Source organism: Pinus tabuliformis, chromosome 6 (assembly GCF_031772625.1).
Source record: "Pinus tabuliformis cultivar Carrire ecotype Pingquan chromosome 6, CPIR1, whole genome shotgun sequence".
Taxonomy (NCBI): Eukaryota; Viridiplantae; Streptophyta; class Pinopsida; order Pinales; family Pinaceae; genus Pinus; species Pinus tabuliformis.
The window spans coordinates 604725161-604869339 of record NC_142292.1 but is presented as its reverse complement, the minus strand read 5'-3'; the positions used below and the strand labels follow the sequence as shown (position 1 = coordinate 604869339).

The 144179-nt window shown below is 36.5% G+C and overlaps 1 protein-coding gene across 1 annotated transcript; it reads right to left on the bottom strand.

Moving 5' to 3' along the window:
* Nucleotides 1-41843: 41843 nt before the first annotated feature.
* LOC149260012 (LEAF RUST 10 DISEASE-RESISTANCE LOCUS RECEPTOR-LIKE PROTEIN KINASE-like 1.2) lies at nucleotides 41844-102751 on the bottom strand. Its single transcript, XM_089378411.1, has 3 exons — nucleotides 101749-102751; nucleotides 43472-43501; nucleotides 41844-43268 (listed from the first exon to the last, which is right to left on the bottom strand). Exons 1-3 carry the CDS (start codon nucleotides 102500-102502, stop codon nucleotides 42016-42018), a joined length of 2037 nt encoding a protein of 678 aa, XP_089234537.1. The 5' UTR covers nucleotides 102503-102751; the 3' UTR covers nucleotides 41844-42015.
* Nucleotides 102752-144179: the final 41428 nt, after the last annotated feature.

The following is a 144179-nucleotide window of genomic DNA, read 5'->3' as shown; positions in this document are numbered from 1 at the left end:
TTTAAGTTTTTAAAAGGTCACGTGTATAAAACGAAAAGGTTTATTAAAAAGAAGCCATATACAAGTTCTTTGAAAGTTATTTGGAGATTTATTCGAAAAAATAAAGTTTTTTTTTAAATGAGAGACAAAGTTTTGGAGATTTATTCGAAAAAAATAAAGTTGTTTTTTTCTTAAATGAGAGACAAAGTTGCATGGTATGAAAAAGTTTTCAAAGGTGTATGAAGGTTTATAAAGACTTTGTTGAAAGAGTATTAGAAAAAAGGTGGTATTGAAAAGAATGTTTTGTGTTTTGCAAAAGTTTGTTTGTTTATAAATGGTTTGGAAGTATGAAGATGTATTTTGGGTGAAGATTGTGTTTTACCTGGGTACATATTAAATATTATATATTTTTTCGGGGTGATATGGAAGATAATTTCATGCAATCTAGAAAGTATCTATAAGACAAAAAAAAGATAGTAGTCATGGGTCGCAAAGCATGATTGAAGTAGATCAAGAAAAGGAATCGAAAATAAGAGGCAAAGATCATTACTATGGTTCGAGATGTTCAGGCCACAACCGAAGAATAGAGAAATGTAGCACAAGACAGAGAAGAGATCGCGGGTGACTGGTGTAACCTGGATCTGCTACCACCTCCTATGTTTATTGGTAAATATTTTGATCATTGGGTTATCAAAGTGCTAACATTTCTTCAAGCTAAAGAGTTAATTGAGTACCATTCTAATAACCCATATGATGAAGTATGTGATGCATTGGATGTGAATTTTTTGTGCAAGGTAGAAAAAGCTACATTTTCCAAGGAAGCATGGAAGATCCTGGAAGCATAATTTGGTGTAAGGGGGAGTGACATGCAGCAACAAGATGTGTCACAGTCTACTGAGTCGGTCGTAGATCTGGAAGTAGATGAACAAGACTCTCGGAAGACAATAAAGCTTAGAGAATCCCTCTCAAAAGTGGGTAATGATCATGAAGACTATAAAAGTGAAACCCATTATGCAAACATGTATATGGATGAAGAACATGCAACAAAGATTGCAGAGAGAGAATTTGAAGCCTTTGTGTATAAAGCTAAGCAAGAGCATATTCACGTGGATGATGAAGATGATAGTAAATCCCACTATGAGGAGACACATATGAATGATAACTTCAAAGTGAGATGTGAATTAGTGAATATAGCCACAACTAATGAATTCGGTCAAGTTCAAATTGTTAATGAGCACATGTATGCTCAAATATCCCACAATAGAGTGGATGAAAATTATGTTGATGTTAAATTTAATGAAGACCCAATAATTGGTAATGAGTGGTTGCACATGATGAATCAGAAAGAACACATTGGTATGTTGTTATTTTGTGAGAGAAGCCCACTTATTTCTAGAATCCAAGGGGAATACAACCTGTTTGCAACAAAAGAGATTTGTAAAAAAGTGGAAGATAAGAAAGAGAAGGAAGCTCTCAATGTAGAGCATACAGAAGATATTTCTAACATTTATCTTGAGTGTGCAGAGTACAGGAAAGAAACAACAGTACTTGATGATGAAAGTGAAGACAAAGAGATGGATGTTCCTTGAAGACAAAGATGAAAGTATTGAAACAATTTTTCAGCAATGGAGTCAAGAAGAAATCAGATTTTGCTTTCAACAAAGACAAAAGAAAGAAGATCAGGAATACAACGAGCAAGTAATAGAGTAAAGAAGACAATTTGAAGATGAAGAGTTGTAGTAGCAGTCGATGGTCAAGCGAATTCTTGAAGAGGAAGTTGTAGTAGATAGATTCAGAACGAATACAAGAAAATGCAAAGAAAAATTGCAGTAGAAACAAGTAAAGAAATATGGAGCCTACAACAAGAAAGTGCAATTAATAATGAAGCAATTTCGAGGATATAAAATTTGGAAGAAGAGAAAAAGAAAATTCAAAATTGTAAAATTTTTGAGTCATTGTATGCTTAGTTGAGACTTAGACCAATAGGCATGTTTAGGTGATGAATGATTCAATTTTTTTGTAAGCCTAGCAAACATAGTTGAGTCATGTTGAGTCACGTTGCGTTGAGTCATATGGTTGTAATTAAGGGGGAGAATTGGAAATAGTAATTAATCCCACATGAAGATATACCGAGATCCAATTTGAGTGATGCATGAGGAGATGAGCTAAGTTAAATGTAGTGCAGATTTAGAGTGTGAGTTAGCTGAGTCAAATGTGAGTTTGAGTTTAGTCTTATTTTGGGAAAAGTCAAATATATTGTGTGCTTGCATGTTGAAGTTATTTTGAGTGAGTTTCTAGTTGAAAAGCATAAATAACCGATGTTGGGTCCATTGTAATCAAGTCAAGTTGAATAAGTGTATATGAAATCCAAGAGTCACAACTCATATTGTGAGAATCAAGTTTTTGTGTCATCAATACAAGAGAAACAACTCATATTGTTTGTGTGTCAATTTGTGTGTCTCCTCATCTCTGCCTTTCCAACAATGCAACTAGTACAATATCCTTCAAGGTCAGTGATTTCAATTATTTTGGTAATGGTTCATCACGTACAAATCCATATCAAATCTGTACAGAGACATATGTTTAATTATATACATATCTCCCTTATTTTTTTCTAACAATATAGACCAGATACTTGGTGATCTTGTACCGAGTGGTGTCCAACCCAACCTTTTCCAACATCGTTTGTTGGTCGTATCCATGGCTTCCATAATATTTTGAATGGTACTCATATTCGAATGTGTCATAGGTGGCCTATGAAAATTCACCATATCTCATGATTTCGTGTCTCAGATTTAGATGCAATTGTTTCCCTAGAAGCCATATCTAGTTTTGTGTTCCTTGATACTATTTCCATTCGTCATGGCCCACGAACTCTTTGGGCGATAGCGAGATACTTTCATGCATAGAATCTAGGGTAGAAAGTTTTTCATGTTCAACCGGGATGATCGATTGTTCAATAGGGAATATTTATAAATGTCTTGCCAATGAAATGCCTTCCAACAAAATTTTCCTATAATGATCTAATGGATTAACATCCTCCAATCATCTAACATATAATCCAATGATGAAGAGGGATGATAGGAAGGCGGGAGGGAAGTTATTCTCAAAAGGAACGTCTTATGGCGTAATTATGATAATAAGGAACCATACTTGCATTGAATCAATTTTAATCCCTAATGCTTATTGTCATGTCTTTATATTAAGTATGCATAAAAAAGACATGAAGATAATATTCATAGATGCAAGCAAGGAGAACAAATACAAAATGCTCAAAATATGAATATAGGATGCATAGTTGATGCGTCATATAGATACATAGATCACATCCTCTTTTGTATTACACACCACATTTTTTTCAACCTGTTCCAATTTTTCTACACAAGCTAAAATGTCTCCAAAGAATAGAACCCAAGTGGAGGGAGAATTAAATCCACTAGCTACCACTCCAGCTATTGTCCTTTGGCTAGATTATATATAAAATTACATAGTATATTTAGTATTACTTTTTATTTAAATTCCACTTATTTACATAGTTGTATGTTAAATTTTAACATTTTAAATTATTGGAAAGACTATATTCAAATTCTCTAGTCGCTAATGATAGGTAGAGGGTCCATCCTAAACCTTGCATAGAAATCCTGAAAATTATCTCAATAAAACTATATATAAAGAGTATACCTAACTCATTATTAAAATTGAAGTGTAACAACCTTTTCCACATTTTACCATAAAAGGTTGAATAAATATATATTGTTCAATTTAAAATTAAAAATAACCTTTCAAATTTAAACATTACATATTTTGTTTATATAAAATAAAAAATGATTAAAGAACAAAGTCTAGCTACCAAAAAAGGTTAACAAATATCACTACACAACACAGAATAATGATGAAGTAGGATGGTTAATAACATACTCATATTTATAAAGCGTAGTGCTTTTTTAAACTTAAATATTTTATTTTCTTTATCATTCAAAACATTTCATTTATATTACCATGAGGAAAACAAGTACAATATGATGTTCATAAGCTCATCATTCCTCATTTCGACCATATTTATCGACAAGGAGAGCTGGAATATAAAGCAGAAGATTTATCAATTGACATCTTATTTCAGGAGGGCTACAAAGCCATACTAGCCAAAAAACTGACAAAATAAGAAAACAACTTGTCAAAGGAATATCAAGGTGCCACACACAAATGGTGCATGGTTGCAACAACTAGTTGTCCATGTTTCTCATGAATATGGTAGTAAATGTGCTCCAGGTGGGCCTATAGCTCTTGCAAATGTTCATTTGTTCGCCGCTAGCTTCCGTAAACATTCTCCAATTATTCCAGAATTTTCAGATTGAGAGACTAATATGTCATTCCAATACGCCACCATTTCATTTCAATCCTCGTATCTATGATTATGGAGGGTATCCAAGTTGGACTAGATTCCTCATAATTAAGCAACAAACAATTATAGGGAAGGGGCCTAAACCACACGGCTAGGGGAAGGAGCAGGGTTCTACGTTATCTCCTTTTCTCTGTCTATAATGGTTGAGCATTCTTCACTAGAGGATGAGTCGCCCACATGAGCGACTAGATGACCATGGTGTCCACGCCCTCTATAGGGTCTTCCTCTCTCACGTGAGATACCTGCAAGAAAATGAGTTCCTGAGATAGAACAAGACCCCAGACCAACTGACCCACCAAATCTCCACTACACAACAATATCCAAATTTCCCTCCATAAGACAACACAATGACAGGGAGTCTATTTTACTAAGCCAGTGCACTAGGACCAGACTCCTTCAAGCCCCCTGACTCTACATAAATGAACCAACCTGTTGTCGCGGCGAAAAACACCCTTCAAAATTTGGTCTACACATGAATTTTGGAGCCTATTGTGGATCTTGTGATCAACCATCCCGTAGTCGCTTCTTGGATGATTCATGCTTTGTTAATCCTTTGAGCTCCCTTCTTGAATGGTTGGTGTCGAAGTCACTTGCTCAAACATGCTCAGTTTGCAACAAGTTCGTGAGTGCATTATTTTATGCAAGCTCGAACAAGCATAGCACAATCCATCTAGATAAAGCCTATGCAATTTTCAGTCCATGTCGACAGTGAATGTGCATTGAGAGTGGCAGACTCTCACTTTTGACTGTGTCTGTACTTCTATTTTGGTGAGTTTTTCAAACTATCACTTTTGCAAACCTTCACTTTCGCGAGTGTCGTTTCGATGTTTTTTACTGCCTCTTTTTCTTCCTTTCACTTTAATTAGTGTTTTTTTTAGGTTATCTTCACTCTGACACGTGTCACTTTTATCGTCGTTTACATATTACAAGTGTCATTCACACTTTCATTTTCATATAGAAAATGTCAGGTTTTGGCATGGAAGTGTCACTTATCATGTAAAGTAGATTTTTGGTTTTTTTTAGGTAGTAATCATTGTGTTAATGAGTTTTTATTATCATGTAAACATGCATTGCACTCATTTCAAAATTTTCAAGTACTTTTGCACAAGTGTCATCATTGTCGTCAAATAGTGTATCTTTAGTGTCGCACTTGGAAAGTCGTCTCAATGTCATTGCATTGACAGAATTATGTTGTTTATGTATTCTAAGTGATCAATGTTGTGCTTCAACTATTTTAAGTGCGTGATCATGCTCAATTTTTATCTTTGTTCACTTTGGTCTCACTGATTCCACACTAAGCCTCATCCGAAAAAATCCACTTCTAGGCAATGTGACCTCACTCAGCCCTTCTGAACTGCGCATTGCATAGTCTCGACCTCCAATCCTTGACATTGCCTCTTAGAATTATGCACTCCATAGTCACAGTACCCATCCCTGATCCATGGGCTTTAGAATTATGCAATCCTTGCTTCTGAGTCGACCTCAAGTATGCATTACGCAGTGTCAAGCATCAAGCCTCCATCCTAACTCCTTGAATTGCATAACTACACAATCTATGAGACTCTTCTCCCTCCAAAACTACGCATTAGGAAACTTCAAGCCTCAAGCCTCAAGATTGAGCTCTTGAAACCCTCAACTATGCAATCTCCTGACTTGTTCTCCTGCCAGAACTACACATTAGGAAACTCCAAGCCTCAAGCCCCAGCCTTGAGCTCTTGAGCCCCTCAACTATGCAATCCTTTGACCTTGGCCATATTGAAATACGCATTTTACAATCTCAAGCCTTAGTCCCACACCTTGGCCTCTTGAATTGCAACATCCCCAAGTCAATCACTCAATCAATGACCCAGTTCCAGCTCTAACAAGTGATTTCATGAAACATGTTAGATTAGGAGTTTTCAGATTAATATAGGCTCATCATGAGTGCTTTTCAGTTGCAATTACTCTTATCTTATTATGAAAGGGTGATAATGGAGAAAAATGAGAATGAGACCATGCTAGAAGACACCTACGGAGTTGAAGTGATAATATGATCAACAGGAAAGAAGACTAAGGAAGACCAGTGTACAACAAAAGATAAAAAATAATTACCACATTGAAGACTCCTTACTTTCAAGCAAGATGAAGGAGTAAGAAGAATAACATGCACCATCTCTCAATAAGACTCAAATATAACAACAAAAAGAATGGATTGACATTGCCAAGTCATCATGCAATCCCTGTCATCAATGTCTTGTCATGTCTTGTCAAAGTGTCATGTCATCATCTGCCACATAATTTTGTGGAATATGTAGATTATATATTAGAAAATGTAATGTAAAGTGGAAGTCCAGGAGTCATCAATGTAATATGAAAAGTCATATATAGGAATTCGAAATGTCACAGAGAAGTCAAACAAGCATGAGGGTAGTCCAAGAATCACAAGGGAGGTGAATGATACCCTTTTGTTATATATACACCCTCATTTCTCATGTAAAGAAATTTTCACCTTGGCTCCTCCAACCAACCATTGGAGAGGAAGATAGTTTTTTTAGAGGAGCAAGTGATTGATCTAATGCTCCAATATTGGGGCTAGTGGTGTTCATTGTCTTGATGTATCTTGGAATTTTTACTTAATTTAGAAGCTCATTGAGCCAACACGCTTTCATGTATATGTCGTGAATATTGTAAGACTATTCTTTGAATGTTTGCGATGTATGTTGTTTTCATTTGTACTAAGGAAATTGAACTATTTCAGTGGCTTTGGTACTTATCTTGTTGAAGGTGTGTTGTATTTTCTTTAACAATAGTTTGTTTCTTGTTAACTATTTCATTAGTTGATAATTGATGTATTTATATGTATATGATTGTGTTCCTTTTCTATATTAGTACTATTATTTTTCTTTAAAGGGCCCACTTTTCTCTTCCCTTTCGGTAGAAGGACCTTGATACTTTCTGCAACTGAACATTTCAAAAGGCATATTCACTTGTTGATCCGAAGATACATGTGTATTACTCTCTCATGATAAAATTTGTAGCCAAGGAAAATCTACAGGAATACATGGCAGTCAAGCCGATACTCCAGATGGGGATCTCACTCCAAATGGTGTGAGGTCTAATTGGGACTTCACATCGGGGAGACCCCCTTGGCTAACGAATTTCTAGCAGCATCAACAAAATGGTGCTAGAAGGAAGGTCGGATGACAAGTTGTGCCCATTGAGTCTATTTTGAACCTCTCATTTGAAATGGCTCATCCTCAAATCGTACTCCTGAGGTGCCTTTCTAATTTATCCCTTAGTGAAATTTCAACCCCCGATGAGGCTCTTCATGACTTGCCTCAACTCAAGTTTGATGGTGAGGGTTATACATCCATTATTGAGCATGCATCTCTTTTCCTTAAGTTTTGTGAATATTACGAAATTGAATATGAAGATGTAGCTTGTATTGTTTTTTGCCTCACATTTAAAGGTCAATTTAGCTAATGGTGTCGCACTCTACCACCTTCTTCCATTCATTCTCTTTAACACCTTATCAAGGAGATTCATCTAGAATTTGATAGGTATGATTACCGATATGTTAATAAAAGTATTAATCAACTAAGAATGAAACCTAATGAATAAATTAAGGATGTTTATAATGGATTCCTTCACCTCTATTTTGAATTTCCTGAAGAAGACACAAATTGGGATTTCTTTAAACAAAACTTTTAGCGTTTGGTTCATATCTCTTTACATGGTGAATCTAAACCTCTTGATGTTTCTCCTTCCCAAACTCTTGTAATCCATGAGACACCCCTAATTTCAGAGGAGGAACCTACTATTCCTTTTGTTCCTTGTCCTCCTCCTTTTTCAGTTCTGATGTGGGTGCCTCCTTGTGATGATCATAAAGTTGGGAAATTTTCAAATCAAGCTCCTAATCCATATTCTCATCCTCCTTTCACTTTTCATGATTCAGATCCCATGGAGGAAATCCTGGAATGGTTCATGAAGCTTATGGTGAAGAATAATTTATCCATTCCTCAAGATGATGTTATTACTCAGAATTTAAATCTTGAATCTGATTTGGATACATATCATCCTCTACCATATATTTCTCATGAACCCTTCTCTTTCAAGTTGAATATGACTTAGTTATGGATGTAATAGAGAAATTATTTGTTGATGTTAGTAGGCTAATAACTGCATGCAAATATCAAGAGAAGTTATTATAGATATGTGATGAAAAGGAGAAGAAGCTCAAGGAGAATATAATTAGTTTGATGACCTAGTTGGAAGAATTGAAAAGATTCGAAGATGTGAAGGCCAATCAGCTGAAAGAGAGAGAGGGTCGAATTGAAAACCTTGAGGCTGATGTTGTCACATTAAGGAAGCAACCAGAAGAGAAGGAAAACTAGCTCAAGCAAGAGAAGAACACCAAGTATTTGGAAAACCTACTTAGCATCCAAATATCTCCCATTAACAGATATGGTCTTGGTTTTCCCAAGGGAGATTCTAGCTCATAGTCAAACTCATAGGCAAGTGGAAACAATGATGCAACACATAAGAATAATGTAACAGAAAATGGAACTAGAAAAAGTATCAAGAGGGGAAAGAAGTAGCAGATCCAACAATAAGAGAGAAGAGAACCTCAAAGAGGACTTAAAAGTAGAAGATATTTCACTCATGGGGTTAAATATTATGATAGATATGATAGATTTCAAAGGAGAAACAACAAACCATTTTCTTCTTTAATGGACGAGGTCAAGTGTTACAACTGCCAAAACTTTGGTCATGTTCCAGCCAACTGTAGAAGGAGAGTGTTATGATCTAATAAACAGATCTTGCAACAATATGGGCATCCAAGGAGATCAACCGTTAGGTATATTAGTTCTTTTAGTGGTTATTTTTTTTCATGTAACATGTTTGGCCACAAGGGAATTGATTACAAATCTAGCCCATGAAGTAGAGGCACGATGTATGGAAGGAAAATATATGACATGATGAGAAGAAGATATGACCCCATTTCATCACATCTCAGTCATGAGAGGTGTTACACCTATCAAAACATTGGTTGTGTGGTGAGATATTGCCAATTGTTTAGTTCCTCAAGGCATATCGAGCAAAAGTAGCAGCTAAAGCAGAAATATAGGCCCATCAGAAAACAAGAGTAGATTGTACACAATAAAAAGAATCCTACTATAGTGTTGGTGAAGAAGAAGGAGTAGAAACCTGTGAAGTAGAGAGCTCAACCCCTCTGTAGTCCATAGTTGCCTGATGCATATTCATAAAATACTACAAAAGTGTATGATAGGTGTATAACATTAGTGGGAGTGTATGGTAGTAGTATAATAGGTTGATGAGTTGATGGAGATTAGTAGCAGCAACAACATGATGTAAGAGAGTCCTCATGCATGACTAGGTCTACAATATTAGCCTTCCTATTAGAGGTATAATGAGCTTAGGGGGATTTTTTCTTGCATCTAGGCTTTGAAGGCCTACTTGTTATGTTTATGTTTTTTTTCACTCATTCCTTGTAGCAAATGTGTGCATTGTATTCATGAGTGAAAAGGCATCAGAAGAAACTTGACATACTTTCTATGATTATCATCAGTTAATAACCCTAGTATGAGTCATGTTTGAGAGAAAGAGTCATTTGGCATGCATCAAAGTGGACCATTTATTTCGACCTTGTAAAGAACTGTTCTGCGCTTATGAGAAACCATGTATCATTAGTGTTTCATCAATTTGGCACATTGGTTGAGAATAATGAGAGTCATTGGTCTAAGCTTGAGTAGAAAGAATACATCTTGTGTTAGGTGTGCATAGAAAAAGTCATCTTGAATGTATTGTCTCAACCATTTATGGGTTCTTGTATGTAATTGTCATAATCATGTGTCTCATTAATAAGCCTCGTATTTATTGTACATTATTTGGTCATTGGTTGTGTGGAGTATTTGGTTAGTTGAGTTGTCTCTTGCATATGACAAGGAGGCATGTATTGCAGTAGAAGATTCATGTGTACAACATTAAGAAGGAGATGTATACAGTCCACATTACATGCTCAGGGGAGTATGTTCAGTGAGAGAAGGCATGGTTTTTGGATTTGTTGGTATTTCCTTGGTTTCTCATGATTATTTTGAAGATGTTGGTAGTTGATCCAGTTTCATCAGAAAATATTTTGGTATCAACATTGCTTATTGGTATCATCATCATCTAGTAGAGAATAAAGACCAACCAACTTGTAGTGATTGAAGATCAATTTGATGGAGTGGCTAAAGGTTTCCATCAATGTCGAAAGGGAAGAATGTTGGCAACATGGTGTTGCCATCGATGTCAACCCCGAGAGATAGTCAACCAGTTAGATAATCATGTTGACATTGATGTCAACAAATTGATGAACTTGCATGGAATTTTGATCAAGTGCTAATGTGACTGGTGGTTTACAAGGGATTGACAAGATGGTTGTAAATGGCCAGAAGTAGCAATGGAAAATCTGGGAAGAATTCTTTATGTTTATCCCAAAATAGAGGATGGACATTGTTGTTGGTTGAAGAATCTGTGTTTATAGAGGAGGCATCCCATATTTTCTTTGGAAAAGATGCATCCATAGCCCAGATTGAGGGCAGTGAATCCGCAACCATTTCTTTAGGTAACCAAAATAAAATTTCACGAACCTTAAACCATTATAATGCCCATGGTTTAGCTTAGAAGGTTGAAATTGAATTGGTTCTTCAACATTATAGTAACATGGTCATCCAGGGAGGGTGTGAATGCTTTAAAATAACCATGTAATTATTGATGTGGTCCATGGTCCATTGATTAGGTCTCCCAAGTAGTGGGACACACTAATCATGTTGATTTGTATCATGGTGGAATGTTGATATGTGTAATGGATCGAGTTAATGGTTGTGGATCTAGTCCAATTGGAGCGTTGGGTGTTGTTTTATTTATACCCCACACATTTCATTAAGCTCAGGTTGGTTTATGTGCTCTTAGACAAAGATAGAGAGTGATTATTATAGCAGAGATGGGAAAACAATGAAGATATATTGAGATCGTGCTTGTAGTTGAGAATAGAGGAGATCGGTTGATTTATGGTTGTATGGATCGTGTGTGATGTGTTTGTTAAAGAATGAAATTTTCCTGTAGCAAATCAAAGCCAATGCGATGGACTCTTGATTATTGAAGTTATTTTTCGTTGGTGTGAGATTTTTATATAGAGATTGGTGTCAGTAGCTAAGTGATTGGAGTGAGCATAGATCTGAACATGGACTAAGGAAATAGTGAAAGGATGTCATGTGACCCACTGCTTTGATTCAACAGTCCTCTTAAAATCTTTGGATCGTCAAAGGGGTTTTGAAAATTTGTGGGTTTTTTTCTAAGTTTCAACTCATACTATTCCTTTATACATGATTACGTGAAGCACATGCATCTCTCATTGGCCAAATGAATGTAAGCTTGTTTGATGTCTTCGTCATGAATTGTAAGTTGACCACTGTTGTAAAGATAAGCGAAGCTCTTGGTAGTTGCAGGCCAATATTCTACTGTTGCAGCCAACTCAAACATCCATCTAATTAGATTTCCTCTGCGTGGTTAGTGGGTCACTTTATCAATCACTCCCACACTCAAACAATTAATCAATAGGCAGGTAGAGCAGGAGATCAACCTCTTTTGTAATTAGTGAACGAAGTGCTTACCCATTTTGAAAGTGAGAATAAATCATATATTATTCTACTATTTGTTGACGCTTTGGTTGGCCTTATTTATTAGAGATAACTTGTTCAAGTTAGAACATCTGCTAATTAATCATCAATATTTTACTTTCTAAAGTATTCACCCATTTTAAAAGTGACAACGGATCATCTATTTTTGTCTATTTCCTTACGAGACAGAGAATAATGGTTTCCAAGTTCGAGGTTCAATTTGTACATACCCAATGATGTAGATCCTCCACTTTTGGCCAAAACCTGTTAAAGCTACAGATGATTCTCAAAACTGGAGGGTAGAGAACCATTTTATGACTTCTGGATTATTTATTGTCATTGTCGGAACTTGATCTATTTGTTCAATGATGTAAAGTTCATGAATATTGATGTTTGGGTCTGATTTCTTTTCTGACTCAACCTGTCTCTTCATTGCAGGTTGTTCCCTTAGGATTGTTCGTGCCAGAAAAACCTCCCCTCAGTCACAAGTTGATGATGATTGAGTAGTTTAGTTTGATGCTGTAGTCTTGTAGTAGAAAGTCGTCTTACAAAGATCTACCCACATAAATCAAGTTTTGAAACTCCATCAAGATACTTAATCTATTTTTGATCTTCAATTTCAAATCAAGCACAAAAGATCCATCCGGAACCCCATTGAAGACCGATCTCCCATCTCCGGTTTACCCAAAATTTTAATAAGAATTCTCCTTGTCAAGATCCGGTTCAACTCTTTCTATAACCTACTAACCTCGAAAGATCCACTTGGAGCCAGACTTCACGACAAAGATGTGTAGAAAAAAGACCAAATCAATCTAGAGCACCACGCATAAAGGTGTGAGATGTCAAATCTGGTCATTCAATAGTAGATGTATAACTAGAGAGGAACATGGGTGAGACTACTTGTAAATTGATTCCAAACACCAAAACTCTAAAGGCTAGAGTTGGTGATGGGACTTTCTTTCATATTACTTGTATCCTCCTACACTACGGGCATATAGACGCCTCAAGATGGTATTGAATCCTTCTCCTAGCCTCCTACCTTCCTACCAAATACCTCCTACCTTCCTACCAAATCGATGTACTAATCCTCTCTAAATGTTTTTATTTACCCATACATTTCGATCCCTGCATGTTAGTGACCCGATGACTTCCGTGCGCGGTAGGATCATACATAAAAGCAGATCTGCTTGAAGGCGACAATAACCCTGCAAATCAGTCTTCAACGCAGCACACCCTGGGCCGAGGTCATGGCTCAAAGCGACCTTTCAATGTCATTCAAGCGCTCTAGGAGCGAACACCTGCATAGTAGCGTCACTCTTCACATTGCGAGAGCTTGAGCAAACCCTACATTTGCTGTCCATCTTCCTCCTCATGCCTAGATTGATGCCAAACAATATCTATGATATACTATTAAATTAAAATATATTATCAAAAAACTATATTAGCTTTATATAATAATTTTTTTTAATAATCTATAAGAAAAAAAAATTAAAATTACAATATATATATATATATATATATATATATATATATATATATATATATATATATATATATATATAGATATATTTAAGATTTATTTATAATAATAAAATATATTAATTACAAATTACATGAAAGAAAAATTTGTTACATTAAAATACCTTATAGTTATTTTTAAATCTATAAATTCTATAAATTTACTTCGTATATAAGTCAGGCTTTTATGGAATTAAAAATGGTACCTAAGAATTTATTTAGGATATTAAAATTTATCATAAATTTTATAAAAATATTTTTCATTACAAATTATACGAAATTTAAGTTTCTAATATTAAAAATAAAATTGCTTACAGGGCTTTGGATTGATGGTGAATGGGTGCGCTGTTAAGGAACTCCATGCGATAGGTCACCGGTTCAAATCCCCCGTGGGTACTTAGGTAGTCCTAACTAGAAAAAAAAGCCCGCAGGGCTTTGGATTGATGGTGAATGGGTGCGCTCTCAATGTGATAGGTCACCGGTTCAAATCCCCCATGGGTACTTAGGTAGTCCTAACTAGAAAAAAAAATCCCCGTGGGTACTTAGGTAGTCCTAACTAGAAAAAAAGCCCATGGGGCTTTGGATTGATGGTGAATGGGTGCGCTCTCCATGCGATAGGTCACCGGTTCAAATCCCCCATGGGTACTTAGGTAGTCCTAACTAGAAAAAAAAAATCCCCCGTGGGTACTTAGGTAGTCCTAACTAGAAAAAAACCCACGGGGCTTTGGATTGATGGTGAATGGGTGCGCTGTTAAGGCACTCCATGCGATAGGTCACCGGTTCAAATCCCCCGTGGGTACTTAGGTAGTCTTAACTAGAAAAAAAAGCCCATGGGGCTTTGGATTGATGGGGAATGGGTGCACTGTTACGGGGCTTTGGATTGATGGTGAATGGGTGCATTGTTAAGGCACTCCATGCGATAAGTCACCGGTTCAAATCCCCCGTGGGTACTTAGGTAATCTTACTTAGGTAGTCTTAACTAGAAAAAAGAAAATTATTAAAAAAAAAATTATATATTAAATAAAATAAAAATATATATATATTCTTTTGTAAATGTGGTTCACAAATTCGAGAGATCAAAGGGTTCTCATTTTGGAGTGGAGTCTACACTTAAAAGTGTAGAAAAGAATTAACCAGATACTGGATAATTGAACTAACCTTGTGAACTATATAATACAATTTTATATATATATAATTTATTTTAACTAAATAATTTTTACCGACGAAAATAAAATCAAAATCAAAATCAAAATAATCTAATTAATATAATTAAATGAAAATACTAAACCTTGTGATAATATTTGCAGAAGGCTATGAAAGACTCACCAGGGCATTTTTCATACTGTGATGTGCCATTGGGACAATAGCAAAGAAATTCTGTCGATTTGTTAAAACCGCAAATCCCGTTACTCATAAAACAAGCGCCACAGTTTTTATCTCTGTACGAGTCGACCTGCCATATTATCTCAAAACCCTGCCCTAGGAATGTCTCGTTGACAATGGAATGATTGGACTGCAGAGCCTCCTTCTTAATTGGTAGCTCCAGATGCGTTTTGCAGATTCTCCATTGGAACTAAATTGCCAAACGTTGCCACAAAACTCAACCATCTTTATTGTATGATTCTTCCTACAAAGCTTACGCTGGTCGCAGTCCCTCCAAAACGTCAGATTGGTGTATCCAGTGGCCGCTCGAAAATTCTTGGAATCATACCACCACGATTGAGTGTAATTGTCTAAAATTTTGCCTCTATTCCCGCAGAAATTGTTGATAGTGACTGTGATACTATGATTAGCGCTATTATCGTTCAACATATAGGGATACAATATCTCATATTCATTTCCACTAATATCAAGCAGAGGGCAGTGAACATCTGGATCATAGTCAAGCTGAAAATCCTTGTCACCACACTCGCGGTGTCTATTCCCAAATGGATAGCTGTAATTGAAGTTGCCACATCTATTAGCAGAACTGCAATTTTTGAAACATGATATTGAGGAGGAGCAGAAGAGGATAAGGAGAGAGCATGCATGAAGGCGCGAGAGAGGAGTTGGAGACATTGCACTGAACTGGAAGAGCAAAACGTAATCGGTTCTCCTAGATTTATTTTTGAAGAGATATCACTGACTCGATATTGGCGACCAAGTTGATACGACAGGAGGGGTTGTGCAAAGCAGACGGATTGAAATAGAGTGGGTGAGAGCATCGCCGTAGGAGAGACGGCATTCATTTAGCTCGGCCGACATTTTTGGCTGCTTCCTACTATGGTTTTGGACGGAGTTTGAGAGGAATCCATCTTGGAAAATATCAGTGATTAGTCTAGAGAAGGGCATTGGTAACCAACTTGATACGACAGGAGGGGTCTTGCAAAACCACCGGGAGTGGGAGAGGGAGGTTGTGGGTGTTGCCGTGGGATAGGCGTCGTTCATTTAGCTATGCCTATAATTTTGGCTGTTTTCGATCATAAGTTTGGCCAGAATTTGGGAAAATCTCTCACTAGACTAGAGGGGAGATGTTGAAAATGTAATTTCAACGCGCACGTACTACTCCAAAACCACCGAACAAAACCATAAAACCGGCCAGGATCATATCGCACCGCCATCCATGAAAAGTGGTTTCCGTATTGTTGAGCTCCGATGCGATTTGGAGGCAACGCGTGTCACCCGCATGACATCAGCAAACGAAACCCATCGGAAGTTAAAGCTCGGTGAAAATCTGCCTTCCGATATCCTCTCCATCGTCCGATCTGGTTGCGTGTTCTCCGCCGTTGATCGATTGAAGCTGCATACAAACCTGGGTCAATTCAAGTTTTGCGTGGAGTGTTTGTCTTTTCCGTTGACCGCCGTGGAGGAAACGCTGAGGCCTTTATTGCATTTACGAAGGTTGGTGGAGGCCCGTCTTAAATGATTATGGGCACACACGTAATTTTTGGTGGAGTCCCATTAATATGGGCATGGGCGCATAGTTTTAATTCTTTTTATATATGTTTTATATACCTTTTATACGGCATGTATTAAAACCAAAAAAACGTATGTAATAAGTTAGTTTTTTTTGTGTTGACTTTTTTTTATGGGGCACACGGGAGGTAAATGTAATGCGTTCACAACAGCGTAAAAAAATATGATGGCGCAGTAAAAGAAATACACACAGCAGTGTGTAAAATGAGAAGAACCAGATGATGTAATTTCTGGAATAGCAAAAAACCATGTGTGGTTTTGCACAAGCAGTGCATAAAGATAATGGTGGAGCCTAAGTTGTTTTTACACCAGTGAGGTAAATTTTATTTTACAGCAGTGAATGAAGATTTTACACAGCAGTGTAAAAATCATCTTGTAAAAGAGGCAGAGTATTTGTTTTTGGTAAATCCCTCTCAGTAAAAGAGGATGTATCAGTTTTTGTTTTAATGAATAGAAATCTTTTATGGTGGTGAAATACTCTGTCTCTCAGTAAATTTTTTTTGAGTCTTCCTGTGCACAAAAAGATCCTGGAGTAAAGTAAAACAGAGCATTGTCTCTGTGTGTGTGTTTGAAAATTGGTTTTGGTATTTCCCCAGCAAAAATCCCCAACAGTGGTATCATAGCAGGCTCAGGCTCTTTAAAGAAGTTAAAGAAGCTGAAGGGAGAAGGTTGTTGCTGCAGCAAAACCTCTCAGGCAGTTAGAAGACTCAGACAGCTCAGGATTCAGGTATTCTTCAAAAGCATTTCTTTTGTTATTGCAGAAGACAGTTAGTTGTTTTAAAAAATACACAGTTAAGGAATGGCTAGCACAAGCATGGGTATGTTTAACACCCAGCTCCCACAGTTTAATGGGAAGAACTATGATTACTGGTCAATAACCATGAGAGCTTTATTTGCTTCTCAAGATTTATGGGAAATAGTTGAAGATGGTTTTGAAGAACCAGCAAATGAAACTGAGTTCAATGCATTAACTCAGGGAGAGAAGGATCTCCTGAAGAGCAATAGGAAGAAGGATGCAAAGGCCATTTTATTGTTGCATCTAGCAGTAGACCAGAGTATATTTCCAAGGATAGCAGCAGCTAAAACATCAAAAGAAGCATGACAAACCCTCAAGACAGCCTATCAAGGCATGGAGAGAGTGAAGACAGCAAAACTACAATTGCTGAGGAAGGATTTTGAGAATCTGAACATGAAGGAGTCAGATAACATTGACTCATTCTTCACTCATGTGATTGGTGTAATCACACAAATGAGAACTCATGGAGAAACAATTGAAGATAGAAGAATAGTGGAGAAAATATTGAGGGTCTTACCCTTAAGGTTTGATGCCATAGTCACCACCATTGAAGAGACAAAGGATCTCTCAAACTATTCAGTTGATGAGCTACATGCATCACTGATAACACATGAGCAGAGGTTGAGCAGGAATGAAAACTCATCTCTTGAGCAAGCCTTCAAGACCCAGATGTCCTTTGGAAGAGGAAGAGGTCAAGGAAGAGGAAACCGAAGAGGAAGAGGCAGAAGCCAGAACAGAGGTGGAAGGAATAACCCATCAAATGCACAAGGAAGAGGCAGCAATCCAAATCAGAACCAAGGTCAAGGCAGCAGCCAACAAAGAGATCAGTATCAGGCTCAAGGACAAAGGTATGATAAATCTAATGTTCAATGCTATTATTGCAAAAAGTATGGACATTATGCTAGTGATTGTAGAAAGAAACAACATGATAAGAACAACAGACAAAATGCAAATGTTACAAGAGAAAACAGCAGTCAAAACAATGTCCTGTTAGCTTGTAACATGGCTAAAACACATAGTGAGGACATATGGTTTTTAGACTCAGGTTGCAGCAACCATATGACAGGGAATATAGCCCTCTTTTCAGCCTTAAATCAGAATTTGAAATCAGAGGTCACACTAGGAACTGATAGTAAAGTGTCTGTTATGGGAAAAGGGGAGATAAAAATATTTACAAAACAAGGAGAAAGGAAAACCATAGCAGATGTCTACTATGTCCCCGGAATGAGATGTAACCTATTGAGTGTTGGACAGCTTATCCAAAAGGGTTACAATGTTTACTTTGTAAATGATGTGTGCACCATCATGGATATACCACCCAGCAAAAGATGCATTGCTGAAGTGAAGATGACAAGGAACAGGATGTTCCCTCTCCGGATCCGGGCAGACTTGAAGAACAAGAAGGAAATGGCAGCAGTCACCCAAGAGGCCTTCGAAAGCGTGCCAAAGGATGAGAACTGGTTATGGCACTTGAGATTCGGGCATCTAAATTTTGGAGGTCTAAACTTATTGAGCAGAAAAGGAATGGTAAAGGGATTACCATTGATAGAGAAGCCGGACAGCCTTTGTGAAGGTTGTATATTGGGCAAACAACATAGAGAGAGTTTTCCATCAGGGAAAAGTATAAGGGCAAAGGCACCCTTAGAGATTATCCACTCAGATTTGTGTGGACCAATGCAAGCTCCATCATTAGCTGGCAGCCTATATTTCTTGACATTCATTGATGATTTTACAAGAAAGACTTGGATATATTTCCTCAAGAACAAAAGTGAAGTCTTTGAGAAATTCCAAAATTTCAAAGCACTTGTGGAGAACCAAAGCGGGCTGCACATAAAAGTATTGAGAACTGATAGAGGAGGTGAGTATATCTCAAATGAATTCCTAAAGTTTTGTAGAGAAAATGGAATTCATAAACAGTTTACAACTCGGTACACCCCACAGCAAAATGGAGTTGCTGAAAGGAAGAACAGGACCATCATGGATATGGCAAGGAGCATGCTGAAGGCAAAGCATTTGCCAAATGAGTATTGGGCTGAAGCTGTACATTGTGCAGTGTATATTTTGAACAGGTGTCCTACAAAAGCAGTCATGAACAAAGTGCCAGAAGAGGCATGGAGTGGGAGAAAGCAAGGAGTCACCCACATGAGAGTTTTTGGGTGTGTGGCCTATGCACACATACCAGATCAGCTAAGGAGGAAGTTGGACAGCAAAGGGGAGAAATGCATCTTCATTGGATACAGTGATGAATCCAAAGCCTACAGGCTGTACATTCCATCTACCAAGAAGTTCTTTGTCAGCAGGGATGTTCAATTCATTGAAGAGGAAGCTTGGGATGGAAGCATAGAGAAAACAGTGAATGTCAAGAGCTGTTTGTCTCATGATGAAGATGAAGAGGAAGTGGCTGAAATGAATCCCCAAACAGCAGCGTCAACACAAGGACAGCAAGGGACACCATTGAGGACAACACAAGGACAGCAAGGTACACCATTGAGGATCAATGAGAGTGCTTCTCCAAGCACACCACAAGGAGGAAATTCAAGTGCATCTTCAAGCACTTGCACACCAAGTGAACGAGGTAAGAAGTTTAGAAATCTAAGTGATATTTATGATGAAGGAATGAATTCCTTATTTGCCTTGTATTGTCATGTTGATGATCCTATTCATTTTGAAGAAGCTATTAAAGATAGGAAATGGATAGAAGCTATGGATGAGGAGATGAATGCCATAGAGAGAAACAAAACATGGGATTTGGTTGAGTTACCAAAAGGCAAAGAAGTCATTGGTGTGAAATGGGTCTATAAGACCAAGAGCAATGCTGAAGGCAAGATAGAAAGACACAAGGCAAGGCTGGTTGTCAAAGGCTACAAGCAGCAGTATGGGAGAGATTATGAGGAGACTTTCACCCCGGTTGCAAGAATGGAAACCGTGAGAGCAGTGTTGTCCATAGCAGCACAAAACAAATGGAAAGTCTACCAAATGGACGTGAAGTCAGCATTCCTAAATGGAGTGTTGAAGGAAGAGGTATACATTGAACAGCCTCTCGGTTATGAGAAGAAAGGTGAAGAGCAAAAAGTGTGCAAATTGAAGAAGGCTCTTTATGGGCTGAAGCAAGCGCCAAGAGCTTGGTACAGCAGGATAGATTCTTATCTATTGGATAATGAATTTGACAAGTGTGAAGGAGAACCCACCATCTACATCAAAGAAAAAGATGGTAAAATTTTAATTGTTGTCTTATATGTTGATGATGTTATTTTCACAGGTAATGATGATCAGCTCATTGAGAATTTTAAATCAGTCATGAAGAATGAATTTGAAATGACTGACATGGGTTTCTTGAGATACTTCTTAGGCATAGAAGAAGAGCAAAATGAAAAAGGAATTTTTATATCTCAAGCAAGATATGTAAATCAAATTTTGAGCAGATTTAAGATGGAAGAATGCAAGGCAGCAATCACTCCCACAGTGATGGGATTAAAACTCAGCAGAGAGGACAACAGCAAGGATTTTGATCCTAGCCTGTACAAAAGCATTGTGGGCAGCCTTATGTATTTAACAGCAACTAGGCCTGATTTAATGTATGCTGTTAGTTTAATTTCCAGGTTCATGGAGAGGCCGAAGGAGGCACATTGGCAGGCAGCAAAGAGAATTTTGAGGTATGTCAAAGGTACCAAAATGTTTGGAATTTTATATCATGCCTCAGAAAATTCAGATTTGGTTGGATACACTGACAGTGATTGGGCTGGAAGTGTAGATGATCGGAAGAGCACTTCCGGTTATGTTTTTCATACGGGTTCAGGAGCCATTTCATGGGCTTCTAAGAAGCAGTCCATTGTAGCATTGTCTACAGCAGAGGCTGAATATGTGGCAACTACAGCAGCAACATGTCAAGCAGTGTGGATGAGAAGAATGTTGAGAAGCTTAGGCCAAGAGCAGGCAAAAGCGACAGTGATATTTTGTGACAATAGCTCAGCTATTGCATTGTCAAAGAATTCAGTGTTTCACAAGAGAACGAAGCACATTGATACAAGGTTTCACTACATCAGAGAATTGGTGAACAATGGAGAAATTGTCCTAGAACACTGCAGGACTCAAGAACAGGTTGCGGACATCTTGACAAAGCCGCTGGATCAGAAAAGCTTTGAATTTTTGAGGAAGTGTTTGGGTATGACTGAATGCCCAGCAGTTGAAATTAAAGGGGAGTGTTGAAAATGTAATTTCAACGCGCACGTACTACTCCAAAACCACCGAACAAAACCATAAAACCGGCCAGGATCATATCGCACCGCCATCCATGAAAAGTGGTTTCCGTATTGTTGAGCTCCGATGCGATTTGGAGGCGACGCGTGTCACCCGCATGACATCAGCAAACGAAACCCATCGGAAGTTAAAGCTCGGTGAAAATCTGCCTTCCGATATCCTCTCCATCGTCTGATCTGGTTGCGTGTTCTCCGCCGTTGATCGATTGAAGCTGCATACAAACCTGGGTCAATTCAAGTTTTGCGTGGAGTGTTTGTCTTTTCCGTTGACCGTCGTGGAGGAAACGCTGAGGCCTTTATTGCATTTACGAAGGTTGGTGGAGGCCCGTCTTAAATGATTATGGGCACACACGTAATTTTTGGTGGAGTCCCATTAATATGGGCATGGGCGCATAGTTTTAATTCTTTTTATATATGTTTTATATACTTTTTATACGGCATGTATTAAAACCAAAAAAACGTATGTAATAAGTTAGTTTTTTTTGTGTTGACTTTTTTTTATGGGGCACACGGGAGGTAAATGTAATGCGTTCACAGCAGCGTAAAAATATGATGGCGCAGTAAAAGAAATACACACAGCAGTGTGTAAAATGAGAAGAACCAGATGATGTAATTTCTGGAATAGCGAAAAACCATGTGTGGTTTTGCACAAGCAGTGCATAAAGATAATGGTGGAGCCTAAGTTGTTTTTACACCAGTGAGGTAAATTTTATTTTACAGCAGTGAATGAAGATTTTACACAGCAGTGTAAAAATCATCTTGTAAAAGAGGCAGAGTATTTGTTTTTGGTAAATCCCTCTCAGTAAAAGAGGATGTATCAGTTTTTGTTTTAATGAATAGAAATCTTTTATGGTGGTGAAATACTCTGTCTCTCAGTAAATTTTTTTTGAGTCTTCCTGTGCACAAAAAGATCCTGGAGTAAAGTAAAACAGAGCATTGTCTCTGTGTGTGTGTTTGAAAATTGGTTTTGGTATTTCCCCAGCAAAAATCCCCAACAGGAGAGGGGACATGGGTGACCGACTTGATACGACTGGGATTGGGAAAAAATAGGTGTGGTTGTCATGTGGGGTGTAGCATTTATCAGGTTATGGGTTCAAAGCTTATACGGAGGTATTGAGATGCTTTCTCGATTTCACTATAATCTTAATCACAACATCCTATAATTAAGCAATGAGGCAAATCGGTTTTCTATTATTCTATTATTTAACAGTATTTCTAATAAATATTATTCAAAATTTAATATATTATTATATATTTGACTTATTTTCACTTTTAAAATTATTATTTCCTTCATATCACTCAATTTAAAATTTGAGTTTTATATACATAATTATAACATTAAAATGCTAAAATATAACTGGTTTTTTTAAATAGGTTTTTTTCAAATTCTAGTAAAAAACAGTTAATATTTATAGGAATGAAAATGACAATAAAGATGGTAAGTGTTTAGGAATGAAAATGAGAATAAAAATGGTAAGTGTTTAGGAAAATTCATAATGCAAAGATTATAAAATCAACATGTTATTATAAAATATCTTAGGTTTTATTTTTTTAATTAATTTTCTTGATCAGATAAAATATTTCAAGACAAATTTCATGAATAAGATAAAATATCTCAAGACAATTTTCATTAATTGGGAGAAAGTAAGAGAACAAAGATATATAAAAATGAGTACGAGAACAAAGATAGTAAGTGTTTAGGAAAACTTATAATAAAAATATTAGAAAATTAGATATATTATTTTAAAATATCTTATAAATTTTTTATCTAATTTTATGAATCAAATAAATATATGAAGCCATTGATTGACAATTTTCATTTCAAATTCTATGTTTTAAGTAAAAAAAAATACTTTGAATTGTCAGAAAGAGAAAAAAAGAAATAAATATAATAAAAAGGGTAAAAAACCCATTAAATGATTAGCAAAAAACCCTACCCTAAACACATAATCATAATAATAATAATAATAATAATAATAATAAAACAAAAAATAACAAACCAGAAATAAATATTATTAATAAATATCATAAAAATATAGTACATATATATATATATATATATATATTAGGCATTTTGCATTATGTGAAATGATGATTACATAGACCAAAAATCTTTTACTACTAGTCTGTTTAAAGAGAAACTATACTAGTAACATAAATTCATAGTCTTGAAGACCTCATCTAACTAGAGAGAAATAAATATTATTAATAATATCATATATATATATATATAAGGCATTTTGCATTATGTGAAATGACGATTACATAGACCAAAAATCTTTTGCTACTAGTTTGTCTAAAGAGAAACCATATCAGTAACATAAGTTCATAGTCTTGAAGACCTCATCGAGCATTTTAAAAAAAAAAAAATTATAAAAACAAGTTGGTTGTACTAGAGTGACATAAATCAACATGAGAAGAAAACAAAGACTACTAATGCTAAAGAAAAAAAACTAGTGATAAAAACTATTGGGCAGAATCTCCAAGCATGGCTGGTCACTATTTGAGGGGAAGTAGATGTTAGTTGATCTCGTCACCAAAATGGTCAACTTGTTGTCTATAGAAATTTTCCCTCCAATTCTACCAATCTACTAGAATTCTCATGATGAGTCCTAGTGTAACTCTTCAATATTCAAATGAGGTTTAACCTTCTCCCAACTTCCCTCCCTTCACGCTCGATAAAAATGACTCCACTGGAGCACATGCAATGGAAAGTATCCAGAAAGCCTTGGAAAAAATATTATTAATATTAATACTTGCAATAAAATATATATTAATAAAATAATAACTAATAATAAAGTAAGAAATAATATAAAATACTAATATTAAAAAATAAGAAAACAATATTGATATTAAACACTAGGTTAATATATACTACTCAAATATATTACTAATACTATTAATAAGTAATTTGGATAGTAACAATATTATTAATTATTACATTAGTAACATGTATTAATATTAATATATATTATTAAAATAAATTAATATTACTAATAATAATAATAATATTAATAATATAATAGCGTGTATTTGTTTTTTTTTAAATTTACTTGATAAGTCTTTAAATATGTAAAGTAAACATGTATACAAAATCTTTGATAGGCCTATCCACAGTAATAGGCTTATCCATAATAATAGGCGGAGACCTATATTATTCACCTAGAGATAGAAATAAAAATTATAGTGATAATAGTAAATATCACACAAATAACAAACCCACCTAATTACTAATTAGTATATAAAAAAAATATATTAATATAATTTAAGTTAATAAAAACATAATAATTATATTAATAAAACATAATAACTTATTACTTAAAAAATAAAACAAAACAAAAAAGTGTTTATTACTCCTCAATAAAAAACTAACTAAAATTTAATAATTCATTATAAAGCGACCACTAACAATTACAACATGCCCAACTAAAAAAATATCTGGGAATGCCAAGATACACACCCAAATAAATTATATTAAGTCTTTCGATAAATTATAGTGGAAAAAGTGGGTTGCCATAGTTGTTTCGGTTTGAAGCCTCCGAGATGGGCCACTGAATGGACTTCCCCTCGGGTAAAGACAAAATTATTAATAATGCTTTGACACTATCCATAACTATTAACAAATATTTGGTCTTCCAAATAAATTGCGACGCTGATGTGGTTGGTGTAGGCGTGAGTTTCTGCCATAGACTTTGACTATTGAATTGCTTTTAAAGAGTAGTAAGTCCTGAATATAAATTGTGACGCTGATGTGATTAGTGCAGCCGTGAGTTTCTGCCATAGACTTTGACTATAAAATTGCTTTTAAAGACTATTAATTCCTGAATTTTCTCACCGACATTTCGGTGAACTTCGGCAAAAAATTCGTGATACTTGAACTTACTACAATAAAGTTTTCGCTTTCGGCCCAAAAAACCGTGACACACTGAACTTTTTGACTAGACATTCGCGATACTGAAACCATTCGTGTATCTTGTGGAAGTTATTTACAAAATTTTTAATAAATCTCATCAACTTAATACTAAGCAAGCGAGCAATGGCTACAAAGGTGCAAACGCGTCGAAAAGTTAGGCTATTTGGAATAAAGCACAAGAGTGACCCGAACTTAATAAGTAAAATTAGGTGATACATCAGCAAAGGTTTCTTTCCATCTTTTCTTCGCTTTTCTCGTTTTGTGAGGATCAAATGTGAGGAAAAGGGTTTCATTTCAATTTAAATGTTAATCAAATGTGAGGAAAAGGGTTTCATTTCAATTTAAATGTTAACTTTCAATATTGATGACTTAAAATGACAAAGTAGAAGCAAAGAACCAATTGAAAGAAGTATTAATATTTTATCTCAGTTTTAATTATGCATGTGATCTATGATTCTGATTTATGATGGTTACATGTGATCTATGATTTTGATTTATGATGGTTGAGTTTTGAACTAACTAGATGTGACATGTTTATACACGATGATATGGTCAAAGAGCTAGTTGACTTGCTATGACAGGAAGTAAACATAATTGCACACATATCTTATTGACTGACTACCAATGAGATATGATTGACTTTATTTTAATCTATTTTGAATCTAATCTAAATTATCTACTTGGTACACGAAAGCATGGAAAATGTCTAGTTTGGGTGGTTGAAACTGACTACAAGAATTAGCAGCAACAATAAAATGGAATTGGAACAAGTGAAAATATGCTAGTAAAGCACTTCGGGAGTAGGGCCATTGCGGGACATTGGTGCCCAATAATGTCCATTGATTGCCATGAGCATGTTATGACCGGTATGATGGTTTTGAGGTAGGGATATGCCTTGGTTTTTAGATTTTCCAATGTGAGGAAACATTGCCAAGGGATGGATCACGCGAGAAAGGGGATGTCGAAGAACTTGCAAGGTGAGTGACTGCATAAAAGGGGGTGCCCAAATTGCCAAAGGTACTATGTGACAGAGAAGGGAAGGTCGAGAATAGATTTTTTTTTGTCATTAGCATTGCCAGATGGAATCAAATGCACATTGGGAGTGTGCCCTAGAACAATGAGTCGATAACTGTTCACTGAGAACACAAGCAATGCAAGGATTGTAGCAATGAAAATTGGACACATGTTGACTTTAGTAGCAGATTTTGGACTTCCTGGGATGACGGTGGAGGTGTGAGCCTCTGGATTCCCTTATTGCGGATGCATAAATTGTATCATTTTATTTCTAGTTGAGCAAATGTGCATATGTGTATAGGTGTTTATTATTGTAAATATTATATCGAGTTGTGTTGTGTACATGTGGTTCTATGCACATGTTGTACATGAGGTGTTGTGCGCATGCAGTGTTGTGTACATGTGGTGATGTGTGCACGTGGTGCTATGTACATGTTGTGCAGATGGTGTTGTGTACACATTGTGCAGGTGGTGCTATGTACATGTGGTATTGTTTACATGTCTTGCATGTTGAGTGGTGTACATGGGGTATTGTTTTATGTCCATTATGTAATCATTGTATTGTAACATGTATAATCATTTTGTTGTACTATGTGTACGTATATGTATTTTGTGGTGTTGTACACTGGGTGTAGGTGTATGTGTTGTGTTGTACACTAGATGTAGGTGTATGTGTTGCATTGTGTGCCAGATGTAGTTGTATATGTTGTGTTGTACACTGGATGTAGGTGTATGTGTTGTGTTATACACCAAGTGAAGGTGTATTTGTTGTTACTATTGTATGTTGGGTTCAGCAAAACAAACTAGTGCCTATACATGATTAAAGAGAAGAGAAGGAACTAGGTGCTTGTCGGGTTTGGAAAACCAACCCAGTGTGTATATGAGGTTGAAGAGAAGAAAAGGAAATGGATGCTTGTTGTGTGGTGACCGGTTCAATGTGTGTACGGAAGGGACAAAGGTAGAAGCAAAGAATTAATTGAAAGGTAAGTATCAATGTTTATTTCAATTTCAATTATGCATGTAATATATGACTCTAATTTATGATAGTTACATGTGATCTATTATTTTGAGTTATGATGGCTGAGTTTTGAACTAACTAGATGTGATATCTTTATACATGATGATTTGATCAAAGAGCTAGTTGACTTGTTGTGACAGGAGGTAGACAAAATTGTAGGCATACCTTATTGATGGGCTACCAATGAGGTATGATTGAATTTATTTTAATTTATTTTGAATCTAATGGAAAATATGTGCTTGGTACATGAAAGCATGGAAAATGCCCGGTTTGGGTGGTTGAAACTAAATGCAAGAATTAGCAACAACAACAAAAAGGAATTGGAATAGGCAGCAATATGCAGACAAGAGCAGAGCCATTGTGGGACATTGGTACCCAATAGTGTCCATTGATTTCCATGAGAATGCTATGACTAGTATGATGGTTTTGAGGTAGGGATATGCCTTGGTTTTTTTATCTTCTGATGCCAGGAAACCTTGCTAAGAGATGGATCGTCCGGGAAAGGGGATATCGGGGAAATTGGAAAGTGAGTGACTACACAAAAGGGGGTGACCGAATTACCCAAGGGACGGTGTAGCAGAGAAGTGAAGGTTGGGGATGGATTTGTTTTGGTCATTAGAATTGCCAGCAGGAACCATATGCACATTGGGAGTGTGCCCTGGCATAATGAGTCGATAATTGTTCACTATCAAAAAAAATTGTGCAAGGTTCATAGCGCTAGACATTGGATGCAGGGTGACTTTAGTAGCAGATTCTAGAATTCCCGGCACTACTTTTGAGGGTGGAGGTGTGAGGCTCTGGATTCCCTTGTTGTGGATGCAAGCATCGTATCCTTTTATTTGCTAGTTAAGAAAATATGCATATGTGTATATTATTGTAAATATTGTATTGAGTTGTGTTTATAAGGCTCCCTAGCTAGTATGGTTATTTACTAGTTGAAGCAAATTTGTTTGAGTATATGTGTGTTGCTATTATAAATACTGCATTGAGTTGTGTTATAAAGCTTTATTAAGTGGTATGCTTGTCATGTTTTTAGTAGTTTATGATTGTAAATGTTGCAACATGTTGTGTTATAAAGCTCCATAAGCAATATGTTTTTCTAGTTATAAGCATCATTGAACATCGATGACAGTGTTCCCCCAAGGGGGATGGGTTTGTAACAACTCTTGGTTGATTTTCCATGTAGAAAAAGTAAGACCAAGGTCATGGGACATGTATTCCAAGCTAAATGGTGGGAAAAACATCATAGTGGATGTTCATTTGGTTTATTATGGTTAGGGGAAATTGAGAAAGGTAAAGTGGCATTAATTGGCATTTTATTTATGATAATAAAGGAAAATAGGAGAAAAAGAATGTGAAAGGTCACAGATTTGCATGAGAGGGAAATTAAAGGAAAAATGAATAAAATAGAGGCCTTATTGATAAAAAGGCTTCTAAGGACCAGCTCATGTTTTTTGTCAATTCAGTTTTGGAGCTCCCTATCTATTCTCCCTCTCTCATACTCTTGCACCCTTAGAAAAATATTGGAGAATTGTTGGAGCATGCTTGGAACATCTTAGTTTTCATTGGATTTGGAGGAAGAAGGCAAAGGAATATAAGGAAAGCGCAAGGGGATAACGAGATCAACAACTACAGTGGGATTGCCTTGCAGGTGGCGAGTTGCATGTATGCTTTCCTTGTTAGTTTTGGTATGCATGATATATGCATGTAGTTATTTGGTTATGATCTATCATTGGCATGCAGGATTACCTGGACTGACAATCGTTTTTCTTAGCCTTGCCATTTCTTATATAGCCTTGGTGTTGTGGGTTTACCCATTTGTTGCTTCTGATTGGTACTTAGTTTCCTTATGGCTGTGGGTTGAGTTACTAGTTCCTGGAGTCGTTGGTTGGAACAAATTGTCTGGATCCCTGTAATAGCTTGGGTTGAGTTACTAGTCCTGGAGCTTTGGTTGGAAAAACACTCTTGAGCCCTTGGTGAGTTGAGTCACAAGTCCTGGAGCCTTGGTTGGGTAAACGCTTTGGAGCCCTCGAATGTTATGGGTTGAGTTATTAGCTCCTAGAGCCGGGGTTGGGACAAACACTCTAGAGCCATGGACAAATTAGGTAGAGACCGATATAGTTGGTGTTACTGATGTCCGACCGTGAGGTGGAATCATTGGTTCAGGGTTGAGGTGGTTTGGCCTCTGGAAGCCCTGGTTTGGTTCTTCTTGGTTTATTATATGAGATCCCACTTTCATGCATGGAATATGGTGTGCTGGTGATTGGCAGAGAGAGAGAATTGGTTCAGCCCAATCTACAGTTTGGTGATACATGGAAATCCCTGACTTGGTTGGATTTGCATATGTTAATAAGAGCTATTTTCCTCTTGTATTTCCATTAGTAATTGTACTTGTTATTATGTGGCTTTGATGGTTGTTTTATCATGGTGTATATGTTGTTCATTTTCTAGTTATATTCTAGTTATAAGATGTATATTAGCTATGGCTCTTGATGTGTTTTGATTTGTTTATGAATGGTTAATGAATGCATGAGCTAATAGACATTATTGTAATCATTATTAGGGGGCATTAGATATTCTTGATGAATCACAGATAAGTATCAGACCCCTATGTTTAATTATGCATTCATGACCTGGAGATTACATGTTACCATATATTTGACGAAATGAATGTCATAGTTAGTTCAAGTCCTTGATAAAGTTTTGTGTTAGAGGATTCGTACTTATTTCATTTATTGTTCTGGAAAGTCTCATTAAGTTTTGGGAAGTGCTTTGGAGACTAGCCCTAAAAACGTGTCTTTGATTCCGAGGTCACAAGTTCAAAACTGAGAAATTTGGACTGAACCCTCATGGATGCAGTGTTATGCTTGTGGCTAGAGGCCTACATTTGCATGGATGAAGTGTTATACTTGTGGCTAGAAGTATAGGTCAATAAAACAACTATTCAACTCAGGATTTGGGAAATAAGGGTGATTGTTTAAACTTTGATTGTCTTGTAAGTCTTGTAGGGTGTTAGTTTGTGGTTGATAGGTTCATTTTTTGGTCCCACTTCCATAAGTGAAGCTTGGAGGCCAGGTCAGGTAATAATAAATGTTCCTCTCATGTTTACCCTAGCAGACCGATGAAATTGGGTAAATGTGGGAGGGGTGGTTACACTAAAAGCACATCACAATCTTCTCGTGGCAGTGAACATTGCAGAAGAAGAGCTAAGGCAATTTCATCTCTTTAGATTCGCATAAGAGACAAGCGTGCAAGGTATAAGATGTCTCGTTATGTTAATGTTCCTTCACATCAGAGACAAGCATGCAAGGTATAAGAGGTCTCGTTATGTTAATGTTCCTTTTGATTACATGCAGATTAATAATGATGAACACATTTTTTGGCATAGAAGGCGATGCACTTTTTGTGGCTTGTATAACCATGTTATTTCCAAGTGATGGAAAATAAAGATAGCAAAGAAGAGGAGAAGACATGTAGACCCATCTCCAACTCAGGAAAGGAATAAGGCTAGCAAAGTCTTAAGGAAGAAGAATTTTTGTAGCCATTGCAAAAATTGTGGACATCAGAGAGCGCCATGTTGGGAGACCCATCTAGATCAGCGACTGAAGGAAAACCAAAAAGAAACTATGAAGGAACAAGTTAATGAAGTTAATCAACAAGCAAAGTATCTACGGGAAGATGACCCATTCAATTTGCTGAGTAAGAAATGGATAACATTTTTAAGTAGTTTAACATGGCCAATTTTTTGTAAATCACATGTTATAAAATGATTGTAAAAGTGATAAAGTGTTTGCCATTACGTATTAAAGCAACATGAAGATGTTTTTTACTTTTTTTGTTGATATTTGGGGTATTTGTTTCTATTATGATTCTGATGTAAACTTGAAAAAATTGTTTGTTATAAAGTCTTGGAAAGTATGAGGTTTTCTTGGGTCATGTTTGGTCTTGTAAAAGAAAATGTATTTTTCAAGTTGTATTATAGGTTTGCATATGATATAAATGTCGGTTCATCACTTATGGCTCTCAAGTACAAAGGTGAAGGAGAAGGAAGTGTGGCCTTTTTTGGAACTTGTTGTGAATATTAGGGTGTACAATAATTGCATATTGTGTTCATACTTTTAGAGCGCCAAAAGCTCTTTAGTGGGAGGAATGATCTAGGTGGCTCAAGAAAGGCTAAATAATAAAAATATTTGGATTTCAATGAAACTATGACCAGAACGTAGAGCTCGTCATCCTCATTCCAATGAAGCAAATGACACTCAAATCCGCATTTATATGCTCAATATATCTGTATTCAAAGTTTTAGTCAACTTGGCCTGATTGGCTAAATTTAGAAAGTCACTAACTAAATTTGGAGGTCTTACTAAATTTGGTGAAAGTCGCTAAATTTCACAGAAACTAATTTAGTGATATTATGGCACTGTGCATTGGTCGGAACTGGCGAAATTGTTGCCTCTTTAATTTTGTCGATAACCCACAAATTCCAATCGACGATTTTTGAACATTTTATTTTTAATAATAATAAAAAAATTGATAGGGCAAACGAAGCCCAACAGTCTTGACCACCCCACTGTCGTATATATATATAGATAGATAGATAGATATTAATGGGTCAGGGCCTACGGGTGACCTGGGAAACCTCCCATGTCACATGTTTTAACGATGATACTATATAGTGGAGGTCGACGGGTGTTGAACCTGTGCTGACTTGGTGGGCTAGCCTGCCTCTAGCAACCCCATATTTCAAACAAAACCACCCAACGAAAACAAACTATGCGACATGTTAAAGGAGTCGGCAAGGTTGAAACTCCTTACCACCCAGTCAACATTTTTAATTATGGTCCACCAATCGGGATGCGTGTTAGACTAGGTTTGGGTTACACACCTGAAATTTTTATATAACACTCACTCATTTTATACGCCAAACAAAATGGAGGCCAAGAACCAACATTGGAACCAGGGGCAGAGGGAACCATGCCCAAGTGGGGCACATTTTTTGAGACAATAATATTATAAGAGAATATTCCCTAGAATATTCCACGTGATATTCCCATGCAGAATCATATGGAGAAACTTGGAGATTCCTTTGGAGCCGATTTTTGACGGTGTCAGAATTATGGCAAGTTTATACTCAAATGAACTGGTTTTTCACCAAGAGTCTGATGGTGCAGTCCATTTTCTGATTTGAGCAATATATTTTTAGTCTGTGTCTAAAAGATAATCTTGTGAGGAATCTAAAAGATTCTTCGAGAGCCCAAATTTGACCGAGTCAAAAAAGGGTTGCATTTACAATCAATTTTCATGGTTTTTCGCAAGGAACGTGATGGCACATATAGCTCCTTCATCCGAGTAGACGATTTTCAGGCAGTCCCCAAACTTGGATGTATAAGGTGTATTTTTTTCCATGTGTTCATTTTATTTTATTGAGATGATGATTTGAATTTGAGATCCATGTATGACACTTTTTTAGAGGATCATTATATGCCACTTCTTGTGAGAGATTGGTATTTTGTCATGTTGAAGGAGAGATTTTAAGAGTGAAAGTTCTTATAGAAGAACGTCTCATGGGAGAGACATGCCACTCTATTTAAGGGGGTTCATCCTTCTATTGACAAAGATTGTATCATGTACTCATCCTCTTCTTGCAGCAACTAATGAAGCGGCCTCCCCACTATTGACATCGAGCCTAAAGACGTAGCCCACACTGGGTGAACTTCATTATCATATTGTGTGTTTATGATTGTTCATGATTATTGCTTCTTGTTTCATGTTGATGGTTTCCTAAATTTGTTTAGAGTATGCATCACTCATGATTTCACAAGAAAATGTAAGTGTTAGTAAAATGTCCTGTATGATGAGAATTTTTGTTTGAAATAATTCATGAAAATGTCTCGGATCACCTCAATTTTCTAATTTTCCCATAATGGTTCATTTTAAGATCCCACTTCCTCGACTAAAGGCTAAATGGTTTACGTTCCATATGAGTCATAAGGTGGTTTCCAAAATATTCTCACTCACTCAGAGTAGTAATTACCATACCTAACTCCCCATATAGTAGACACCTTCATTCCTTTGTGAAACAACAAATGGTGATGAGTGTCTTTGCATTCTACCATTTTCATAGGGTTTGTTCATCGCTTTTCCCCGTAAATCCTCTTTGCGAGCCTCAATCCAACCTTCAAACCAAATTATCTCCATTGCTCTCTAGGTTAGGACATCCCCCATATGCATTTACACACACATGCTTAGCGTCGATGCCAACCTCCTCACATGCACATAGCCACCACCTTCATCAACTCGACATCCCTTCATTTGGCCTAAGGCTGGCGGATTTAATGTCGGTTCAATGTTTATGACATTTGTCGGGGGCATGTTGCTACATACCCCTACCTAATGGTTAGGTGGGGTGGTGTCACGCCCCTCTCCCCCTCTCCCCCACTCACCCTTTCTCTTTCGTCAGTAGTCGCTAGTCACCCCATTTGGGGTATCAAGTTGATAAGGAATTATAGAATTAATGATGCTTTTTAAGAATTTATTTATTAAATTTATTTATTATAAATTTTAAAAAAATGTTGTTTTTAATATTTATGTTTATAAATATAAATATAATAAATTGGCTCAATATTATGGAGATGCTCTTCCAGGAGAACTCACAAGATTCTGCGTATTAAGATGGTGAAATTTTCTACACCAGAGTAAGAAGTGCAAAACAAACTAACATAACAATATCAGTGCTTAAGGAATTAGCCATAATAAGTGTCAACGGAGCCTCATGGGTGACTTTGAAAATAATAAATTATTTTATATAGCTATTGTTCTATTTGAGGCAACCATTATTATCAAAGTTTTCATTCATGACTAAGGTATCTCAAGTTAGTTTGTAATTTTGTATTGTTTCTGTTGGTGCTCAAAATCTGTCATTTTTTTCTTTCAATTTTCAAATTGATGGTACGCCTTCCATAGTTGCCTTATTTCTGTTTTAATTTAGTTTACATAATCTGTGAGTTTTTTAACAAATCATATCCTAATGTTATGTCATGTGTACTGACTATTGACCTTCGGGAGTTGAAGCTCTCTTATCTGATAACTTTTTTAACCCATAGATAATTTGATTTCAGCTTGGGGAAGTTTGCTATGACAAATATTTTTTTTTCTAAGTAAGGTTAATCTATTAATATGATACAAAAAGTAGTTACAGTGATTCTTGGCCAAAAAGGAACCCGGCCTCAATCAACACGCAACCATGAAAATTGTCTGAGACTGCCCCAACAGAGGGGAAACCAGTCCAAAAATATGTCCAGAATACAACCAGAATTAACCCACAGTTTATCCTGACGAGACCAACTGACCAAAACCAACATCCAAAACCACATCAAAACCAATAGTTTATCCTGACTAGACCAACCGACCAACAGATTATCCTGAGGACACATAAGACTGGACAAAACCAAACCAAGAACTAGAATAAATGCCACCTGGCAGACGTGACATGCGTCACAAAGTCTTCCGAAGCAGGTTCCTCCACAATTGGACACACCCAGTCATCCAGGTTGTCCGACTCACCACGTCCCAGCGCCGGATGGCCTTCCTCCATGCTGCCAGCCTCAACCTGCGGGCCTGACGTGTCATCCAAATGGCTCTCCAAGCCTTGCATGTCACTTTGAACGCCCATCTCAACATGCGAACTGCCAACAATGGCTTTACCGTGCCTTCTGTTCCGACCTCCATCACTTGCCTACTCGTCATTGTTGCCCCTCTTCCTGCTTGCGCCTGCTTTGTTCACCTCCTCTGTGGAAATGGTCATGGGAGTGTGTTGCTTTGTCTCTTCTGTAATGGAAATGGAGACAGTGGCTACAATAACCAGGCGGTTCAAAGAGCCGTGAAACCAAAATTGCATTGTGTGAGGAACAGGATGCGGAGGCAGAGGAAAGGTTGCAATGCGAACAACCGCAGCTTCACGTCTTGAGCTATGGAGGCCGGCTCTGCCTCTGCCACTTCTAGTATTCAGATACTGGCCTGTAAAACTGTGCTGGCGGGGATTTTCGGCAGAGGATGCAGGGTTAGAAGAGTCATGGCTATGCAAAGCAGGGGGGCGAGATGTTCTGCCTCTCGTGCCACCACATCGGTTGCGCATATGATGGCAGACCATGGTGGATATGGGAACAGGTAAAGATTCAGGAGGAGCAGAAGAGGAACTGACAGAAGAGCTTGGCACAGAAGTTACAGAGGGCTGGAGGTCGTGAGCCAAATTGTGGAAGCCATTACAGAGGTTACAGAGGTTTGTGTGGGAATGGTGGAAGCCATTACCCAAATCAATACAACTCACAATCCAACATCTTCGCCCAGTGCTGGTGCATTATGTCGGCTCTCCCGCATGCAGAGGGCATGCACAGTGAAACAGGGGCAGAATGACAAGAATGTTCTCTGGCTCCATGGTTATGCAAGTAATGGCCTTGCCTCGACTTGAGCAGGCATTAAATGATGCCTGCGAGGTGCCATGAATGTCATTCATGGTGATCTTGGGAAGGTTGCAGAGGGCCATGTGGCCTCCTCGTCCGTCGTCACCCCGTCTCATCATCTTAATTACCTTAATTAACACCCACATCCGGGGTTGATATGACAAATATTAAACACCATGCAGTGAGCCAATGATTGGTTGACTTCTGTTACATCTTGTTCCTTAGATGAGAATAAAATGATAATCAACGGAAAAGATGAAAATTCAGTAAGTCATTCATTGGCTTAGTGCATAGTGCTTAATATTTGCTAGTTTGGCTACTAGGTTAAAATCAATTTCTATTAGACAATGTGAAAATAATAATTTTGGAAACCCGGAGTAATACTCTAGGTTAATTGCATATAATCTTTTGGAAACTTACCTTTAACATATGTTACTACTATTATTTTTGTTAAGAAGCTCACTATATGGGCTGATATAATGTCACTTGTCAGTTATTATTCTTTTCATCAAAATAGCATATGGACCTGTACTGTCAATGTTTACCTCTCTTCATTATTAAGCTTTATAAATTTCAAATTTGTTTTGTAGTATTTTTGCAGATCTACACTCATCAAAAAAGCAAGAAGATCCTCCACCTTTTTGTGGAGTAGTTTTTAAATCTTCGTGCTAGGTTGGAACAAGCGATATTAGTAGCAAATTTCCTAGCCAAAACTAAGAACACTGAAAATGTATCCCAGGATGACAATAATAGCAAGAATCCTGCAACATTTATTCAAACAAAATAAAGAGTGCAACTTCATGGGTATGTGCAACTTTAGTTACATACTTGACTCAATTTACCCTCCTTAAGAAAGGACCTATTATTGGCTAGAAAGAAGCATCCAAAGAAAACCCCACTAGTAATCAAGTATTTCTTTTTTTGGAAGTTCTTCAAAAACACCTTAAGTCAAAGTTCAAATTTCTTCATCATCATTTTCACCTTCAAAAAAAGTGTCTACCACTGAGCAAAGGATTCGGCAATCCATCGTACTCTCCTAGTGAAAAGAAACACCCCGTTCTAAACGATCGTGAAAGTGGGGAAACAAAATCTCTTCTATCATCAAAATTAGCAGGCATTACCACCCAAAGGAATTTGCGCAAAACTCCTACAAAGATTGCGACTAGGAAAAATCTAAACAACAATGGCCATGAACATCCTCCAAAGGGTCCTCCTATTATGGAGTGGGTGAAAAGGAAAGGCTTCGATGAAACTGCAGATTTAGCAAAAGAGTTGATGTGGAGAGCACAAAACTGGTTCATTAATTTTATGGAGGGTGTCTTAGATAACTGCTTGCAAGATCTAGATGGCAATGGAAGGGTCTATTTTTTATCATATACTCTTCTATGAATGAAAAACTTTCATCCATGTTCTGATATTTTGTATATTGATGTACAATACCAACATAACAAAGTATGGGATTATTAAAAAGCGCTTCCTAAAGATGGAAACTCCATAATTCGGAAATGGCTAGTGGAGGTGATAAAGGAGAATGAACTTATGGGGTTGAATTGAATCCATTCATATTAAGGAGGAGGAAAAATATCTTCCACATCCGATTTTCCTTCGACGGGGAAAGGTGCATCTAGAAAGCAAAGATCCATTGTCTCCAACACAAACTTTTCCCATTTCCCAACTTGCTTTTGCAGAATGCTTTTACTCGTCCTGAACCCATGCAGGCACAACACTCTCACTCCCACCACCTCCTTCATCTCATTGCCTTCCTCTTCTGCCTTACCCTCCCTCCGCATTTAATCCAAATTCTATCAAAGTTGTTCTACAGAAACTGGAACTGATTGCACCCAGCGATGGCTAATTTTTCCATATCACAAAAATGCAAGAGACAGATTCGTTAACTTTCTATAAATAAAGAAATAAAATATGCAAATCTCTCCGAATTTTGAAAGAAATAAAATCAACCCTTTTGGGCGGAAGGGAAGGTGGAAGCTCTATGACGGAGAATTAGATTTTGAATGAAAAAGGGTTTGAGATCCTATGTGGTTCTTTTGAATTGTACATGGACATCACACCATTCCTCGTGGAACGTGGACTACCTGCCACTTCTTCGTTGACCCGACAGAGTGTGTACTTCTTGTTTCAGGGAGAGTGATCATTAAGGTAAGCATGCCCGTTAGCTAACAACAACATCATCAATAATACTATTAATGTTTTGTATAAACTACATGTGGTTGTTATTAGTAACTAATAACCCAAAGTGGACATGAATATCGTATAATGTAGATTTCCACGGTTGTTTTGTTTATAGTATAGTATAGTATAGTAAAATTATAGGTATTTTTACGGAATAAAAATGTTTGAAATCCAAAAACAAATTATCCTAATATGTAGATAAATATTTAAATATTAAAGGGTGTGTAGGTAAATATTTAAATAATTATTTATTATTATTGTGAGAAGTGTTAAATATATTTACATTAAAATATACAAGTTAAAAGATTTAAAAAATATATTTTAAATATGTTTTTTTTAATATATTTTTTTACAAGTTTAATTCAAAATTTAATAAAAAATTGTTTGGAGATTATCTTGATTTCTAAATTTATTTATCAAAATTTAAGAAAAAATTGTTTGAAAATTATCTTGACTTCTAAATTTATTTATGCATTCAAATATGCATTTCAAGTATCAAAAAAATCACTAAGTATTATATCATTGGTGAAAATGGCAAAAAATGTAAAATAGTCAAACCTTGTTATTAGAGAGAATATAAGTTGGTTTTAAAGTAAATCTAGATTTAGATTAGTTCATTGAAATTACAATAATATTAAATTAGATTAGTGTTTTCAGTGGAACAACTTTATTAGCAATGACCATGATATAAAGTCTTATAGAAAGTATGAGGTTCAAATTGGCCTCATTTTCCCTGTGGATTATGCTTGGGGGTGCATATGGTTTCACCTACATGTTATAGTGGTAGTGGTCAAAATCAACCTCGTTTCACACAATTCAGAGCCCGACCTAGTTGTTGATTCCTCTAGATACAAAAAATAAAAAAAATTAATGAATAAATCAACACATTTTGAATTCAAACGAATACAATCAATCCATCTCAATCAAGATAATAAAATATGGTGCCATGTGAGACGTTAGCAAGATGATAGTGAAAAGATTGCCTACATCATTTTGATTTGCAAATGGGTTTTACTTGATTAAGAGATGCATTATGTCCTCATATATTCAAAATGACAGTGTCAAGATAATCAAATATGGTGCCATGTGAGATGTTAGCAAAATGATAGTGCAAAGATTGCCTACATCATTTTGATTTGCAAATGGGTTTCACTTGATTAAGAGATACATTATGTCCTCACATCTTCAAAATGATAGTGTTAAGGTGGGGTGGGATAGCAAGGTTGAATTGTTAGGACAATTGTAGGTAAGGAGTCTCTACATGATGGAAGATTACTAAGTGTTAAGTCAAGGTGTGGTGATTAAAGATTACTTCTCAAGGTCCTATATACCAATGTCCTAACTACTTAGAAATTAACTTAATGTTAAGAAGAAAAATTGTGATTAATAATCATGTAAGGGTTTTTTTAAAAGAAATAAAGGATAATCTTCCAAATGGATGAAAATGATGAACATCTAGAATGAAAATCTTTGTATCCCCTCAATTTTGAAAAATTAAATAAATGATATTTCAGTTCTAAAAATGCAACAGTAATTTACTAAGCAGATAAATACAATCTTTTCAATGTACTAATTCTTCCAATGTACTAATAAGTTTTTAAGCCTGAGTGGATGTCATGTATGTATTGAGGGGTGTATTAAAGGGCGAGAGGGTATTTGACATCTGGGGTACGTCAAAGGATGTCTTGTTGGGTTCTTATGTGCATTAACCTAGTCATTCCTCATGCTTCTTGGTCATTCTTGGAGACAATCCATTCAAAGTTGCAAATATCTTTCTAGATAAATGTGAGACTCTTCTAATCCACCTCTCTTAAAAATGATCTACCCAATACTTTATGAGAAGTTACATAACTACATATATAGATATTTATAATGATATAACCAACACTTTTTAGGAAGTTACATAATCATTTATATGGTTTTATTATAGTTTGGGCCACAACCAAAAATATTTATTTCTAACTTCATATTGAAATTTGAAAAAAATCACCTAAAAAGATGTTTCAACTTTTTCTCAATTTTCATATTGACACTGCAAAGCTAATCAATTAATAAGTTGACATTCCCAAACGGGTTCTTCTCTCAAATTCCGGTCAAAATTACTTCTCTCAAATTCCGGTCAAAATTACAGTAGGAAGCCGCTAAAATATGTAGGAATAAGAACCAGTCTTCGACCAAAGATTGCAAAGTCAACATATTATTTTAAAACATGTTTAAGTTTATTTGAACTAATTTTATGGACCAGGCAGACTCTGCAGTCATCTCAAAACACTGTTGATTAAACCTTTGGATGGAACAGCCAAATAAATTACCGTGGAATAAATATAAAGTTTATCTAAAAGGACAAGGGCTAACCAGATAGGGCATTAAATGTCCGATCTATAACAAAATAACGCATCATCTTTATTTTTAATTTATGTAATCACCACACAGGCGTTATATTTTATTATAGAGCATGCATGTACCTGGGCATTAATGCCCTATGACAAGTTGGTTAGCCCTTGCCAAAACATCTAAAACAAACAGTCATCCGAAGTCAACATTATTAATTTTATCGATGTAACAGCCCAGTGGACAACAGTGGAATTAATGCAAAGTCCAATTAACAGAAACTTTTACACGTTGCTCGTTTTATGAAGCCAACGTAATTTCATTGTTGTTTCAATTACGGACATGAATTTCGTTGTTGCTTCCGCTGTGGATTGAAGATGAATTAAACTGCACACGCTGCTCTCATCCCTCCACTCTCAATTGTAGAATGATTTTGGTTTGAAGCCCCTGAGAAGGGAGACTGAATGGAGTAGCCTCTTGTGAGATAGAGATAATGGATAATTATTAATGGTGTTGTGGAGTTATTATTAATTGATTCATGAGTTTATTTTACAGTCTGGACTAGCCTCTTGTGAGATAGAGATAATGGATAATTATTAATGGTGTTGTGGAGTTATTATTAATTGATTCATGAGTTTATTTTACAGTCTGGTATGATGTGTAATTTTGTTTATCTGTCATTAAAGTTGAACTTTTGTTTATGTTAGCCAAAATAAAAAATGTAAAAATAATATTTGCTCATGAATAAATTTGCACCCGAAGAAATTAGATCTTTCTGGCTCATGTTAGATCAGTGTTTAAGATGGATCTATGCTGGTGATTACTAAATGGTGTAGTCTAACTTATATATGGAATAGAATTTTTTACTTGCAAAACAATTTCAAAAAAGAATGTTTTTTGTTGTTGTTTAAAATGCATTTTTGAATTATAAATAGATTGAGCACCCTAAAAAAAACTATTGAAGCATTCAAATTTTACAAATTAAACAATTTAAATTCAAATTTTTAAAAATCTCTTCTCTATCTTATTTAAAAATTAACCAGAAAAATATCCTAAATTTAATCTATAACTTAGACTATGTCTTGCCAACTATTTCATCTTTAAAATAAACTAATCTTATCAACCATATAAAATCAATAATGATAATAAATAGCATATCTCTCCATAGAATAAATAAATAATAATATATATCAGTGTGTATATTTCTACAATAAAAATTGATATTATTGAATTTTATTCTTTAAATTTTCTTTAATATAAAAAATAATGATGTAGATTTGTACAGATATAATACAATATAAACGGTTAGCACTAATACAAGTAATTGACTAGAACTTAAACTGCTCTTAGTTGAGTTAAAAATGTTCATAGACGTATTTAGCTATTTCGGTTGGATTAAACCCACAGAGAGGAGTATGTTCTGTAAACTGGCTAGTAAAACAACTATATTGTAAAAAAAAACCCTTCTTTGCAGCGATTGTACTGAAACTGGCTGGCAAAGGGCGTGAAGAGTCTTCATAGGTTCAAAGCGATACTTGGTGGATCTCATCACAAAGTGGATGGAAACCATGGTCCTCCTTGGTAGTGGAGGTTATGCTAGCACATTTGTCTTGAACAGATATGGGAGATTCTGGCTCTATGGTTGGCTGTTCGATATCGGAAAATGATCCCCACTGTTCACCTGGAGCTGCTGAGGTAACCTGTGATTTTCTGATTTGCTCAAGCTCAGCAACAACTTCATTCATGTGTGGTCTGTCATCCCTCTCTGGCACTAGGCATCTGAAGGCCAATTCTGCAGCTGCATTCACCTCGACTTTCACATTTGGATTCATTTCAATCTCCAGCTGCTCATCCACTAGTTCATGCACTGCCCCTTCTTGGATCTTCGTCACCGCCAGGTGTGCAAGGTTGATTTCCTTCTTCTTCCGATTTATGTCGACTGCTAATTTCCCAGAGATCATCTCCACTAAAACAACCCCGAAGCTATACACATCAGATTTCTCCGTAAGTTGATAATACTGATGGTATTCTGGGTCAACATACCCGGGTGTGCCTTGTGGAGCAGTAGTGACATGTGAGGCATTACCTGGCATAAGTCTGCTGAGCCCAAAATCTGCTATCTTGACATTGAAATCCTCGTCCAAGAGAATATTGGAGGATTTCACGTCTCTGTGGAATATAGGAGGATCAAGGCTGTGAAGGAAAGCTAAAGCCTGGGCAGTTTGTATAGCAACGTTTAAACGAGTGTCCCATGGTAATCCCTCGGGACTTCTGCGGTGGCCATGAAGATGATCAGCCAAGGTCCCATTTGAGACAAATTCATATACCAGAAGGAGGTCTGGACTGTCTTGATAGGCACAGCCATAAAGACGAACCACATGTGGATGATTCAAGGTTGAAAATGCCATCACCTCGTTGACAAACTGTTCGACCCTTCTAACATTGTCGTGATAAAGCCTCTTTACGGCCACACTTCGTCCATCCCCAAGCTTTCCAAAATAGACGGACGCAAACCCTCCATCCCCAACTTCGTTCTCTTCATCGAAGTAATTTGTAGCTTGACAAAGTTCTTCGTAAGAGAATATAGACAAATTGCTTATCTTAAGCCCACTGAGTCCAGCTGCTTCCGGGTCCTTTCTCTTGTGATTGTTGAAACCAGTGGTAAAATCCCTGCTAAGAGCTTTTCTCTTCTTCACATAAAATATCATGAATACTATGACTGCTAATGCTATCAGCACAGCCCCAGCCCCTCCAATGTATCCAATGTAGCGATTTGCTATAGAATGAATTAGAGATTGATAGCAATATACCCAAAACAGAATATTAGTGAATAGATTGATTGCAACGCCCAAACAGAATATCAATTGAAACAAAATGCAAATTCAGCGCGATCGGTGGAAGAGATCGATGGGAATCCCCAAATAGAATATTAATGGAAACAAAACACTAATTCACCTCCATTGACGAAATCATATTTACCTCTCATACTCGCTGATTTTATTCGACCTCCTGTATCAAGGATCCACAGCGTTTGTCAACAGATTGCATACATAACATCATTTAAGATTACTGTTTAAGAATTGTAAATCATATTTTGTTTCCATCTCTTGTAAGATTGCAAATACCTACAAATGGTATCATAACCAAGGATGCAAGCAAACAGTCGAGTTCTAGATGTGAAGTTGTAACCCACTTGTTTGCTAATCTCCAAGTCTATACAAACATATATTTGTTGTTTGCTAATCTCCAAGTCTATACAAATATATATTTGTTGTTCTCGGTGATACAGTAGAGGAGTGGCAGGTCAAGTGGATTGGTTCATTCCCGATGATGGAAAGGAGAGGGAAGTCAAGTGGATATAAGAGTGCTTAGTGACACAAATGAGGAATTTTAGGTCAGGTTGATTTAGCCAGAGTGCTTAGTGACACAAAAGTGGAATTTTAGGTCAAGTTGATTTAGCCAATGCTTATAGGCAGAGGAGCCGCAAAATTGCATCTAAATTAATGGAGCAAGCAATATGTTTTTGTTCGTAAAAGCAGAGTGCCCACGGAACAATGGTCTTGGATTTTGTAACCTTAGCTGTCGTTACAAAGGGTAGTTGCTTCCATTGTAGACGAGAAGCATTGAGTCCAAAGCTGAGTTTGTTCATGGCGTTTGCTGAAGGGTTGTTTGTGTCTATAGCCGCAGTCGTGGAACAGCGTTTGAGTCGCATATATAGAGGTTACAAGTGGATATCCTTATTTTCCCAGTCATGGAGTGCTTTTTTATTAGTGAAACGATATATGTACTTTCTAAAAAAACATAGCTGAAGTTTGCAATGCTTCTAGAAGCTAAGTAGTGGAAGTTTGCAATACTTCTTGGGTAATGGGATTTATTTTCTTTGGCGAGAGGATATATATATAAAAGGGGAAAAATGGATTTGGAGGGAGCTTGTGTAAAGATTAATGATAAAGATGACAAATGACAAAATTTAAGATGGAGAAGTTTAATGCTAAAAATAACTTTTAGTTATGGAAACTTAAATGTGAGATTTTCTATTGCAATGAAGATGGCATAAGGCATAAGGTATTAGACTACAAGAAGAATATGACCCTTGAAAAATGGAAAATTTGGATACTTAACAAGAACAAGCTTATTGAGCAAGATGGAAATCTTTTATATGGAAAATTTCTCTATAAAATGAATCTACTTGAAGAGGTAAGTTTATAGTTTAAAAATGTAAGAAGTGCAAAAATTGAATATTATTAATATCTTTAATTATCACTTGACTAGTATGGAATCCACTTGAAGAAGTAAGTGTATAGTTTAAAAATGTAAGAAGTACAAAAATTGAAGATCCTTAATATCCTTAATTGTCATTTGACTAGTATGGATATAAAAATGGATAATGAAGATAAAGGTAGTTACTTTGTTTTCCAATAAAAAACTCCTTCTCAAAGGAAGAGGTGACTATACGAAATGAGAGGTCCTAAATCATTAAAGCTTTTAGTTGGCCAATCAATTAATAGTAGTTAATGAGGTTGTTTCTTAGTGATATATTAAATGAAGTACAAAAATTGAAGATCATTAATACCCTTATTTGTCACTTGAAAGAAATCCTCTTCAAAGGATGAGGTGACTAGATGGAATGAGAGGTCCCAAATTATTAAAGCTTTTAGTTGGCCAATTAATTCATAGTAGTTAAGGAGACTGTTTCCTAGCGATATATTAAGTAATTTGCTAATGATTAACTTAAAAAAATCCTAATAATTAACTTTAAAAAATTTGAGAATCATTTAAATAAAAAGAGTCGCTTTCTCCACATTATTCAAAAAGATAAAAAATCTATAATTTATTTTCTCAATAAAATTTTCAAAATAATAAAAATTACTAAACTATACTTTATAAAAAAAATTTAAAAATTTAAAAAATAAACCAAAAATATTTGAAAACTCACTACTCTAATTTATAAAATAATATACTCAACATCCTCATTTTCAAATTAGGATGATTTTTTAAATACTTTACGTTGAGGGTGTAAAGTAGCCAGTAATGATAGAATATATATATATATATATATATATATATATATATATATATATATATATATATATATATATATATATATATAATTTTTTATTATTTTTATAAAAATTAAAAATATAAATTATAATATAAAAATAAAGACAATGTACATCAATAAAGAGATTCCCTGTTGAAACGTAAATATTTTTTATACTTAAAACAATTGGACTACGATAATCTAGCATAGCAAAACATTTTGACCGCTTTTATGTTCATGAATTCATTGTCAGCAATATGACGGACTTGAAATCATGGATCATTCCATCCAAAATCTCTGACCACTTCCCCATTTTGCTTAATTGGACTGATATTAACAATCACAAGGATCTACCTTTTAAATTTAACCTTTTTTGGCTAAAGGAGACGAATTTCATTGAACTGGTGTACTCTATCTGACAAACTCCTCTTGATGTCTCTATTTATAGGAAAATGGACAAAATCAATCACAAGTTGAGAATTCTCGAGAAAAAGACCAAACGTCGGGCTCACCAAAAGAAAGGGAATCTGATTAAGGAATTACTATCCATCAACAAACAAGTAAAATCATTGGAGGAACCAAACGACCCTGCATACTTCTCATAATCTAGTAAGCTTGAGATACTTCAATTGGAATGTCGTAGATCACAAATTCTACTTGGCCAGGTAGAAGCTCTCCAACAGAAGAGTCAGCTTATGTGGGTAGAGGCTGGGTATAAAAATAGAATTTTTTTCCACAACAAGATATCTCGGAGGCAACAAAAAAAACTTGATATCGAGCATCAAGTCAGAGTCTAGTGCTCAACTCACATCACAAAAAGATATAGAAGGGGAGGCTCTGAGCTATTATAACGTCATTTGTCGCTCTAGGGAAGATGTCCCTTTCAACAAACAGTTGGAACAATGTCCATTTTTGCCCTTTTCGACAAAAGTGTAGGAAAACGATCAAATGGAACGACCTGTTACAAAGGAGGAGATTCTATCTATATTGAAAGAACTAGCCAGAGGTAAAAGTCCCGGTCCAGATGGATGGACCATGGAAATTTTTCTACATTTCCAGGAAATTATAATTGGTAAGCTCACTGAAATGGTCGAAGAATCCAGAAATCTTGGCTGGGTCTCTAGTGCTACCAATGCTACATTTATCTCCCTTATCCCGAAGATTGATAAACCCACCTCTTTTTCTGATTATCATCCCATCACTTTGTGCAACACCATCTACAAACTGATATTGCAAACCATTTCCAATTAGCTAAAGCCCTTCTTGTCGAAATATATTTCTCCTAAATAATTTCGCTTCCTAGAGCACCGACAGATCTATGATGTTGCAGCTATCAGTCAGGAATGTACACGCTCCATTAAAAGTCAGGAATGTACACACTCCATTAAAACTCGAAATTTGGATGCCTTTCTCATGAAGATTGATTGAACAAAGCATTTGAATGTGTTGACTGTGAACTCTTATGGATGATCTTGTTGAAGATTGGGATCAACAATAAAATGATTAAATGGATTAAATCTTGTATCAAATATGCATCCTTTTCTATCATTATTAATGATTTCCCTACAAGCTTCCTTCCAGCCCCTAGGGGACTCCGACAGGGTTGTGCTCTGTCTCCTCTTTTATTCCTCATCATTATTGATGGTCTAAGTAGAAGATTTATGGAGGCCCGTGATAGAGGTATTCTTATAAGTTGCTTGATTGTCGAAGCATTCCCCCTCTCAAATCTACTGTTCGTGGATGATTTATTGGTGATAGGGAAGTCCGACCCTAAAGAATGAAAGTTGATTTTCAACATTATTGAGTATTTTGGGCTTGCTTCGGGCCTATTCATGAACTAGTCAAAATCCTTTCTAATCTCTGGCGATCCTGAAGCGAAAAGATCATTGGTGATCGCCAATATGTTTGGGGTTGAAGTAAACCATTTGGACAAGGGTTTTAAATACTTAGGGTTCAATTTGAAGCCGAATGGATACAAGAATGTGAACTGGGACTGGTTCATCCTCAAAATTGAAAAGCGACTCGTCCAGTGGTCACACAAGTGGATCTCACTAGGCATTCGATTCATTCTCATCAAACTCATCCTAACTAGTATTCCTATTTACTAGATGCATATTTATAAATTTCTTACGAGAGTTATCTGTAAGATAAATCCCATTATGACATGTTTCTTATCGGCTAGTACCAAATCTGATCGTAAATTCGACTGGGCTAGTTTGGAGCTGCTTAATTTTCCTGTTGTAAGATTTTTGAGATACACAGATCTAGATCTGCAAAACAATAAACAAGCTTGCAAGAGAAGGAAGGAAGCGAGCAAGAATTGAGAAAAGAAAAAAATTGATTCTACAATATTAGTTTTAGAATAAATACATAAAAGCAACTAAGTTAAGCTTAGTTGTACATGCAATAACTAAATCTAACTAAAGCTAAGTGTGCTTTATCTTATGTTAATGTGTACATGTGCCACATGCAAGCAATAAGTTAACTGGAGCTAATCTAGGTGCATGTACACCAACACAGCTAGTCTAAGTGCATGTACACCAACACCCCCCCTTAAGCATAACTTAGGTGAGTGTGATGCAAAATGAATGAGTCCCGGCAACACGGCCATTTTAGGTACCCATATACAATGCATAAAAAGGAGGAAAGAGGGAAAACCCAGTGGGAAGAAAACCCCCCCTCAAAATATAATGCAAAAGTAGAGAAAAGACAACTGCTAAGCAGTTGTGTCCTTCACCCCGAGACGATCTCACAGGAATCGAAACTTCTGCTTAGTGAAAGTCTTGGTGAAGATGTCAGCAATCTGCTCGGAACTAGGACAATACTGAAGATCGATGATCCCATCATGAATGAGTTCTCTAATGAAGTGCATGTGGATCTCGATGTGTTTGGTACGCTGCCGCTGCACTGGATCTCTGCAAAACTTTAGCGTACTTTGATTATCGCATCAGACTACAGTTGGATTATGGACACTAATCCCAAGCTCAGATAGGAAATGTTGTAGCCAAATTGCCTGAATAGTGGCATTGACTGCTCCTCTATACTCGGCCTCTGCTGATGATAAAGCAATGGCAGCCTGCTTCTCACTTGACCAAAAAATTGGGTCGGATCCCAAACTAAGTACATAACCGGAAGTAGACTTGCGATCAATGGTGTCGCCAACCCAGTCTGAATCTGTGAACCCGATGAGATTCAAAGAACAATTGGCTGCATAATGAATCCCATAGGTGATTGTCCCCTGGACATATCGAAGGATGCGCTTTGCAGCATTCCAGTGTAACTCATGTGGCTCCTGCATGTATCTGGAAACTACTCCGACAGCATAGGAGAGATCAGGACGGGAGTGAGTGAGATAAAGAAGACTTCCCACAAGCTGGCGATACAATGTGCAATCAACCAATGGTGTGTCTTTGCCATTCTCAAGCTTTATCCCTGATAAGAAAGGTGTGGCTGTTGGCTTTCAGTCACTCATGTGAAATCGTGCCAAAAGATCTCTGGCATATTTTGGTTGAGAAATGGTAATGCCAGAATCACACTGATGGATCTCTAGTCCAAGGAAGAAATTTAGCAAGCCCATGTCTGTCATAGAAAACCGCTTATGCAATGCAGTTTTGATGTTAGTAATGACAGAAGCTGAACTACCCGTTTTCAAAAGATCATCTACGTAGAGTATTATGATCAACAAGGAGTCAATTTTCTTCAGAAAATAAACATTGGAATCAGATTTGCAGCGTACAAAATTTTGATATAACAAATAAGAATCCATCTTTGCATACCATGCTCTAGGTGCCTGCTTGAGGCCATAGAGAGACTTCTTTAGTTTGCATACCAGAGATGAATTCTGCATGTATCCCGGTGGCTGCTCCATGTAGATTTCCTCCTCGAGATCACCATGAAGAAAGGCATTCTTCTCATCCATATGATGCACCTCCCATCCTCTTGCTGCTGCAATGGAGAGAGCTAGCCGAATGGAATCCATTTTTGCCACTGGAGCAAAAGTCTCATCATAGTCAACACCATGTACTTGCTGAAAACATTTTGCTACCAATCGTGCCTTATATCGACTAACTTGGCCATTTGATGCTTTCTTGGTCCGGTAAACCCACTTGCATCTCACAAGTTTGCGATTTGAAGGTAGCGGAACCAAATCCCAAGTCTGGTTCTCAATGAGAGAGTTATATTCCTCATCCATGGCGGCTTCCCATTCAGGATGCCCATTTGCTTCTGCATAAGTTTGTGGATCAGATCCATGCATCATATAAGCATGCATGGGCATGGATGGCTCCATAGCTAAGAGTGCTTGCAGATCTTCCTCAAACAGAGGGATAGAGGCAGGATCATCAAGGATATCACTCATGTTGCACCATTTTTGTGTTGAAGGTGGTCGAGAATCTTCCGAACTACATGCAGAAGTATGATCTCGATGTTCAACAACTGGTGGTCTAACAGGGGTCACAGGAAAAGACTCATCTTCATCAGAATGCTGGTCTGAAGTTTCATCTGCATACTCATCAATGAGTGGTGATGAAAATTTGGTAACAAGTTCATCTACTGGTGCATGCGAAATATCTTTGTCAAACTTTACACTCCTTTCAATAAAGAGCTCTTCAGTGGGGATATCAAGCAATCTGTACCCTTTGACTTCATCAGAATATCCAACAAACATGCATGCTTTGCTTTGAGGCTCCAAAGCCTTTCTCTTCTCTAGAGGAATGTGGGCCCATGCTCGAGATCCAAAAATGCGGAAATGACTAACTTCAGGTTGCATGCCAGTCCAAGCCTCAAAAGGTGCTTTTCCAGTAACAGATTTATGAGGAGATCTGTTCTGGATGTATGAGGCACAATTAATAGCTTAGGCCCACAATTTCGACGGAAGAGATCTTGCATGCAACATGCAATTAGCCATCTCTTTCAAAGATCGATTTTTCCTTTCAGCCACGCCATTTTGCTGTGGAGTGTAAGGAACTGTATGCTGCAACTATATGCCTGCTTCATCACAAAGATTCTTGATATCTTTGTTGACATATTCCGTCCCATTATCTGTGCGGAGTATTTTGATGTGTTTTCCAGACTGATTTTCCGCATGCGCTTTGAAAATCTTTAGATGTTGAAAAACTTCAGACTTGAGTTTCAAGAAGTAAACCCAAGTGAATCTCGTGTAATCATCTATAAATGACAACACATATCTTGCTTTGCTCATTGAAAGCACCGAAAATGGACCCATGAGATCACTGTGTACAAGTTCCAAAGGTGAAGAGGCTCTCCATGCATGCCCCTTCTCGAATTTTTCTTGTTGATGCTTTCCAAGAGCACATCCATTACAAACACCATCTGAAAATTCAATGGTTGGCAATCCTTTGACCATCCCTTGCTTACTAAGCTATTGCATATATCTGAAATTCAAGTGCCCAAATCTCTCGTGCCAAATCCTACTTTCTTCATTTGCATGCGTAAGTAGCAAAATAGAATCTGATTGAGGAACAAAATCAGAAAATGTATACAGACGAGATTGATCATTTACCTTGCCAGATGCAATCTTCAAATTGGTTTGCATGTCATAAATGCTCATGGAATCTGGGGTAAATTCCACTTTCCTTCCACTGCCTGTTTGTGTCATCTGATACACTGAGAGAAGATTCACAGAAAGCCTTGGAATATGCAAGACATTTTCAAAACTTCCATCTTCGAAATGCACTCTTCCTTGTCCAGTTGCTACAACTCCAGAATTATCCCCCATGAGAATGGGAGGACCTGAGTATGCATGTAGAGAAGAAAAGGATTCCTTTGAAGAAGCCATATGATGTGAAGCTCCTGAATCGATGATCCATTCTTGTGGTGCAGAATGAAGAGCAATCAAAGCATGCCCGTTACCTCTTGGATCTGGTGATTTTTCTCCAGACTTCTTCTTAGCATTCTCAGGAATGTGGTCTCCAAGATTGTGTTGCTAGAGTGTCTGCGCCATAAGATCTATAGTCTTCTTCATGCATGCAGATTCAGGATGAAAACCACGGTGGCAATAATTGCACATTGATTGCCCTTTCGTTCCTTTCCTTTCCTTTGAGCTAGATGATCCATCAGGGGGTTTGGGATGTCCTCCCTTTCTTGGATCAGGATCCTTCTTCCCTTTTCCTTTCTGATGGTCTTTGGAATTTGCCTTTCCTTTTGCATGCACAGTAAGTGCATGCGCTTTGGAATTTTTAAGTGTGCCCATTTTGATGAGCTTATCTTGCTCATGCATCAAAGACTGAATAAAAGAATCCAGTGAGGGCATCTTCCAAGCTGCACCAGTTGCAGATCTGACTGTGTGGAATGTAGAGATGAATACTGCATACTCTGGACCAAGTTTTGATCAAATGGAAAGAATCAACTGATTTTCTTGCTTGGATTTGTCGATCCCGCATGCTTTCAGCTGAACCAAAAAGGCTTTATACCTTGTGAAAAAATCTTGAATGTTCTCAAAGTTTCTCGGATCTAATGAGTTTAACTCATTTTCGAGAATGTGACCTTGCATTTCATCCTGTTTTCCAAACAATCCTTCCAAAATTTTCCATACTTCATTTGAAGTTGAACATGATTCAACATGAAATAGCAGTTCCGGAGAAATAGATAAACATAGGATGCCGAAGGCCTCGTCCATGCGATTGAAATATCTTGTTTTCTCCATTGCCGATGTTGGTTCAACTTCCGTTTCCATGGTTATTCGAAATAAGCCTCTACTTCTGAGATGAAGTTGAATCTTTGGCTTCCATTTGAAATAATTATATGGAGTGAGAATTGCCAATTGTGGAAACTCCAATTTAGACTCCATTCTTTGTTGTTGCTTCAATCTTCTGAACCTGCAAATAAAATTGCTTGTGCACTGATTACAAATCCCTGTTCTCTGATACCATGTAAGATTTTTGAGATACACAGATCTAGATCTGCAAAACAATAAACAAGCTTGCAAGAGAAGGAAGGAAGCGAGCAAGAATTGAGAAAAGAAAAAAATTGATTCTACAATATTAGTTTTAGAATAAATACATAAAAGAAACTAAGTTAAGCTTAGTTGTACATGCAATAACTAAAGCTAACTAAAGCTAAGTGTGCTTTATCTTATGTTAATGTGTACATGTGCCACATGCAAGCAATAAGTTAACTGGAGCTAATCTAGATGCATGTACACCAACACAGCTAGTCTAAGTGCATGTACACCAACACCTGTCAATCAAGGTGGCTGGGACCTTAAAGACATAACTTTTTTTAACTTGGCTCTCCTATTAAAAAAATTCTGAAGAGTAGTGAGCAGTGATGGCCTCTAACACCGTGCTATCACAACAAAATACCTTCAGAACAAGTATTTTATTAGTTGGATATGATATGGTGCTTTGGACCCATATCAAATATCATTTTCATGGTGCAGTCTTCTCTCGACCAAGCACTGAATTTTTGGAAATATTTGTTGGAAGTTGGCTTCGGTTCCATCCCAGAGATCGAGTTAGACTCACTTGCTGGAATGACATGTACTCACCTATTATCCCCTCCTCTCATTACATTTATGCATAATCAAGGTTTTTATGTGATCAAAATTATGACATATGCTTCACTTTCCACTTTATTTTTCACTCCTTGGAAGAATGCATATGAGATTGGGCTACCTGACCCTCTGATCCCAGAATGGAAGTCATACATTATCAATCTGAAACTATCGGGGGTTATTCTTTCACCCAAAGAAGGCAGTCTAATATGGTTTGGAGGATAACAACATGGAAAAGACATAGTAAAAGAGGCATATCGACTAATTTCCTTGCCTCCTAGCCTAAATTTTCTACACTCTTGGCTTTCTCAGTCTTGGAAATGGAATTTCCCATTGAAATTAATGTGTTTCTCTTGGTTGATGGTTCATAATCGGATTATGACATGGGAAATCCTATGTAAGAGAGGCTACCAGGGTCTGGGTAGATGTTGCCTTTGCCAATATCATGGTGAGGATGTCAATCATCTTTTTATTAACAGTCCTTTCTCAACTTCGTTTTGGACTCGGGTACTTCACTTGATCAAATCTCCTCCAGTTTGGGATCATTTGGACATTGTCTCCTTCGTTGGCAATTGGACTGTAGGTAACAAACATCTCCGGACATTGGTCTCCTTCATCATATAGGAATTTATTGGGCTAGGAATGCACTTATTTTTGAGCAAGTACAACCTGACATTTAGCAGAATAACTCCAAAATCATCTCTCCATCCAGAGTTTTCAGCCTCAACATCTCTCGCCCCCAAGTGTCCTCCTCCAACTCACAACATATGGGTTGAGTTTCTTATTGGTTTTATTGATAGGGCTTCCTCTTTTGGTCTCTGTGGATGTGGCATGGCCATCACTTAGGACCATAACACCTTTACCCTTTCCATTGGCATTGTGCCACTCGCTCCAATACTCATTCTGAGCTCCATGCCCTCTGGGGTGTTCTTTATTGTGCTATCTGGCTTGGATTGAGGAGACTAACTATTTCTAGAGACTCTAAAATTGTCATGGATTGGGAAAATTAGCAGGGCTGCTTGAACGCTTTGTCCCTTTCCACTTGGAAACTAAAAACTAAGTCCATGGTCAAGGAATTCAACTATATTTCTATTTCCCATATCTATCGGAGTCAAAATGGAGAAGCAGACTGACTTTCCAAGGATGGATGTACCTTGGAGCCTGATTGGTTCTTATTCCAGTTATTTGAACATAACATTCTGCAGGGGACATTACATTTCACAGGATTTTTTTGCCCGATTACTCCCTATGCTATTTTTTTTGTTAACAATCCTCTGTCTTAAATGTATTTTCTGTTTAAAGTCCTTTGTTTTTTACAAAAGTTGTATTTTCCCAAGAGGAAAGTCACATGAAAATTGACATCTTGTTGTGGAATGGTCCGTTTATATTCTGTCATTATGTACTTCCCAATGAATTATATTCTGTCACCTGATGATGTAAGAGAATTGTTCTTCCCAATGAATTATGTACTTTCTTTGCCACTTCAATAGAACACTATTTTTTCATGCTTGGAAAAAAATGTGCTCGTTTGTTTCATTTCACAGAGTGAGCCTGTAAAACAGAGAGTTGGTCATGGACTCAGCACAGAGGCATTGGTAAGTACTTTAAAGTTTGCGAGATATAGACGACAGAGGAAAATGTTTACCTTTCAATATTTCTTAACCGACGCCAAGACTACCCATTACACATATCATTGTTGAGAAAATTAAATAGTTTCTACCAAAACTAAATAGTTTGGGAATGAAAGGACAAGAGGGGTTTAGTTTTAAAGTCCTTTCCCTTTTAAATAATCAATAAGGGAGCTAGCCACGTCAAAAAGGAAGATTGTAATTATGGAAGAAGTCAGTCACTTCAAAGAGGTAATTATTCACTAGGGGTGTTGGTAACATTAGACAGACAGGGTATTTCCTTAGAACAATATTTATTGACTAGTGCATAGATTTGTGCTTCCACCCGGGCTTTAGGATGCGAATTCTTGTTTTTAACAGTAAATTTAGAAGATTTACGAAGTTCTTGTTTTTAATAGTAAATTTAGAAGATTTACAAAGACAATTGTACAAATGAGGATATTTAGGTTGATATGTTATATATATGGTAGATTGCGGTATATGGGTGAGGCTATTTGTAAATCGATTCCATACACGAAAACTCGAGAGGCTGAAGCTGGTGATGGGACATTCTTTCATATTGCTTGTATCGCCGAAGTTGGTGATGGGACTTTCTTTCATATTGCTTGTATCCTCTTACACTACAGGTGTATGGGTGATGCCTCCAGATATTTGAACACAGGTGAGACTATTTGCCAATCGATTCCAAACACCCAAACTCTAGAGGCTAGAGTTGGTGATAGGACTTGCTTTCATATTGCTTGTATCCTCGTACACTACGGGCATATCGGTCATACCTCCAAACATTTTGAACAGGCGCATAGACTTTTTATCAAAAAAATTTGATAGACTTATTATAATTTAAATTTTGTTATATTTTTAAATAATATTATAAAATAATTATTTAGAAAAGTAGTGAGCTAATTATATGATAAATAATTTTGATTTTTTAAAATATAAATTTTAATTACTCAATTCTTTTTTTCTGAATAATGGAAAAAAAATTGAATGAAAGAAATTGGCCTATTTCTAAGCTCAAAGGCAAGGGTGAGGTTAACTCACTTAAGAGTGCATTTTGAGGCCCTAAGCCGTGATAATAATATTTATGGAGCTTATCATGTCATTAATGGGGCCATAAACCTTAATGGGTGGAGAGGATAATAATTGTTTCATCAAAATATTTTTAATTAATTTTAATCACTTAAATTATAATAAAGAATAGCACTAAATACACAATAATTTAAAGTTTAATCACTGAAATTATAATAATAAATAAAATAAATTTATATTACAAGCTTTATCATTAAAATTATGATTTTTCATGATAAAATTTATTTTATAATTAAATAAATTTATAAAAAAATAGATATAATTCTTAATAATTATAAGGGTTTATATTTTGAAATTGGAAAGGAATTTCCAAATTAAATGATAATTGTATTTCATCATCACCGTCCTTTTTAATTTTCACTATTTAATTTTAAAATAATGGAAAAATTAACAACCTTTGTCGCTATTGTCACCTCCCCTATTTGCGTTGGTGTTGGTGTGCCATTTTGTACTATCCAGAGACAACAAAATGGTCAACGTTAATTTTGCATCAAAATGCAATCAAAAGATCAGATTTCAAGATTTCATCAAAAATGCAATCGGGTGTGACAGGGTAATTGGGGCGAGAAGATGTGTAGGATTTAGATGTAATGTAAGAAAGATTGTTTTAATTTAATTTTATAATATTTTTTGAATTTAATCTAAGAGAAAAAAGGTATGGGCAAGATATAGTGGTGTAAAATAATGATTATGTAAGCATATTTAAATTTAATTAATAAGCATATAAAAACTTAATACATACAATATACTTACGACAAGATTCATAACCTTGGGTATTCACCCCATTTTACCCTCGATATTATTAACTTATAAATAGGTTTTGTTGGGATACTATGGTCCAATACCATGGCTTATCATTAATCTGCCTAAAAACTGAAAATCATGTCAAAATCAAAATATTTTGTTTTAATTTTTTTAATAACATTTTAAAAATTAAATCTAAAAGAAAAAAGTTTTGAGGGAGAGATTGTAATGTAATGTAAACATTTTGACTTGGTATAATTACATAAAATTAAAATAAAATAAGAACACATAAATTAATAATTATATTTACATAGAGAGACACTCTCTCTAGCCTAGTATGGTAGAGATGTTGAAATGTAATATTTAACATTTTGAACAAGTCAAATTAGATAAAATTAAAATTAAATAAAATTAAATAAAGATATTAATGTAATGAAATGTAAACGTTTTAACTTGGTTAATATAAAATATAAAAATAAAAATAAAATAATTCTATAAAAATAAAAGTAGCCCATGGTATTGATCCATGGCATTGACCTATGATATTCATGTGGAATATAGCCTATTTAAAGGGAAAATTAAACCATCCTAGATCTATCTTAACTCTGGATCTACCAAGCATCGAGAGGGATCAAATCTCTTGATATTGAATATGAAAGGTTTTGAATTCTAGAATCAAATTCATAATTATAAAATTCTCTCCTAAAAATCTTCCTCAAAAGTTATTTCTAAGGTTTGATGCATATCTATATTTACTAGGCATTTAATTTATATAACTATATTAGTTATATGTTCTATAATCTTAATAAGAAAAAAAAGACACAAATTCGATGAAACGTCACTGTCATTTGGACTTTTAAGAAAGATGATAGGGTGGATTAGGTAAACTTGACTTGGTCAAATTTCTTGATGCTCCAAGTTTAATGGCACCCATGGTTCTTCCCATGGTATTAATCCTAGTTGTATCCTATTTAAATGCTAAAAAACTCCATGATACTTTGTCCTTTTGGCTAGTGAGATTAAAGAACGGTGTCTTCAAACACCACCACTTCCCTCAATGCTCCATGATCCTAATTTTTAGTTTTAGAGCTGAAGGTGGATGGAGAGAGACGCAAAGCTTGGTGAATATCTGAACCATAGTGGTAAATATGAGAGCCTGGCGAAAAGTGGATGTGAAGGATAGAGTGCTAGTAATAAGTTGCTAATAAAAGGTGGCACTACAGGTAGATGCCACTTGAAATAAGGTGATGACATGCCAACACTATAGAGGGGGATGAAGGACTGATTCCCTGAATGAGATAGAAGAGTAGCCAAGAAACCTTAAGCGAGGGACATGTCTGGTGTTGAAATGTTTAGATCAACACTATGTGCTATGGTGGAGAGGCAAAAAAGTAAGGAGTTGTGGATGGATAGCTTTAAAGATGGCCAGAAGGAAGAATATGAGGTGCATAAGGAATCAATGAAGATGTCGTCCTTTTTTTTTTATAGCAAAACATGGTGCAAAAGTTATGATAGCCAACATTGATGACACTAAAGGTGAGAATCTTTTTATCTCTTTGGCTCTAGTTGTGGCATACATACATTGTGATGTGAGCAGAGAAAGACTTGCAATCCCCTAGAATTAAGACTATGGTAAATATGACTGATGAAGGTGTTTTTGATGTCCATAAGAAGTTGGTGTATCATGTTGAGTGGATGTGAGTTATGCATCAGAATTTGGATGAATGAACAAAGATGGTAAGAGTAAAAAAAATAAAGAGATGGTGAGCAACCAGATCAATTAATGGAAGTTTGAGGCACAAGACTAAAGCCAATTGCATTAGTAGAAACGAGAGGTAATCTTATGGCTTTAAGTGTAGATACAATGGATATAATATTTTTATAATGTTGTTCCTTTCATTGAAAATACATTGCAAATGCCTACTAATTTATAGATTATTACTACAGGCATGAGGTAGTGTTCTAATGTGAGATCACTCTTCAACACTCTGAATTCAACAAGGTTGTGATATGACGTGCCACTTTAGTATTGTCGTGATATTTTAAGAATAATATTCAATGGCATGAGGATCACACTTTAATAATAGTAATAATAAATGCAAGTTGTGTTAATAATGACATTATGTAGATCACGCAGTGTTGAAAAGTCAGGATCGGACAATATATAGTGAAAGACAGAGGTGGTATTGACCATAGAAATAAAATAACAAAGATGGAGTCAATAGTGTTGAAGGTTAATGAAGGAGTCAGTATGTAATGTGTGAACACCCTCAGGGTTTTGGTTCAAGTTGTGAAATCCTATCATAGGCATGTGCATTTCCCTAAGAAGTTGTAAGACATAATGTTAAGGAAAACATGTTGCATAGGAGAACACATTATTATAAGGTCTTAAGAGTTTTCTTAGGCATACATGTAGTGCAGTACCGTATGGAATAATGAAGTTGTGCAATTAACCACTTGGAGAGGTGTTGGGTCCTTCGTTTTTCGATAAATTTTGATTAAATTTTAATCAGAAAAGGGTTGCTAGAATGGCCAATGCAAGTCGAAAGGAAAATTATCAAACTAGTCAGAAGTTAAGAAAAGAAATAGGACAATGATAAGTGAGAGTTGAAAGTAGTTACCTTGGGAACTAGATAATCTACAAAAGGTAAATCTACGCACTAGATTTTGAAGGAATCAAGATGATAAGGACCAAAGCACCCATATTTTGTTAAATTGGACCAGATCAAATGGACAAAGTCGTAAAAGTGGACCAGATAAACCGAGCGTGATCAAGGAAGAAAATGTATAAAAATCCTAAGTAGAATGAGCTAAGAGAGATTCTTCTCAATCTATGTCGAGATGTTGTCAGATTGAAGATCTAACCTCTTAGATTGTGAATTAGACTTATTAGGCTTCACTCTGATATATTTCTCTGATGATTTTGCACACTGACACAAATCTGTAATGTAATGATCTTGTACTATTATAGAATGAAGTATTCTAGGGTAACTTTGTGTATGAGAGTATGGAATGACTAATTTGGATTTTCCCCTTTAAAATTTTCATTTTATAGTATGATGATTGATTCTCTCAGTATTCATTGTTGTGAATGAAAAGGCTAACATTGCACTAAACTATAATGGAGCCATTTGTTGGCAACAGGAGGTCAAACCTTTGGTCTACCAAGTCTAATTTTGTGCCAACAAATGGTTCCATTGTTGGGACCCATATACTATAAGGGGATCTAGAGCATGGTGTCGAGGATTCTTAAAGGAGATATTCAAGAATGGTGGTATGAGAATATCGAACCATTTGTCTTACAACAAGCTCAACTAAGAAATAATAATTTAGAGTGGGTTAAGGAGGATATTTATATGCTGAATCTTCTTGTGATCAGTACAAAATGTTCCAGTGTAAGTTTCCTGAAGAAATCCATAATTGGTTATGTTGATTTTAAATCAAAGCGAGAGTTGGAAACCGTCTTAGATTTTGTCGAACCTGGACTACCATTGATTTAGCTAACTTAGATCGGTTGGATACTTAGCGAACTAGAGCTGTATATTTATGGGTGAAAGTAACTCTGGAAAGTTATATCATTGAATTTGCTTCAAAAGATCACCAATTATTTTCCAAAGCAATATTAAAGTACGGGTTGCGGGATGGTTGCTGAAAGAAATACCCTTATGGATTAACATTTTGATGGTAGAAGGAAACCTATTGCCATTTCAAGGAAATAATATGGCAACTTAAAACCTTAGGTATTGGGGGTGGGGATTAGGGGATAGATGCTACCTGGTTGCGAAAGATGAAGACCTATTGCGATCGATGAAAATGAGTCATGGAGGGCTCGAGACATAAGGGAAAGCAAAAGAGCATAAAGAACTGATGGATAGTTGTAAAAGAAGTTGTGGGAAATTTGGAGATGTGAGAGAGAGTTACACCAAATAGGACAGGTTTTGAGTAGTCCTATGTTGCAGATAGGAGGACTAAGTAGCCTAGAGTTATGAAGTACATAAGTCGGTAGTAGAGTAAATTCTAGCCAAATAGGAGGTGTTGTAAGCAATGTCATAGGAAAGATGAATGGAAGAAATGGAGTCCACGTGAGTCAGAGGGAGTCAAGAAGTAGGAATTTCCTAGATAGTCACTTGAAATCATAGACCAAAGTACTCCTCATGATGATGAAATGTATTTTGTTATGTAAAGAATTTTCTCTTAAGATTATGTATCTCCTGTAAGTAATAGTCCTCTGAATAATAAAATAGGTTAGTTCTCCCCCTTACCTTCCCCTAGTATTTTATTAAGATCCTACTTGTTTTGTTTCAAATCTAATTAAGACTTTAAAATTCCATAAATTTCATAGTGCAGTCACAGTTGATACTTCTAGTAGTTTTGGTTGTGGTTTCCAAACAAGTTCCTCAAGATCTTCACAGCATGGTTCACAAGGATTTATATTAGTTTCACCTAGTCAGTTTGTAATGGCCGGAAATATGGCAGGTTCTTTCACTCGGTATCCTAAAATATCAAGGTGAGGGAATGAGGATGTACTTGTATCTATGTGAGGGCATATGGAGAGCTAGACAAACGCCAAACACTACTAAGACTATTGATTTCCAAAATAATTTAAGAGAAAAAGTGCTCAAATGGTTTATTAAATGGTGTAGATTGCATCAAAGTGGTACTCTTAATGAGGTTAATCAAGTATTTATTCACAAATTTACACTTCCCATAACAAACCAGTAAGGGTTATCTGAATTGTATGATATTAAACATGGGAATGAGAAACTGCATGGGAGTTCATACAGTGATTCAAGGATGCAATTGGCAAGTTGAGTTATTGGATTGATCCTAACCATCAAAGAGATTTTTTCATTAAATACCTGGTGGCTTTAACCAAAAATCCATTAACGCAATAGAAGATTGATAGGATACAATATGCACTTGAGAAAGCTATGAAGATTGAGGTAATGATAGGATACCCTCAGGAGCACTGGGGGGCACCGCTTCTAATGATCCTGACGTTTTTGGATTACAACATTAGATTGCTAATTTGACAGAGAAGTTGAAGGATATGCATAGTGCACAAACTTTACGACCTCAGGTTTGGTGCACTAACTGCCATGTTGAATGGCAACATGCCACTAAATGTCCATGGTTGAGGGGTCCAAGACAGTCTACTATGCCTATGGGACTAACTTTGCCTTTATCTATTGCCGAAGTTATGTAGGTTGCTATGAATGCTTTATATCAAGGACATACTCAATTTCATGTGTTTCTTAATCAACAAGGTACATCTACAAATGAATATTGTGAGATCTGCTAAACTTATGTCCATCCACTGTCTTTGTCCTATTTTTTAGAAGTACTCAAACATCCCAAACAACATGTTTTGTGATTTTTGTGGGTCCGCGACTCACCATACATATCAATGTAGAGCTTTGGATGCTCTAGATGATCACCTTGATTGTACTACATTCAGAGTCAATGAATATCCTCAAGGGTGAGGAGGAGAAAATTCAAGGTGGGGAAGAAATGGAGGAAGAGGTCTGGTTTTCTATTATAATTTTTATCAGGAGGGTCACCTTTCCTGTGACTTTTAGTTACTCAGGAGATCTTGTTGCTCCCATTTTAGAGTAAATATGCATGCGCTCGAAGGTTGTCATGAGTTGATTTCTTGCTAGGAAGAGCGCAATTGGAAAAGAGGATCAAATTTGATCAATTCAGAACCCTGAGAATCTGAACCAAATCCAACACCTAACATTAATATTATCACTTGAGGAGGGAAAAAGACTGGAGTAGATAAGGGGATATTTGAGCAACTTGTTATATTAAGGCATGCATCACCAAATAATTCCTGTGATCCAAACCAATAGAAAGAATACTATAAGGATGCAGCCAAAATTTTTAAGGAGTTGGTCTCTTCCTATAGTCCTCATGCAAAACAGTAAGAGAGGATACAAATGAGGAGTCCCATTTTTTCTCAGGAGATATCTCAGCCCATCCTGGAGAGTTTAAATTATTTTTGTAGATTATGAATGATGAACAGTTATCTGGCCAGCTACGCAAGAAGCTCAAAACAATTGTTAAGGATGAGGAATTCCCAGATCGGCCTATTTCTACAAACTTTACAAAACGACATTCCAGGAGTGTCTGTTGGAATGAAAGAAGAACGGGAAGAGAATTATGTGTTTATGCCCAAATTGTAGGATTTCAAATTAAATATTCTATGTCGGATTTGGGTTCATACGTTAATATTATGCGGAGAAAAACTTGGGAGCCATTGGGAAAACCCAAGTTAGTTTTCTCTCTAATCCATTTACATACGGCCAATCAATATTGTATTATTCCCATCAAATGTCTCAATGATGTTTAAGTTGACATTGTAGGATTAAAAATATACGTATATTTTGAAGTCATAGATATCATGGGAGATAAAGATCTATATCCAACTTTGTTGGGGATAGACTAGGCATTTGAGAACTACGTTGTTATTGATATCAAGTGAGAGATAATGACCTTCGAAGTAGATGGAGTTCGAGTTTCCATTAGACCCTTATCAAGTCCCAAGGTTCACAAATCCTATAGATAACAGAGAAGAGCTTAATCTTTTGGATCATTTATAACAATTCAACGAGGGAAAAAGAGATGACTATATAAATCCTACAATAGATGGTTCTATGAGATAGAGAAGTTCTCATAGCACAAAAGTTGGTTCAAATGTTGCATTGGATGATTGGTAGTAAGGGAATCATGAGTTGCACTCTAGACACTTCACAATTGTTCGATGTGACCATTGGATTGGTACTGAGGTACGATACTTTCCTACTTTCAATGGTATAGGCTTTATTGTTAATTTTATTAAAGAACTTGATTTGAAGATTTCATAAACAAATAATATTACTTTATTGGATGTTTCCCTCCAAGAAACACCTGCAAGATGGTGGGGAGCTCATCGTAATCATTTTCAAGACTAAGAATAAGTTAAATTTTCTTTGTTATGCCAATTTGTTGTTCTAAAGAAGCTTTCAATTAAAATTCCTCTATATGAAGGGTATATCAGTCCGCAAAAGCAAATTAAGATCTATAGTGCTACATGGACAAAATATAGATTAGCTGCAGAAATGTGAGTGCATCAGGTTATCCACACATTGGGGACATTTCAACAGGCTTAACACTCGAAGGAAGAAATGAAGAGGCAAACAACTGACTCGGAGGCATTGACAGTCTTTTTTTGTAGTGACTTCTCTTTTTTAGATGAGGATGCAAAAATGGTAGAGGCTTTAAAATCAATAAAGAGAGTATTGTTTCCTAGAGAAAATCTTGTTGATGAAAATGGAAGTTATGGAAATTTTAAACATTTGTATGAATCTAGATTCCATGAAGTCACTGCATATGCCAAGGTTACTCGAGGCCCCGATGAAGATAACCTAAAGGAGCTTAGGCATTTGTCCTTTAAGGAATCTAAAGGAGACCAAAATATAAAGGATGACCCTGTAAAATATGCTCTGCATCTAAAGCCTCTAAAGTTGCAGAAAAAAATATTGGAACTGAAGAAAATTCTAAGTTAGCTTCTATCGATGATTATTCAAATGAGAAAACTACAAAATATATTTTTGAATTATTAAAAGAATATGAATATTTGTTTTTGATGTTAGTTTCAGATCTTAAGGGGATCAAAGGAGATCTAGGAGAAATGAAGATTGTTTTGAAGCTTGACGCAAGACTAGTTAAACATTGAACTTATCAATTAAATTTGTGGGTTAAAGATAAGGTAAAGAAAGAAATTGATAAGATGATAGCTTCTAGTCTTATATTCCAAGTGAATGAAACAAAATGGATCAATCCTATTTTCATACAAGATAAGAAGGATTTAGATAACATCATAGTTTGTGTAGATTACAGAAGTATTAATAATGCTTGTGTCCATGACCTATTTCCTACTCCCTTAAGTGACGAACTATTGGAAAATGTTGGAGGTAATGAAGCTTATTTTTTTATTGATGGATTTATTATGTGTCATCGGGTTCGTATTGAAGAAGAAGATAAAAGGAAGACTACTTTTACAACCAAGTGGGGTTCCTATGCTTATCATGTCATGCAATTCGGTCTAAAAAATGATCTGGTTGTGTTTTCTAGGATTGTTATTGATGATTTTAGATATTATGTTCATAAATTTCTTGAAGTGTACATGGATGAATGGACAATGTATAGTCTTCTAGAAAAGTTTTCTAGTTTGTTACGAGTAGTGTTTGATTGCTATCAATAGTTTCATATTTCAGTAAATATAAAGAAATGTATTTTTGTTGTTCCTTTTGGTACTCTACTTGGACATATTGTTTGTAAAGATGGATTTTGTATGGACCTTGCTAAATTTTTTGTGATTTTGAATATGTTGCCTCCGACCAGTGTTAAACAATTGCGGTAGAGTTTGGGACATACAAGATATTACCACAGCTTCATTTGTAACTATGCTTTAATAACTGCGCCATTAGGAAGATTATTGAAGAAAGATGAACATTCATATGGACTGTTGAATGTGATACTAAATTTGACACATTGAAAGAAAAGCTTGTAAGCACTTCAATTCTGGTTTATCTGAATTGGAAAAATGAATTTCATGTCCATATAAAAACATCTAGTATTTCGTTAAGTGTTATTTTAGCACAACCGATAGAAGGGAACTTGATCATCCCATCTATTTTTACATTCGAAAGATCTCCATTTCCAAGAAGAATTACAAAACTATTGAATGAGATGCTCTCACCATGGTGTACTCACTTCAAAAATTTAGACATTATCTTCTAAGGGGTTCTTTTAATTTTGTACTGACCTTTCTGCCCTAAAGTACCAGATTAACAAAATTGTTTTAGAAGGGATGATATGTAGATGGATTTTGTTGTTTCAGGAATTCTGATTGAAATTTATCATCAAACCAGGTCGCTCTAATGTGGGCCTAGATCACCTTTCTCCCTTAGAGTCTAGTGAACCGAAAGGATCAGTTGATGACCAATTGTTTGATGCAAATTTGTTCCAGATTGAAGTGGTACCAAACCACTTGGAGAGTATTATGATATTTATAACAATCGGTAAGTGCCATTATAACTACAAAATGACTCAAAAGAGGCATATGGTGGTACATGTTGCAGACTATTACCTTATTGCAGGCTAGTTCTACAAGATGGGGCGTGATCATATTTTGCATAGATGTGTTTTGGACCATGAAAAGGAAAATTTCTTGTGGGAATGTCATTCTGGAATTGCAAGAGGTCATGTTGGAGGAAACACAACTATAAGAAAGTTGCTACAATATAGAATCTGGTGGCCTACACTTTAAGGATGCAAAATAATATGCTAAGAAGTGTGATGCTTTAAAATGAATTAGATGACCATCTCATCGTGATGAACTTCCACTGCATCTAGTCCGAGCTCTTGAGGCTTTTGAGAAGTGGGTTATTAACTTTGTGGGGTCCATGAACCCTCTTTATTGACATTCTCATGCCCTTTATATAGTTACTGCGATCGACTATTGGCTGAAGCAACTACTGTCAAACATTGTACTGTTGATACTGCTACAAGATTTATATTTCAAAATATTATCACCAGATTTGGTTGTCCAAGGAGAATTACCAGTGATTAAGGATTGCATTTCATTAATGAGACGATTTCTACACTGCTGCAGGAATTCATGATCCAACACCACAAAAGCAACCCATATCATCCACAAATGAATGGGACAATCGAAGCCTTTCATAAAATTTTGGAAAAGGGGCTTACTAATTTTTTTTCCTACAAACAAGGATGATTGGGATGAACAAGTTCCAACTACTTTATGGGATTATCGTATAACTATGAAACAAATTCATAAATATACACCATTTCAACTTGTCTATGGATGATAAGTTGTAGTACCAGTTGAGTTTATCGTTCTAAATATTTTCGTTGCTCAGGCTACCAGGATGTCATATGATGAGCCTGTTAAAGAATGGTTACAAGAGTTATGGGAGTTGGATGAGGAGCGGTTCCTTGCAGATTTCCATCAAATTATCAAGAAGGAATGACAAAAAGCATGGTCAAATTGTCAAGAAGGAACGACAAAAAGCATGAAATGACAAGCATATAAAAACGAAGTCATTTTTTATTTGAGATCAAGTATTACTTTATGATAGAAAATATTTGAAGCATCTTGGTAAGTTACAAATGCATTGGTTGGTTCCTTTCTTTATTGCAGAGATAAGGGATTCTAGATTGGTAAAGCTCGCTAAGCTCGATGTAGTTATTTTTCCTAGTTGGTTGAAAGACTCATGCCTGAAGCCCTACCACGACTAATAAAGTTTCTTCGGTGATTCTTTCTCTCTAAAGGGGGTATCAGTTAGATTTAGGAGTAAGTCAGTTTTGGTAGTTAGTCAATTAGTTAATTAAGTTGCACCAATTAGTTCGCTAGTCTAGTTATGTCAGTATTGTTGTTATGTTATAGTTTCTACCCACCGAAATCCATTGTGGTCAAGGAGGTATGTGTAAAATGTCAATTTTGTCAATTTCATAAACATTAATAAGGGTATTTTCAGTCATTATGCTAATCTCTCCCATAATAATCACTTTTGCTGATTTAATTTACCACTTTATGATTTTCAAATCATTTCACGTTACCTTGTCATCATTAATATCTAAATTCAAATTGATTTGGAAAGTTTTCGTATTTAATAGCTAACGGTTTAATCATTCTATGTCTTTTCGGGTCCTTTCTATTTATGTTGAGTGTCATAGTGTCACTTTTTCACTGTGTCTATGCATCTCTTAGAATTTTTAGCTCGGTCTCCTACATCGAGCCTCTTTGTTTCCCAAAATTGTTGTTGTCCCCCTATTTTCATTGTTTATAGTCATTAGTCTTTTGTTATGGGTTGTCTTTCTAAACCCATACTTACACCTGGCTTCTTAGATCATCATATTGAACCCACGGAAGATATTTTGGACAAATATGAAAAATCCTCCTTGGTCGATAATGACTTGGTTGACCATGTTTTGTTTCCAGCTCTGAAGTCTAAAGTATTTATGGATTCTATGGCTAAACCAGGTGGTAGTGCCACTTCATGGCTAAAACCTGAATTTTGACCTTTGCAGCGATATTACTTGATGAAATTACACAATTTTCCTATCTTTGGCACCACAGGAGAGGCCATGTGCTACACCAAGTTCCTCATCAACCAAATTCATGGATGTTCGTTGTGGCTAGACAAAGAATATCCCATAAACATCGACGATATTTACAATCTTACAAGATTGTCTCCATATGGTCCATATGTTTCCTCTACATTCCAAAGAGTCTCTAAACGGAGCAAAAACAAAGGTGACTATAACTTGTATACAAAATATGGCATCCAACATAAAGGTCGTGGTGTTGTTATTGATATGATAAAAAATCCCCGTATCAAATTTGCACGCCATACCATTATAGGAAAACCAATGCGTAATTACACCAAAGGTGAGTGTACCCTAGATAGTATTTCTACTTTTGAGACCTATTATAGAGGATAGTCATTAAATTGGTGTAGTTATCTTTTGAATAATATTTTGTAAGCCTATGAGGATGTATTTAATTGGGAAACCTATTTTATTTATGGATATTTAATTATTTCCATTGCTATGATGTAGTGGTGTACACCTGAAGGTAGAGAACTAGTTGAAATCACCAAAGATGAAACTCTTACTCTTGCCTATGCTCCATGGAAAACTTCTGGTGATTATGATAATAAAGCTTTTAATGAGCAAGCTTTTGAAAAATGGTAGATTAAGATGGTGCATGCTACAGAAACATTGACCAGGGAGCCAAAATCGATTCTAGATAAATATGCTCATCAAATATGGTTTGGGATAATAAATTGGCATACTTACTTTCACCCTAAAAATACGAGCTTGGATACCTTCAAGATGTGCTCATTGCCCAATTATGTCTCTGATAGAGTTTTCCATAATTAGGTACTATTTTGACCCGAAGTTTAATGCAAGCACGAAGGGGGGGGGATTGTTTATTCTCTCAATGCAAAGAAACCTTGTAATTCCTCTACAGACGGTTTTTCATTTTTCAAAAAGGCGCACAACAGACATCTTTCAAAAGGTCTAGGAACGCGTGTTTTCTATCCACAATACTATGTCCAAAGTCGGGTCCATGGTAAGTTCTAATTTCTCTACATCAGAGATTCCTAGTGTTGTTCCTCTTAATGGTATGTTGTTTAAACCTCTATCAGTACCCTATCTTGTTATGAGTCCTATTTTTGTTTCTCCCCTACATTATATGTTACTCCTCCTTCCACCTTTAATGTCTTTGCTTTCATTCAAGGTTTTTCCCAAACCAATCCTAATGTCCAACTTTCTCATATTGTTGACCCTACAGATGATGAGACTAAAGATCCTATTAAGGGAACTAAAATAGGTTAGGAACACCATAATTATTTGCCTATTTATTCCACACATTCCCCTAGGTCGTCTCCACATAACGCATCACGATCTCTCACTATTTGTGATATCCTTGACACTGGAAATACTAGTGGAGATACTATTGAGATGGATATTGAGTCTTCTCTCATGGATACCATACAACAAACCAAAGTTTGACTTGAGTTCCATGAAAAAGTAGTCACAATGTTGCATGTGCAATGATAATTTGGGTTACACCAATATCCTAGTTTAGTTATTTCGACAACCCAGTTTGTTGAGTTCAATCACAACCCTACTCATTGCTAGGAAATTTTACATTTAGTTGCGTAGACCCAAGATATCGTTCCTCTTTTCCTTCAAATGTTGATCATAGATTTGAGATGAATTCAAGAATGAATGTCAAGAGCAGGAAACTTCGCCTCAGGGACACTTTGAAAAATTTAGCACTAGTGGCCAACCCCTAGATGCCTGGTTCCCCTTACCTAATACTTTATCTATAAATGATCTTCACAGCTAGTCTTCATCCCAACTACTGCATATTATTACAACTTATTCCTTTCAATTGGAAGGAAGATACAATGAAATGGTCTCTGTCCATGAGAAATAAAAGCATAAACTCATTGTTGTGACCAAGGAATGAGACTAGCTGACGGATGAAAAGGAGAAATTAGAGAAACAATTTGAAGATATTAATGCTAATTTCTATAAGATGTGGCCAAACATTACCAGATTTGTGCCTAAAGTTTCTGAGGACTTATCTATGTATCAAAGAGTCGAGTATTGCAACTGCTTGTAACTAACTAGTCACTACCAATACAAAGTTGTGATGCAACGTTTCTAACCTGCGTAGAGAACTCCCTGATCCATTTGATCATTTTACCTAGTAGATTGCACAAGAGACTAAGTAAGGATCTTCATACCATGAGAATCTTGATCAGGTCATGAATGATTCCTAACAATTTTTTCGACAAGTGCAAGACTGGCTTGGTCTCCTTGCTAAGAACAACCAACCTTTGTACCAGTTTTTTCAGTAAACGCAACAATTGTTTGACCAAGCACTAACTATTGTTAATCTCAAACAACAACAAGTTCTTCTTATTCAGGCTGAAGCACTGGAGAATGAAATCCATCAACTAGAAGAGGAGTTGAATGCCACCAAATATATTTTGTGTGATCTTCAATCTCCAACACAAAATCATTTTTCCATTTGAAGAAGCTGAACTTTGAAGCTGATATTGAATATAAGATTGTCTTTATGGTTCGTCCTAAGAATCCTATAAATGATAATACTAATGATTTTGTTTATAGAGTTGTTGCATTTCTCACTACTTGGAGATCTGCTACTCTAGGGTATACTAATTTTAAAGCTGAAGTCCTGCAAAAAGTACCAGAGTTTGGTCCTTCATTTGAAAGCAAAAATGTAAAGAAGGGAGTAGATGAAGTAACAAAATATGTAGAAGAAGTGTTTGCGGAGGTAGTGCAACCATAAGGAGAGCCAAGTGTGTAGTTAGAAGATTGACCGGGGGCGAGTCAATGGATTATTGTTGGGTCCTATTGGGTCCTTCATTTTTGGATAAATTTTGATTAAACTTTGATGAAAAAAGGGTGACATGAATGGCCAGTGTAAGTAGAAAGGAAAATAATCAAACCAGTCGGAAGTCAAGAACATAAAAAGGATAGCAACAAATGAGATTTGAAAGAATTTATCGCAAGACTTAGAGAATCCACAAAATATGAATCTACACGCTAGATTTTGAAGGAATCAAGATGGTAAGGACCAAAGCACCCAAATTTTGTCAAATTGAACTAGATCAAATGGACAAAGTGGTAAAATTGGACTAGATCAAGTGAGCGGGATTAAGGAAGAAAATGTATAAAAATCCTAATGAGAATGATCTAAGAAATATTTTTCTCAGTCTATGTCGAGATGATGTCAGATTAAAGATCTAACCTCTCAGAATGTGGTTAGATTTTGAATTAGCCTAATCAAGTCTCCCTCTGATATATTTCTCTGATGATATTGCACACTGATACAAATGTGTAATGTAATTATCCCATCCTATTAATAGAATGAAGTGTTATGGGGTAAACCTGCATGTGAAAGTATGGAATGACTGATTTGGATGTGCCCTTTCAAAAAATTTATTTTATGATGTGATGATTAATTCTCTCAGCGTTCATTGTTACGAATGTGTTTATTTCAATTGTATAATGGTTTCTAAATAATTCCACCATTGATGTATAAATATTCATTTAATGAATTCTCTGTGCAATAAGTTTATCCTTGACACTACTTTTCGATCCCTTCTATATTAAATTTCTCATAATGCCTCGAGTGAGACATTTCTCCCTCGAGGAGGAATGAAAAGGCCAACATTTTTCTAGACTACAATGGAGCCATCTATTGGCAACTAGAGGTTTAACCGTAGGTCTACGAAGTCTAATTTTGTGCCAACAAGAGGTACCAAGGTGGTAGGTTTATTGGTATCATGGCTGAGGGGGGAATGTGAAAAATCAAATGAGATGGTTGATGAATGGGACAAGGAAATCTCTCATAGTCAAGTTTAAGAGCGGGATTGTGAGGTTAGATTAGGTAAACTTCTATTTAAAGGTTGAAAGAATCCATGATACTTTCTCTTGCTAACTAGTGGGATCAAGAAATTATGTCTTTAAATGCCAGCACTTCTCTTGGTTCTCTGTGATCCTAACAAAAGAATCCTTTTCATTATTTATTTTTTTGTAACCCAGAGGAACCCAGTAGCCTGCCTGACACATAACTACCAGTAAACCTCTTGGGGGCCACAATATGTCCTCCTCCCCATAGCCCAGGTCACAACAGGGCAGATTTGAACCTGGGTCTTTCGAGTTTCAAAAATTTCACATTTCTCGGATTAACCAATTGACCTCCACCGCCCACCCCCCCCCCCCCCCCCCCCCCACGATGAATCCTTTTCATTATAAGTAGAAATCTTCTTATAAATTTTTTATTCTAGTCCATTTTAATTTAGCTTTGATGATAAAGGGAAGTTAGATAGTTACAAGATGAATTTAGTGATCCTCATAGATTCGGGGTGGTTGGGTGGAATGTGGACACATTTAAGTGTTTTACAATGTCTATTCTAATTCCTACCCGTTTTCCCTTTTCTAGGAATATTTTCCAATCAATTTTTCTTGAAATATGGTAGGATATCTTGAAATCATAAGTTTCATATGTATAAACTACAAATTTTAGGTGTTGAATCCATTTATGCAATTAGAAACATAATTTAAAAAACTAAAATTCACAATCTTGCCAAAAATTGTATCACCAATATTTAACAAAAGAAATGAAAGCATTCAATAATTAGAGTACTCTGTTTTAAAATGACTAATATTTTTTATCTTAAGAATATAATGAGAAAATGAGTTACCAATTCTAAAATTAAGAGAATGGAAAAGTAATGATTAAAATCCTCATCTTCCAACTATATAATTAATCCGTGTAATAGTGTGATCATATGATTTTGGTTATATGATTATAAACCTTTGTAGCATGTTCAATTTTTCAAATATGGTACTAATGGTTTTTATTTATTTATTGTATCTAAAGGAGCTCTACAACCTAGTGTTGGAGAGATCTGTTGGAAACATGGTGTTGGCATTGATTTTAACACTAGGAGATATTCATCTAGTCAAATAATTGTGTTGGAATTGATTTCATTAGATTGATGATATTGCATTGTGTTTTCATCGAGTGCTGATGTCCTTGGTGGTTTATAGGGACTTGACAAGATGGTTGTAGACGACCTGAAGAAGCTGCAGTAGATATGGGAATAGGTCTCTTTGTTTTCCCTAAAATAGATGACACATGTTGTTATTGGCTAACCACTCTGTGTTTGTAAAGGAGGCAGTGAAAATTTTCTTTGGCAAACCTTCATTTGTAGCCAAATTAAGGGAAATGAACCTGTGTCCTTTATTTTAGGTGCCCAAAACAAATACCACGAGCCTTAAACCATTTTAATACCCATAGTTTAGCTTGAAAGGTACAAATTGAATTGGTTATTCAAAATTATAGTAACTTGGTCACCAATGGAAGGTGTGACTCATGCATTGAAATAACTAAGTAATTTTTCATTTGGTCTGTGGTCCATTGCTTTTTTCTCTCAAGTAGTGGAACACACTAATCATGTAGATCTAGATCATGGTGGAATATTGATCTGTCACCTAGGTGTAATGGATCAAGTTAATGGTCATGGATTTGGTCCAATTGGAGCATTTCGCATTGTTTTATCTATACCCATGCATTGCACTGATCTCAGGTTGGCTTAAGCACTCTTAGACAAAGATAAAGAGAGATTATTGTATGAGAGATGGAAAATTGATGAAGAGATGCTAAGATCATGCCTATAGATGTGAATAGAGGAGACCAATTGATTTATTTTTGCATGGATCATGTGTTATGCATTTGCTAAAGAATGCAATTATCCTATAGCATATGAGAGCCAGTGTGATGGAGTCTTGATTGTTGGGTTATTGTTGACTAGTGTGAGTTTGTTTATATAGAGATCAATGCCAGTAGCTAAGCAAATAGAGTGAGCATAGATATGAACATGGACTGACACATAGTTCACATAGCCTGAGATTGTATGTGCTTAAGAGGAAAAGTGACTTGAGCTAAATGACATATCGATGCATTGGAGTGACATGTGCAAAGGTTTTCGATGATAGTTTGATTATGTATGACAGAGCAATTATGTAGAGATCAAAATGGTAGAGATGACACTCAATAGATAGAGTTGTGATAAGACGCAGAGGATAGAGGTGTAACATTTTGCTATGACTGAAATTGTGTTTTACAAGGATTCCGATGAAGCCTATGGCTATAGCATTGAAGTATTGGTGGTTGTGCTTTAGTAGTGTATGATGATTGTTTGTCAGTGAGTGGGCCTTAATTTTCTTCTTTCTAGTCCATTTATTCCCATGAATGATATGGATGATGTATTTTTTATGAGAGGGCTTTGTATTGTTAAGATTCAGAGCGATGGAGAGTATGTACATGAGGTTTAAGTTATTGTGTTTTGGCTGAGTTTGAGCCTTTTTGAGATGAATGTTGTTGTGTGGTAAGTTGTTTGTTAAGGCTAGAGTATGAGTCAGAGTCTATCACTACATGGTGATATATTGAGGGATGAGTTGTTGTTGTTTATGTGAGCATAGTTTGGAGTGTATTGAGTTGAGAGGGTTTGAGTCAGGTGGTGTTTGTATTCAGTTGTATTAAGAATAGAGTTTGTAGTGGGCCCTATATGAAAATGGGATGAAACGTGGCCCATGGTTTTTATATTGATTCAAGTGGATCCTAGTGTGAAATATTGTGAAATGTGATCTACACAATATCTTGAATGTTGGGGCTTTCAGTGATAGTAACCAGTGGCTAGATCAGGTGTTAGTGCTACTTCATGGGCGAAACTTGAATTCTGACCTTTGCAGCGATATTCCTTGATGCAATTACGTAATTTTCCTATCTTTGCCACCACAGGAGAGGCCATGTGCTACACCAAGTTCCTCACCAACCAAATTTATGGAGGTTTGTTGTGGCTAGACATGGAATATCCCATCCACATTGAGGACACTTACAAGATTACAAGATTGTCTCCATATGGTCCATATGTTTCCTCTACATTCCAAAGACTCTCTAAACGAAGCAAAAACAAAGGTGACTATAACTTGTATACAAAATATGGCACCAAATGTAAAGGTCGTGGTGCTTTTATTGATATGATCAACAATCCTCGGATCAAATTTGCATGCCATATCATTGTAGGAAAACTAATGCATAATTACACCAAAGGTGAGTGTACCCTAGATAATATTTCTATTATTGAGGCCAGTGATAGATGAAAGTCGTTAAATTGGTGTATCTATCTTTTGAATGATATTTTTTAAGCATGTGAGGATGTCTTTAAGTCGACAACCTATTTTATTTATGGATATTCAGTTATTTCCATTGTTATGATGTAGTGGTGTACACCTGAAGGTAGAGAACCAGTTGAAATCACCAAAGGTGAAACTCTTACTCTCGCCTATGCTCCATGGAAAACTTCTAGTGATTATGCTAATAAAGTTTTTAATGAGCAAGCTTTTAAAAAATGGTACATTAAGATGGTGCATGCTACAAAAACATTGACCAGGGAGCCAAAGTTGATTCTAGATAAATATGCTTATCAAATATGGTTTGGGATAATTCATGGGCATACTCACTTTCACCCTAAAACTACGAGCTTGGATACCTTCAAGATGTGGTCATTTCCCAATTATGTCTCTGATGAAGTTTTCCATAATGAGGTACTATTTTGGCCCGAATTTTAATGCAAGCACTAAGGGGGAAACTCTTTATTCTCTCAATGCAATAAATCCTTGTAATTCCTCTACATATAATTTTTCATCTTTCAAAAGGCGCAGGACTGATATCGAACATGATCTCTAGCTGGTGTTGAAAATTTCTAGGAACGCGTGTTTTCTATCCACAATACTATGTCTGAAGTCGGGTCTATAGTAAGTTCTACTTTCTCTACGTCAGAGATTCCTAGTGTTGTTCCTCTTACTATTATGTCATTTAAGCTGTTAGTAGTACACTTTGTTGTTATGAGTCCCATTTTTTTTCTCCACCTACATTCTATGTTACTCCTCCTTCCACCTTTGATGTCTTTGCTTTCGTTCAAGGTTTTTCCCAAACCAATTCTAATATCCAACTTTCTCATATTGTTGATCTTACAGATGATGATACTAAAGATCCTATTAATGGAACTAAAATAGGTTAGGAACGCCATAAATATTTGCCTATTTATTCCACACATTCCCTTAGGTTGTCTCCACGTAACACATCACAATTAGTCACTATTTGTGATATCCTTGACATTGGAAATACTAGTGGAGATACTATTGAGATGGATATTGAATCTGCTCTCATTGATACCGCAAAAAAAACCAAAGTTTGACTGGAGCTACATGCAAAAGTAGTCACAATTTCACATGTGCAATGATAATCTGGGTTACACTAGGACCCTAGTTCTGTTCTTTCAGCAACCCAATTTGTTGAGTTCGATCACAACCCTACTCATTACCAGGAAATTTTACATTTAGCTACGCAGACCCAAGATATCATTCCTCTTTTCCTTCAAATTTTGTTTCTAGGATTTGAGATGAATTCAAGAAGGAACGTCAAGAGTGGGAAACTTCGCCTCAGAAACACTCTAAAATTTTTATTGCTAGTGGCTAGCCCCTAGTGGCCTGGTTCCCTTTACCTAATACTTTATCTATAAATGATCTTCAAAACTGGTCTTCATACCAACTACTTCATCTTATCATAACTTCTTCCCTTCAATTGGAAGGAAGATACAATGAAATGGTCTCTGTCCATCAATAATAGTAGCATTAACTCATTGTTGTCACTGAAGAATGAGACTAGCTGAGGGATGAAAAGGAGAAATTAGAGAAACAATTTGAAGATATTAATGCAAAGTTCTAGAAGATGAGGCCAACCATTATGGAATTTGTGCCTGATGTTTCAGAGGACTTCTCTATGTATCAATCGACCGAGTATTGCGACTTTTTTTATACTACTTGTAAATAACTAGTCACTACCAATAGAGAGTTGTGACGCAATGTTTCTAACTTGCATAGAGAAATCCCTGATCCATTTGATCATTTTACTTAATAGATTGCACGAGAGACTACGTAAGGATCTTCATACCACGGTAATCTTGATCAGGTCATGAATGATTCTCAAGAAGTTTTTCGAAAAGTGCAAGACTGGCCTTGCTAAGAAGTCTAGCTTGGTCTCCTTGCTAAGAACAACCAACCTTTGTACCAGTTGTAGTAGTAAACTCAACAATTGTTTGACCAAGAAATCACGACTGTTGGTCTCCAACAACAACAAGATCTTCTTATTCTAGCTGAAGCACTTGAAAATCAAATCCATCAACTAGAAGAGGAGTTGAATGCCACCAAATTTGTGTTGCGTGATCTTCAATCTCCAACACAAAATCATTTTTCCATTTGAAGAAACTAAACTTTGAAGTTGATACTGAATATAATATTGCCTTTATGGTTCGTCTTAAGAATCCTAGAAATGATAATACTAATGATTTTGTTTATAGATTTGTTGCATTTCTCACTACTTGGACATTCGCTACTCTAGGGTAAGACCTAATGAATCCACAAAAGATGAATCTACATTCTATATTTTGAAGGAATCAAGATGGTAAGGACCAAAGCACCCAAATTTTGTCAAATTGAACCAGATCAAATGGACCGAGTGGTAAAATGGGACCAGATCAAGTGAGCTAGATTAAGGAATAAAATGTATAAAAATCCTAACAAGAATGAGCTAAGTAATAATTTTCTCAGTCTATGTCGAGATCATGTCAGATTAAAGATCTAACCTCTGAGAATGTGCTTAGATTTTGAATCAGCCTACTCAAGCCTCACTCTGATATATTTCTCTAATGATCTTGCGCACTGATACAAATGTGTAATGTAATTTTCCCATCCTATTAATAGAATGAAGTGTTATGGGGTAATTCTCTGTGTAAAAGTATGGAATGACTGATTTGGATGTGCCCCTTCAAAAATATTATTTTTTTGATGTGATGATTAATTTTCTCAGTATTCATTGTTGCGAATGTGTTCATTATAATTGTATAATCGTTTCTGAAGAATTCCACCATTGATGTATAAATATTCATTTAATGAATTATCTATGCAATAACTTTATCCTTGACACTACTTTTCGATCCCTTCTATCTCAAATTTCTCAATACACCTCGGGTGAGACATTTCCCCCTCAAGGAGCAACGAAAGGGTCAACATTTTTCTAGACTACAATGGAGCCATTTGTTGGCAACTAGAGGTCGAACCCTAGGTCTACCAAGTCTAATTTTGTGCCAACAAGAGGTACCAAGGTGGTAGGTGTATTGGTATCATGGCTAAGGGGGAATGTGAAAAATCAAATGAGATGGTTTATGAATGGGACCAAGAAATCTCTCATAGTCAAGTTTAACATGAGGATTGTTAGGTTGGTTTAGGTAAACTTCTATTTAAAGGTTGAAAGAATCCATGATACTTTATCTTGCTAACTAGTGGGATCAAGAAATTGTGTCTTTAGACACCACCACTTCTCTGGGTGCTCTGTGATCCTGACAAAAGAATCCTTTTCATTAATTTTATTTTTTTTGTAACCTAAAGGTATTTAGCAACCCGCTTGACACATAACTACCAGTAAAACTCTGAGAGGCTATGATATGTCCTCCTCCCCATAGCCTAGGTCACAACATGGGGGATTTGAACCTGGGTCTTTTGAGTTTCAACAATTTCACATTTTGTGGATTAACCAATTAAGCTCCCCCCCACCCCCCACCCCCAGGACGAATCATTTTCATTATAAGTAGAAAGCTTCTTATAAATTTATTATTCTAGTCCATTTTAATTTAGCATTCATGATAAAGGGAAGGTAGATAGTTACAAGATGAATTTAGCTACCCTCATAGAGTTGGGGTGATTGGGTGGAATGTGGACACATTTAAGTGTTTTACAATGTCTATTCTAATTCTTAGGTGTTTTCCCTTTTCTAGGAATATTTTCCTATAAATTTTGCTTGAAATATGATAGGATTTATTTAAATCATAAGTTTCATATGTATAAACTACAAATTTTAGGTGTTGAATCCATTTACACATTCAGAAACATAATTTAAAAAACTAAAATTCAGAATCTTTCCAAAAATTGTATCACCAAATTTTAACAAAAGAAATGAAAGCATTCGATAATTAGAGTACTCTGTTTTAAAATGACGAATTTTTTTATCTTAAGAATATAACGAGAAAACAAGTTACCAATTCTAAAATTAAGATAATTGCAAAGTAATGATTAAAATCATCATCTTCCAACTATATAATTAATCCTTGTAATAGTGTGATCATATGATTTTTGTTGTATGATTATAAACCTTTGTAGCATGTTCAACTTTTGGAATAAAGTACTAGTGGTTTTTATTTATTTATTGTATCTAGAGGAGCTCTACAACCCAGTGTTGGAGAGATGTGTTGGAAACATGGTTTTGGTATTGATTTTAACTCTGGGAGATATTCAACTAGTCAAATAATTGTGTTGGAATTGATGTCATTAGATTGATGAGATTGCATGGTGTTTTCATTGAGTGCTAATGTCTCTGGTGGTTTACAGGGACTTGAAAAGATGGTTGTAGATGACCTGAAGAAGCTGTAGTAGATATGGGAATAGGTTGTTATGTTTTCCCTAAAATAGAGGAAACATGTTATTATTGACTAAGTACTCTGTGTTTGTAAAGGGGGCAGTGCAAATTTTCTTTGGCAAACCTTCGTCTGTAGCCCATATTAAGGGCAATGAACCTATGTCCTTTATTGTAGGTGCCCAAAACAAAATACCACGAGCCTTAAACCACCGTAATGCCCATGGTTTAGCTTGAAAGGTTCAAATTGAATTGGAATTGGTTACCAATGGAACGTGTGATTGATGCATTGAAATAACTAAGTAATTTTTTTGGTCTATGGTCCACTGATTTGGTCTCCAATGTAGTGGAACACACTAATCATGTAGATCTAGATCATGGTGGAATATTGATCTGTCACTTATATGTAATGGATCAAGTTAATGGTTGTGGATTTGGTCCAATTAGAGCATTGGGTGTTGTTTTATCTATACCCATGCATTACACTGAGCTCAGGTTGCCTTATGCACTCTTAGACAAAGATAAAGAGAGATTATTTTATGAGAGATAGAAAACTAATGAAGAGATGCTAAGATCATGCCTATAGATATGAATAGAGGAGATTGATTGATTTATTGTTGCATGGATCATGTGTTATGCATTTGTTAAAGAATGAAATTGTCATAGAGCATATGAGAGCCAGTGTGATGGATTCTTGATTGTTGAGTTACTGTTGGCTAGTGTGAGTTTGTTTATATAGAGATCAATGTCAGTAGCTAAGCGACTGACGTGAGCATAGATATGAATATGGGCTGACACATAGTGCACATAGCCTGAGATAGTATGTGCTTATGAGGAAAAGTGACTTGAGCTAAATGACATACCAGTGCAAAGGTTTTTGATGATAGTTTGATTGTGTATGACAAAGCAATGATGTAGAGATCAAAATGGTAGAGATGACACTCAATATATAGAGTTGTGATAAGAGGCAGAGGATAGAGGTGTAACATTTTTCTATGACTAAATTTGTGTTTTGCAAGGGTTCTGATGAAGTCAATGGCTATAACATTGAAGTATTGGTGGTTGTACTTTATTAGTGTATGATGATTATTTGTCAGTGAGTGGGTCTTAGTTTTCTTCTTTCTATTCTATGTATTCCCATGAATGATATTTGCCGATGCATTTTTTATGAGACGGATTTTCATTGTTAAGATTCAGAGTGATGTAGAGTATGTATGTGAGGTTTGAGTTGTTGTGTTTTGGCTGAGTTTGAGCCTTTTTGAGATGAATGTTGTTGTGTGGTGATTTGTTTGTTAAGGCTAGAGTATGATTCAAAGTCTATCACTGCATGGTGATGTATTAAGAGGTGAGTTGTTGTTGTTTATGTGAGCAGAGTTTGGAGTGTATTGAGTTGAGAGGGTTTGAGTCAGTTGGTGTTTGTATTTAGTTTTATTAAGAATAGAGTTTGCAATGGGTCCAGTATGAAAATGGGATGAAATGTGGCCCATGGTTGTTGTATTGATTCAGGTGGATCCTAGTGTGAAATATTGTGAAATGTGGTCTACACAAGATCTTGAAGGTTGGGGCTTTTAGTGATAGTAAGTGGTGGCTTGCAAATTAAAGGTGTAGTGGCATCTTTCAGGTAGTGGCCTGAAAACTTAGGAGTAGTGGCTATCGTCCATTGGTGGCTAGAAAGACTAGGGTGTTGGGGCATCCAATAAGTGGCGCCCTCCATAGTTGTGGGAGTAGTGGTTTCTAGCAGCTGGTGCCTTGCAAAGTTCAGGAAGTGGTGGCTTCTAGCAGGTAGTGCCCTGAAGCGAGAGTTACATGACTAGAAATTTGTGGCTTGCACACTAGTGGTGGCCAGTGCATATATAAAGAAGATTTTGATTAATTAAAAGAAGATGAAGCAGATAAAAAGTAGATGGTTGTTTTTCTCCCATAAGGGTTTCCACCTTATATTATGTGTCTCATGTGTGATATTGTTTTATGTGCCTTGATTACTTCGATATGCATGTAGAATATTCTTATTATATTGTGCATATATTTGCTGCTATACATTGTGATGTGCTACTAATGAATGATTGATTTAGTAAATTGTAAGGAAGGGAAAAAATTTCTATAAATGATCCATTTGATATAATACTAATTCACTCCCACCCTCTCATTATTTTCAAGGTTTGAACAATTGGTATGAAAGTGAGGTCTTCCAGGTGTACCTCGATCATTGGAAATTAGATCCAACAGATTTGATGAAAATTTTGAAAAAAAATCGAAATGAATCCTCAAGGAATATCTATCCTCACAGCTACAAAATACTAGGTATGGGCTCAAAAGTTAAATATGATTTATTAGCTTATTCATCTAACATTTGCAAGTTAATGTTTGAAGGTTGTGGCCTAGATCCTATGTTAGCAAAAATGATGCGGCAAAATTCTCAAGCGAGATGTGTGATATATACAAAAGTATACGTATTGCAGACCTAAAGAAGATAATAGATTTGAAATCTACTAAGGAGGTTTGGGATAGATTGTAGGTGTTCTATGGAGGCAACAACAATAGTAGAAATGGAGATAAATAGAAGAAGAGAAAGAACAATAAAAAGAAAAAGGGCCCTTAGAAGAAATAATCTCAATGAGAAAAGTATCCCCCCACTAGTGTGAATGGTTCAACTGATCATTTGAAGAAATTAGAAAATGAAGGGACAAGAGAACGAGATTTCATGCAACAAAAAGATCTAAAGTTATAAAAAAAATTATCATTTAGTTTTGAGTTACACATTAGATGGATATGTTGTTAGTCTTATTGAGTCAAACAACCAAGTTAATGATTATGATATATTGATGCTTCTTCAAGTTGAATATGACTTAGTTATGGATGTAATAGAGAAATTATTTGTTGAGGTTAGTAGGCTAATAACTGCATGAAAATATCAAGAGAATTTCTTTTATATATGTGATGAAAAGAAGAAGGAGCTCAAGGAGTAGATCATTGGTTTGATGACCTAGTTGGAAGAATCGAAAAGAGTCGAAGATGTGAAGGCGAATCAGCTGAAAGAGAGCGAGGGTCAAATTGAAAACCTTGAGGCTGAAGTTGTCACATTAAGGAAGAAACTAGAAGAGAAAGAAAACTAGCTCAAGCAGGAGAAGAGCACCAAGTATTTGGAAAACCTACAACATCCAAATATCTCCCATTAACAGATCTAGTATTGGTTTTCCCAAGGGAAAGTCTAGCTCATAGTCGAGCTCATAGAAAAGTGGAAATAATGATGAAACACATAAGAATCATGTAGCAGAAAATGGAACTAGAAAAAGTAGCGAGGAAAGAAGTAGTAGATCCAACAACAACAGAGAAGAGAACCTCAAGAAGCACTTAAAACTAGAAGATATTTCACTCCCAGGGTTAAATATTATGACAAATATCTATAGATTTCAAAGGAGAAGCAACAATCCATTTGCTCCTTTGATGGATGAGGTCAAGTGTTACAACTGCCAAAACTTTGGTCATGTTCCAACTAGCTGTAGAAGGAGAGTGTTATTATCTAGTCAGCAGAGCTTGCAACAATATGGGTCGCCAAGGAGATCAACCGTCAGATATATTAGTTCTTTAAATGGTTGTTTTTTCGTGTAACATATTTGGCCACAAGGGAATTGATTTCAGATATAGCCCACGGAGTAGAGGCATGATGCATGGAAGGCAAAGATATGACATGATGAGAAGAAGATATGACCCCATTTCATCATATATCAGTCATGTGAGGTGTTACACCTGTCAGAACATTGGTTGTGTGGCGACATATTGCCATTTGTTTGGTTCCTCAAGGCAAATCGAGCAGAAGGAGAAGCGGAAGCAGAAAAATAGGCCCATCAAAAAACAAAAGTAGAATGGACACAATAAAAATAATCATACTATAGTGTGGGTGAAGAAGAAGGAGTAGAAACTTGTGAATTAGAGAAATCAACCCCCTCTGTAGTCCATAGTTGCCTAATGCATATTCATAAAATACTGCAAAAGTGTATGATATGTGTATAACCTTAGTGGGAGTGTATGGTAGTAGTATAATAGCTTGATGAGTTGATGGAGATTAGTAGCAGCAACAACATGATGTAAGAGAGTCCTCATGCATGATTAGTTATGCAAGATTAGCCTTCCTATTGGAGGTATAACAAGATTAGGGTATTTTTACTTGCATATAGGCTTTCAAGGCCTACTTGTTATGGTTATGTTGTTTTTCATTCATTCCTTGTAGCAGATGCATGTATTGTATTCATGAGTGAAAAGGCATCAGAAGAACCTTGTCGTACTTGCTATGATTATTATCAGTTAGTAACCCTAGTATTAGTCATGTTTGAGAGAAAGAGTCATTTGGCATGCATCAAAGTGAACCATCTATTTCAACCTTGTAAAGCACTCTTGTGTGCATTTGAGAAACCCTGTATCATTGGTGTTTGGTACATTGGTTGAGAGACATGACAGTCATTGGTCTAAGATTGAGTAGAAGGAATACATATTTTGTTAGGTGTGCATCGAAAAAGTTATCCAAAATGTATTGTCTCAACCATGTATAGGTTCTTGTATGTAATTGTCATAACCATGTGTCTCATTAATAAGCCTTGTATTTCTTGTACATTATTTGGTCGTTGGTTGTATGGAGTCATTGGTCAGCTGAGTTGTCTCTTGCATATGACAAGGAGACATGTATTGTAGTAGAAGATTCATGTGTAAAACAATAAGAAGGAGATGTATGTAGTCCCCATTACATGCTCAAGGGAGTATGTTCAGTGAAAGAAGGCATGGTGTTGGTATTTCCTTGGTTTCTCATGATTATTTTGCAGATGTTGGTAGCTGATCTAGTTTCATTAGAAAATATTTTGGAATCAACATTGCCTATTGTTATCATCATGGTGTATTTAGTGTTTTTGCATGGTGTATTAGAATGTTTTGGACAACCCTTTGTCATTCATTGGACCACCCTAGTAGAGAATAAAGACCAGCCAACTTGTAGTGATTAAAGATCAATTTGATGGAGTGGTTAAAGGTTTCCATCAATGCCAAAAGGGAATAATGTTGGTAACATGGTGTTGGCATTGATGTCGACCCCGGGAGACAGTCAGTCAGTTAGATAATATTGTTGCCATTGATGTCAACAAATCGATGAAATTGCATGGCGTTTTTATCAAGTGTTGATGTGAATGGTGTTTTACAGGGGATTGAAAAGATGGTTATAAAGTCCTGAAGTAGCAATGGAAAATCTGGGAAGAGGTCTTTATGTTTTCCCCAAAACAAAGGATGGAAATTGTTGTTGGATTAAGAATCCATGTTTATAGAGGAGGCATCCCAAATTTTCTTTGGAAAAGTTGTGTCTGTAGCCCAGATTAAGGGTAGTGAATCTGCATCCATGTCTTTAGTTGCCCAAGATAAAATTTCACGAACCTTAAACCACTATAATGCCCATGGTTTAGCTTGGAAGGTTCAGATTGAATTGGTTCTTCAACATTATAGTAACTTGTTGATCAAGGGAAGGTGTGGATGATTTAAAATAACCATGTAATTACTGACATGGTCCATGGTCCATTGATTAGGTCTCCCAAGTAGTGGAACACACTAATCATGTTGATTTGTATCATGGTGGAATGTTGATATCTCACTTGGCATAATGGATCAAGTTAATGGTTGTGAATCTAGTCCAATTGGAGTGTTGGGCGTTGTTTTATTTATACCCACACATTTCATTAAGCTTAGGTTGGCTTATGTCCTCTTAGACAAAGATAGAGAATGATTATTATATCAGAGATGGCAAAACAATGAAGAGATGTTGAGATCGTTCTTATAGCTGAGAATAGAGGAGATCAGTTGATTTATTGTTGCATGTATCGTGTGTGATGTGTTTGTTAAAGAATGAAATTTTCCTGTAGCAAATCAGAGCGAGTGCAATGGACTCTTGATTGTTGAAGTTATTTTTGGTTTGTGTGAGTATGTTTATATGGAGATTGGTGCCAGTAGCTAAGAGATTGGAGTGAGCATAGATCTGAACATGGACTGAGACAGAGGGTGAATAGCCTGTGTTGGCGTGCGCTTAAGAGGTTGTGTGACTTGAGCTAACTGACATATTAATCTGTTGGAGTGACCTATTTAGAGGTTGTCGATGGCAGTTTGATTGTGTATGACAGAGCAATGATGTAGAGATCAAAATGGCAGAGATGACAGTCAATAGACAAAGTTGTGATCATAGACGGAGGACATATGTATAACATTGTTCTATTATTGACATTGTGTTTTGTAGGGGTCCTAGTGAAGCATATTGCTATAGCATTGAAGTATTGGTGTTTTTTCTTTAGTAGCGTATGATGAGTGAGTCTATTAGTGAGTGGGTTGTAGTTTGTTGCTATCCATTTCATGTATTTCCATTAATGATATGGCTTATGTATTTGTTATGAGAAGGATTTGTATTGTTAAGGGTCAGAGTGATGGAGAGTATGTATGTGAGGTTTGAGTTGTTATGTTTTGGCTAAGTGTGAGCCTTGTCGAGATGAATGATGTTGTGTAGTGAGTTGTTTGTTAAGAGCATATTATGAGTCAAAAATCTATGATTGTATGGTGACGTATTGAGGGATGATTTGTTGTTGATTATGTAAGCAAATTTTGGAGTGTGTTGGTCGAGAGGGTTTGAGTTAGTTGGTGTTTGTATCAATTGTATTAAGCATAGATTTTGCAGTGGGTTTGGTATGAAAATGAGATGAAACATAACCCATGGTTTTTATATTGAGTTGGGTGGATCCTAGTATGAAATATTGTCAAACGTGGTCCACAAGATAGCTTGAACATTAGGGCTTTCAATGATAGCAAGTGGTGGCTTACAGATTTTGGGTGTAGTGGCATCCTTCGAGTAGTGGCATGAGAACTTGGGAGTATTGGCTTTCTTCCAATGGTGGCTAGAAAGACTTGGGTGTTGGGGAATCCAATAGGTAGTGGCTTGAATAGTCATGGGAGTAGTGGCTTCCAATAGGTGGTGCCCTGCAAAGTTAAGGAAATGGTGCCTTCTGATAGGTGGTGGCCTAGAGCAAGAGTTACTCGCATGATTGGCAATTTGTGGCTTGCACATTGGTGGTGGCTGGTGCATATGTAAATAAGATTTTTTTTAAAGAAAATCAAAATCAGAAGAGAGAAAAAACAGATGGTGGTTTTTCTCTCAGAAAGTTTTCCACCTTACATCCTATGTCTCGTGTGTGATAGTGTTTTATGTGCCTCGATCTTTATATGTTGTTGATAGTTTACTTGGTTATGCATATGTAATGCGCTTATTATATTGTGCATTGATCCATTGCTATACATTGTGATATGTTACTAATGAATGCTTGATTTAGTAAATTGTAAGAAAGAGAAAAAAATGGTATAAGTAATCTATTTGGTACAATATTGATTCCTTCACCTTCCCTCTCAGTATAGTTAAGATTCCTATAAAAAATATTGTAATATAATAATATCAGCTCAATTAAAAAAAACAATAAAAATAATAAATTGATTCAAAACAATTTATTATATTACAATTTTACCTTTGTCAAAAAAATAACAAACAATTTTAATCATAATATACATATCATATTAAAATAATTTTAAATATAATAATTCATAATATTAAAGCAATTTTAAATATAATAATTCATATCAGTAATCTTAATTTTCCAAAATATATAATTATTAATTCTATAATAACTTAATAAGGTGTTCCTTTAAAGCTTTTGTTACTTCCTATTGCGTTCTTAAAATGAAGCCAATGGTGCGCTTGGTGCGCTTGGTGCACTTCCACTGAAACGAGAATTTTGGAGTAACACCAGAGTAGGGTAGTGAGCGAGTAATAATAGTTTTTCCTTTGGTTGGGTGTTAGAGGAAGTTGTCGGGATGGGCATGCTGTTTAAACCAGCCCTTATTAGTCCCTGCCTTCAGCAGGACTATAGCGATCGGTAGATCGTTGACCTTCATTAATTCATCGTTGATTTCTTTTTTTTTTAAGCTTTCTCACCCTTTAGCCAAAGTTTTAGAGTTGCAATCATTATCCTTCCAAATTTTAACCAAAGTTTTTAACTCGAAAGAAATCAACCTCTTATTGCCGGCTTCGCATATCCCAATGTAGAAATAGTATGACAAGTTATATTTATCCAAGGTCGAGGAATGTTGCAACTTATTTATATCCAAAGTTTTGTTTTGTTTATCCAAAGTAGTTTTGTTTAGCCCGGGCGCTGATGCCATCGATGCTACATGTTACTTCTTGACATTCCTCTGCCTCCACGTGTATTTTTGACAGTCCTCTGCCTCCGCGTGTAAGCTTTTTGTTTTTGTTTTGAGATGGGCAGGCTAAGAGACCTGTTGGTAATGGAGACAGGTTGTAATGGGGACAGGAGCAGGGAAGGCTGGGCATGCTAAGATACCTGCTAGTAATGGAGGCAGGAGCAAGGAAGGCTATTGCGTCCAGAAGGCAGGAGCAAGGAAGGCTATTGCGTCCAGAAGTCATGGAAGGCTATTGCGTTCAAAAGTCAGGTGCGTTTCAAAGAAACACAAATACAACCCTGGTGTGATGCTGAATTCCGTCCGGTAGTAACTGGTTTCTCTGCCTTTTCTTTCTGGCCTTTGCTTTTTTGCTGAATGCCATCCTGCTTTGCTAATACGATTCATCGACTCAACATATATTCATGACTCTCATATAACTCACCTGTGCTTATAACGTTGTAGCAGTCTTCGCTGTCCCCTTCTTCCCATCGTTCTATCAATAACTCATCTGTGCTTATAACGTTGTAGCAGTCTTCGCCGTCCCCTTCTTCCCATCGTTCTATCAATAGGTAAGTATCAATAGGTAAGTGGGAATTTTGAAGGTTGGGCGTGTTATTATTTACAGGTTTGCCTTTTCTAAGATTTCCAGGTCATTCGGCCATAGAGGGTTACCGTACCTAGTTATACTCTTTGTTTGGGGTAATGGTCTCTCGGCGAACCTTTACATTGCCAGTTTTCCACCCTTTCGAATCTCCACCTCTCTTGGTGGCCACGAAGCCCACAGTTCATATCTACTTGCATCAAAGCAGTTAATAGCTAGTCACGAAGCCCACAGTTCATATCTAGTTGCATCAAAGCAGTTCATAGCTAGTTGCATTAGAGAAAGGCAGTGGCATTGTAGGATATGCATCAAAGCAGTTAATAGCTAGTCACGAAGCCCACAGTTCATATCTAGTTGCATCAAAGCAGTTCATAGCTAGTTGCATTAGAGAAAGGCAGTGGCATTGTAGTTTGCGACCTGACAGACCTGGTATGTATTAGATCTTCGGGTGTCCGGAAGGGAAGGTCAAGAATCTCCTCCAGTTCCTTGGTATGCCTCTTTCGTTCCTTGGTATATCTGTTTTCAAAATGGTATATCTGTTTTCATTTTGAAAGGTTATAGCTGGTCGTCAGTCATAGGCATAGACAACACGAGAGACAACACCTTTTGAAAGGTTATAGCTGGTCGTCGGTCATAGGCATAGACAACACGAGAGACAACACCTGTAAAGGCGGGTAGCGGGTAGAGCTGCAGTGCATGCAGTGTTGAGAGTAGATTCAATCCCATTTTGAAAAACAAAACCAAGGGTTCTGGTACATGATTTTTCGGGTGCGCGCTTGCGACTCAGTTTCTGCGTATCCCGTTGCGACTCAGTTTCTGAGTATCCCGCTGCGAGCAAACAAGAATGAGATCTAAGTGGGTCTTTCTGACATAAAATGTGAGATCTAAGTTGGTCTTTCTGACTTAAAATGTGAGATCTAAGTTGGTCTTTCTGACTTAAAGAGTGAGGGTGAATGGACGTTCATTCAAGCAAGCCTGCTTTACCTCCCTACCTTTAGTTAATGGGAGAATGGAGGGTAAGCTGCCCTTCTCACTTAATAAGTTAGATTACCCGACGCATACTTGAAAGTTAGAGAGATTACTCGGGGCATACCTGAAAGCAAAACATCCATCTACTGACATTAAGGTAAATATCTGAGATAGCAAAACATCCATCCACTAACATTACGGTAAATATATGGGATAACGAAAACCAGCTGAGCTGCTGAGTTCTTCTTTGCTGCTACTACTTTTCATGCTTGTGCTTGAGAGCCTTCTGAGTAGGCTTAAGAACATTCTAATCGTTGTCTCTGCATCACCACCTAGCCAACCCAAAAAAATATAAAGAATTAAGCTTGGACAAATGGAGATCCGGGCCTGTTTCAATATCATGTCAACGCTATGGAAGCCATAGAAGAAACAGGGCAAGCCACTGCTACAGGGGTTCAACCAATATCTTCATATGAAACCCTTCCCAAAAAATAAGCTATCTTACTCTGCATTGCTACAAAATACTAGGAAATTAAGAAGGAAGAATAGGGGATTGCATTGAAACTTGTTGTTTCTCAGGAACATTAAGAATATTTTATGCCCAAACCAAACATAGACACTCCTCTCAATTTCCTCTGTAACGTCACAATATAGTAATATCACAATATAGGAAATCCGTCAAATCCACTCACGAAAACACCTATGTCTTTTGGACAATCCACTTGATTTTCCTTATTCACCAGTAGATCCTATATCTCTGGTACAGAGAAAGAAGTGTCTAAAACCGTAATGCACCCAGGTACTCTGACCAAGCTCGGCCAATCAGATATGCCAACTTAAAGTCCTTCCCCGCCTTGCTAAGAAAAAGAAAAAGAATAATGGATAACCACAAGTCTTTTCCTTTTACCCAGGTGCATTGACCGATAAGAATACAACACTGTGAACATGTCTTGATATAGTACAATCCCAAAGGCTTTAGTGCACGACTTATCTTATGAGCCAAAAACAAAGATAAGGCGATGGCATTGTTCTTGAAAATCACAGGATCTCAGTGCCACCTTTCAAATAGATGTTAATGAGCAGATGACAAAGAGATTCCATGGACCTTCTCGTAACCACCTCAGAACCAGATCTCACAAAAAAAAAAACACACGTACACAAAGATCAATTCAGGAGTGTTCACTGAAAAAAAAAAACTCACCCACACAAAGATCAATTCAGAAGTGTTTTCGCAATATGTGATGAGCGACATTTCCTCCCGCCAAACTACCAGCATTCATAGACTGAGTTCATTCATGGAGTTCGTTCGCCAACAGGTACCGCATCAGATAGTGATCCCGCTAGCACGCATGCCCACCGACCAGCAAGCTAGCGTCGAAGTACTAAGCTTTAATGTGTGGATGATTATTCTGGCGTTTCATCCATGGAAACGCTTGCCACGTTATGGGCACATTGAATGAAAATTGACTTTTAACTAAATTAAATACACAGGAATAATTGATTATTCGTTTAAAATTAAAAGTCCATACACAATTATGCCGTGCAACATAGAATCTGTCGTACGCAATCCGAAATTGGCGGGACTTGTACATACTCATAATTATTCATTGTTATATAATATTCATGTAAATCATAAAAAATACTCGACGGAAAACTTTCACTGGGGTGCCATTAGAAAATGATGTAATATTTAAAAAATTAGTGGGTTTTTTGGCAAATAACTAGCAATTGCATCCCTAGGTACAAAGAACTCTGATTGAAGGAGTGGGTAAAATGAGGATTGTTCATATCGGAAAATCATATTAAAAACAGTGATATATAATATTTATGTAAATCATAAAAAAATTACTTGACCGAAAGCTTTCGCTGGGTGCCATTAAAAAATGATGCAATATTTAAATGAGTGGGTTTCTTGGGAAATAATTAGCAATTCAGTGAGAAGTATAAAGGAACATTGATAGGAGAAGTGGGTAAAAAAAAAATTATTTTGTTTTAGGTCTTAACTTTACAATTGTTTATTTTTGACACGATGAATCCCTCTAAAATGCTTGAAAATTTCACAGAACATTGTATTTCACAGAACAGTGCTTGAAATAATCAGTATCTGTTGTTGCACAGAACAGTGCTTGAAATAATCAGTATATGTTGTTGCACAGAACATTGTATTGGGCGCCAGGTATTATGATCATTATGGTCACCGCAAACCCATTGTTAAGACATGGACTGATGAATCATTACAGTAACTCGAAGGAACAGAGCATGAGAGGGTGGTGTTAAAGGAGTTTATGTTTTTTCTTCATATTCCAAGGACCCGGGCAGGACATATTTTCACTAGTGGATTTTTATAATTATAAATTTTTATTATTATTTATAGTTTGAGATGTCCATATCAAATAAAATATGCCATATATAAGAGTTGTCATGCTGCTCTACACAGATTTGTCATGCTTCTCTACAAAGCTTAATAGATAATTATGATGGCTTCTCTTACTTCAAAGGTGTAAACTATTTTTCCTGCCTTCTTTGCAAAATGCCAAAAAAAAAAACTTGTCGTCGAATACATTCTTCATGTAGAATTGTGATTTTGAGTTGGTAAAGCTCAAGGCTGAATCATAACTCTATACTTAATCAGCACTCACATTCTCACTGTGGCTTGTGAAGATCCACGCCAATTGCTTATGAATTTTCCATTATCATGATCCATCTGCTTAAAATTTAACTGGTAACTGCAATTTCCAGATCACCTTTTAACAGCTCCTCGATTTATATCCAATTACAGGTATACGGCCATCACCATCACCTCGCTCAGATCCATATCCAGTAGCCCAATGGTCTAAGCCTGCCTGACTACTAGACTCACTGGTCGAGTAGATATATCCCTCTTCTTCCGACCGATCTTATCAATATGGAACTTGCTCTGCCGCTGTTGAATCTGCTCACTATGAATCCAAATCGAGTCGATATATCCCTACCGATCTCATCAATATGGAACTCGCTCTGCCGCTGTTGAATCTACTCACTATGAATCCTCCCCTGGCCACATTTAGGAAGTAAACATGTCAAAACAATATTATATGCCGGCAGGGACTCCCGGCTGCTTGCATCCCTTGTTGGAATTAGTGACCCACCGTTTTGATTCAACGGTCCTCTTATTATCTTTGGAGCGTCAAAGGGGTTTTGAAAATTCGTGGGTTTTTCTTGGATTTTTAACAAGGAGCGGAATGGAATGTGGCATCGTTAAGTTTCAACTCATACTATTCTTTTGATTACGTGACCATCTATTTTTGTCTATTTCCTTATGAGTTCTTCAAGTTTTACTTGACTTATTTCCTGTGTATAACTCGTTGAAGTTAGAGCAAAAGCAAATTTATTATCAGTATGTTATTTTTTAAAGAATTTTAATTAAAATATATTAATTTTTTATAATTCAATATTTGATTTTTAAAGATTTTTTATTAAAGTTTTAAAAATATTAAGTAGTTTGTACATTATTTTGGATAAGTTAAAGAGTTCAGGGAGTAGCTATTTTACAACTATTTTTTATATGTTTTATTTTAATTAATTTAATTATTATTAATTATTAATTATTAGACGGATCAATGGGATTTAATTTTATAGAAAATTCTATAATATTTTTAATAACAATTATAAATGAAATGTTGAAATCTATTTCAAAAATACTTATGTTTTTTTATTCCTCTAGTTAAATTGAACTATTAAAAAATATCATATTAATATGTATTATGGATTTCAGTGCATGTGGTATTAATAACTCATGGTATTGCCCCATGATATGTATCAAAGCTTATTGAATATCCATATTAAAGTGAGTGCCAATTTCCATGGTTACAAATCTTGTTACATGTTTTTTAAAATGTATATATGTTTAATTCATCTTTTAATTCTTTTCATAATTAATAATAATAATAATAATTTAAGACAAAGTTACCATTTAGTTGATTTTTTTTATTTTTATTGTTAATTTTGGCTATGTGTGATGTATTATGAGATGAGCGTTTTGATCTCTATCAATGTTTACCAGCTTTTTAATTGAAATAGCTACATTATTATTTTTTCCAAAGAAGAAATAGTATTTTTATTCAACCTGTAAAGAGGAGAAAAATTACATTTTGCAGATACCTGAGGACATTCAATCACATGAGCCAAAATATCTATAAAAGGATAAGCTCAAAGCTCCAAAAATTACCTTCCTCCACTAAATTAAGGTCTATGGAATAATTATTAAAAAGTTACATTTTGGGCTTAAGTATAAAGAGACTTAACTATTCTTTTCTTCCTTTCTTTTTCTCTACTTTTCCCATACCTCTTGATTGGGAGTGGCGTTTACAATAGTTAGTTACTCTCTTCCATAGTTACAATTTGAATTTCTCGCACCTTCGAAGAGCCCTCTTTGCCCAAGTCTGAACTCTCTGATGTTTGGGGTCTTTTGGTGCCTCCCATCTCTTTTTTAGAGGGAGATGCTTCATTCTTTTGTACTGGAACTATAGTTATTGCTACTTTTGTCACTGGCGTGCTTTGGATCTGCTCAAGTCCTTTTTCCACTTATATTCCTTTTGTTTTCTGAGTAGCCATAGAGTTCTCCATTATTTTGTCGTGCTCTTCATCTGAGGAAAGTTTCTCTTGAAAATTCCAACCCTTTAGCTTGCAGGGTTGTTTCTTTTTCCTTTTTGGATCTTTCTTTTCCCATGGACATGTGTTTTGTAGATGTCTAGTTTGAAGATAGACACAACATCAAAAAGCCACATTTTTCAAAATCTAATTGCTAAATCCACTGAAGATTGTTATGGATAAGATGGATATGATCAGGTAAACCCTTACTAAGGTCTACTTCAACACATATGCTAGTGAAGGTAAAAATTCCTTTTGAAGGTCTATCCAAATCCATCTTTACAAACTTCCCCAAATATTTTCGAAATCCTTCTAGAACTTTGTGGTGACAAAAAGGAAGAGGAAGGTTGTGTAATCTGACCCATATCGATATTTTTGAAATCACCATTGTGCTGGCATCAAACCTTAGAAACCATGGGGTTATGAAAAGGCTGACACTGCCCCAAAACCAAGGGCCCTCATTTAGAATGAACTTCACTTCCTCAATGTATAAAAACTGTACAACAAAAAAACCCCTAGAACACAAATGGATTTCAAAGTTTGAGGTTCAACTTTGTATGTACCCAATGATGTAGATCCTTCGCTTTTGGCCATAACCCGTGTTGACAGTGCTAGACCCGCCAACATGTCATGGGATCTCCTTGGTAAGAAGTTTCAACTAGACCTCAAACTGTTTGGAGTAGGAGTCCCAACTGCGGGTAGTAAAGCTATGCCTTGATTGCGATAGCACGTAGAGGTAAGCAAGATATCATTGTCGGAAGCAAGTGTGTGACCTTGCAGCAAGTTAGGAGAGATGCATGGGGAGGTTCTAACACTTGGAGGGGGAAAATAAGTGTGTCCCTTAGAAGCCTGTAATAGTATGCAACCTAAAAGGAACACACGAGCTGAATGACATCACAAAATGGAAATCAGAATAGTTGACAATCTAAAGTGATGAGTTAAACCAACAACATGCTTCAATAAGGTTCATACAATCACATACATAATAGTCCATACATCAATACGTAAGTAAAATTACATGCATTTATAAAGTAACCGGAATATTCAAACTACAATAACAACATATACATGAAATGTGTTCACTCTGTTATATTATAAAATGTGAAAGTTCCATTCATACATACAACCACGATAACCACTAGCCCCAATAGTGGAACGTTACAGTCAACACCACCTACTCCTCCTAAGATATGTACTCGCTTTGCACTTTGGAGAAGCCAAGGCTTGTCCCAATACTCTCCAAGCCCTCTCTAAGCAATGCCTAGCAAAAGCTTGCATCCCGAAACCCTGTTCTATGAGTTATGAGGTTTTATTTATAACAAAGGGTGGGGTGACTCTTCACATTCCCCTTTGTGACTCTTGGACTACCTCAATGACTCTTTAAATTGCATATGATTGTTTGTATTCCACTACTGACACTTGCAATTTCACTTTATATCATGTTTACAAAAATGATACATTCTCCACATATACCCATGTGGGACAAAATTGCCTTGAGTCAACTAGACAAGACAACACTAAGACTCAGACGATTGTGGAAAGAGCACCTCATCAATATTCTCTCCATAACCCTTGGTGACGAATTGATGCCATACTTAATAGTGCACAATTGTGTCCTTATACTCTTTGATGAAGTCCTTCTGGAAACGAACTCTTGCCTCCATTTCTTCTGGGTATACTAATTTGGAACCTCGGTCCAACTCATCCTGTAACATGTGCATCTTAGTCCCGAGGAAGGCCTGACCGACGATGTACATCTACATGTTATCTGCACTAACTTGCAGACCTGTGCTTGTGGTCGTGAGCATCAATTGATCAAAGTATGCATCCAGCTCTAGTATGACTTGGTTCTTCTCTTTGGCCTCAGTGAGCGTACTAATCGACGGGGTGCCATACTTTCTCACCGCAATATCCAAAATCATGTACAATCGTGCTTATGAAGCCTCAATACTAGTGATGAGCGGTGGGAGTTCCTCATAGTTTCAAATATGACTCTGGATGCGTGTTTTGTCCAACTCCATTGGTGGCTTCATCATCTTGTGCAAGTGAAGCGGGCTCCCTTGTACCTCATTTTCCATGTCTGTACATGATCAATTGCAGCATGTATGTCTGCGAGTGTTCCCGCTATCTTGGTGTAGCACTGTTAATGACCATGTAGGTGGAAAACTACCTTGTGCACAGTGACAAACCTATCATACTATCTTCAGATGACTATCTCAAGAGCCGATACTTCAACAAGTATGGCCATCTTGATCTCTTCTCTGGCGGATCCTGTTGATTGTTCCTCTCTCTGCATGGTTGCTTCCAACTCCTTAACCATGCACTCATTTTATGTTATCAAGAACCTAAAACTCAAACTCGTGGCTTTAGCATAAGAATTTGTAGCATCGGCCAAGGCACCTGGATGTCTCTGTACACTAACATAATCAACGATTCTTCTAAGTGCGCAGGTGATGCATGCTCATCCGGGGTGCACACTCTACATGATTGTACAACTCTGTGTTGTGACTCATCAAAATGCTATGTTGTACATCTCTGTTCCCGGATGGTCCTCAAGGAGAATGGTATCCCCTTTTTCACTAGGGACTTGCTCTGTTCTTGGAGCTAGTGAAGCCTGTAGAGTGACCTCGAATGATTTTGGTATGAGGTTGGTATCATGATCCTGTTTCAGCTGCTCCACCTCCATGTGCATCTATTCTACTATATGTTCATCTTATAGAGTAAGTTCTTTTTCAAGCGGCTGGTCACCCTGTTCCTTATCTGCTACTGGTTCAGAGTCTCCAACATGTATTAGTGTAGTTTGCTCTTTCTATGCACCTTGCACTTCCTCTTGTTCTTGTTCATGCTTATGCTACGCTTCCTTCTCTCTTGTGCACAACTCTTGTTCTTCCCTAAGTCTCCGTTGGAATTCTTGCAACATCCTCTCAGTATCTTCCATCCTTTACTTCTCTCACTTTCTTTGTGCTATCCTCCTATCGCGATGACGCCTCTTCACATATATCTCCAAAGCTACCTTTTCCATAAGTGGGTCTTCCTTAAACTTGTAGCTTTGCTCCCTCTCTGTGATTTCGACAATCTTCCTCTTGCCTTTGTCTTGCATAGGTTCGCTTCTTGCTTCTGCTGTTGTTGCTTCTCTCTGTGATGATGCTACCTTGAGTGTTGTTAGCCACTCCACTACGATGTTGAACGATTCATTGAGCCTAGAGGAGTTGTAATAATATCTCCATGGGTCTTCCCTTGGCCAATGACATGCCTTGTGGATCAAAGGATAGTACACTCTCTCACAGTGGTATCTGCATAAACCATGTGGGTCGTATGGGTTAAAACTCTTGGTGCTAAACTTAAACTTCTTGAATTCTTCCACTTCGGCATCTTCTTATTTCAAACTCTCAATTGTGTATGATCCAATTCACACAGGAAGCGTGGGACATGGTGCCTTCTTCTTCGTGTGCAATCTAGCTGAAAACCCTATCGAGATGTTGTATGCAACCTCCAGCATGACCAACTTGTCCGTGGAAAACCTCAGTAACATGTGCAGAGCTTTCTCCGCGTTGTACATCTTGATGAAAGTTCCCTCGGGTGAGGCGTACCAATCTGCAATTTTTAGCAACGCCTCCATTGCTGCCTGGGACATGTAGGGCAGATCTTGGTCAAAGATCATTGTGTACAAAGGGGCGATGAAATGGTCACATATTCTAGCCATGACTCCTTGATATATCAAATCTGAGAGAAATTTTCAATGTATGTTCACAACACTTTCTGAAGGTGTCCATGCCCAACCCATGACAGGAAACTGTTGACAGGCGAAAATTGCACTGAGCAAGTATGCAAACATGAATAAATTTTCTTGCTAATCCTTAGGAGGACTTCAAGCATTGGATAGATGCACTTTCAACTATAGAGCCAACATGTCGGACTAGTTGAATGGTTTTCCTTCACTTGACAGTTGATCCAACATAGTAACCCAACTATGCGGGAAGGTTTCTGCACTCCCTTGGCCATACAAGCAGCATGCGAAGATGACCAAGAAATGATATGCCTTCCTAAGTGTCTTCTTCATGTATGTCTAGTTAGGTGTCGTTGTGAACTTTGTTGGCTCCTTTACCCAATGTTTTAATATATTTGTTGTGTTCATGCTGCTGTTGGGAGTGTAGAACGGTGCATCCATCCTACTCACTGGGAATGATAAGTGATATATCTCCTAATAATCCTCCTTGTTGAAGTACGCAAGCCTTGCTCCAGTGGCACTTCTTAATATCATTGTCTGAGGATCAATGTGTGAGACAATCCAATGGATCACATCTATGCAAGGAAACACAAGAAACATGCATGCAAGCTTGTATAGTCCTGACTTATGGATGTTCACATAAACCTGTCGATCCTCCAAATTCTCCTCAAAGTCGCCTGAGAAGAAGGTGTTGATGTCTTGCCATGTGATCTTGATGTCCTTCTCGATGAATAGGTGTGTATTTGTGTACATGGGCAAGCTTAAAGACCCCTAGTCAACCACATCCCAAGTACTGCTTTCAACTGTGTCTTTTCATCCAGCTCTCTTGGAGGCCATGATACATGTATTGTTGAGAAGCTCCTCAAAAGCTTGTGGTACCTGGAGACAGAGAAGACACTCATGGCGAGACAATTTCATCTAAAATATCAAACAACTTCGAGAAATATTCAGGCAACAAACTGGTGACTGCTGGGCAAGATTGCGTAACATTGACTTCGGGAAGCTGGGAGACTGTCAGCTGGAACTGCACATTGTGTAGTCCCAGCTGCCAATGAGGTTGATTGCTAGCTGGATCTGTGCAATGCATAGTCTAGAGATGTTGTTCTGACTAAAATTGTGCAATGTGCAAAAAAATCAGGTCGGGTTGCTGGCTGGAACTGCACACTGCACAGTTCCAATGGGCAACACTGGGCACTGCATCCTAGGATTGTGCAGAGCACAACCTGGCAACAATGTGGGCAACCTCTGTGTAATTTCTCGAGGCAAGGCAGAGCCTTGACTGCCAGAAATGAGAAGAACTTGCTAGGATACACAGGATTGGGGCCGAGACAGCCTGGATCTGCCTGATGGCAACCCAAAAACACGAAGGAGTGAATTTGTGTGTGAAGTTGGTGTAGATCTTAGTGAAATAAACATGCGTTGAATTCAAGCGAGTGAATAAATAAATTAAACGCCAAAACTAAGAAGCTTAAGAGGCAAGTCGCCGAAATAGTGACTATGAGTGAAGAAATAGTGTTATGCGTGCGACACTAAGGAAACAAGCTAAAATACATTGAAACAACACTCTAAAAACTAAAATACAAGCTGAAAACTAAAAAGCGACAGAAAAAGTGGCAAAAGGAATGAAAAGAAAAAATTACCTGGAAAAGATACGTCGAACGCCAGAGCTCCAAGATCGAATGTGAAGAATGAGCTCTGAGGTGTCGTTTAAATGGATTTTACAAAATTAGGGTTTATGACGTGCATGCCACAAATCTAGGAAAAAATGACATTTGGTGGGGAGTTTCTAAAAATGGTTTTGCATGTAACTCCGGATACTAAAAATAGATACCTAAAATATAGGGATGCTTTTCACTTTTTACTTTTTTCTTTTTCAGGAAAAGCTACCTGACATGTAAGGAAGGATTGGGTAGTTCTAGAGGGAACTGGACAACCTGCTAGCACATGCGATGGAGAGTCAGTGAAGGAAAACTTATGTGCTGTTTCTGGAATGAGGGGACTTGACTGACTGGCTAGCTCTGCACAATTTTCTAGAGCAGTGATGCTCTGGTGCGTTGCGCATTTGCGGAGGGCAGTGCAGCTAGCCAGTTCTACGCAATTCCGAAGAACAATGCAACTAACCCAGGCTGCCCTGCGCATTTCTAGAGAGTAGTGTAGTTGGCCGAGTTTCTACGCAATTTTGGATGGAAGTACAACTAGCTGAAACTATGCAATTTTTCAGAATAGTGCCGGCTAACCTTCTCTATGAAATTTCCAGAGCAAGGCTGCCTAACCTGCTCTCCACAATTTCTGAGTGTAGGGTAGCTGATGGGCTGCTTTATGCATTTTTGGAGGGGAAGGCAAGCTGCCCTCTAGATTTGTGCAGTTTTTCTCGACAGCTGGTTGACCGGATGTGAACCAAGTGCTAGGTGTGCTTGTGGTTGACCAACGAGACAAATCAGTTGAACACAAGCTATGAAATGACATATGAACTCTATTAAACACAAGTACCTTATCAGTGCAGAATAACTGCAATGATTTTGAGGAGGGAGACTCAAAGCTGGTTGTAGTCGTTATAACAACCTGTTAAATCTACATATGATTGCTTGGAACTGGAGGGTAGAGAACCATTTTATGACTCCTGGATCATTCACTGTCATTATCGGAACCTGATATATTTGTTCCATGATATAAAGTCTAGGAATATTGATGTTTGGATCTGATTTCTTTTGTGACTAAACCTGTCTCTTCATTGCATCCTTAAATGAGGCTAGTCCCTTAGGAATACTGGTGCCAGGAAACCCCCCCCCCAGTCAAAAGTTGATGATGATTGAGTAGTTTTGTTTGATGTTGTAGCCTTGTAGTAGAAATTCATCTCACAAAGGTCTACCCACATAAATCAAATTTTGAAACTCCATCAAGATACCTAATCTATTTTGGATCTTCCACTTCAAATCAAGCACAAAAGATCCATCCGAAACCCCATTGAGGAACAATCTCCCATCTTGAGTTTTCCCAAAAATTTAATAAGAATCCTCCTTGTCCAAATCCGATTCAACTCTCTGTGTAACCTAATGATTGCACAGATCTACTTGGAGCCAGACATCAAGACAAAGATCTGCATAAAAAGGACCAAATTGATGCACATCACCACGCATAAAGGTGTGATCTACCAAATCCGAGTTGTTCAATAGTAGATGTACAACTAGAGAGGAACATGGGTGAGACTAGTAAATCGATTCCAAACACCAAAACTCCATAAACTAGAGTTAGTGATGAAAATTGCTTTCATATTACTTGTATCCTCCTATAATACATGTGTATGGATGACGCCTCCAAATTATGTTATTAAATCCTTCTCCTACCTTCTTGCTAAAAAAAAATAGCCCCTTTGGACCTGTAGGTGACAAATTGATGTCCTCACTAAATATTTTTATTTACCCTTACATTTCGATCCCTGCGTGTTAGTGACCTGATGGCTTCCATGGGTGGTAGGATCATACATAAATGCAGGTTTTCTTGCAGACGACAATAACCCCGCGAATAAGTCTTGGAGGCAGCCACAACCTAGGCCGTGGTCATGGCTCAAAGCAACCTTCCAATGGCATTATTCTCTAAGCGCTCTGGGAGTGAACACGTGCATAGTAGCATCACTCTTTGCATTGCGAGAGCTTGAGAAAACCCTACCTTGGCTCTACATCTTCTCCTCATACTTGGATTGATGCCTAACAATATCTATGATATATTATTAAATTAAAATATATTATCAAATAGCTACATTAGCCTTATATAATAAACTTTTTTTTAATAATCAATAAGAAAATAAAATAAAAAATTAAAAAAATAAAATTAGATTTAAGAGTTGTTTATAATAATGAAATATATTAATTAGTAATGAAGAAAAAATTGTTACATTAAATACCTTATAATGATTTATAAATTTACTTCGTATATAAGTCAGACTTTTATGGAATTAAAAATGATAGCTAAGAATTTATTTAACATATTAAAATTTATCATAAATTTTATTAAAATATTTTACATTACAAATTATACAAAACTGAAGTTTCTCATATTAAAAAAACACATCTATATAAAATAAATAAATATATATATATATATATTAAATAAAATAAAAATAGATATATTCTTGTGTGAATGTGGTTCACAGATTCGAGAGACCAAAAGCATCTCATTTTGGAGTGGAGTCTAATCTTAAAAGTGTATAAGAGAATTAGCCAGATACTCAATAATTGAACTAACCTTGTGAAGTATATAATAAAATTACATAATACAATATTCTATATATATCTAATTCATTTTAACTAAATATTTTTTTGCCGAAGAAAATAAGATGAAAATAAATGTAACCTAATTAATATAATTAAATGAAAATACTAAACTTTGTGATAATATTTTCAGAAGGCTATGGAAGACTCACCAGGGCATTTTTCAGGCTGCGATGTGCCATTGGGACAATAGCAAAGAAATTCTGTCGATGTGTTAAAACCGCAAATCCCGCTACTCATCAAACAAGCGCCACAGTTTTTATCTCTGTACGAGTCGACCTGCCATATTATCTCAAAACCCTGCCCTAGGAATGTCTCATTGATAATGGAAGGATTGGACTGCAGAACCACCTCCTTAATTGGTAGCTCAAGATGCGTTTTACAGAGAAGTGTCCGATTGAAGTCAATTTTTCCATTGGAACTGAAGTGCCAAACGATGTCACAAAACTCAACCATCTTTATTGTATGATTATTCTCAGACAGCTTACTTTTGTCGCAGTCCCTCCAAAATGTCAGATTGCTGTATCCATTGGCCATTCGAAAATTCTTGGAATCACGCAACCACGATTGAGTGTAATTGTCTAAAATTTTGCCTCTATTCCAGCAGAAATCGTTTATAGTGACTGTGATACTTTGACTAAAGCTATTATTCTTCAACACATAGGGACGCAGTATCTGATATTCATTTCCGCTAATATTGAGCAGAGGGCGGTGAACATCTGGATCACAGCCAAGCTGAAATTCAGGGTCACCACAGTTGCTTGATCTATTCCCAAATGGATAGCTGAAATTGAAGTTGCCACATCTATGAACAGAACTGCAATTTTTGAAACATGATATTGAGGAGGAGCAGAAGAGGATAAGGAGAGCGCATGCATGAAGGCGCGAGAGAGGAGTTGGAGACATTGCATTGAACTGGAAGAGCAAAACGTATTCCGTTCCCCTAGATTTATTTTTGAAGAGATATCACTGACTCGATATTGGCGACCAAGTTGATACGACAGGAGGGGTTGTGCAAAGCAGACGGATTGAAATAGAGTGGGTGAGAGCATCGCCGTAGGAGAGGCGGCATTCATTTAGCTCGGCCGACATTTTTGGCTGCTTCCGACTATGGTTTTGGACGGAGTTTGAGAGGAATCCATCTTGGAAAATATGAGTGATTAGGCTAGAGAAGGGCATTGGTAACCAACTTGACCGGGATTGGGAGAGGGAGGTTGTGGGCGTTGCCGTGGGATAGGCGGCATTCATTTAGTTATGCCTAAAATTTTGGCTGTTTTTATGATAATTTTGCCCCGAATTTGGGAAAATCTCTCACTAGACTAGAGGGGACATCGGTGACCGACTTGATACGACGGCAGAGGTTGTGCAAAAGCACTGGGATTGGGAAAAAATAGGTGTGGTTGTCATGTGGAGTGTAGCATTTACCAGGTTATAGGTTCAAAGCTTATAGGGAGGTATTGGGATGCTTTCTCGGTTTCACTATAATCTCAATCACAACATCCTCTAATTAAATAATGAGGTAAATCGTTTTCCTATTATTTAACAGTATTTTTAATTTATATTAATTAGAAAATATTAATATTATTCAAATTTAATATATTACTATATATTTGACTTATTTTCATTCTTAAAATTATTATTTCATTCATATCACTCAATTTAAAATTTACATTTTATATGCATAATTATAACATTAAAATTCCAAAATATAATTGATTTTTTCAAATAGATTTTTTCCAAATTCTAGTAAAAAGCAGTTAATATATATGAATGAAAATGAGAATAAAGATGCGTAAGTGTTTAGGAAAATTCACAAGGCCAAGATTATAAAATGAACATGTTATTCTAAAACATCTTAGTTTTTTTTTTTATGATTTATTATTAATTTTATTAATCAGATAAAATATCTCAAGACAATTTCATGAAAAAGATAAAATATCTCAAGACAAATTTCATTAATTTGAAGAAAGTAAGACCATATAAATTATAGAAAAAGTTAAATATATAAGAATGAGTATGAGAACAAAGATAGTAAGTATTTAGGAAAACTTATAATACAAATATTACAAAGTCAAATATATTATTTTAAAACATTTTATAAAAAAATTTAACTAATTTTATGAATCAAATAAATATCTGAAGCTATTGGTTGGCAATTTTCATTTCAAATTCTATGTTTTAAGTGAAAAAAAATACTTTTCATCAAAACAACTCATTGTCAAAGAGAAAAGAAGAAAAAATGAGAAATAAATATAATAAAAAGAGTAAAAAAGACACATTAAATGATTAGCAAAAAAACAGTACCCTAAACACATACACATAAAAACAGTACCCTAAACACATACACATAGAGAGAAAAACAAACAAACAACAACAACAACAAATAGCAAACAAGAAATAAATATTATTAATAATATCATAAAAATACATTATATATATATGGAGTTGTCTATAATGCGACTTTTTGAGATTCCGGTGACGGAATCCGGCGGAAGAAATTGAGCTGAAATCATGATTTGTTGCAGTTAAAATGGTTTTTTAACTGCATATTCGGATTCAGCACCCTGAAAAACCCCTGGGACAGTTTCATTGTGCAGAAATTAGTTATCAAACTTGGATTTCCATAAATCACTGCCGGATTTTCACAGGAAAAAATCGCCGGAAAGGCTTTCAAAAAGTCGCGTTAAAGACTACGGCTATATATATATATATATATATATATATATATATATATTATGGATTTTGCATTATGTGAAATAACGATTACATAGACCAAAAATCTTTTGGTTCTAGTTTGTCTAAAGAGGAACCATACTAATAACATAAGTTCATAGTCTTCAAGACCTCATCTAACTACAAAAATCTTTTGCTTCTAGTTTGTCTAAAGAGGAACCATACTAATAACATAAGTTCATAGTCTTCAAGACCTCATCTAACTAGAGCATTCTGTAAATAATTTTCCCTCCAATTCTAGCAATCTGCTAGAATTCTCATGATGAGTCTTTTGTAACTCTTCAATATTCAAATGAGATTTAATCTCATGCCAACTTCCCATCATGCTCAATAAAAATGACTCCACTAGAGCTTTGGAAAAAATATTATTAATATTAATACTTGTAATAAAATATATATTAATAAAATAATAAATAATATATATTTTAATAATAAAGTAAGAAATAATACAAAATACTAATATTAAAAAATAAGTAAAAAATATTGATATTAAACACTAGGTTAATATCTACTACTCAGATATATTACTAATACTATTAATAAGTAATATGGATACTAATACTATTAATAAGTAATATGGATAATAACTTGTATTAATATTAATATATATTATTAAAATAAATTAATATTACTGGGTTAATATTACTAATAATAATATTATTAATAATGTAGTAGTTTGTATTTGTTTTTTTCAAGAGTTTACTTGATAAGTCTGTGAATATGTAAAGTCAAAATGTATACAAAGTCTTTAATAGCTTATCCATAATAATAATAGGCGGAGACCTATATTATTCACCTAGATATTATAGAGATAAAAATTATAGTGATAACGATAAAAATTATTTTATATCACACAAATAACAAACCCACCTAATTACTAATTCCTTTAAATATATAAAAAAGTATACTAATATAATATAAGTTAATAAAAACATAATAATTATATTAATAAAACATAATAACTTATTACTTAAAAAAAATAAACCAAACAAAAAAAAGTGTTTATCAATACTAAATAAAAAACCAACTAAAATTTAATAATTCATTATAAAGCGACCACTAACAATTCCAACCTGCACAACTAAAAAAATATATGGGAATGCCAAGATAAACACCCAAATAACTTCTTTCGGTAAATTATAGTGGAAAAAGCGTATTACCATAGTTATTTCGGTTTGAATCCTCCGAGATGGGCCACTGAATGGACTTCCCCTCTGGTAAGACAAAATTATTAATAGTGCTTTGACACCATCGATAACTATTACCAAATATTTGGTCTTCCAGATAAGTTGTGACGCTGATGTGGTTGGCGCAGGCGTGAGTTTCTCGCATAGACTTTGACTATTGAATTGCTTTTAAAGAGCAGTAAGTCCTGAATATAAATTGTGACGCTGATGTGGGTAGTGCAGCCGTGAGTTTCTTAAATTGCTTTTAAAGACTATTAATTCCTGAATTTTCTGACCGACATTTGGGTGAACTTCGGCTAAAAAAATTCGTGATACTTGAACTTCCTACAATAAAGTTTTCGCTTTCGGCCCAAAAAAGCGTGACACCTGAACTTTTTGACTACACATTCGTGATACTGAAACTATTCCTGTGTCTTGTGGAAGTGATTTAGAATTTTTTTACTAAATCTCATCAACTTAATAGTAAACAAGCGAGCAATGGCTACAAAGATGCAAACGCGTCGAAAAGTTAGGCTATTTGGAATAAAGCACAAGAGTGACCCGAACTTTCTAAGTAAAATTAGGTGATACATCAACAAAGGTTTCTTTCCATCTTTTCTTCGCTTTTCTCCTTTTGTGGGGATCAAATGTGAGGAAAAGGGTTTCATTTCCATTTAAATGTTAACTTTCAATATTGATGAGTTAAAATGACAAAGTAGAAGCAAAGAACCGATTGAAAGACAAATATTAATATTTCATTTCAGTCTTAACTATGTATGTGATTTATGACTCTGATTTATGATGGTTACATGTGATTTATGATTTTGATTTATAATGGTTGAGTTTTGAACTAACCGTATGTGATATGTTTATACATAATGATATGATCAAAGAATTAGTTGACTTCTTGTGATAGGAAGTCAACATAATTGCACGTGTACCTTATTGACTGACTTCCAATAAGGTATGATTGATTTTATTTTAATCTATTTTGAATCTAATCTAAATTATCTGCTTGCTACATGAAAGCATGGAAAATGTCTAGTTTGGGTGGTTGAAACTAACTACAAGAATTAGCAGCAACAACAAAAATGAATTGGAACAGGGGAAAATACGCTAGTAAAGCACTTCGAGAGTAGGGCCATTATGGGACATTGGTGCCCAATATTGTCCATTGATTGCCATGAGCATGATATGACTAGTATGATGGTTTTGAGTTAGTGATATGCCTTGGTTTTTAGATCTTCCAATGCGAGGAATCATTGCCAAGGGATGGATCACCCGAGAAAGGGGATGTCAAGGAACTTGCAAGGTGAGTGACTGCATAGAAGTTTATGACTAGATTGCCCAAGGTACTATGTAACAGAGAAGGGAAGGTCGGGGATGGATTTTTTTTTTGTCATTAGCATTGCTAGATGGAATCAGATGCACATTGGGAGTGTGTATTAGAATAATGAGTCGATAACTGTTCACTAAGAGAACAAGCAGTGCAAGGATTGTAGTAATGGACATTGGACGCATGTTGACTTTAGTAGCAGATTTTGGACTTCCTAGGATGACGGTGGAGGTGTGAGCCTCTGATTCCCTTATGCGGATGCATAAATTGTATCGTTTTATTTTCTAGTTGAGCAAATGTGCATGTGTATAGGTGTTTATTATTGTAAATATTGTATCGAGTTGTGTGGTGTACATGTGGTTCTATGCACATGTTGTACATGAGTTGTTGTGTGTATGCAGTGTTGTGTACATGTTGTACATGTGGTGATGTGTGCATGTGGTGCTATGTACATGTTGTGCATATGGTGTTGTGTACATGTAGTTTTGTGTACACATTGTGTAGGTGGTGCTATATACACTTTGTGCATGTGGTGTTGTGTACATGTGGTATTATGTACACATTGTGTAGGTGGTGCTATGTACATGTCGTATTGTTTACATGTCTTGTATGTTAAGTGGTGTACATGGGGTATTGTTTTATGTCCATTGTGTAATCGTTGTATTGTAACATGTATATACATTGTGTTGTACTCTATGTACATATATGTATTGTGTGGTGTTGTACACTGGGTGTAGGTGTATGTGTTGTTTTGTACACTAGATGTAGGTGTATGTGTTGCATTGTGTGCTAGATGTAGTTGTATATGTTGTGTTGTACACTGGATGTAGGTGTATGTGTTGTGTTATACACCAAGTGTAGATGTATTTGTTGTGTTGTATGTTGGGTTGGGCAAAACAAACTAGTGTCTAGACATGGTTAAAGAGAAGAGAAAGAACTAGGTGCTTGTCGGGTTTGGCAAACCAAGCTAGTGTGTATATGAGGTTTAAGAGAAGAAAATAAAATGGATGCTTGCCGAGTGTGGTGACCGATTCAATGTGTGTACGGAGAGGATGAAGGTAGAAGAAAATAATCGATTGAAAGATAAGTGTCAATGTTTATTTCAGTTTCAATTATGTATGTGATATATGACTCTAATTTATGATGGTTACATGTGATATATGATTTTGATTTATGATGGTTGAGTTTTGAACTAACCAGATGTGATATGTTTATACATGATGATTTGATCAAAGAGCTAATTGACTTGTTGTGACAGGAGGTAAACAGAATTGCAGACATACCTTATTAACGAGCTACCAATGAGGTATGATTGAATTTATTTTAATTTATTTTGACTCTAATGGAAAATATGTGCTTGGTACATGAAAGCATTGAAAATGCCTGGTTTGAGTTGTTGAAACTAAATGCAAGAATTATAAACAACAACAAAAAGGAATTGGAACAGGTAGCAATATGCCGACAAGAGGAGAGCCATTGTGGGACATTGGTAACCAATAGTGTCCATTGATTTCCATGAGCATGCTATGACTAGTATGATGGTTTTGAGGCATGGATATGCCTTGGTCTTTTTATCTTTTGATGCGAGGAAACCTTGCCAAGAGATGAATCACTCGGAAAAGAGGATATCGGGGAAATTGGAAGGTGAGTGACTACACAAAATGGGTGACTGAATTACCCAAGGGACTATGTAGCAGAGAAGTGAAGGTTGGGGATGGATTTGTTTTGGTCATTAGCATTGCTAGAAGGAACCATATGCACATTGGGAGTGTGCCCTGGAATAATGAGTCGATAATTGTTCATTGACAAAAAAATAGTGCAAAGATCGTAGCTCTAGACATTGGACGCAGGGTGACTCTAGTAGCAAATTCTAGAATTCCTGGCAAGGATTTGAATATTGGCACTACTTTTGAGGGTGGAGGTGTGAGCTTCTGGATTCCCTTGTTGTGGATGCAGACATCATATCCTTTTATATGTTAGTTGAGAAAATGTGCATATGTGCATATTATTGTAAATATTGTATTGAGTTGTGTTTATAAAGCTCCCTAGATAGTATGGTTATTTACTAGTTGAAGCAAATGTGCTTGAGTATATGTGTGTTGCTATTATAAATAATGCATTGAGTTGTGTTATAAAGCTTCAGTAAGTGGTATGCTTGTCATGTTTTTAGCAGTTGATGATTGTAAATACCGCAACGTGTTGTGTTATAAAGCTCCATAAGCAGTGTGTTTTTCTAGTTATAAGCGTCATTGAAAATCGATGACGGTGTTCCCCAAGGGGAGAGGTTTGTAACAACTCCCGATTGATTTTCCATGTAAAAAAAATAAGACCAAGGTCATGGGACATGTATTCCCAGCTGAATGGTGGGAAAAACATCATAGTGGATGTTCATTTGGTTTATTATGGTTAGGGGAAATTGACAAAGGTAAAGTGGCATTAATTGGCATTTTATTTATGATAATTAAAGGAAAATAGGAGAAAAAGAATGTGAAAGGTCACAGATTTGCATGAGAGGGAAATTAAAGGAAAAATGAAGAAAATAGAGGCCTTATTGATAAAAAAAGCTTCTAAGGACCAGCTCATGTTTTTTGTCAGTTCAGTTTTGGAGCTCTCTCTCTCTATTCTCCCTCTCTCATACTCTTGCACTGTTAGAGAAATCTTGGAGAATTGTTGGAGCATGCTTGGAACATCCTAGTTTTCATTGGATTTGGAGAAAGAAGGAAAAGGAAAAGAAGGAAAGCGCAAGGGGTTAATGAGATCAACAAATACAATGGGATTGCCTTGCAAGTGGTGAGTTGCATGTATGTTTTCCTTATTAGTTTTGGTATGCATGATATATGCATGTGGTTATTTGGTTATGATCTATCATTAGCATGCAGGATTACCTGGACTAACAATGGTTTTTTTTAGCCTTGCCATTTCTTGTATAGCCTTGGTGTTGTGGGTTTACCCATTTGTTTTTTCTAATTGTTACTTAGGTTCCTTATGGCTATGGGTTGAGTTATTAGTTTCTAGAGTTGTTGGTTGGAACAAACTATCTAGAGCCTTGTAATAGCTTGGGTTGAGTTACTTGTCCTGGAGCCTTGGTTGGAAAAACATTCTTGAGCCCTTGGTGAGTTGAGTTACGAGTCCTAGAACCTTGGTTGGGTAAACGCTTTGGAGCCCTCGAATGCTATGGGTTGAGTTATTAGTTCCTGGAGCTGGGGTTGGGACAAACACTCTAGAGCCATGGACAAATTAGGTAGAGATCGATCTAGTTGGTGTTACTGATGTCCGACTGTGAAGTGGAATGATTAGTTGAGGGTTGAGTTGGTTTGGCCTCTGGAAGCCCTAGTTTTGTTTTTCTTGATTTATTATATGAGATCCCACTTTCATGCTTGGAATATGGTGTGCGGGTGATTGGCAGAAAGAGAGAACTGGTCCAGCCCAATCTACAGTCTGGTGATACATGGAAATCCCTGACTTGGTTGGATTTGCATATGTTAATAAGAGCTATTTTCCTCTTGTATTTCCATGAGTAATTGTACTTGTTATTATGTGGCTTTGATGGTTGTTTTATCATGGTGTATATGTTGTTCATTTTCTAGTTATATGCTAGTTATATGATGTATATTAGCTATGGCTCTTGATCTGTTTTGATTTGTTGATGAATGGTTAATGAATGCATGAAATGGTAGATGTTATTGCAACTATTATGAGGGGGATTTATACATTCTTGATGACTCTCAGATAAGTATCAGAGCCCTATGTTTAAATATGCATTCGTGACCTATAGATTACACGTTTGCCATATATTTGACAAAATGAATATCATAGTTAATTCAAGTCCTTGATAAAGTTTTGTGTTAGAGGATTTGTACTTATGTAATTTATTGTTCTAGAAAGTCTCATTAAGTTTTGGGAAGTGCTTTGGAGACTAGCCCTAAAAATGTGTCTCTGGTTCTGGGGTCACAAGCTCAAAACTGAGAAATTTGGACTGAACTCTCATGGATGCAATGTTATACTTATGGCTAGAGGCCTACAGTTGCATGCATGAACTATTATACTTGTGGCTAGAAGTATAGATTACTAAAATAACTATTCAACTCGGGATTTGGGAAATAAGCGTGGTTTCTTTATCCTCTGATTGTCTTGTAGGTATTGTAGGGTGTTAGTTTGTGGTTGATAGGTTCATTTTTTGGTCCCACTTCCATAAGTGAAGCTTGGAGGTTAGGTCAGGTCATAATATCTCGTCCTCTCATGTTTACCCTAGTAGACCGATGAAATTGGGTAAATGTGGGAGGGGTGGTTACACTAAAAGCACATCACAATCTTCTCATGGCAGTGAACATTGCAGAAAAAGAGCTAAGGCAATTTCTTCTCTCTAGATTCACATCAGAGACAACCATGCAAGGTATAAGAGGTCTCGTTATGTTAATGTTCCTTTTGATTACATGTAGATTAATAATGATGAACACATTTTTTGCCATAGAAGGCGATGTACTTTTTGTGGCTTGTATAACCATGTTATTTCCAAGTGATGGAAAATAAAGATAGCAAAGAAGAGGAGAAGACATGTAGACCCATCTCCACCTTAGGAAAGGAAGAAGGCTAGGAAAGTCTTAAAGAAGAAGAATTTGTAGAAATTTTGAATAATATGACACTTATTCACAAAGATTATCCTGATTATACACTATTGCGGAATGCATACATAATACATAACCTCCTCTACGTTGATCATCAATTTGCAGAATAAAAACATTCGCATGCGCACATTGAAACACATCAATAACACATATCAACACAGTATGTAACCGGGGAAAGCATACAGCTGAAAACCCCCAACTATCTGTATATTATAATGATAGAGAACATGTAACAATACATAGTACAATACTCCTCACAAGTACTCAGTACTATCTCCACCTGCTACACACAAACTAGCTCAGATCTGAATCAAGTCACAGGTTCAAATCTCCTTCGTTGTCTGCCTGCCTCTACTACGCAATCCAATGTGAGAATGTGAGAATGTTCCAAGCTTGTTTTCCTTGTCTTGTACCATGAAATCCTCATTGGCAATCTCCATCATTGATTGTGCAAATCTCATGCACAACTATAGTCACAACTGATATTAGTCTCCACCTCTAACACCGGTCTCCACTAAACTATCCATGCACTGAGTTAACTGATGTATTCTTTAGTTGCTTTATGAGTTAATAATTAGTGAATTAATTAATAATTAATTCACATCACTCATCACTAGTGTATTTTGCAGTTAGACTAAATACAACTAGTTCAACTAAGTCAAACTGAACACAATTCCATCAACTCCTCAATCAACTCCACCAAACTCAATCACTTGAGTTCTAACTGAAGTCCATCATGCAATAGCTCAACTAACCCATAAGAAAAGCATATTTCCTTCTGGCAGTTGCATGTGCCACATCCGTAGCTTGAACTGAAGTGCTCCAAGAGGATAAGATAATGTTTATAGTCCTAAGAGCTAATAATATTCGACTGTTCTATTTTTAGATTGGCAGTCTAAAAATAGACTCCGCCCATATGTCTAAAAATATAGGTCCATCTATTTTTACCAACATGACAAATCATCCATAACTAGCATCCTGCAACTCATAGACCATGATCCATATGTCTAAAAATAGACATAGTCTAAAAATAGACTTTGCGCCAAAAATAGCCTGCGGGCACACTTAGTGAAGGCGACTTCTTTTCACTAAGCTCCATCATCTTGTTGCATTTTCAACAATCCCTCTCAACAAGATATGGATTATTTGCAACCCCTGTCCTGCAACTCTGGAATGTTCTGCATGCAACACATTTGCCCGGTCCACTTGCTCCAACAACACTTGGAACAAAAACACTCCCAACTGACCACTCCGTTGGGCTAGGAACATACTATGATGCTGAAGCTCTACCTGCTACTGACAAGTGCTCCGTCTCTGACATTTGCGCTACTACAACATCTCCATGCATCTCACACCATTGCACACCTCTCTGTGCCACCTAGCACTGTGCAAAACACTTGTGCCTCTCGGATTGTTGCAGCCAGTTAGCTATGCGCTGTCCTGGGATTCCCTACACTGTCGCTCTCTCTGCTACTCCATACGCATCTATCTCTACCCAATCAGTCAGTTCCTGCTACTCCACATCGGGGCTCCCGTAGCAAGGTCTCATCCAAGAAGTTGGGTACCTCAAGGATCCTGTCCTTCCTCCTTGGGACGATCACTCTATATCGCCCCATCTCCTACCTAGAGGTATGGCTGCATGTGATCCCTCAACCCACCTGGCTCGAAGTTTCCCCCTACTGGAGGTCTCTGCATGAATAGATGTCTCTACTCGATCTCCTCTCAGCTTCCCTTGTTGTGGCTGCTCCACAACCTCCTAAAGTTGCTGCACCAATCGTGGCTCCTCCACAGTCGTCTGAGACTTCTTCTGGCTTTGCATGTTGAGAGGTAATATATGCTCCCTCTCAACCACCAAGTCTCCATCATTTGCCTCACTGCTCAAGGCTTTGCATGCATCTTGAACCTCAAGAGCATATAGGTTCTTGACCTGTGAACCAATCTGCTTCACCTGTCTAGTGATGATGTGTCTAAGGAAAACCTTTCCCTTACTAAAGACTACATCATAGCCTCTGTCTTCCAGCATTGCGATCGACACCAAGTTTCTCTTCAGTCCTGGTACATACTTGACATCGGTCAAGGTAAGGCGAGCTCCATTCTCCCTCTGAAAAATAACTGTGCCTACACCTGAGGCACTATACTTCTCATCATTACCCATCGCTATGAGTATCTGGAGATCTTTCTCCTCCAAAGTACTGAACAAAATCTTGTCACCGGTCATGTGGAAAGAAGCTCCACTGTCAAGAAACCAACCACTTCCCACCATGGATGAAACCATGCATGCGAAGAGTGTGAAATCCAACTCAAACTGTGAAGCAAGTGCCTCACCTTCAGATCCTTCCCCGGATCCCTTCTTGGATTTCCTCCATGGACAATTTACAACATACTGGCCCACCTCATGACAACGAAAGCTTCGCACTTTCGATTTGTCAACCTTCTTCCCATCATTGGAAGAATTGGATTCGGAAAGAGAACCCTTCTCCTTCCCCTTCTTTGTTTTGGCAGCCAAAGCGCAATTTTCTTCATCAGATGCCTTTGATGAAGATCCATCCCTAGTATTTTGCCTAATCTCCTCTTGCACAAGATCTGACCAAAGTCTCTCCCATCCTGGAAATTTCTCCCGACCATTAACAGAGTCCTGATAGGAATGCCAACTCTTCGGAAGACCAAGGAGAGCCAAGCTCACCAAGTCCTCATCATCGACAGTCACCCCCACATTTCCCAGCTCATCCCGGCATTGGGTGAACTTCGTGAGATACCTGGGCATACTGTCTCCATTCTCACACTTAATGTTTCTGAGTTTATACTTGAGCGCCAACTTCCTTTGGTTTCTCTTGCTTTGGAATAGATCTGTCAATGCTTTCCACATCAAGTATGGAGAAGCCTTTCCATGCAGGCTGGATACAATGTGATCCTTCATGCCCTCCAACAGAATCCTTCGACACTTTGCTGTTTTCTTTTGCCAAACCTCAACGTGAGCAGCATCAGTAGGCTTTGGGACCTCAGCCTCTATGAACTCCTTCAACCCATTGTCACCTAACACTGCCTCCATCCTGTCTTTCCATGCAATATAATTTGAGCTGCCTTCAAGGGCATACTCCAATCACAATCCGTTGAAAGAAATTTCAACTTCGACACCAAGGAAACACTGCTGCAAATTCGAATTCCACCAGCTCAAAACTCAACCGCTTCTGATCTAAAACTCGTGAGAACAAAGTATTTCTCGTACAGAGATTGACTGTATGGTCTTTTACTGAATATCTCACCTTCCAAAAGAAGGATGAATCTAGAAGCTGCCTGGCACGATTATAGACTCTGCCTGAAGAAATAAAATTTAATCACTTTCTGAATGATAGATCTGATGATCAACCCTGCTCCGATACCATGTAGAAATTTTGAATAATATGACACTTATTCACAGAGATTATCCTGATTATACACTATTGCAGAATGCATGCATAATACATAACCTCCTCAATAACACATATCAACACAGTATGTAACCGGGGAAAACATACAGCTGAAAACCCCCAACTATCTGTATATTATAATGATAGAGAACATGTAACAATACATAGTACAATACTCCTCACAAGTACTCAATACTATCTCCACCTGCTACACACAAACTAGCTCAGAGAATGCATGCATAATACATAACCTCCTCTACGTTGATCATCAATTTGCAAAATCAAAACATTCGCATGCGCACATTGAAACACATCAATAACACATATCAACACAGTATGTAACGGGGGAAAGCATACAGCTGAAAACCCCCAACTATCTATATATTATAATGATAGAGAACATGTAACAATACATAGTACAATACGCCTCACAAGTACTCAGTACTATCTCCACCTGCTACACACAAACTAGCTCAGATCTGAATCAAGTCACAGGTTCAAATCTCCTCCGCTGTCTGCCTGCCTCTACTGCGCAATCCAATGTGAGAATGTGAGAATGTTCCAAGCTCGTTTTCCTTGTCTTGTACCACGCAATCCTCATTGGAAATCTCCATCATTGATTGTGCAAATCTCATGCACTGCTATAGTCACAACTGATAGTAGTCTCCACCTCTAACACCTGTCTCCACTGAACTGTGCATGCACTAAGTTAACTGATGTATTCTTTAGTTGCTTTATGAGTTAATAATTAGTGAATTAATTAATAATTAATTCACATCACTCATCACTAGTGTATTTGGCAGTTAGACTAAATACAACTAGCTCAACTAAGTCAAACTGAACACAACTCCATCAACTCCTCAATCAACTCCACCAAACTCAATCACTTGAGTTCTAACTGAAGTCCATCATTCAATAGCTCAACTAACCCATAAGAAAAACGTATTTCCTTCTGGAAGTTGCATGTGCCACATCCGTAGCTCGAACTGAAGTGCTCCAAGATGATAAGATAATGTTTATAGTCCAAATATTATTAAGAGCTAATAATATTCGACTGTTCTATTTTTAGACTAGTAGTCTAAAAATAGACTCCGCCCATATTTCTAAAAATAAAGGTCCATCTATTTTTACCAACATGACCAATCATCCATAAATAGCATCCTGCAACTCATAGACCATGATACATATGTCTAAAAATAGACATAGTCTAAAAATAGACTTTGCGCCAAAAATAGCCTACGGGCACACTTAGTGAAGGCGACTTCTTTTCTCTAAGCTCCATCATCTTGTTGCATTTTCAACAGAATTTTTGTAGCCACTGCAACAATTGTGGACATCATAGAGCCACATGTTGGGAGATCCATCTATATCAATGACTGAAGGAAAACCAGAAAGAAACTGTGAAGGAACAAGTTAATGAAATTAATCAACAAGCAAAGTGTCTACGGGAAGATGACCCATTCACTTTGATGAGTAAGAAATGGATAACATTTTTAAGTAGTTTGACATGGCCAAATTTTTGTAAATCACATGTTATGAAATGATTGTAAAAGTGATGAAGTGTTTGCCATCACTTATGAAAGAAACATGAAGATGTTTTTGAATTTTTTGTTGATATTTGGGGTATTTATTTCTATTATGATTATGATGTAAACTTGAAAAAAAACGTGTGTTATAAAGTCTTGGAAAGTATGAGGTTTTCTTGGGTCATTTTGGTTCTTGTAAAAGGACATGCATTTTTCAAGTTGTATTATAGTTTTTCATAGGATATAAGTGTCGGTTCATCACTTATGGTTCTCAAGTACAAAGGTGAAGGAGAAGGAAGTGTGGCCTTTTAAGGAACTTGTTGTGAAGATTAGCGTGTAAAATAGATTGCATATTGTGTTCATACTTTTAGAGGACCAAAAGCTCTTTAGTGGGAGGAATTATCTAGGTGGCTTAAGAAAGGCTAAATAATAAAAATATTTGGATTTCGTTGAAACTATGACCAGAACATAGAGCTCATCATCCTGATTCCAATGAAGCAAGTGACACTCAAATCCGAGTTTATATGCTCAATATATTCGCAGTCAAAGTTTTAGTCAACTTGGCCTGATTGGCTAAATTTAGCAAGTCGCTAACTAAATTTGGAGGTCTTACTAAATTTGGTGAAAGTTGCTAAATTTCACAGAAACTAACTTAGTGACATTATGGCACTTCGCATTGGTCAGAATTGGCGAAATTGTTGCCTCTTGAATTTTGTCGATAACCTGCAAATTCCGACTGACGATTTTTGACCAATTTATTTTTAATAATAATAATAAAATTGATAGGGCAGATGAGGCCCAGCAATCCTGACCACCCCATTGTAGTATATATATATATATATATATATGGGTCAGGACCTACAGGTGACCCAGGATACCTCCCATGTCACATGTTTTAACGATGATACTATATAGTGGAGGTCAACGAGTGTTGAACATGCGCTGACTTAGTGGGCCACCTGCCTCTAGTAGCCCCATATTTCAAACAAAACCAGCCAACCAAAACAAATTACGCGGCATGTTAAAGGGGTCGACAGGGTTGAAACCTCTTACCACCCTAGTCAAAATTTTTAACTATGGTCCACCAATCGGGATGTGTGTTAGACTAGCTTTGGGTTTCACGCTCGAAATTTTTATATAACTCTCACTCATTTTGTACGCCAAACAGAATGGAGGCCAGGAACCAATAGTGGAAACAGGGGTGGAGGGAACCATGCCCAAGCGGGGCACATTTTTTGAGACAAAAATATTCTAAGAGAATATCCCCTAGAATATTCCACATGATATTCCCATGCAAAATCTTATGGAGAAACTTGGAGATTCCTTTGGAGCCGATTTTTTATGGTGTCAGAATTATGACAAGTTTATACTCAAATGAACTAGTTTTTCGCCAAGAGTCTGATGGTGCAGTCCATTTTCTGATTTGAGCAATATATTTTTAGTCTGTGTCTAAAAGATAATCTTTTGAGGAATCTAAAAGATTCTTGGGGAGCCCAAATTTGACCGAGTAGAAAAGGGGTTGCGTTGACAATCAATTTTCATGGCTTTTCACAAGCAACGTGAAGGCACAGATAGTTCCTTCATCCGAGTAGATGATTTTCAGGCAGTCCCCAAACTTGGATGTATAAGGTGTATTTTTTTCCATATGTTCATTTTATTTTATTGAGATGATGATTTGAATTTGAGATCCATGTATGTCACTTTTTTAGAGGATCATTATATGCCACTTCTTGTGAGAGATTGTTATTTTGTCATGTTGAAGGAGATATTTTAAGAGTGAGAATTCTTATAGAAGAACATGTCTTGGGAGAGACATGCCACTCTATTTAAGGGTGTTCATCCTTCTATTGACAAATATTGTATCATGTACTCATCCTCTTCTTGCAACAACTAATGAAGCGACCTCTCCACTATTGACATCGAGCCTAAAAATGTAGCTCACACTGGGTGAACTCCATTATCATATTGTGTGTTTGTCGTTGTTTATTATTATTTCTTCTTGTTTCATGTTGATGATTTCCTGAAGTTGTTTAGAATATGCATCACTCATGATTTCACAAGCAAATGTAAGTGTTGGTAAAAGGTCCTGTATAATGAGATTTTTTGTTTGAAATAATCCATGAAAAATTCTCAAATCACCTCAATTTTCCGATTTTCCCATAATGGTTCATTTTAAGATCACACTTCCTCGAATAAAGGCTAAGTGGTTTACGTTCCATATGAGTCCTGAGGTGGCTTCCAAAATCTTCTCACTCACTCAAAGTAGTAATTACCATACCTAACTCCCCATATAGCAGACACCTTCATTCCTTTGTGAAACAACCATAGGTGATGAGTGTCTTTTCATTCTACCATTTTCCTACGGTCTGTTCATGTCTTTTCCCCGTAAATCCTCTTTGCGAGCCTCAATTTGACCTTCCAACCAAATTATATCCATTGTTCTCTAGGTTAGGACATCCCCCATATGCATTTACACACACATGCTTAGCGTCGATGCCAACCTCCTCACATGCACATAGCCACCGCCTTCATCAACTCGACATCCCTTCATTTGGCCTAAGGCTAGAGGATTTAATGTCGGTTGAATGCTTATGACATTTGTTAGGGGCATATTGCTACATACCCCTACCTAATGGTTAAGTGGGGTGGTGTCACCCCCCTCTCCCCCGCTCACTCTTTCTCTTTCATAACTAGTCACTAGTTACCCCATTTGGGGGTATCAAGTTGATAAGGAATTATAGAATTAACGAAGCTTTTTAAGAATTTATTTATTAAATTTATTAATTATAAATTTAAAAAAAAATGTTGTATTTAATATTTATGATTATAAATATAAATATAAAATATAATATATATAAATTTGTTTTAGTTAATTTTTTAAATATATATATATATATATATAATATATATATATATATATATATATATTTATAAATATAAAAAATATACATTAAAATAAAATTGAAAATAAATGTGTCATGAATAAAAACTGAAAGAATTAAAGATACTCAAATTAAAATTAGAATAAATGTATAGTAGTGCAACTATATAAACTAAATGGCTAGTAAATGCTTATAGGCATCATCAAAACACTTCTTCTTGCATCTCAAGTTGCTAAAACGAAATATAAGAATTAACTAAATTACAAATTTATTTAAAACTATTATTACTATTATTATTATTAATGATAAAAACGATTAGTATTAATTATAAATTTATTTAAAATTATTACTACTATTATTATTATTAATGATAAAAATTATATATATATATATATATATATATATATATATATATATATAACAATATTTTTAACCATGGACATTCATCTTGTATTTTGTTACAATATTATGGCTTATAAATGCCACATTGCCCCCAAAAACCATATCATATGGCATCGATTCATATGACAATTTTTTAATTAAAGAATTTAAATAAAAATGTAAAAGAAAAAGTACTTTGGTAATAAATCACAAATAAAATTTTTGTGTATACTATTAACAATATTCTAAACGATTTTATGAAAGCTAAGCTCTCCCATAAATCTAATAATTGTTGACAATTAAATTAAAATTTTGAAAACCAATTCCAAAATAAATAGGCCTATTAGCCTAACTAATTAGATATTTAAACCATAAATTCTAAACTTAAGATTTTTTTTTAAAAGGCTATGGCAAATATTAAACTTTGAAATAAATTTGTAGAAGGTTATTGAAGACCTACCATAGCATTTGTCAAGTTTTGATGTGCCATAAGAATATAGCAAACAAATTGTGTTGATTTCTTAAAATATCACCTCCCATTACTCATCAAACAAGCGCCATAGTTTTCATCTTTGTATGGTTCGACCTCCCATATCACCTCAAAACCCTACCCTAGGAATCTCTGATTAATGGAATGATTGGACTATAAAAGTTCGTTCTTAATTGGTAGCTAAAGATGCGTTTTACAGAGACGTGTCTGATTGAAGTCTATTTCTCCTTTCAAACTAAAGTACCAAACCTGTTCACATAAACTCAAATTAAATATATCTAGTTTATTATTCTTATTGGTCTTCCTTCTTTGATCACAGTCCCTCCAAAACGTTAGATTGTTGTATCCACATACCATATGAAAATCCTTGGTTTTGATACAACCATGATTGCATGTAATTATATATAAGTTTACAGTTATTCCCCGGGAGATTGTTAGCGATTCAGATGTTATGATTTCTACTATTCCCCAATATATAGGGATACAATATTTGATATTCATTTCCACTAATATTTAGCATAGGCAGGTGATCATTTTCACAACGAAGCTTAAAATCATGGTTGCCACAGTGGTTGGGTCTTCTTCCAAGTGGATCACTGAAACTAAATTTTCCACAACTATCATCATGATTACAAATTGTCTAATTATTGATGAAACATGATATTGAGGTGGAGTAAAAGAGGACAAGAATTCACAAACAAAAAGGTGCAAGAGAGGAGTTAGAGACAGTGCAACTTGGAGGAGCAAAACATGTTTTGATCTCTCCTCGATATATTTACTTTAATGCCCTCCTCACTTGATACGACAAGAAGGGTTGTGTAAAATCAATGGTTTTGGAAGAGAGTGGCCATGGCCGTTGTCATGGGATAATAATCATTCATTTAGTCCACTCATATCCTTGGTTGCATCCTGCTATAATCTTGGTTGGAACGTGAGAGCCTATTTGGGAATATATTATTGTCTAAACTAGAGGAGAGTATTATTTGATATGACGAGAATTCTTTGGAAAGAAGCATTGGGATTGAAAGAGAGTGGGCATGGATGTTGCATGATAGGCATCATTCATTTAGTTCTACCTATATTTTTGGTTGTTTCTACTATAGTTTGGGGCAGAATTTGGAAAAATATAGTTGACTAGACTAGAGGGCATTGGTGACTGACTTGATATGAAAAGAAGGGTTGTGCAAAAACACTAGGATTGAAATAAAATGGGTGCAAACTGATGGAAAGGTAGAGGAGGAAAGACACAAATTGACACACACAAAACAATATGATTTGCTACTCTTTTCTATTGATCACACAAACTTGACTTGATTACATTGAACCCATCATGAGGTATTTATCCTTTTTCAACTAGTGATTCACTCAAAATAACTTCAACATGCAAACACACATTATATTTGAATTTAAAAAATATAAGAGTGAACTTTAACTAACTCATAATATAGTCTACTCTCCATGCAGGAGTAATTACAATTTCTAACACTCCCCCTTAATTATGACCATATGTTTCAACATAACTCAAACATGAATCAATATAACTTAAACATGGCTAAACATAACATAAACATGCCTGCTATTGTAAGTCTCAGCTAAGCTTACAATGACTCAAAACTTTTACAATTTTTCATTTTCTTTTTCCTTTCTTCCAAATTTTGTATCCTCGAAACTGTTTCATTCTTTACTACACTTTCTTGTTGCAAGCTCCATATTTATTCACTTGATACTGCTGCAATTTTTCTTTGACTTCTCTTATATTTGTTTTGAATTTGTATTCTATAACCTCCTCTTCAACAATTCTTTCACTCAAGGACTATTGCCATTACTCTTCATCTTCAAACTGCGTTCTTCGCTTTGTTTCTTGCACTTCATATCCTCGACTTTCTTTTTGCCATATTTCTTTGTAGTAGAATCTTATCTCTTCTTGAATCCATTGCCGAAAAATGGTTTTAATGCATTCTTCCTTGTTTTCAGAAACTTCCATGTCCTTCTCTTCACTTTCATCATCAGGTACTACTGCATTTTTCCTGTAGTTTGCACACTCAAGATCATCATTAGGTTTACATGTAAACTCATGATCATGCCCCTTTTTCTTGTTCACCACTTCATTTAATTATTTTATTCCAGCTAATGTTTTAGGACTCTAATCAATTTGTTCAATTAGCTTTTGAATCCATTCTTCAGTGAGCTTCAAATCCAAATCAAACTTTTTAACAACTTTTCTTTCAACTTCCACTCTCATGTTATTTTCAATGAATCATGCGTATTCAAAATTAATGTTAAAAATAACTTTCTTATGCTCTTTAGTTGGAGCTTCTTTCTCTACATCTTCCTTCTCTTCCTTCTTTTCCACTGCATGGAGGTTGTTTTCCACTAATATGTTGTGAGTGGTCATTCTCATAAAAGACTTCAATAACTTTATCCCTTTCTTGACAATTAGCTACTACTAGATCTTGCACTACTTCATGAGTAGTTCCAACTACTTCATAACTTGCTTCTACAATGGAAGCTTTAGCTTTCAATTCTTCATCAAACATGGAACTTACCATATTGCCACAATCAATCCCTGTTTCAAAAATGAAACCACACTTATCATCAACATAATGTTCATTGACTCTATGGTGGGTTATCCGAGCATGCATGTGCTCATTAACAATTTCAACTTCACCAAATTCATTAGTTGTGGTTGGATTCACCGATGCACATCTCACTTTGCAATCATCATCCATGTGTTTTTCCATAGTGGGATTCACCATCATCTGCATCATCCACGTTACAATGGAGTCCTTGAGAATTTATATGCTCTTGTTCTGCTTCACAACAGAGGCTTCAACTTCTCTCTCTACAATCTTTGTTGCATCTTCATCATCCATATGTCTTCATAATAGGTTTCACTCATATAGTCTTGATGACCATCATCTGCTTTTGAGTAGGATTCTCCAAGTTATGTTGTCTTCCAAAGTCTTGTTCATCTATTCTCAGGTTTGTGGCTAACTCAACATACTGTGACACATCATGTTACTGCATATCACTCCGCCTTGCACCAAATTATTCTTCTAGGATATTCCAAGCTTCTTTGGAAGATGTAGCATTTGCTACAATGCATAAAAATTTCTCATCCAAGGTATGTTTTATAAAATATAATGTTAAAACTTTGCATACTTCATCATATGGGTAATTAGACTGATGCTCAATTAACTCTTTACCTCGATGACAAGTTAACATTGTGATAACCCAATAATCATAATATTTACCAGTAAACATAGGCGGTGAAAGTAGATCCATGGTAGACCAATCACCCTCGATCTCTTTTCTGTCTTTTGCTAGACTTTTCAATTCATCCGCTGTGACTTGAACTTCTCTAAATATGTCAATGAGCTATGCCTTTTCTTTTCGATTCGTTTTCTTAATCTACTTCAATCGTGCTTTGCGACCCATGATTGTTATATTTCTTTTGTCTTATGGTTTTTTTCCCTATTGCATGAGACTTCCTTCCATATCACCCTGGGAAAAAATATGATTTTCAATATACACCCTTGTAAGGCATAATATTTACTCGATTTACATACACAGAGATAATTTTATGAACCAAAATCACTATATACTTGACAAAACTAGAAAACTTTACAAACAAATGAACTTTTACCTTAAAGCTCACTTTTTCAATAAATACTTTTTATTTCATTTCAAAAAAAACTATCTTCACACCGTTAACAAGACCCCTAAAAAACCTTTTATTTTTCCATACAATGGAAAAAAAATTTCAACCTTCAAGGTTTTTTATATTAAAAATCTTTTAAAAACCGCTTTTATAAACCTTTGTAAAACTTTTGCACGAAACTCACCTAAAAACCCTTTATTTTTATTTTAACAAAGCTCTTTTATTAACCTTTATAAAGCCCCATTTTATAAATCTTTAATAGCTCCCACAAATATATTCCATACCCGAAGGAAAACAAAATCAAGGCACCTTTCGTAAATCTTTATAAAGGGCACACAATATATGAAATCCTTTTAAAACACCTTTTGACGTTGCCTTTTTTCAAAGAGTGCTTTTGACATGCTTAACATGGCTCGACTTATGGAGAGCCTCCATGACGGCACAAAACCCCGCAGCAAGTTTGGCCTTAGTAACGCGGCTTCTTTTTCAGCCCTCCTGCGTTATAACGTTGTGACTCCAACTAATAAGGGGCTTTAAAGGTGCATTTTCGACTAAAATACATTTTTTTTTATTCCACATACACTGTTTTTATTTATCTTGGCTCCTTCCCCGCTTTGTGAGTTTCGCTTTCCCTAGGATCTTTCAACTTGACCTCAACGCTCTCAGCGCTCAGGTATCTTATAGAAAGACAAAGGAGCAAAAAGAAAAAATTAACACACATATAATATGAGTTGTTGCTCTTTTATTAATCACACAAACTTGACTTGATTACAGTAAACTCATAATGAGATATTTATCTCATTCAAAATAACTTCAACATGCAAACACACACTATATTTGACTTTACCAAATATAACACTGAACTTGAACTAACTAGGATTAACTCACATTACTCTAACTGTAATTACAATTTCCAACACGGACATAGCTGTGAGATAGGTGGTATTTGTTTGTTTGTGTAAGTTTAGTTTCCAATAAAATTTGTTTCATTAGATATCTAAAATCTAACTTCAATCTAACTTCACATTGGCCAATCATCTTTTACCCAATATTGAAATTAATGCTACCTAAATTCAATTTAATTAATAATAATAAAAAATTTAATTATTATAGGCCTTCTTTTGAATCAGTTTAATAGTCCATATTTTCATTTTTGATTGACATCTAGCGTATAATTTTCTCTTTAACATCTGGCTACATATCCTCTGTTTGACATCTCCTACCGTATTTATGTTGCAAAATTATGCCATCTCCAGTTCCTAACGATTTCTCCCTCACATTTCTGTTGTGCATATTTTGAATCAGTTCATCTCTAGATCTTGTCTATGTGAAGTTACGTGTGTTTAACTCTCTTCGGTTACGGGGTAGTGGGAATTTCAGTTATGGGAGGAGAGCTCTCGCTAAATTAAAACCCTCATCTGCGCTGTTACAGGAAACACTTCAATAGGGATCTGATTCAGGTAAACACTTTAATAGGGCTCTGATCCAGGGAAAAATTCCTGTCGATTGGGAAGCGGAGCCGGGGAAGCCTAAGATGGAGGTCAGGAAGGAGGGTGAATCAGGCCGCAGGGTTTTGCCATTGAGTCCTCCATCATTTCTTCAAGCCATAAATGATGACAATTTAGGCAAGTCAATGGAGTCCTCCGCCAGTTGTTCAAGCCAAAAACAATGACAATTTAGGCAAGTCTTCTATCTGCAGGAGAAAGGCAGGGTTGTTTTAGAAGATCAAAGATTTCCTGCAGGGCAAACACCTAGCAAAATCGACAAAGCAACGACAGAAACTGCGTTCAAAATTAGGGGAGTTTGTTGTGGTGTGGATCCTGTGCATGGTGCGTGCAGGAATATTTTGAAGATAGGCAGTGAATACATTCCATGGTACACTGCTTGGGAGTGCAGTAACAACTCTGGCAGACATTTCATTCTCATATATGTTTTTCACTATTAAAAATTGCTACATAAAACTATATCATAGCAAAAGCACTCTACTACATATTGAAAAAAACCAGTATGAATGAATGCAACTACAAAACAAACAGATCCACGGCATCAATCAAAATCAGTGATTGATCACTAGAGAATAATCCTTTCGGCTGGAAGAACACTAGGAAATACATTAATGAAAAACTAATTTACAGACGGTTCTTGGGCCCTGATACTGGCAACAAGAATTATATTCTCTTTTATGTCTGCATTTTCATTGTGACGGGAGACTTTTTTCAGTCTGTGCTGCCTCCTCCTGACTACAACCTCCCCTCTTCTCCTACCGCTATCACTTCCCAAAATTGTTCTTTTCTAAATGTTTTGGGTGAGACAATTGCGAACATGACATGAACCCTCGTGGCTTTGTTTCTCACTTTTTAATAATTATGAGGAATCATAATTTACTTGCAAGTGTAGAGTAACTATTCTTTATAAATCCAAAATACTGCAAGAAACTGTGGTCGATTTTTTGCATTTATAAGGATTTCACAAGAAAATATTTCAGGTGGAGAAAATCTAACGTTTTGGTAGAAATAAATGTTATGCAAAAAGGAAAAAATATTATCCCCTAAAGTTTTCAATTATTTATGGTAGTAGGTATTTTTTAATCCAAAAAGCCTGCTTTAGCTGTGAACCTTTTGAACTTTGAGCAATTGATATTTTTTTCTAATCTGTTGGCATATCATTTATGCCTTGTACTTGCAGATTTTCTCGAACAAAAAGTCTCCTGGTAGCACTGAATCAATACAAAGGACACAAAATATAGCTTCTTCACCATCAAAGGTGGGAACTGCACAAGGAGCTATGAATGCAGGGTGTATTAATCCATCATCTCAGAAGAGTTCTAAGTCATCCACCAATGTAACTCCTCGTAATCTGGTCAAGGCAACTATCAATCACAAGAAATTGACTGACATCAAAATTTCATGGGATTCACTACCATCCAGTTTTGTTGGACTCGGAAAGTTAGTTTATCCTTTTTACATTAATTTTCCTTTGAAGCATATTTTCACCGTATGGTTAGCTAACAAAAACTCATCTGTGTTGGCTTAGTATTGATTTTGATTTTGATTTTTTTTATGATCTTTATTTGAGGAAGCTCTGCAACGATGAGATGAAGCTCTTTTAGCTGCAGTAGAAGCCTTACAAGAAGCATCAATAATAGAAAGTGTTATTCGATGTTTAAGGTAATTGTTGACAGGCTTGAAAGAGCCATTTTCATTTGTCATTTATGTATGAAATTCAAGCCTACTAATGTACCAGCAATGTAATTCATACGATGAATATATGCCTGTTATATGTTTAGAAAAATTGTAGTCATAAACACATCAATACCCAGTCCGGCCACTTCTCATGATCATATGTTATAAAATAAATTTGTAGACACATCAATATCCATCGCTGCAACTTCACATGTGAATATTTTCTTGAATATCTTTTGAGAGGAAAATATTTTATGTGATGTGAGTAAATTTTGGAGTGGAAAATAGAGAGGATGGTATAGGTTTTTCAAACAGAGAACACTATTTGCGAGTTGTTGGGGTTAAATCCCTTAAGTAGTGAGGCGGTGTCAAATCATGTGTTAAGTACAACCCGAAAGATTGTCATTGAATTCACAAAGCTTTCATAGGCTTCATGTATTATTTCTTGGTAAGGATGAGTCTGTTTTTCATCCTTGGAGAGCTATAAATCCCAACTCTCCATTATTGCAGTAAATTCGAGTTTAATCTGAGGGCTATCAAACTTGGCCACATGATAAGGGTTCTATATTATTAGGGTTTGAAACTGGCTCAATATTCTGGAGATGCTCTTCCAGGTAAACTCACAGGATTCTTGTTGGTGAAATAGAAGGAAAAATAGAAAAGAATTACACACATTCAGTTATATATAGACCAAGAAAACACCATAACTAACTGGAAACCAAACACACACATAGACACAGGATTTACGTGGTAAAACCTCGACAATGTGTCAAGGAAACATCCACGGGGCAAGGGATTGGAATATATTATTCAACAATGAATCTCCACTCATCTACATTCCATGGGCATTCACCAGTTTTATATCATCGACCTCCGTTACATAACTGACAATTCGGTATAAAATTGACTAATTACATTTTACCCAAAATTACTAATTCGTTGTCAAAACTAACAAACTCCACCTTGACAACAATTTTCCTAATCCCTTGCCCATGCCCATTCATCATCTTTTCTGCAAGCCAAGAGAATCTAAACACCACCGCAGCTTCTCTACTGTAACTGGCTTTGTGAACATGTCTGCACAATTCTCTCGTGTATGGACCTTTTGAAGAGCTACTTTTCTGCCATCGATCACATGTCTCAGAAAATGATACCTTACATCAATGTGCTTGGTTCTGCTATGATAGGCAGGGTTTGTAGCCAAGTGAATAACACTTTGACTGTCACATAGTGCATTCACTTTCTCCTGCGTTCTTCCAATTTCATCGAGCAGAGCCTTTAACCAGATTGCTTCTTTACTGGCATCTGAAGCAGCTATATATTCAGCTTCGGTAGTGGACAACGCAACTGTTTCTTAAAGCTTTGACATCCAACTAATTGCTCCACCTGCAAGAGTAAAGACATAACCTGTAGTAGATATTCTTTTGTCCAAATCACCTGCATAGTCAACATCTACATATCCGCAGACTGATCCTTCACTACCATTAAAGACGATGCAATGGTCACTTGTGCCTCTTAGATATCGAAGCACCCATTTCACTGCTTGCCAATGTTCTTTACCTGGATTTTCCATGAACCTGCTGACAACTCCAACTGCATGTGAAATGTCAGGTCTTGTAGATACCATCGCATACATTAAGTTGCCTACAGCATTTGCATATGGTACATCAGACATATACCGCTTTTCTTCATCATCTCTAGGACTCTAAACCGAAGAAAGCTTAAAATGGGAAGCTAGTGGAACATTAACCGGTTTCACATTGTTCATAGAGAACTTTTCAAGTACTTTCTCCACATACTTCTGCTGTGATAACCAAAGCTTACCATTTTTCCTGTCTCTGTGTATCTCCATGCCCAAGATATGTTTTGCTGCTCCAAGATCCTTCATATCAAACGCCCTAGAGAGTTGAGCCTTTAACCTGTTGATCTCTTCCATGCTTTTTCTTGCAATAAGCATATCGTCAACATACAAAGCTAAGATAATGAATATGCCATTGAAACTTTTGAAGTACACACAATGATCATACTCACTTCTTATAAAGTTTTGGCTCACCATGAAGGAATCAAACTTCTTGTACCATTGTCTGGGAGACTGCCTCAGACCATACAATGATTTCCTGAGCTTGCAAACTAATCTTCTGCTGCGACCTCGTACAAAACCTTCTGGTTGTTCCATATATATTTCTTCGTTCAAATCACCATGTAGAAAAGTTGTTTTAAATCTAACTGTTCTAACTCAAGATTAAGCAACGCAGTTAGTGCCAACACAGTACGTATAGAAACAAGTTTTACAACTGGAGAAAAAATCTCATGAAAGTCTATACCTTCAACCTGAGAATACCCTTTTGCTACCAGTCTCGCCTTATACCTTTCGATACTTCCATCAACTTTCCGTTTTAGCTTGAAGACCCATTTGCATCCAACAACACTTCTCCCTTCAGGAAGCTCTACAAGATCCTAGGTATTGTTCTTGGCTAAGGAGTCCATTTCTTCTTCCATAGCCGTTTTCCATTTTTCGCTATCTGTATCATCTACTGCTTCCTGATAACAAGAAGGTTCCCCATCTTCAGTAATCAAAGCAAAAGATGAAGCAGAATCTTCATACCTTTTGGGAGTTTTCCTTTCCCTTGTAGACCTTCTTAGAGCGACTGGTTGCTGAACTGGTTCAGAAACTTGCACTGGTTCAGAAGCTTCACCGGCTTCCTTTGTGTCTTCAACACCTTTTTCTCCAGAAGTCTCTCCTTCCTTTCGACTGTCACCGAAAGGTTTAGCCTCCAACTGAACTCGTTGATTCGGCGATACCTGTTCCTGTTCAATTCTTTCAACATTTGATTTTAACAGAGAGGATTCATCAAATGTTACATCTCTACTAATGACTATCTTCCGCAATGTAGGATCCCACAACCTATATCCTTTCACTGCATAGTCATACCCAACAAAGACATAACATTTCGAATTTGGATCTAATTTTGAACGCTGATTTTTCGGAATGAGAGAATAAGCATCACAACCAAATATTCTCAAATGTGAATAATCACAAGACTAACCTATCCAAACTTCTTCAGGAATTTTACAATCAATTGCTACTGAAGGTGATCTGTTAACTAAATAACAAGCAGTAGATATTGCTTCTGCCCACAACTCCTTTTGCAAGTTAGCATTGTTGATCATGCTTCTGGCTCTTTCCATAAGAGTCTGATTCATACGCTCAGCAACACCATTTTGCTGAGGAGTATAAACAACAGTTTTGTGTCTAACAATTCCCTCATCCTTACAGTATTGTTCAAATTCATCTGAAGTGAACTCCCCTGATCCAGGTGGATGTTGGTGGCCACCCACCTATCCCATTTGGACCCCCACAACTGTCTCTTTCAGTCTTTTTAGTTTCCTAAATTGTAGCACAGTTTACTATTTTTAGCAGTTTTTCGGGTCCTGAACTTCCGGAGCCGTTTTGAGGCCCTAAACGACGTTTTTTTTGGGATTCTGGGGCAACATGGGTCCATGGACCCATGTTGCCTCCCAAAGTGGTAGTACTCGGATAGATCTTTCTAACGAGCTATCGTACGCGTCAAACGGAGATCGTATGCCAATGTTACGACCCCGGGAAATTGATGTACCAATTTACCCAAACGGGGCCCACAATTTGGCATTTCATCTTCTAGGGTTAGGTTTCGGGATGTGAAGGGTTTTCCATTGTTTCTCAACAATAAATAGGCCTTCGAGCCTCATTGTAACACAGTTCGGAACAGTTCAGAGGCATGTAGCCATCACATCTCTTCTCAGAGATAAGCTACCATCGCCCTAGCTAGTTTATTTCCATTTCTGTTTGTAAGCATATTTCAGTATTTTCCATTAATGAAATGAAGTATTCTTTCCGCTGCATCTTTGTGTATATGGTTATCTCTGTAATTTGTTGCGTTCCTGTTTAAATCTGGATCAGTGGTATCAGAGCGGTCTGCTTTTTCTCTGTTTTTCTTTGCATGTCCCCAACAAGGTCGGGATATAAGGAGTTAGGGCTTGCACTGGTTGAACCTTTGCAAGACCAGCCTCGCAAATCCCAACGGCCTCCCATGGCGGACGAGAAGAAAGACGAGGGGGCAGGAGATCCCATCAAAATCTTGCTCGAAGAAGCGCTCGAGCGACAACGGAACGCGATGATGGACAGCTTTGCGCAGATCCTTCAGCGGCTACCCAGAAGCGGCGCATCGGCTTCCAGCAGCTCCTCTGGAAACGCCACGCCCTTTAAGGTACAAGTTAATTTTGAAATCCCCATATTCGAGGGTCAGATAGACGCCGATGCCGTAGATAAATGGTTAAATCTGCTAGAGGGTTATTTTTCTGTTCATGAATTTTCGAGTCGGGAAAAGATTGTTTTTGCTCTTCTCAAAGCAGCCCCCCACGTCAAGGACTGGTGGGAAACCTACTGCGAGCAGAAGGATGAAAGTACTGGCTCACTATTTTCAGTTGCACCCACCTGGGATTCGTTCCGGGATGCCATCAAGGAGCAGTACTACCCTGTCGGAAGCTATGAGGATGAATACATAAAGTGGACCACGCTGCGGCAGGGAAGGGACCAAGACGTGCCGGAGTTCACCAACATTTTTCATACCCTTCGCACACAGTTGGGTATCAAAGATTCTGAGCTGCATCTGGTACTCAAATACCGTGGCTGCCTGCACAAATACATCCAGGAAGAGATGGTATTCTTGAACATCTCCTCACTCGGCACAGCATACCGATATGCTGTCAAAATCGAGCAAAAGTTCAAACAGAAGAAGCGAGACTTTGGATCTGCAAATCCGAAGCCCAAAGGACAAAGCCAAGGCGGGGCAGCCCAAGACAACCCGCCGAAGTTGCAAGAAAAGAACAATACCACGAAGCCGAAGAAGGACACAGGAAAGTGGTGTGAGTTCCACAAGAGTCCCACTCATAACACAAGTGAGTGTCGGACCAAGCAGTCGCTGGTGGCCGAGTTGAAGGCTTCCGAATCAGATGCATGTTCCGACCGTGAGCCAGAACCTGACAAGGGGAATGGTAAAGGGAAGCAGATCATTGATGCGGATCCCAGTGCCACTGTTGCCACCGCCAAGATCAAGAAAAATGAGCCCGAAGATCCAGAGGAGGGGGAGCGTCTTTTCCACTCACAGATGTGGGTGAAGGGTTCACCGCTGCGATTCATTGTCGACAGTGGTAGCCAAAAGAACTTGGTTTCAGCAGAGGTCGTGAAGCGGTTGGGCTTACCGACTACACCACACCCACAGCCGTACAGTATCGGGTGGCTTCATGAAGGACGAGATCTCAAAGTTCGCCAGCAGTGTCGCCTTCCCTACAGCATCAAACCCTTCACAGACGAGGTATTGTGTGATGTTACACCTCTGGATGTTTGTGATGTATTACTAGGCCAGCCATACTTGTGGAGGCGACATGCTGTGTATGAGTCAAGGCCTCGTGCTGTCATTATTTCTTTGAATAATTCATTATACAGGATACCAGAGGTAGCCCCACCTACCGCCACATCTTTGATCACTGCTAAGAAAGGCAGCAAGCTCATCTCACAGACCAGGAAATTTATCTGTCTGGTTCACTCCCAAAGTAAGGGGAAGATCGTTGCTACCTCCATGACCCCTGCAAAGGGTTCCTCCATGCAGCAGCAGCAGCAAAAGGATACGGTCATGACAGAACACAGGAACAACTTCTCCTCACCCACAGGGGTACCACATAAGTTTCAGGTGGGCAACAAAGTCTGGTTGCATCGACAGAAAGAACGCCTTACCAGAACCCATCAGAAGCTCAGACCACACCGACATGGTCCTTACAGCAGTACCAAGGCTATGGGGAACAATGCTTTGGAGCACAACATCCCTCCATTCCTTCGCCTGCACCAAATGTTCAATGTGGACCGTCGGCGACCATGCTTCCCACCATCACTGGACACATCAGAGATTGCAGGACAAGTTCAGCAGATGGAGGAACTCAACGCAATGGGGACCATTGCTTCCTAAGGGGGAGGAATGATCCAGGTGGATGTTGGTGGCCACCCACCTATCCCATTTGGACCCCCACAACTGTCTCTTTCAGTCTTTTTAGTTTCCTAAATTGTAGCACAGTTTACTATTTTTAGCAGTTTTTCGGGTCCTGAACTTCCGGAGCCGTTTTGAGGCCCTAAACGACGTTTTTTTGGGATTCTGGGGCAACATGGGTCCATGGATAGATCTTTCTAACGAGCTATCGTACGCGTCAAACGGAGATCGTATGCCAATGTTACGACCCCGGGAAATTGATGTACCAATTTACCCAAACGGGGCCCACAATTTGGCATTTCATCTTCTAGGGTTAGGTTTCGGGATGTGAAGGGTTTTCCATTGTTTCTCAACAATAAATAGGCCTTCGAGCCTCATTGTAACACAGTTCGGAACAGTTCAGAGGCATGTAGCCATCACATCTCTTCTCAGAGATAAGCTACCATCGCCTTAGCTAGTTTATTTCCATTTCTGTTTGTAAGCATATTTCAGTATTTTCCATTAATGAAATGAAGTATTCTTTCCACTGCATCTTTGTGTATATGGTTATCTCTGTAATTTGTTGCGTTCCTGTTTAAATCCGGATCATCCCCACCATTGTCAGTTCTTAGACATTTATTAGATTTGCCTGTTCTTTTCTCTACCATTACTTTAAATTGTTTAAAGACATTTAATACATCAACTTTAGTTTTTAGCATATAGACCCAAACCTTACGGGAGTAATCATCAATAAACGTTAAAAAATATAATGCACCTCCATATGACACAACAGCGGATGGTCCCCATAGATCAGAATGAATATAGTCTAAAACATCTTTACTATTATGATTTCCAACTTTAAATCTCTCTTTACACTGTTTTCCATACACACAATGTTTACAGAAATCTAACTTCAAGGATTTCAGACCGGGAAGAGATTTACGTTTCGTCAGTATTTGAAGACCTTTCTCGCTCATATGACCCAATCGCTGATGCCACAGACGAGTACCTGCTTCTTCCTTTTCTGACGCAACCGCTGCTTCACTGACCTGAGTACTTCCTTTTAACCTGTAAAGATTTCCGACCTTTTCTGCCTTCATAACCACAAGGGCTCCTTTAAAGACTTTCAAGACACCATCATGACCTGTAAACTTATAACCATCTGAATCCAACACTCCCAAAGAAATCAAATTTTTCTTCAAATCAGGTACATGTCTAACACTAGTTAATGTTCTAACTGTGTTATCATACATCTTAATCCTGATATCTCCCATCCCAACAGTCTAACATGACACATTGTTACCCATAAACACAGAACTACCATTTACATTTTTATACGAAGTAAACCAATTTCTATGTGGGCACATGTGATGCGAAGCACCAGAGTCTAACAGCTAGCTATCAAAACCCTGAGAGACATTACATTCAGGTGAAGTTTCATCTATCATACATAATTCTTCAGCAGATAAAACTTCGTCTATCATACCTGAAACGACCTGATTCGCTTCCTTCTTTGGGTTTTTGGATTCCTTTCGTTTCCAACAGTCCTTCTTCAAGTGTCCAATTTTACGCAGTTCCAACATTTTGCCTTACACTTCTTTCCCTTCGATTTCAATCTGGAAGACCCCCTTGGTTTTTCTCCTCTTTCCTTTGAGCGTCCTCTAGCTACCATGGCTTCTGATGCAACTGTTTCAGTGCTGGATTTCCTTTCGTACTTCTTCAGACAGAAGAGCTCCCATGACTGATTCAAACTTCAAAGAATCAGCAGTGCTCAAGCTGATTGAAGTTACGAAGTGATCCCATGATTCAGGCAGAGAACACAACAAGGTTATGGCTTTATCTTCTTCCTGTATTTTCACTTCCATATCTGTTAATTGACATATTAGTGTATTAAAAACATTCAAATATTCTGCAATGTTTGAACCTTCTTTCATTCGAAGACTGTATAACTGTCTTTTCAGATAATTTCTATTGGTTAATGACTTTGTCATATAGAGGTTTTCAAGTTTTTCCCACAATCCTGAAGCTGTAGTCTCTTCAACAATATTGAAGAGAAGTTCATCCGCTAGGCATAACCGGATGGTATTGAGAGCTCGGGCATCCAAGTCCTCCCAGTCTGAAGTAGTCATGGTTGCAGGTTTCTTAGTTGCCCCATCCAATGCCTTGTGCAACCCTTGTTGCACAAGCAAATCCCTAACCTTCAGTTTCCAAAGAAGCAAAATTGCTCTTTCCGGTGAATTTCTCCACCTCGAATTTTGCATTCGACATCTTGGCCATTTTGTTCTTTTCCTAGGGTTTCAGTCTTTGTTCTTCTCCTAGGGTTTCAGTCTTTTCAGCAAAGGTTTATATTTACTTATTTTCCAATAAAAGTTTTTCCTCCTTTCCTTCAATAAAAAAAACTGTCTTCTTTTCCTTCAATTTCACACATTCATCCTTTATTTAAAAAATTTCTGAAACAAAAGTTTCTCTCAAATTTGACCAAAAAAAAAAATACCCGGATTCAACACGCAGGTCTAGTAGCACTGCTCGCAGCAACTATGGCAGAAAACAGATCAAGCAGGCTCAGTACGCACTTCCTCTGTAGACTCTGCACGCAGACAGCACATGCTCTGGTCTTCACACGCAGGGGAGACAGTCACGTTCTGGTCTTCACATGCAGCAGACTCTCGGAACGCAGACAACACACCGCCCTTCACGCACCTTTGTGCAAACACGCAGCCACCAGACTCTCAGAACACAGACAGCACACACTCTTCATACACCTTTGTGCAAACACGCATCCACCAGACTCTCGGAACGCAGACAGCACACGCTCTTCACGAACCTTTGTGCAAACACGCAGGGTTTTCTTTGCACGCAGATTCTGGACAGTATTCCACAGCGCTCTGGTCTTCACCTCACGCAGATCAGGTCCTCACACAGCCGCCGGTTCTGGATTCATGCAGGCTGGATTTTCTAGACTCTCACGCAGGCTGGATTGCCTGGACCCTCACGTAGGCTGGATTGCCTGGACCCTCACGGAGGCTGGATTGCTTTTGGACTCTCACGCAGGCTAGATTGCCTGGACCCTCATGCAGGCTGGATTGCCTCTTCTTCAACGCCGGCTTTGGACGCTTCAACCTCACGCTCTGATACCACTTGTTGGTGAAATAGAAGGAAAAATAGAAAAGAATTACACACATTCAGTTATATATAGACCAAGAAAACACCATAACTAACTGGAAACCAAACACACACATAGACACAGGATTTACATGGTAAAATCTCGACAATGTGTCAAGGAAACATCCACGAGGCAAGGTATTGGAATATATTATTCAACAATGAATCTCCACTCATCTACATTCCATGGGCATTCACCAGTTTTATATCATCGACCTCCATTACATAACTGATAATTCGGTATAAAACTGACTAATTACATTTTACCCAAAATTACTAATTCGTTGTCAAAACTAACAATTCTGCGTATTAAGATGGTGAAATTTGCTACTACAAAGTAAGATGTGCAAAACAAACTAACATAACAATACCAGTGCTTAAGGAATTAGCCATATTAAGTGGCAATGGAGCCTCAGGGGTGACTTCAAAAATAAATGATTCTATATAGCTATTGCTCTATTTGAGACAACCATTATTATCAATGTTTTCATTCATGATTAAGGCGTCTCAGGTTAGTTTGTAATTTTGTATTGTTTTTGTTGGCGCTGGAGATCTGTCATTTTTTTTTTTCAATTTTCAAATCAATGGTACACCTTCCATAGTTGCCTTATTTCTGTTTTAGTTTAGTTTGCATGATCTGTGAGGTTTTTAACAAATCATATCCTAATGTTATGTCGTGTGTCCTGACTATTAGCCTTTGGGAGTTGAAAATCTCTAATCTGGTAACTTTTTTAACCCATAGATAATTTGATTTCAGCTTGGGGAAGTTTTCTATGACAAATATTAAACACCATGCAGTAAGCCAATGATTGGTTGACTTCCTTTACATCTTGTTCCTTGGGTGAGAATAAAATGATAGTCAATGGAAAATATGAAAATTCAATAAGTCATTCATTGGCTTAGTGCATAGTGCTTAATATTTGCCAGTTTGGCTACTAAATCAGTTTCTATTAGGCAATGTGAAAATAATCATTTTTGAAACAAGAAGTAAGATTCTAGGTTAATTGCATATAATCTTTTGGAAACTTGCCTTGAACATATGTTACTACTATTATTTTTGTTAAGAAGCTTGCTATATGGGCTAATATAATATCATTTGTCAGTTATTCTTTTCATCCAAATAGCATATGGACCCGTACTATCAATATTTACCTCTCTCGATTATTAAGCTTTATAAACTTCAAATTTGTTTTGTAGTATTTTTGCAGATCTACGCTCATCAAAAAGGCAAGAAGACTCTCCACCTTTTGTGGAGCAGTTGTGAAATCTTCGTGTTAGGTTGGAAGAAGCAACATTGGTAGCAGATGCCCTGGCCAAAACTAATAACACTGAAAATGTATCCTAGGATGACAACAATAGCGAGAATACTGCAACATTTCTTCAAACAAAATAAAGAGTGCAACTTCATGTGTATGTGAAACTTTAGTTATAGACTTGTCTCAATTTACCCTCCTTAAGCAAGCACATACTACTGGCCAAAAAGAAGCATCCAAAGAAAACCCCACTAGTAATCATGTATTTCTTCTTCTTGAAAGTTCTGCAAAAACACCTTAAGTCAAAAGTCAAATTTCTTCATCATCATTTTCACCTTAAAAAAAAGTGTCTACCACCTCGCAATATCCACCAAGCAAAGGATTCGACAATCCATCATACTCTCCTAGTGAAAAGAAATAACCTATTCTAAAAGATGGTGAAAGTGGGTAAACAAAATCTCTTCTATCATCAAAATTAGCAAGCATTACCACCCAAAGGAATTTGCGCAAAACTCCTACAAAGATTGCGACTGGGAAAAAATCTAAACAAGAATGGCCATGAACACCCTTCAAAGGGTCCTCCTGTTATGGAGTGGGTGAAAGGGAAAGGTTTGGATGAAACTGCAGATTTAGCAAAAGAGTTGATGTGGAAAGCACAAAACTGGTTCATTAATTTTACGGAGGGTGTCTTAGATAACTGCTTGCAAGACCTAGATGGCAATGGAAGGGGCCATTTTTTATCATATACTCTTCTATGAATGACAAACATTTGTCCATGTTCCGATATTTCGAATATTGATGTACAATACCAACATAACATAGTATGCGATTATTAAAAGGCGCTTCCTAAAGATTGAAACTCCATAATTCGGGAATGGCTGGTGGAGGTGATAAAGGAGAATGAACTTACGAGGTTGAATTGAAACCATTCATATTAAGGAGGAGGTAAAATATCTTCCACATCTGATTTTCCTTTGGCAGGGAAACGTGCATCTAGAAAGCAAAGATCCATTGTCTCCCACACAAAATTTTCCCATTTCCCAACTTGCTTTTGCATAATGCTTCCACTCGTCCTGAATCCATGCACAACACTCTCACTCCCACCACCTCCTTCATCTCATTGCCTTCCCCTTCTGCCTTAGCCTCCCTCCCCATCTAATCCAAATTCTGTCAAAGTTGTTCTACAGAAACTAGAACTGGTTTCACCTAGCAATGGATAATTTCTCCATATCACAGAGATGCAAGAGACAAATTCGTTAGCTGTGTATAAATAAAGAAAGAAAATATGTAAATCTCTCTGAATTTCGCAAGAAATAAAATCAACCTTTTGGGCAGAAGGGAAGGTGGAAGCTCTCTGTTGGAGAATTATATTTTGAAGGAAAAAGGGTTTGAGCTCCTATGTGGTTCTTTTGAATTGTACACAGACATCACACCGTTCCTCGTGGAATGTGGACTACCTGCCACTTTTTCGTTGACCTCGCAGAGTGTGTACTTCTTGTTTTGGGGAGGGTGATTGTTAAGGTAAGCATGTTCATTAGCTAACAACAACATCATCAATAATACTATTAATATTTTGTATAAACTACATTTGGTTGTTATTAGTAACTAATAACCCAAAGTGGACATGAATATTCCATAATGTAGATTTCCATGGTTGTTTATAGTATAGTAAAATTATAGGTATTTTTACAAAGTAAAATTTTTTGAAATCCAAAAACAAATTATGCTAATATGTAGATAAATATTTAAATATTAAAGAGTGGGCAGGTAAATATTTAAATAATTATGTATTATTATTGTGAGAAGTGTTAAAAATATTTACATTAAAATATACAAGTTAAAAGATTTAAAAAAAATAATTTAAATATGTTTTTACAAGTTTAATTTAAAATTTAATAAAAAAATTGTTTGAAGATTATCTTGATTTCTAAATTTATTTATCAAAATTTAATAAAAAATTGTTTGAAAATTATCTTGACTTCTAAATTTATTTATGCATTCAAATATGCATTTCAAGTATAAAAAATCACTAAGAATTATATCATCGGTGAAAATGGTAACAAATGTAAAATAGTTAAACTTTGTTATTAAAGAAAATATAAGTTGGTTTTAAAGTAAATCTAGATTTAGATTAGTTAATTGAAATTACAAAAATATTAAATTAAATTATTGTTCTCAGTGGAACAACTCTATTGGCAATGACCATGATATAAAGTCTTATAGAAAGTATGAGGTTCAAATTCTTTTCATTTTCCCTGTGGGTTATGCTTGGGGGCGCATATGGTTTCACCTACATGTTATAGTGGTAGTAGTCAAAATCAACCCAGTTTCACACAATTATGAGGCTGACCTAGTTGTTGATTCCTCTAGATACAAAAAATAAAAAAATTAATGAATAAATCAACGCAATTTGAATTCACGCGAATACAATCGATCCATCTCAATCAAGATAATCAAATATGGTGCCATGTGAGATGTTAGCAAGATGATAGTGAAAATATTGCCCACATCAATTTTTATTTGCAAATGGGCTTCACTTGATTAAGAGATACATTATGTCCTCACATCTTCAAAATGATAGTGTCAAGATAATCAAATATGGTGCCATGTGAGATGTTAGCAAGATGATAGTGAAAAAATTGCCTACGTCATTTTGATTTGCAAATGGGTTTCACTTGATTAAGAGATACATTATGTCCTCACATCTTCAAAATGACAGTGTTAAGGTGGGGTGGGATAGCAAGGTTGAATTGTTAGGACAATTATAGGTAAGGAGTCTCTACATGATGGAAGATGACTAAGTGTTAAGTCAAGGTGTGGTGATTAAAGATTACTTCTCAAGGTCCTATATACCAATGTCCTAACTACTTAGAAATTGACTTAATGTTAAGAAGAAAAATTGTGATTAATAACCATGTAAGGGTTTTTAAAAAGAAATTTCCAAATGGATGGAAACGATGAATATCTAGAATGAAAATCTTTGTATCCCCTCAATTTTGAAAAATTAAATAAATGATATTTCAGGTCTAAAAATGCAATAGTAAGTTACTAAGCAGATAAATAATTTTTTTTCAATGTACTAATTCTTCCAATGTGCTAATAAGTTTTTAAGCCTGAGTGGACGTCATGTATGTATTGAGGGGTGTATTAAAGGGTGAGAGGGTATTTGACATTTGGGGGTACGTCAAAGGATGTCTTGTTGGGTTCTTATGTGCATTAACCCAGTCATTCCTCATGCTTCTTGGTCATTCTTGGAGACATTCCATTCAAAGTTGCAAATCTCTTTCTTGATAAATGAGAGACTCTTCTAATCCACCTCTCTTAAAAATGATTTACCCAATACTTTATGAGAGGTTACATAATTACATATATAGATATTTATAATGATGTAAACAACACTTTTTAGGAGATTATATAATCATATATATGGTTTTATTACAGTTTGGGCCACAACCAAAAATATTTATTTCTAACTTCATATTGAAATTTGAAAAAGATCACTTGAAAGGATGTTTCAACTTTTTCTCAATTTTCATATTGACACTGCAAAGCTAATCAATTAATGAGTTGACATTGCATTTTTTATTTGTTTACTAAATGTACGTGAATTTGAAATTGTCACAATTTAACAATTCTATCAGCCTCTTTTTGCCCCTTTTGGGGCAATTGCTAGTCTATATGTTAGTATATTTTAGTTGTCTCTAAATTTTAGTATAATTTTGTTCTATGTATATTTTCTTTGTATGGTTTATATCAACAGATAGAATTTCAAATATTAACTACCTTACATCTCTAAATCCATATTTACCTAATACAATTATAAAATTACTATACAAATTATCAAATATCAAATGACATCATATATAAACTAAATAGCAAATAATAAATTATCAAATAACACCAACCTGGATTCATTTGAATTCTCAAATCTCCTTTTACTCTATAAGAGATTTGCATATTTGATGGATCTAACCTAGTTTACTTATTAATTATAGTTTTTTTGTTGTCAAAATATTTAATAAGACATGATAACATCTCTGTCCTCTCCCTCCCAGAGTCGACATGATAACATCTCTGTCCTCTCCCTCCCAGAGTCAAACATAGTCGTTTTCTTCTACCTGTTAGGTCGATCTGTCTTCCTATTTAATCCAATAAGACATGATAACATCTTTTTCCTCTCCCTCCTAGAGTCAAACATAGTCGTTTTCTTCTAGTTGTTAGGTTGACCTGTCTTCCTATTTAACCCTCTTCATGGATTTGTTTCTTCATCGTGTCATGAAGATGAACCACACTTGTTGTTTCGAAACGTGTTGACCCAAATCTTCAATGTGACTTCTTTCGAAAAACTCTTTATTCAAAGTGTTTCCACTGAATAAATTATGTAAATTATAAAATAAAAAATAATATAATTATTACTGTGCATAATATCAAAGATGATAAAATAACAAATGATATCAACCACACTTATTAATATGATTATGTAATTTTTTAAAATATTATTTAAAAAAATTAATTATTTTTTTAACTATATATCTTTACTATTAAAATTATTATTTCAATAACACCACTAAATTTAAAAACAATATTTTATCAAAATAATTTGCAATAATAAAATACCAAAATATCACTGATTTTCCCAAACGGGTTCTTCTCTCAAATTCCGGTCAAAATTATAGTACGAAGCCGCTAAAATATATAGGAACAAGGGAGCCACTGTCATAGCGGTAGTCCCTGTCGGGGTTTTTGCAATATTTGTGAAGCGTTTGTTGAACAACCAATGCTTGGGCTCTGCGCGTAAGGCAAGGAGCCATAAATGGCATCAAGTTAAACACAGTGTAAAAACATCATCTTCACCTGCATATATATGTTACATCTGACCAGGTTTTTTAATCATGATATTTCATTTTTAATGAGCATAAATAACAGTTTCAACTTCGATGCTGCAAATATTCTTGCCCCCTGAGATTATAATGTCTTTTGATCTATGCTTGAGCTCAAGGTAGCCGTCAGAATGAATGACCCCTAAATCACCAGTGTGAAACCATCCATTTTCAAATGCTTTGGCTGTAGCTTCAACATTTTTGAAGTATCCATTCATGACTATGCTGCCCTTGATCATGACTTCACCAATTGTAGTACGGTCATGAAGAACACTTTCCATTGTGCTAGGATTCTTGACATCTTGTTTAGAAACCCCCAAGTGAGGAACCCCTTGCCGGGTCTTCAGCTTGAATTGATCCTCTGATGGAAGCTTACCCCATTCAAGGTTCCAAACACATGAGGTTATGGGACCGTAGGTTTCAGTGAGGCCATATATGTGTGTTATGTGGAAACCGAGTTCCTCCATTCTAGATAGCAATCGGAAAGGAGGTGACAATTGATCATAAATATATATCCAGAATATAGAAAAGGTGACCTGAGTTTACCGTGGGCAAAATAACATAGCTTCTACCATATCTCTTTTTGAAGACAAGAACAAGGTTACCTAATCTAAGTATTTAGCTTAAAATTGGAAACACATTTTCTATTAAATTTCATGATGCCAATGATGGTTGTATAGAGATATGTCAGAATATCTGAATTAGCAAAGCATTGGCTGACGCTTGCAACATCCCAGTGGAATTTCCATCCAATCGTTTTCTACCACAGTGTAAAATTAATGTTCCAGATTTAAGCTTTTCCCAATAGATTATTTGTGCTCTCAGAAGAAATTTTGTAACCCAAAAAATCAAGAGATGAAACATGCCCAGCACCAAATCTGGCAATTTCACCTACATCAATAGTTGCAAAGAGACAGTTTTAATGATATGCTCCTTTAAGAATCCATGTTTTCACAATTCTAGTGTCTAATTGAAATTTACCACGAGTTCATGAAATCTGTCTAATATAAGCAGGGACAGTCTAAAAAATGATCCTTAGAATTATAGTGTGGAAAAAGCCTGCAGGGAATTGAGTAAAATCACCATAGAATTGAATGAAAGCCGATGGAAGAAAAAATGGGCCCACCATGAGAGTAATCCACATAAAGCTCTTCAGAGGCCACCATCCTGAATGCCATGAGTCACGAGATTCATGTACCTTTGTAGATCCAACTGTAGGATAGGCATGCAAGGCTTGCATGTAGCCCACGTGCCCCAGCCCCACTTAGGCAAGAATCTAACCCAGGCCAACATTCATTCCCATGGAGTGCATCATATAGCTTTTGGTCCTGGATTGGTTTTGTACTGGAAAAAGACTGGTGCACGTCTCAGGCACATAAACAAATCTCTGGCACATCAAAAAGAAGTGACACTCCCTCATTTTTTATTTGAGTTCGTCTAAAATTGTACGTGGCCCCATTTTGCCATGCAAGGTGCCATATGCATAGCCTGAAACTAGTAATATATTTTAATTCCTGAAACCAAACCAAAAAATAAGCATACAATCCTAATTTCATCAATGTAGTAGTTGTGGCTATATCTGGGTTTGTGAAAACGCTGGAGCACCTATGGTTTGGGTCTGTGAAAAGGCTGGAGCACCTATGGTTTGGGTCTGTGAAAAAGGCTAGAGCACCTGTAGTTGGAGCGGCTACGGCTAGATCTGGGTCTGTGAAAAGGCTAGAGGAGGAGAGACAAAGGAATCAACTACCTTGTAGCGATGCAAGACAGGGCAGTGGCTGTGAACATGTTGAAGCTATTCCCAGTTCTGAATAATGGTTGTAAATGAGATTTTCGTTTCTGTAGAAAATAATAGATATCTGATTAATATACTAATAATTTTATTAGACTTAGATACATTGAA

Bases quoted from the DNA above. Each gene is read 5' to 3' on its own strand.
- LOC149260012 (XM_089378411.1), bottom strand. From the start codon at position 102,502: ATGTCTCCAACTCCTCTCTCGCGCCTTCATGCATGCGCTCTCCTTATC. The intron at 43,502-101,748 runs GTGAGTCTTCCA...TCCTTGATACAG, and splicing joins GCAGCCTGAAAAATGCCCTG to GAGGTCGAATAAAATCAGCG. The intron at 43,269-43,471 runs GTAAATATGATT...TTCATTCTATAG, and splicing joins AAAATCAGCGAGTATGAGAG to CAAATCGCTACATTGGATAC.